General features: G+C 42.7%; 2 protein-coding genes, 1 long non-coding RNA gene and 1 pseudogene across 5 annotated transcripts; 1 reads left to right on the top strand and 3 right to left on the bottom strand.

Annotated features, from left to right (window-relative positions):
• Positions 1–23,780: 23,780 nt before the first annotated feature.
• On the bottom strand, positions 23,781–50,805 carry COQ2 (coenzyme Q2, polyprenyltransferase). 2 transcript variants are annotated; one of them, XM_070372621.1, is made up of 7 exons: positions 50,511–50,805; positions 38,189–38,355; positions 33,268–33,389; positions 31,475–31,560; positions 29,489–29,622; positions 25,341–25,529; positions 23,781–24,459 (listed from the first exon to the last, which is right to left on the bottom strand). In XM_070372621.1, exons 1-7 carry the CDS (start codon positions 50,761–50,763, stop codon positions 24,295–24,297), a joined length of 1,116 nt encoding a protein of 371 aa, XP_070228722.1. In that variant the 5' UTR covers positions 50,764–50,805; the 3' UTR covers positions 23,781–24,294. The 2 variants fall into 2 exon arrangements, with proteins under 2 accessions (XP_070228722.1, XP_070228723.1); XM_070372622.1 differs by having other exon boundaries at positions 23,781–24,479.
• Positions 39,673–47,175, bottom strand: LOC138988237 (recombining binding protein suppressor of hairless pseudogene; annotated as a pseudogene).
• A 4,933-nt stretch (positions 50,806–55,738) lies between the features above and the next one.
• Positions 55,739–62,839, top strand: LOC138988238 (uncharacterized). Of its 2 annotated transcripts, none has more exons than XR_011464540.1 (3): positions 55,739–56,204; positions 58,670–58,768; positions 61,244–62,839. It is a non-coding gene; the product is annotated as an uncharacterized lncRNA (long non-coding RNA). The 2 variants fall into 2 exon arrangements; XR_011464539.1 differs by having other exon boundaries at positions 55,739–56,128.
• On the bottom strand, positions 56,248–108,334 carry HPSE (heparanase). Its single transcript, XM_070372625.1, has 12 exons — positions 107,972–108,334; positions 86,644–86,789; positions 84,010–84,135; positions 74,683–74,856; positions 72,176–72,344; positions 71,620–71,667; positions 70,985–71,078; positions 70,441–70,547; positions 68,791–68,905; positions 65,224–65,342; positions 63,933–64,079; positions 56,248–58,414 (listed from the first exon to the last, which is right to left on the bottom strand). Exons 1-12 carry the CDS (start codon positions 108,226–108,228, stop codon positions 58,255–58,257), a joined length of 1,662 nt encoding a protein of 553 aa, XP_070228726.1. The 5' UTR covers positions 108,229–108,334; the 3' UTR covers positions 56,248–58,254.
• Between the last annotated feature and the right edge of the window lie 35,845 nt (positions 108,335–144,179).

Raw genomic sequence — 144,179 nt, forward strand, 5'->3', positions numbered from 1 at the left:
GAGGACTATCTTATTTTATGATACCACCAAAGGTAAGGTAAGGTAAGTCACTTCAGTCGTGTCCAACTCTGTGTGACCCCATAGACGGCAGCCCACCAGGCTCCCCCGTCCCTGGGATTCTCCAGGCAAGAACACTGGAGTGGGTTGCCATTTCCTTCTCCAATGCATGAAAGTGAAAAGTGAGAGTGAAGTCACTCAGTCATGGCCGACTCTTTTCGACCCCATGGACTGCAGCCCTCCAGGCTTCTCCGTCCATGGGATTTTCCAGGCAAGAGTACTGGAGTGGGGTGCCATCGTCTTCTCTGGATACTACCAAAGATTACCCCAAAGATTAGTTTGTCTGTTAATTTTGCTATTAAGACCTCTACATCGGGGATTTCCCTGGTAGTCCCGTGGTTAAGAATCTACCTCCCAGCACAGGGGATACAGATTCAAGCCCTGGTTAGGGAACTCCACATGTTGGGCAAACTAAAAGCCTTTGAGCCACAACTAGAGAGCCTGCATGCTGCAATGAAGAGCAGCACCCCCGACCCTTGCCCCCACAAAAGACCTCTGTCTCATCTCATTTCCTTCCAGTAAATTCCAGTAAAATGTGGAATTTTTATACAATTTGCCATCTCTCAAGAATACAAATCTTTAAGAAAAAAAGCTTCCTCTTAACTCACCTCAGAAAAAAAGAAAGAAGAAGAAAATCTGGATGATGAGATACAATGGCAGGTAAGATATAAAATATAACTGTTGTTGCCCCCAGGGAGTTTATATAACTAGAATAGTAATGCATATTGAAACAATTTATCAGGTTAAGAACTGATATACTAACTGACAGAAATAGAATATTACTCACTTCCTTTCAAAGTTATAAGTACTGAACTTTTTAACCAATCCCTAGATTCTATTTACTACTTCTAGGAAAGCATTGCCAATCTTACATGAATTTATCTTCATACCAATCTTAAGTACTGGATAAAGTTGATTTGGTAATGATCAGAAGAGATTGGGATCAAACATTTATTAAGTAAATTAGCATCTACACTACTGGAAATGATGTGAGTGGAAAGATCCAATGAGATGAAGGGGCTACTGGGACTTCCATGATGGTCCAGTGGCTAACACTCAGTGCTCCCAATGTAGGAGGCCCGGGTTCCATCACTGGTTGGGGAACTAGATCCCACATGCTTCAGCTAAGATTTGCATGCTGCAACTAGGAGATCCTGCTTGCTGCAACTAAGACCTAACAAAGGCAGAAAAATCAATAAATACTAAGGAAATATTTATTTTTTAAAACGAAGGGACTAAAAAACTGGAAATAGAACTGCCTTATGATCCAGCAATCCCACTGCTGGGCATACACACCGAGGAAACCAGAAGGGAAAGAGACACGTGTAACCCAGTGTTCATCTCAGCACTGTTTATAATAGCCAGGACATGGAAGCAACCTAGATGTCCATCAGCAGATGAATGGATAAGAAAGCTATGGTACATATACACAATGGAGTATTACTCAGCCATTAAAAAGAATACATTTGAATCAGTTCTAATGAGGTGGATGAAACTGGAGCTTATTATACAGAGTGAAGTAAGCCAGAAAGAAAAACACCAATACAGTATACTAATGCATATATATGGAATTTAGAAAGATGGTAACAATAACCCTGTGTACGAGACAGCAAAAGAGACACTGATGTATAGAACAGTCTTATGGACTCTGTTGGAGAGGGAGAGGGTGGGAAGATTTGGGAGAATGGCATTGAAACATGTATAATATCATGTATGAAACGAGTTGTCAATCCAGGTTCGATGCACGATACTGGATGCTTGGGGCTGGTGCACTGGGATGACTCAGAGGGATGGTATGGGGAGGGAGGAGAGAGGAGGGAGGAGGGTTCAGGATGGGGAACACATGTATACCTGTGGCAGATTCATTTCAATATTTGGCAAAACTAATACAATACTGTAAAGTTTAAAAAGAAAATAAAATTTAAAAAATAAAATGTATATACACTTGACACAAACTGAGATTAACATATGTAACCTACGTCTCTTCCATCTTTATCCTCCCTCCACTCCCATCTTGGAGCAGGTAATCATCTAAAATTAAGCTGCTGCTAAAGGAGTACGTCAAGGCTGTATATTGTCACCCTGTTTATTTAACTTCTATGCAGAGTACATCATGAGAAGCGCTGGACTGGAAGAAACACAGGCTGGAATCAAGACTGCCAGAAGAAATATCAATAACCTCAGGTATGCAGATGACACCACCCTAATGGCAGAAAGTGAAGAGGAACTCAAAAGCCTCTTGATGAAAGTGAAAGAGGAGAGTGAACAAGTTGGCTTAAAGCTCAACATTCAGAAAATGAAGATCATGGCATCCGGTCCCATCACTTCATGGGAAATAGATGGGGAAACAGTGGAAACAGTGTCAGACTTTATTTTCTGGGGCTCCAAAATCACTGCAGATGGTGACTGCAGCCATGAAATTAAAAGACGCTTACTCCTTGGAAGGAAAGTTATGACCAACCTAGATAGCATATTCAAAAGCAGAGACATTAGTTTGCCAACCAAGGTTCGTCTAGTCAAGGCTATGGTTTTTCCTGTGGTCATGTATGGATGTGAGAGTTGGACTGTGAAGAAGGCTGAGCGCCGAAGAATTGATGCTTTTGAACTGTGGTGTTGGAGAAGACTCTTGAGAGTCCCTTGGACTTCGAGGAGATCCAACCAGTCCATTCTGAAGGAGATCAGCCCTGGCATTTCTTTGGAAGGAATGATGCTAAGGCTGAAACTCCAGTACTTTGGCCACCTCATGTGAAGAGTTGACTCATTGGAAAAGATTCTGATGCTGGGAGGGATTGGGGGCAAGAGGAGAAGGGGACGATGCGGGGAGCTGCCCGTGAGAACAGGGTCCTTTGTCCGAAGGACACAAGCTCTGGGAGCTGCCTCAGTCCTTGAGGGTTTGCTTGCAAACATAGCTCTCTGTCCCGCCACCCTAGAGATTAGGCGCTTATTTACTGCAGACACCTGGAGTCCTGTGCAAACTTCTCACGCACAGAGAAATGTTATCTGGTGTAAGAAATAATAACAGGGTGCCATTCCCATGCTCTCAAGATTTCTTGTGACTGTAAGATGTATAGGTCAACCAAGAAAAAATGTCAACTGTCTTGTCTTTCTCACGCTCTTCTGTATAAATATAAGATGCTGAATAAAGTTGGTGTCAGACTGTGTCCCTTCGTGGAGACGTCTATTTCCCTGACCAGGGGTCAAATCCCGACTTCCTGCATTGGAAGCATGGAGGCTTAGCTGTTGAACCACCAGGGAAGTCCCTCCACAACTATTAAACAGTCAACTAGTTTAAGTTTCGGAGAAGGCAATGGCACCCCACTCTAGTACTCTTGCCTGGAAAATCCCATGGATGGAGAAACCTGGTAGACTGCAGTCCCTGGGGTCGCTAGAGTCAGACACAACTGAGCGACTTCACTTTCACTTTTCACTTTCATGCATTGGAGAAGGAAATGGCAACCCACTCCAGTGTTCTTGCCTGGAGAATCCCAGGGACGGGGGAGCCTGGTGGGCTGCCATCTATGGGGTCGCACAGAGTCAGACAGGACTGAAGCGACTTAGCAGCAGCAATTTAATGAATACCCGATTCAAGTTAAATATTCACTAAAAGCAATGATGATGCTTGGTATCTGCAGAGCATATGCAGGGACTATCTCCAGACAGAGGAATGAATTAGAGAAATATTCACCAAGACATCCAGCAGACAAACTCAACGAGGTAATTTAAAACCAGCTCTCGGGACCTGGGTTCAGAGGCAAGTACGCAGGTCGGGGTGTCTTACTGAAAATGAAAATTGCAGTCTCAGAATGAAATTATTGTTGGATTCCCACCCCCATGCTTGACTCAATTCGTTAGCTGTTGCTCAGAATGAGGAAGCCAGATAAGCGAAAAGGGTGAAGTATATATAGTTTGCCAGGAATCAGTAAACCAGGAGAATGCAGGGGGCAGTTTTAGTTTCAAAAGCCTCTAAACATTCTGTTTCGAGTGCATCGCTGTCATTAAGGTGAATTACCTATCTCCAGACCAGACTTTTATACAAAGCAGCCTGCTGTGGAACATGCTGGACAAAACGTAAGTTCAATAAGAAGTTCTCTGGAGAAGAGTGGCAAATTCATTCAAAAGAAATACTTTGACTTTGCTGTTAGCTGAAATTATCACACTGTTTGTATAACAAACAATATTCGTGTTATCACGATGTTTGTGCAAACACAAACAATGTTATCACAACACTGTTTTAGTTTGTATTGGGGTATAATTTTGTATCGGGATTATGCGTGTGTGCTCAACTGTGCCCGACTCTTTGTGATCCCATGGACTATAGCTTGTGAGGCTTCTCTGTCTATGGAATTTTCCAGGCAAGAATACTGGAGTAGGTTGCCATTTCCGTCTCCAGGCATGGGGATTATACACCAATGCAAAATGAAAGTGAAAGTAAGTGAAAGTCGCTCAGTTGTGTCCCACTCTTTGCCACCCCATGGGCTGGAGTGGGTAGCCTTTTCTTTCTCCAGGGGATCTCCCCAACCCAGAGTGGTGGAGTGGCGGCTGGGCAGTGCTGGGGTGGCCATGAGAAGATATCCCACATCCAAGGGCAAAGGAGAAGCCCCAGCAAGAAGGTAGGAGGGGCGAATTCGCATTTAGAATCAAACCCCATTCCCCTGGAGGCTTAGAATGTAGTGTCCGCCTGCAATGAGGGAGATCCAGGTTCAGTCCCTGAGTCGGGAAGATCCCCTGGAGAAGGAAATGGCAACCCACTCCAGTACTCTTCCCTGGAAAATCCCATGGACGGAGGAGCCTGGGAGGCTGCAGTCCATGGGGTCCCAAAGACTCGGACACAATTGAGCGACTTCACTTTCACTTTCCATTCCAACAGAGATGCTTGGAGGGCTCAAACATACCTTGTGCACACCAGGACCCAGGAACCCGACAGAGACTGAGCCACAACTGTGTTTGAGTGTCTCCTGCCGAAGTACAGTCAGCAGTGGACTGCCGCAGGGGGAGGGGCTCTGGGTGTGGATATGGCTTAAGTCCTCCTGGAGGAGGTCATCGTTAACCCCACCATAGAGCTTCCAGAACTTACACAGGACTGGGGAAACAGACTCTTGGCAGGTACAAATAGAACCTTGTGCACACCAGGACCCAGGAGAAAGGAGCAGTGACCCCACAAGAGACTGACCCACACTTGCCCGGGAGTGCCCAGGAGTCTCCAGCAAAGGTGTGGCTCGGTGGTGGCCTGCTGCAGAGTTGGGGGCACTGAGTGTAGTAGTACATGCATGGGATCTTTTGAATGAGGTCACCATTATCTTCATCACCTCCACCATAGTTCAGTTCAGTTCAGTCACTCAGTCATGTCCGACTCTTTGTGACTGCATGAATTGCAGCACGCCAGGCCTCCCTGTCCATCACTAACTCCAGGAGTTCACTCAGACTCACGTCCATTGAGTCAGTGATGCCATCCAGCCATCTCATCCTCTGTCGTCCCCTTTTCCTCCTGCCCCCAATCCCTCCCAGCATCAGAGTCTTTTCCAATGAGTCAACTCTTCGCATGAGGTGGCCAAAGTACTGGAGTTTCAGCTTTAGCATCATTCCTTCTAAAGAACACCCAGGACTGATCTCCTTTAGAATGGACTGGTTGGATCTCCCTGCAGTCCAAGGGACACTCAAGAGTCTTCTCCAACACCACAGTTCAAAAACATCAGTTCTTCAGTGCTCAGCTTTCTTCACAGTCCAACTCTCACATCCATACATGACCACTGGAAAAACCATAGCCTTGACTAGACGAACCTTGGTTGGCAAAGTAATGCCTCTGCTTTTGAATATGCTATCTAGGTTGGTCATAACTTTCCTTCCAAGGAGTAAGCGTCTTTTAATTTCATGGCTGCAGTCACCATCTGCAGTGATTTTGGAGCCCCCCCAAAATAAAGTCAGCTACTGTTTCCACTGTTTCCCCATCTATTTCCCATGAAGTGATGGGACCAGATGCCATGATCTTAGTTTTCTGAATGTTGAGCTTTAAGCCAACTTGTTCACTCTCCTCTTTCACCTTCATCAAGAGGCTTTTTAGTTCCTCTTCACTTTCTGCCATAAGGGTGGTGTCATCTGCATATCTGAGGTTATTGATATTTCTCCCAGCAATCTTGATTCCAGCTTGTGCATCCTCCAGCCACACATTTCTCATGATGTACTCTGCACAGAAGTTAAATAAGCAGAGTGATAATATACAGCCTTGATGAACTCCTTTTCCTATTTGGAACCAGTCAGTTGTTCCATGTCCAGTTCTAACTGTTGCTTCCTGACCTGCATGCAAATTTCTCAAGAGGCAGGTCAGGTGGTCTGGTATTCCCATCTCTTGAAGAATTTTCCACAGTTTATTGTGATCCACACAGTCAAAGGCTTTGGCATAGTCAATAAAGCAGAAATACATGTTTTTCTGGAACTCTCTTGCTTTTTTGATGATCCAGCACATGTTGGCAATTTGATCTCTGGTTTCTCTGCCTTTTCTAAAACCAGCTTGAACATCTGGAAGTTCATGGTTCACGTACTGTTGAAGCCTGGCTTGGAGAATTTTGAGCATTACTTTACTAGCATGTGAGATGAGTGCAATTGTGCAGTAGTTTGAGTATTCTTTGGCATTGCCTTTCTTTGGGATTGGAATGAAAACTGACCTTTTCCAGTCCTGTGGCCACTGCTGAGTTTTCCAAATTTGCTGGCATACTGAGTGCAGCACCTTCACAGCATCATCTTTCAGGATTTGAAATAGCTCAACTGGAATTCATCACCTCTACTAGCTTTTTTCATAGTGATGCTTCCTAAGGCCCATTTGATTTCACATTCCAGGATGTCTGGCTCTAGGTGAGTGATCACACCATTGTGATTGTCTGGGTCATGAAGATCTTTTTTGTATAGTTCTGTGTATTCTTGACACCTCTTCTTAATATCTCCTGCTTCTGTTAGATCCATACCATTTCTATCCTTTATCGAGCCCATCTTTGCATGAAATGTTCCCTTGGTATCTCTAATTTTCTTGAAGAGATCTCTAGTCTTTCCCATTCTGTTGTTTCCTCTATTTCTTTGCACTGATCACTGAAGAAGGCTTTCTTATCTCTCCTTGCTATTCTTTGGAACTCTGCATTCAGATACTTATATCTTTCCTTTTCTTCTTTGCTTTTCGCTTCTCTTTTCACAGCTATCTGTAAGGCCTCCTCAGACAGCCATTTTGCTTTTTTGCATTTCTTTTCCAGGGGGATGGTCTTGATCCCTGTCTCCTGTACAATGTCACGAACCTCCGTCCATAGTTCATCAGGCACTCTATCTACCAGGTCTAGTCCCTTAAATCTATTTCTCACTTCCACTGTATAATCATAAGGGATTTGATTTAGGTCATACCTGAATGGTCTAGTGGTTTTCCCCACTTTCTTCAATTTAAGTCTGAATTTGGCAATAAGGGGTTCATGATCTGAGCCGCAGTCAGTTCCCGGTCTTGTTTTTGCTGACTGTATAGAGCTTCTCCATCTTTGGCTGTAAAGAATATAATCAATCTGATTTTGTTGTTGACCATCTGGTGATGTCCATGTGTAGAGTCTTCTCTTGTGTTGTTGGAAGAGGGTGTTTGCTATGACCAGTGTGTTCTCTTGGCAAAACTCTATTAGCCTTTGTCCTGCTTCATTCCGTATTGAAGGCCAAATCTGCCTGTTACTCTGGGTGTTTCTTGACTTCCTACTTTTGCATTCCAGTCCCCTGTAATGAAAAGGACATCTTTTTTGGGTGTTAGTTCTAAAAATTCTTGTAGGTCTTCATAGAACCATTCAACTTCAGCTTCTTCAGCGTTACTGGTTGGGGCATAGACTTGGATTACTGTGATATTGAATGGTTTGCCTTGGAAACAAAGCTAGTGGAGATGATGGAATTCCAGCTGAGCTATTTCAAATCCTGAAAGATGATGCTGTGAAGGTGCTGCACTCAATATGCCAGCAAATTTGGAAAACTCAGCAGTGGCCACAGGACTGGAAAAGGTCAGTTTTCATTCCAATCCCAAAGAAAGGCAATGCCAAAAAATGCTCAAACTACTGCACAATTGCACTCATCTCACATGCTAGTAAAGTAATGCTCAAAATTCTCCAAGCCAGGCTTCAACAGTACGTGAACCATGAACTTCCAGATGTTCAAGCTGGTTTTAGAAAAGGCAGAGAAACCAGAGATCAAATATTGGTTGAATCATCGAAAAAGCAAAAGAGTTCCAGAAAAACATGTATTTCTGCTTTATTGACTATGCCAAAGCCTTTGACTGTGTGGATCAATCACAATAAACTGTGGAAAATTCTTCAAGAGATGGGAATACCAGACCACCTGACCTGTCTCTTGAGAAATCTGTACTCAGGTCAGGAAGCAACAGTTAGAATTGGACATGGAACAACAGACTGGTTCCAAATAGGAAAAGGAGTATGTCAGGGCTGTATATTGTCACCCTGCTTATTTAACTTCTATGCAGAGTACATCATGAGAAACACTGGGCTGGAGGATGCACAAGCTGGAATCAAGATTGCTGGGAGAAATATCAATAACCTCAGATATGTGGATGACACCACCCTTATGGGAGAAAGAGAAGAGAACTAAAGAGCCTCTTGATGAAAGTAAAAGAGGAGAGTGAACAAGTTGGCTTAAAGCTCAACATTCAGAAAACTAAGATCATGGCATCTGGTCCCATCACTTCATGGGAAATAGATAGGAAACAGTGGAAACAGTGACAGACTTTATTATTTGGTCTCCAAAATCACTGCAGATGGTGACTGCAGCCATGAATTTAAGAGACTCTTACTCCTTGGAAGAAAAGTTATGACCCACCTAGACAGCATATTAAAAAGCAGAGACATTACTTTGTCAACAAAGTTCCGTCTAGTCAAGGCTATGGTTTTTCCAGTGGTCATGTATGGATGTGAGAGTTGGACTATAAAGAAAGCTGAGTGCTGAAGAATTGATGTTTTTGAACTGTGGTGTTGGAGAAGACTCTTGAGAGTCCCTTGGACTACAAGGAGATCCAACCAGTCCATACTAAAGGAAATCAGTCCTGAATATTCATTGGAAGGACTGATGCTGAAGCTGAAACTCCAATACTTTGGCCACCTGATGTGAAGAACTGACTCATTGGAAAAGACCCTGATCCTGGGAAAGATTGAAGGCCGGAGGAGGAGGGGATGACAGAGGATGAGATGGTTGGATGGCATCACTGACCCAATGAACATGAATTTGAGTAAAGTCCCGTAGTTGGTAATGGACAGGGAGGCCTGTGTGTTGCAGTTCATGGGGTTGCAATGAGTCAGATACGACTGAGCAACTGAACTGAAGAAAATACAAAGTTAAAAAAATCAAGAAATAAGTTAAAAGAAAAAGTTTGAAAAACTAGTGAGGATGAACGCTAAGACCCAAGGCCAGAGTTGAACAACAGAAGATGGCTGTAAAATTACTACCCATCAGTGAGGAGAAGTTATATTACTCCTGAGAGGGAGAAAGGAGAAAGGGGCGCGGGAGAAAGAACAGGAAGAGAAAAGAGGCGAGCAAGATGGCACGAGGCGGGCCAGTCCAGCCCAGAATATTTGTGGATTGGGGCAGGGATGTGGTGTGTCCCAACCGGCTTAGGAAAGCCAGTTGTGCAACTCTGGCTGCGTCATCGTGTTGTTAGCTTAAAATAACCTGTGGTGAAAGTGCGAAAGTGTTAGTGGTGTCCGACTCTTTGTGACCCCATGGATGATAGCCCACCAGGCTCCTCTGTCCATGGAATTCTTCAGGCCAGAATACCCATGGTAGAAGTGAGTATTTATTCCGAGGGCACTGTGAACACTGCACACCAGGGTCACCAAGCTCACTCCTCCTCCAAGAGCCTATTTCACAGCACACATCTGAGTGTGGGGCAAGTGTATGCAGGCATAGCCTCAGGGACATTGTGGCTTTGGTCACAGACCGTCATATTTAAGCAAACATGGCCATAAAGTGAGTCACACGAATTGTTTAGTTGCCTAGTGCATATAAAAGATACGTTTACACTACACTATAGTCTGTTAAGTGTCCAATAACATTGCATCTAAAAAAAGTCTTACCTCAATTCAAAAATACTTTATTGCTTAAAAATGCTAACCATCATCTGACAACCCACAAGCCTTCAGTTGTTTAAAAAAAAAGTGTAATATCTGTGAAGTGCTATAGAGTGAGGCACAATAAAACAAGGTATGCCTGTAAAGAAATGCCAACATAACATGTCTACTTATTTAAAAGCTATAAATCAAGGTAACAAGCTATTATATAAAATATTTGACAAGTATACATTTACAATGACCTGAAAGTATAGATTCAAATTTAATTTCTGTTGGGGTTCACAGCAGAATAAAGAAAAAGCTGGCTCCCTGACCGCCCCTCCCTAGCCTAAAGCCAGTTCCTCCTCTAGTTCTACCCATCGCTTCGTCCCAAACCGCAAAGTCCATAAAGCACGTTCCCCTTTGGCATCCGTGAGGACTCTGGGCATGTATACTCACAGCTAGCCACCCGCCCTTGGGAGGACTGAATCAGGAAACAGGCTGCACACGTCCTGAAGGGCTGGTTCAGGACTTTGCGGGCAGGGAATTGTAATCCTGGGTTCTCAGGAGCCCTAAGCATGGTATAGAAGGGAGTGGCTCTGGGCCCAAGTGAGTATGTCTTCTGGGTCCAACAGGTTCCTTGTCCTGTAGGGAGGGTGTGGTCAGTGGAGGTCAGAGTAAGTTTCCCTAAAGCACTGAGCCCAACCCAGGAGATCTTCCTATAGGGCTAAGGATTATATTATACTGGGCATTGCACAATGACTCTCTTTATGGATCCTCCAAATTCTAAGTACATTCCAGAAGAATTATAAAATGTCTGGGTTACTAGATTTCCACCGCCCCCCGAACTAGTGCTGAGTCCCTGGTTGACAGAGAATGACTGCCCCACACATCTTGTTTTTGATGGTTACATGCTGTTAACTTGGCCTCTGCTACCCTGGGGTGCCCTCAGCCCCATTCAAATCAATGGGCCCCTCTTGATGGTGACACCCTCTTCAGTCACACCTAGACTATGAAAGAGAGCAAGGACAGAGACTGTCAAGGATGTAGGTGACTTAGTGAAGGGGCTGATCTTCTGGGCCTTTTCCTGGAACAGAGCTGGGAGGTGGATGTGATGATCACACATGATAAATTAGGTCCAACATTCCTGTCTCCTTAAGCTTTTGCAGCCCCTCCTCCACATTATGCCAGGAGAGCATTCTGGTAAGCATACTCAGGTCAATATATCTGGCCTGAAAAGTGAAAGTGTTAGTCGCTCAGTCCTGTTTTACCTTTTGAGACCCCACGGACTGTAGCCCGCCAGGCTCCTTTGTCCATGGAATTCTCCAGGCAAGAATACTGGAGTGGGTTGCTATGCCCTCCTCCAGGGAATCTTCCTGACCCAGGAATTAAACCCGGGTCTCCTGCACTACAGGCAGATTCTCTACTGTCTGAGCCACCAGGGAAGACCATTTGGCCTGGCCTAGGGTTGTATCACATTCTTCTGGTTTTAACATCTCTAAAATAAATTCCCACATGTGTTTCTGAGGTTTCTGATGAGCTATATTAGAAAATGTGGCAGTTAGGTTGGCACGGAAACCATTTCTTCCTGGGTCATAATGTGTACCTGTCCTGTGGGAACATGTTGAGGTTCAATCTGACTTATGCTTCTAGTTACAAAACTGGGCTACTGGGTCTTGAGAATGAAAGATCCCTTTCAAGACATCTTGAATGGCCTCAGATGGGTTTCTCACAGGCTCCTTTGCTTGACTTAGTTTGCAAGCTGCTGTTATAGGAGAGAGAGGCTCAGAAACTAAGTTCCATCACTGCGATAATTCAGCAACTCAAACAATTAAATTTTATATTTATTTCTCAGTTTAAAAATAAAATAAAATTGGAAGAATAAAAAAAAAAAAAAAAAAAGACATCTTAAGCCTTCTTTTAGGACTGTCGTAGGAGGAAGAGTTCTAGTTCTCCAAATGTGATTTATTTTCAGTTGAAGCTTCTTTTGTTATTGGAAGAGTTCTAGTTCTCCAAATGTGACTTTTTGGTTGAAGCTGTTATTCGGCTGTGCTGGGTCTTAGCTGTCACACACAGAATCTTCTTCATTGGAGTACAAAGGACTTTTTAGTTGCAGCTGTCGAACTCTTAGTTTTGGCATGTGGGATCTAGTTTCCTGACCAGGGAGCGTACCTGAGCCCCCTGTGCATTGGAAGCCCAGAATCTTAGCCACTGGACCAGGGAAGTTCCTCTCCAAGTGTGACTTGAGCTCAGTTAAAAGATTTGAGTTGGTCATTTTCTTTCTGTAAAGTACTCAAGTGCACTCAGAAATAATTGATCTTGCATCACATTTCGTATTGTCATCACTGACTGCTGTAACAGGTGCATCAGCCACTTGGGATGCCAAGACATTTGTTACAGTTTGCACTTTGATACCATCAACCACAGGTGAGAGTTTGGTTGTGCTATCTCAGCATGCCAGGAATTATTAGCTTCCTATACCCCACTGGGGAGAAGGCAATGGCACCCCACTCCAGTACTCTTGCCTGGAAAATCCCATGGATGGAGGAGCCTGGTAGGCTGCAGTCCATGGGGTCGCTGAGGGTCGGATACGACTGAGTGTCTTCACTTTCACTTTTCACTTGCATGCATTGGAGAAGGAAATGGCAACCCACTCCAGTGTTCTTGCCTGGAGAATCCCAGGGACAGGGGAGCCTGGTGGGCTGCCATCCGTGGGGTCACACAGAGTCGGATACGACTGAAGTGACTTAGCAGCAGCAGCGTACCCCACTGGCCTGCAATGCAGGAGACCCCAGTTCAATTCCTGGGTTGGGAAGATCTGCTGGAGAAGGGAAAGGCTACCCACTCCAGTATTCTTGGGCTTCCCTGGCGGCTCAGCTGGTAAAAGAATCTGCCTGCAATGCAGGAGATCTGGGTTCAATCCCCAGGTTGGGTAGATCCCCTGGACAAGGGAAAGGCTACCCACTCCAGTATTCTGGCCTGGAGAATTCCATAGACTGTATAGCCCATGGGGTCACAAAGAGTTGGACACTACTGAGCGACTTTCACTTTCACCCCACTGGCAAAGAGCTCAACACTGTGCTCAAATGCCAGGACATCACCAAATTCCCAAATCCCATTTCTGCAGGTCTGCCTCTTAGGGCAGCTTCCAGCACTGATTCTGTAACAGAGTGTAGCAGTGAGTGTCCATGCATAATATGAAAGTGAAAGTTTAAGATCAAGAATTACTAACTGTAACAGAATAATAACTATGAGAGGTAAAGAGAACTCCACAGAGTACCCTAGGTCTGAGAAAAGTACCTGAGGAGGAAGCAAACTTGGCATGGTCCCTGTTCTCAGGCTGGGACTCAAACCTGTGGAAGCCTAACCCTAACCCTAGAAGAGTGGCTGAAGCCCACGGGATGGCCTTCAGCATAGACACCAGACAGCAGAAACTACTCTTCTGGCAGGAGGAGGGCTGGCCAGGGAGTCATGGTCAGCAGGACTGGCAAGAGGAAACACCTCTGGGATACAAACAGACAAGGCTGGCCAAGACTCTGGCGTCCAGGAGGACAGAGGCTGGCATGTGGGTCTGTGAGGAGAATTAGGGCATAAGAACCCATTTTCCAGCAGGCAGTCATGAGGCTTGATGTCAGGAGGGCTGCAGCTTAGCTGTGTTGGGACTGAGAGCTTACCTTTATGTGCACAGCTGGTGTATTCGTTTACTAGGACTGCCATAACTGGGTACCACAGACTGGGTGGCTTCAACAACAGATATGTATTTCCTCATAGAAAATGTGTATTTCCTGATCGCATGCTACTGACAGCCACATGTATTGAAAGCAAGAAGCAAGTAGAAACACCTGGATGAGGAAAGGGAGCCCCCTCCTCCTGCAATGTCCCTCCAGCACTCTCTACTGGCAAAGTTTAATATCAGGCTGACTGCCAAGGAGAAATGCTTCCAGGGTCCAGCTCTGTTATTGTAGAGCAGATAATGCGGGTTGCGCTTAGAGCTGAGAGGCAACAACTTGATAACTAGCATGCCAGTTGTTCATTTCTGTGAGATTTCTGATGTTCTCTCGACAAACTGTCTGCTGAGATTGACCCATTTGCAATGAAGAACTGACACGCTTGTGTTTTTGACTTTTTTGACAGTAGTTGGGCATGATTGTATCTTCAAGTTATCATTTTGGGATAAACAGACCAAATTTCCCTTAGTATATTATTATTTTGATAAGTGTAAATTAAAATGATCTGAATTCAAAATGGGGCATGATTATGGACGATGGAAACAAGACCAGAAGTCCAGCAATCTGGTTGCTCCTCATATCTGCTTGATTCATCCAGGTTCAAAGCCAATACTCTCGCTGTCCTCTCTTCCTGGAGCAATCATCCAGCAGCTATTACATAGTTCCTCCATCGCATCATTTAATCCTCTGTTCAACTATTACTCAGAATCTCCTCCCAGGCATTCTATCAAAAATAGCCTCCTTTACCCTTAACCCTCTTTCCCTTTACCATGCTTTATTTTTCTTTACAACTTAACCACTATGCCAAATTATATTATTTTAAATAGTATATTTATTTCTTTACCTATGCAGTCATTCATTTATTTGTTATTAAAATGAAAACTCTAGTGAGGTAGGGAGTCATCTTGTTCATTGACAGTGCATGGCATGTAGTAGGTATTTGAGAAATATTAATTAAATGAATGACTCTAGGTGTTAACAGGTGGTTCTTCTGGAACATAAATCCATATGCAGACAGAAAGAATTTTAGCTTCTAGCTTAATTAGCATAATAACAATGTGATTGCATTTTGATTGTTTTCACCTCAACTTGATAAAAATGACGTTCGTTTACTTTTTGTGTGTGCGGTATAATTAACAAGTAAAATTCACCTTTGTGTGTGTGCGCATTTCTATGAGTTTTGACAGATGTATACAATTGTGTAAAATCTTTGCAATCAAGATATAGAAGAGGGACTTCCCTGGTGACCCAGTGGTTAAGACGTCACCTTCCAATGCAGGGAGTGCAGGTTCAATCCCTGGTCAGAGAGCTAAGATCCCACATGTCTTGTGGCCAAAAAACCAAAACATAAAACAGAAGCAATATTGCAAAAAATTCAATAAAGACTCAAGAAAATGGCCCACATCAACAAAAAGTTAAAAAAAAAGTTGTAGCATCCCTCCAAACTCCCTCATGCCTTTTTATGCGCAGCCTCTCCCCTGACCTCCAGTTTCCAGGAACCACTGATCTGTTTGCTATCCCCATAGTTTTACCTTTATCAGAATATCATATAAATGGAATTCTTACAGTACACTGCTTTTGGAGCCTGTTTTCTCTTACTTAGTGAAAGTGTTAAGTCTTTCAGTCGTGTCTGACTGTTTTGTGACCCCATGGACTGCAGCCCACCAGGCTCCTCTGCCCATGGAATTTTCCAGGCAAGAATACTGGAGTGGGTTGTCCAGGGGATCTTCCCAATCCAGGGATCGAACCTGGGTCTCCCACACTGCAGGCAGATTCTTTACCATCTGAGCCACTAGAAGCCCTTCTCTTGCTTGGGATAATGCATTTGAGAGCAACGCCTAGATCAGTAATTACTTTTTATTGCTGAGTAGTGTTAGGAGTGTTAGTAGTGCTAGGAGTCGGACATGACTCAGCGACTTCACTTCCACTTTTCACTTTCATGCATTGGAGAAGGAAATGGCAACCCACTCCAGTGTTCTTGCCTGGAGAATCCCAGGGACGGGGGAGCCTGGTGGGCTGCCGTCTCTGGGGTTGCACAGAGTCGGACACGACTGAAGTGCCTTAGCAGTATCAGTGTTCCATCATGAATACGTGCCACAGATTGCTTACCTTTTACCAGTTGAAGGACATTTGGGTTTTTTTCCCCCAGTTTGGGGCAATTATAAATTGAGCTACTGTAAACATTAATGTGCAGGTTTCTGTCTGAAACTGTTCCCTTTTCTCTTGGGTAAATATCTATGAATGGGAATGCTGAGTCAAGTGGTGAAAGCAGAGTTAACTAGGAGACACTGCCCAACTGCCTTCCGAATGCCAGCGCCATTTGCATGTGCACTGGCACGTGGGCACCATGAGTTACAGTGCAGCACGGCACTAGGGTAAATGAGAAATCTGACCTTCTTGCTCCTCGAATTGGCTTGGTTTACCTCTACTTCCAGGTTTTGCTCTTGCTGTTCCTTTTTCCTAGAGCACAGTCACACCTGTTGCTGTAACTTCACCCACGTCTGACTTTGGAGGAGGGTCTACCTACACACACAATATCCACCAGCCAGGAACAAATTGAAGACACTCAGAAACGTGAATGCAGGAATGGGGAAAAATTATGAAACTGTATGCCTTTTCTTACAATCATGAGATTGTAATAATTTTCAACTAGTAGTTAATTAATCTGTGCTGAAAACTTTGTTTTCAGGAATTCCCTGGCAGTCCAGGGGTTAAGACTTGTTCTTTCACTGCCGAGGACCTGGGTTCCATCCCTGGTCAGGGAACTAAGATCCCACAAGCCATGTGGCCAAAAAAAAAACAAAAAAACAAAAACCACAACCACCTTTCTTGTTTTCAAGTGAATTTTTAAAAAATATTCATTAAGAATTCATTATGTTATATCAGAAACATACACTCATTCTCGATGCTAACGTGTTGCAGTTGCCCTCATCTCTCTTCAAGGAAATAACACAAATGGAAAGGAATTAGTGTTTATGAGGCATTCCTGAAACAAGACTTGAACTTGGATCCCAGCAATTTTCACTGATACAGTGCAAGTATTTCTATTGCCTAAGCATAAAGGAAATAAGAGTCACGACCATGTATTTTTGGTACAATGATCACTGTTGCCTACGGAAAAATTAAATGATAATTTTAATTTTGTATTTCATTATTTTAAAATGTTATATACAATTTTTAAAGGTTACTTTCCATTTACAGTTATACAGCCAATATTTTGTAATAACCAATAGTAACTTTAATTTTTACAAGATTCCTAGAGTTTTAAACTCTAACTAAACAAACAAATCCAATTAGCATTAGCATAATTACTTTCCATTTCTTTACATTGAACTTGTACTTTATTAGTGAGTAGGATATTTCCTTTAAATTTTGTCCATGATTTCAACAAGTTCTCTATTTTCTGTTTCCCATTCTCCCAACCCTGAAAAATTGAAACCATTTAAGAAACTCGGGCTTAGGAACTGAATGTGAAAATCATTCTCCTAGAATAGAACTTTAAAATCAGCTATCTCTTAACTGAGTAGTTCCTCCTTGATGATTTCGAGAAAGAGGGAGTTTGGGAAGAAAAGGAAAGCTGAAGATGCCTGAAAACAATCACAATATTTAATAAACATGTTCCATGTTATAAAAAGCTTTACATACATGATTCATTCAACAAATATTTATTGAGGGCTTGCTCTGTGTTAAACACCCTTCCAGGCATTGGATATAAGTACTGGTAAAACAGGAAAAATCCTTGCCCTCATGAAATTTAAATTCTAGATGATGAGGACAGACAATAAGTAAAATCAAATTATGTATGGGGCTTCCCAGGTGGCTCAGCTATCAGGAATCCACATGCAGAGACAAGAGACACAGGTTCATCCCTGGGTTGGGAAGATCCCCTGGGGAAGGGAATGACAACCCACTCCAGTACTCTTGCCTGGAGAATGCCATGGACAGAGAAGCCTGGTGGGTTACAGTCCATGGGGTCTCAAAGTATAGGACATGACTGAGTGACTAACACTTTCAGGGGGCTCAATGGTAAAGAATCTACCTGCCAAGTTTTGAGATCCCTGGTCCAGGAAGACCCCCTAGAGAAGGAAATGGCAACCCACTCCAGTATTCTTGCCTAGGAAATCCCATGGACAATGGAACCTTGTGGGCTCCAGTCCATGGGGTTGCAAAACAGTCAGCCATGACTTAACAACAATAGCAAATCAAATTACATTGTGTTTTACTATGGAGAAAAATAAAGCAAGAAAAGAGAAAAGGAAGTTTGTCTATTTTGAGTGTGTACTTTGAGAAAGGGAAGACAAAGATGTAGGTTTCACCGAGACGGTGGTATTCGGGCAAAGCCTGAAGGAGGTGAGGGAGCAGCATTGATGGAACCCTGGGGGAAGAATTCCAGGAACTGCAAGGAGGCCTGCAGAGCTGGAGCAGGGGAGCAGGGAAAGACTGGAAGGAGAGTCGGGAGGAAACAGGTAGCCTTATCACACAACACCAGAGGGCTATGCTTAGGACATTGGCTTTACACTGAGATAACTCGGGCACCCCTGGAAAGTTCTGAGAGGCACGACAAGGGCTAGCTTGTGCTGTTATGTGATCACCCGATGAGAACAGAATGAGAGGGGGCAAGAAGAAAGGAGGGAGGCCGGTTAGGAAGTACCAGTATATTCAGGGTATATCACAAAATACTTGTAGTATATAAGTACGTAGTTCAGAAAAAGATGGTGACGTGGACCAGGGTGGTCGAAGTGGAGGTAAGGAAAGGTGGTCTTCTGCACCGATTTTGAAGGTGGAGCCCAGAGGCTCTTGTGATGTCTTGGATGTGCAATGTGAGAGGAGAGGAACCATAGGCAATCCCAGGATTTGGCCAGAACAACTGCAAGAGTGGATGCCATCACTGAGGCCGTACAGAGGGTGGGGGGAGGTTTGAGAGGGAAGACGGACAGCTCAGTTTTGAACATGTTGAGTTGGAGGTACCTATTTGGAATTCAAGGAGTAGCGTCAAGTAGGCAGTTTAACAGTCAATTCTGTTCAAGTTCAAAGGGAAAGTTTATGCTGCAGGTACACATTTAGGAAAAATCAGTATACAGATGACATTTATTTATTTTGTGTGTCTCTGTTAATAGTTTATTTATTTTAGTTGGAGGCTAATTACTTTACAATATTGCATTGGTTTTGCCATACATTGACATGAATCTGCCATGGGTGTACATGTGTTCCCCATTCTGAAACCCCTCCCACCTCCCTCCCCATCCCATCCCTCTCATCCCAGCACACTGGCCCTGAGCACCCTGTCTCATGTATCGAACCTGGACTGGTGATCTGTTTCATATATGATAATATACATGTGTGTATATATATATGTGTGTGTGTGTGTATGTGTATATATATATGTATATATATAAAATACATGTTTCAATGCTATTCTCTCAGATGACATTTAAAGTCATGAGACCAGATGAGATTGTTTTCTTGTGCAATCCTTATACCACCACCACAAGGTAGGTAGTATTTTACTCATTTTAGATATAAAGAATCTGAAGCTGGAAAGATTTAGTTGGCTCTTAGACAGTTAGTGGACTTAAATGTTCATTCTTCTCTCAGTTTTCATCTGGCAATAAATTGTTCTGTTGTTGCTTAGTCGCTAAGTCGTGTCCAACTCTTTTGGAACCCCATGGACTGTAGCCCACCAGGCTCCTCTGTCCGTAGGATTCTCCAGGCAAGAATACTGGAGTGGGTTGCCAACTGCCTTCTCTAGGTGATCTTCCAGACCCAGGGATTGAACCCATGTCTCCTGCATTGGCAGGCGGATTCTTTAACGCTGAGCTACCAGGGAAGCCCTATGGGTAAATTACTGTAGGTAAATTATTTCTTTAGGCCTAGCTTCCTTTCCTGCAGAATTAGAGGAGAAACAGTTTTCTGACTGGATGGTGTGAGAATCCCACATCTCCCCAGCAGTTCAGCAGGGACGCCACTGATTGAAAATGGGAGCCTCAGAGGAAGGGCTCAGGCACCTTCACAGGTCAAAGGGTCAAGTCTCTGTTTTAATCTGGAATTTATATATTGGGACTTCATGTAAGCTTCTATTTGCAGAATGCATTTCTGTTGCCTACTTAACAAAAGTTAGAGAGATTCACTGGACTAGGTGGTCTCTATGGACACTGCTACTGCCAAGTTGCTTCAGTTGTGTCCGACTCTGCGATTCTATGGACTGTAGCCTGCCAGGCTCCTCTGTCCATGAGTCTCCAAAAAATACTGGAGTGAACTGCCCTGCCCTCCTCCAGGGGATCTTCCTGACCTTACGTCCTGATCTTACGTCTCCTGCATCTTTACAATTAGCACCACCTGAGAAGCCCTTCTACATCCCCTACCTATTCCAATAAGTCCATTTATTCATCCAACAAGCAATTAGTGGGTGCTCCTACTGTTCTAGGCTCTGTGCACTGCTTTTATGATTCTAGCTCAAGGTTGAGAAGGGAAGGAAAGCTAGGAAGTTTTTTCCCATTTTCTGATGAAAATGTCTATAGATGAGGTGGACTAACTGAAGATCTATGTTTCTACTGGCCGGTTTATCCATCCATCCATTATCAATCTTCTATTTATCATCATCTCTCTCAACTAATTCAGGAAAAAGCATCCAGACAAATAGAAAGACAATACTGTTGGTAGCACTGAACTCTGAAAGTGCTGACATACTGGTTTGCTTCAGTGTTTTTCTTTTTCCATAGCTGCTTACCTTTCAAAGAAGGGAATGGGGGAGAAAGGAACTAACATTCTTTGAGTTTTTATCATGTGCCACGAAATTTATCAGCTTTGCCTCACACCAACCAACTGAAGTTAAATTTTTTCCCCTGTGTTTAGAAGATAAGGAAACTAAAGCTCTGAGTTTATGTAATTTTTATAGATCAAATATTTTGCATATGGATGATGCCATATAGTGTGTTACTATATATCAGAAATATGTTAGTGACTAGTGCAATACAATGTTTTTCTAGTAGCCACATTTAAAAAACAGGTAAAATTAATTGTAATAATATATTTGACTCAATATAAAAAAATGTGATTTCAGCTTGAAATCAGTAAATTACTAATGAGATTTTTGCACCTTTTATACTAAGTCTTTGGAATCTGGTGTGTATTTAACACTTACAGGATATCTCAATTAAGCCACGTGTCAAGTGCTTGATCGTCTCATGTGGCCAGTGGCTACACTGGGCAGTAGAGCATATAGAGCAGAGCCACCAGTTAACCCAGAAATAACATCTTGCTGTTGTTGTTCAGTTGCTCAGTTGTGTCCAACTCTCTGTGACCCCATGGACTGCAGCACACCAGGCTTCCTTGTCCTTCACCCTCTCCCGGAGCTTGCTCAAGCTCGTGTCCACTGAGTTGGTGTTGCCATGCTGCTGCTGCTGCTGCTAAGTCGTTTCAGTCGTGTCCGACTCTGTGTGACCCCATAGACGGCACAGGCTCCCCCGTCCCTGGGATTCTCCAGGCAAGAACACTGGAGTGGGTTGTCATTTCTTTCTCCAATGCATGAAAGTGAAGTTGCTCAGTCGTGTCCAACTCTTAGCAACTCCATAGACTGCAGCCTACCAGGGTCCTCCATCCATGGGATTTTCCAGGCAAGAGTACTGGAGTGGGGTACCATTGTCTTCTCTGCGGTGATGCCATAGGAGAACTAAAGTTTACATTATTAGTTTAAAACATGAAATTTAAGACCAGTGTCTATCTAATGTTATTATAAAGCCATATTATAATAATGTATTACCCATGACATGTCTATTTTTCTTTAGTCATTATATATATATGTTTATATATTTTACTCATGTGTACATGAAAATCTGAGCTTCCCAGATGGCTTAGTTGGTAAAGAATCTGCCTGCAGTGCAGGAGACCTGGGTTCAATTCCTGGGTCAGGAAGATCCCCTGGAGAAGGAAATGGCAACCCACTCCAGTATTTTTGCCTGGAGAATTCCAAGGACAGAAGAGCCTGGCAGGCTACAGTTCATGGGGTCGCAAGAGAGTCAGACATGACTAAACAACATGAAAATCTATATTTTTATTATGGTGCCGCACATTGTGAATTTTTTAATGTGCTGTTGAACACCATTCGTAATTTCTAACAGTGGCAATTAGCCCTGGTTCTGGCACGTATTCAAATGATAGCTCACTGATGTATGATAAAATACAAATATTTTTTGAATGCCTACAGTGTGCTATACTGGGGCTATTTTAGTGGATAAGACAAAGTCCCAGTTATCATGGAATCTGCTTTCAGACAGATGATTCTGAAATCTACAAGATTATTTTTAGCCCCTTTGAGAAACTGAACCACAGGAAGATCAGGTAACTGGTGTGTGTTAAAGGAGAGACTCAAACCCAGGCGAGCTGACACCTGGACTTGCAATCTCCGCCAGTGCTGCACTGGTACCAAGAGTTGAAAGGACAGGTCACAGGAGCTCAAACAATTGTTCCATTAGTTTACGTGTTGAAGCTGCCATAAATTACCTCAAATTTAGTGGCTTAAAACAACACAAGTTTATGATCTTACAGTTCTGGAGGTCCGAAGTCCAAACTCGGTCTCATGGCACTAAAGTCAAGGTGTCAGCAGGGCTGGGACCCTCAAGGGGCTCAGAGGGGATAAGCTGTGTCCTTGTCTTTCTCTGCTTCTGAAGGTCACCCACATTTCTTGGCTTGTGAACCCTCTATTGCCTCACTCTAACCTCTTGCTTCTGTCATCACATCTCCTACTACTGACTTGACCTTGCCTCCTTCTTGGAAAGACCCTTGTCATTACACTGCAGCCGCCTAGATAAGCCAGGATAATCTCCCTGCCTCAAGATCCTCCTCAATTATATCTGCAAAGCCCGCTTACCATATAAGGTGATATATTTTCTGGCTCTGGCATTAGGACGTGGACATCTTTGGAGGGCTGTCTTCAGCTTACTACTGTTATGGGCATCATATGGGTTAAAACTTGTGCTTTGAGAAAAAAAAGTCACGGTTGGGGTGAAAAAGGGAGTGCTTTCTAGTAACTGCATTTGTAAAGTATCTTTTCTGTACAGTTCAGTACTACAGCTTGGTATTAAGTTTGCTTGGGCTGCCTTAACAAAAAGGTGGTTAAAAACCACATTCACTTTCTCATGTTCTGGAGACCAGAAGTCTGAGGTCAAGGTGTTGAAAGGGCTGGTTTCTGAAGCCTCTCTCCTTGGCTTGTAGGCGACCATCTTCTCCCTGTGCGTTCAGTCATCTCTCTGTGTTTGTGTCTCTGTGTGTGTCCAGATTTCCTCTGACAGGGACACCAGTCACAGTGGTTTAGGGCTTACCCCGGCAACCTCATTTTCACTTACTAACCTCTTTAAAGACCTTGTCACCAAATATGGTTATGTTCTGTGTTACTGAGGGTGGGTTACAACTTTACTATATGAATTTTAGGGCAAAACAATTCAGCCCTTAACAGGTTTTAACATATACCAAACTCTATCTAATGGGGGCTTCCCGGGTGGCTCATATGGTACAGAATTTGCCTGCAGTGCAGGAGACTCAGGTTTGATCCCTGGGTTGGGAAGATTCCCCTGGAGAAGAGTCATAGACAAGGCCAGATCATGGCGGGCTTGCCAGGTGACTAGACTTTTAGTTTGTACTTGGTGACTGGGAAGGTCCTGGAGGGTTCTGAGCAGAGCAATGCCATGATCTGATAGAGGACTTAAAAAAATGATTCTGGTTCCTGTGTTGAGAATATTCTGAAGGGGGCAAGGAAAGAAATAATTATTACACTTAACAAATATACCACTATCCTATAAATTACAATCGGCTGAGATAAAAAATAAACAGAGACTAAAATAGTCCCTGGTGACCGCCTGCCCATTCTAGTCCCCATGGCTGCACACAGAGGCTTTGCAAATAAACGTCAGGGGTGAAAATAACACCAGTATGTACAGGTAGAGTAGGTAAAAAAAAAATTTATTTAATTACTTAAATTCTCCTAAAATATAAAAACCAGAATCGTTTCCTGAATTATAGCTTTTGGCAGTAAGTAAAGGTCAATGCAAAGAACAGTAAGCCCCAACTTTCTATAACAGCTTTTATTTTTTCCCCTAAAAAGAGTCCACTTTCCTAGAGACATTCATTTAGATGAGACATATATGAGGTTTTATGGCTAAAGTGCTAAAAATCATATAATTCCTGTAACTCTAGATGAGGATTACACCAGGAAGAAAGCATTAATTTAAACACTCCAGGTCCTAAACTGCAAATCCTAAACAGGCCCTGGTTCCTGTGACAGTCTGACATGTACATACTTGAACTAAAATCTAGGCCAAAATGCTCTAAAACTTCATCCACTAGTCTGTAATTCAGTTACACACTATAAGACTTATTCAAATCTAATTATGTGGTAACAAGACCTGAAAGTATTTTGTAAAAGTTTGTTTTAAAAATCCCTAGATAAACGTAATCTGCTAATTTTCCATTCTATTTTCTATATTTTTCCTTGTTTTATCTGTCTCCTTTGCTTTGCACAAGTTCCCAAGGACAATCCCTAAAAAAATTATGAGTCCTATTGTTCGGTTGGAGGTGAACTTTTCCCAACAGTCCTCAGGTCTGTGGATGTCCAGAGTGTAAATCTAGGAGGAAAGAGCACATGCTGTGTGAGACCACAGCATCACAGATAAACATGTCACTATGAAGAAGATAACGTTGTAGAATTTTAAGCAATAGGAAGCCTTTAATGCACCTGAGACTATTTCCCAACTAGAAAACAATTGACCATATCTTTCAATGGATAGCCTCTAAGCTGTCCTAAAAAGCAGCACTTGACAGGTGGAGGAACACTTGGAGAGGCAACACATGCTATTTTTAGTTCTATTTAGAAAGTTCTACTTTATACTGATTGATCTAAGATCTGCTTCCCCCAGCTCCTACCCTCCCTTTTAGCTTTATCCTTTGGAGCAATGTTTCTCAACAGAAGAGCAAGTTACATTTGGGCAGGACAGCTCTCTACTGTGCAGGGCTGTCCAATGCATCAAGAGATGTTTAATGTACCTGGCCCTTACTCTGTCTACATCTTAGCATTTTGTATCTTATCTTGCCTTGATCTCAATGCCAGTGGGACGTGAACATGTGAGTGATTAGTTTGCTAACCATCGATAGATGCCCACATTTAAAAAACATGGTTGTGTTGATCAGTTTGCTTCCAGAGTAATTCAACTCAAGTCACAACCTTAAGACATTGCTCAAATTTTCCTAGACAGGCATCAGAAATAATTCCAAGAAAATCAGAAGGAAAAAAATATCTAGGTTTAGGTTTATACTGTTTCTCTAAAATAATACAGCTAGCTTTTTTATATGGCATACTGGGGCAGGGAAGGGACAGTCAAATCGGCATAAACCAAGCAACTGTTTTAGGAAGTGTCTTGCTTGGTAAAACACAGAGGGCATTTTGTTTAAATGATTTTTATAATTTATGCCAAGGAAAAAAGAGGGAAAGGAAAGAAAAAGACCAAACCTGGTGAGCGAGATGGGCTCCCACAGCAGCCAGGGCAGTGTAGTAGGGCATAGTCTGACCACTGTTCACTCCCACCAGGCTCAGTGCCCCCAGCATGGCCACACTGAAGCCACTGAGCCACTTCTTGGTGTCTTCACGGAACAGCAGTGCCGTGGACTTAAGCCCAATCAAAGCATCATCCTTCTTATCCTAACGTTGGAAAGCAGTAAGAAATTGATTTTACTGAGATTTTATTCACATACCACAAAGTTCACCATTTTGAAGTATGTAATTCAGTGCGTGTGTGTGTGCTCAGTCACTTCAACCATATCTGACTCTTGGCAACCCTATGGATTATAGCCCACTTGGCTCCCCTGTCCATGGGATTCTCCAGGAAAGAGTAATGAAGTGGGTTGCCATGTCCTCCTCCAAGGCATCTTCCTGACCCAGGGATCGAACCCACATCTCCTGCATTGGCAGGTGGGTTCTTTACCATTAGGGCCACCTGAGAAGCCTTGTGCAACCATCACTAATATTTGATTCCAGTAGGAACTGTGTTTTAAAGACCACGCAGGGACTCCCTAGTGGTCCAGTGGTAAAGAACTTGCCTTCCAACGCAGGGGATATGGGTTCAATCCCTGGTTGGAGAACTAAGATCCCACAGGCTGCAGGGCAACTGAGACCATGTACTGCAATAAGAGAGCCTACAAGCCTCAGCTAGAGAAGCCCACGTGCCATAACAAAGACCCAGCATAACGAAAAAAATAAAAACATAAAACCATGTGGATATACCGTAAGCTGTGAAACATGACAGTAACTCAGAAACACAGTTGATCAAAAATGCATGTGCAGGCCAAGTCGAAGTTAAATGTTACTGCAAAAATGATCTTCCAGGTCTATTTCTATGTATCACTGTACTTTTACAATCCTATACTGACTTTTACTAAATTAGAAATCAAACTCAAGTCTAATTCTTCACATAGCTCTTCTTTACTTCAGCGTTCTCAAACTTCATTTCCTGTATATTTCAATCTTGCTAAAATCAAACATGTAGAAAAATGATCACTTGCTACCTAACCACATCCATTCAGATTTCACTTCCAGCTCAGTTTATTCCTTGCTTCTCCCGTCAAACCCTTCCTGTTTAAGTAGAGCTAGGTCTTGATGATACACTCACACGTGGCAGACTGGTCTCCTCTAGCAACTTTATTTGTAAGCATTTCTATTTATTGTTGTAATCACGGTCATGTGACATTAGAGACTGCATGCAAAGTGGGCATGGTGGGAATGTACCTCAACATAATCAAGGTCATATAAGACAAATCCACAGCAAACATACTCTATGGTGAAAATCTGAAAGCTGTCCTTCCAGGATCAGAAACCAGATGAGGATATCCATTCCTGCCACTTTTATTCAACATAGTACTGGAATTCCTCGCTAGAGCAATTGAGCAAGAAAAAGAAAGAAAAGACCCCCAAATTGGAAAGGAAGAAGTAAAACAATCACCAGCTGCAGATGACGTGGTTTCATATATAGAAAACCCTAAAGACGCTGCCAAAAAACTACTAGAAATTATAAACGTGTACAGCAAAGCTGTAGGGGACCAATTTTATATACAAAAATTTGTTGTGTTTCTATACACTGAGTTTGCAGAAAGAGAAATTAAGAAAATAATCTCATTTACAGTCACAACAACAAAATACCTAGGAATAAATTTAACCATGGAGGTAAAAGACCTGTAGTCTGAAAATATGAGATATTGTTTAAAGAAATGGAGACACAAAGAAATGGAAAAATATTCCATGCTCATGGATTCAAAGAATTAAAATTACTAAAATATTCATACTTCCTAAAGCAATCTACAGTCAATCCAACCTCTATCAAAATACCAACAATTTTCTTCAAAGAAACAGAACAAAAAAATCCTAAAATTTGTATGGGACTACAAAAGACCCTAAAAAGCCAAAGCAATCTTGAGAAAAAAGAACAAAGCTGGAGGTATCATATATCCTGATTTCAAATTATACTACAAAGCTATCATAGTCAAAATCGCATGGTATTGGCAGAAAAACAGACACATATAGATCACTGGAAACAGAACTGAGAGCCCAGAAATAAGCTCACCTGTACATGGACACAGAGAAGGCAATGGCACCCCGCTCCAGTACTTTTGCCTGGAAAATCCCATGGACGGAGGAGCCTGGTGGGCTGCAGTCCATGGGGTCGCTAGAGTCAGACACGACTGAGCAACTTCACTTTCACTCTTCACTTTCATGCACTGGAGAAGGAAATGGCAACCCACTCCAGTGTTCTTGCCTGGAGAATCCCAGGGACGGGGGAGCCTGGAAGGCTGCCGCCTGTGGGGTTGCACAGAGTTGGACACGACTGAAGCGACTTAGCAGCAGCAGCAGTACATGGACAATTAATTTACAACAAAGGAGCAAAGAACACAAAATGGAAAAAACTTTCTTTAATAAATGGTGTTGGGAAAAGGAATGAAACTAGAGCACTATCTTACATCATATATAAAAATGAACTTAAAATGGATTAAAGATTTGAATGTAAGACCTGAAGCCATAAAACTCATAGAAGAAAACATAGGCAGTACACTCTGACTGATGTCAGTCTTAGTAATATCTTTTTTTGTGTGTGTGTGTGTGTGTAATAAAGTTTTATTAAAGTATAAAGGAGATAGAGAAAGCTTCTAACATAGGCATCAGAAGGGGGCAGAAAGAGTATCCACTTGCTAGTGTTAACAATGAGGTTATATAATCCAAAAAATGTCCGGAGGTTGTAATGTCATCAGACATCAGAATGTCATCAGACCTACTCCCATAATTTACATTTTAAGATAACACTGTCCTCAGGCAAGATACATCCTTGTAAAGACCAGGTCTACTCCCATAATTAACATTTTAAGATAACAGAAGGTTTAATCCAAAGACTGTCCTTAGGCAGGATACATTATTGTTATATTATCCTAAGGAATATATCTTCTCAGGTAAGCAAAACAAAAGCAGAAATAAATGAATAAGGCTACATCAAACTAAAAAGCTTCTGCACAGCAAAGGAAACCATCAACAAAGTGAAAGGACAAACTACCAAATGGGAGAAGATATCTGCAAATCATATATCCGGTAAGGTTAATGTTCAAAATATATAAAGTACTCAACAACAACAACAAAAACCCAGTTAATAAGTGGGCAAAGGGTCTGAACAGACATTGCCCTGAAGAATTTTTCTAAAGAACACATACAGATGGCCAATAGGCATATGAAAAGATGTTCAGCAGGATTAATCAATAGGGAAATGCAAACCAAAACCACAAAGAGATACCACCTGAGGCTTGTTAGAATAGCTATCAGAAAGACATGAAATAGCAAGTGTTGACAAGGTGAGGGAGAAAGAGGAGCCTTGTGCACTGCTGGTGGGCATATGAATAGGTGCAGTCACTGTGGAAAAACAGAGTGGAGATGTCTCAAAAAGTTAAGAACACAACTACTGTATGATCCAACTGTTCCACTTCTGGGTATCTACTAAAGAAAACAAAAGCACTAATTCAAGAAGATACATATGTACCCCAGTGTTTATCACAGCATTATATACAAGCTAAGATATGGAAGCAACCTAAGTGCCCATCAACAGATGAATTGACAAAAGACATGTTATATACATACAATGGAATACTATTTAGCCATAAAAAGATAAAATCTTGCCATTTGCAACAACATAGATGGATCTTGAGGGTATTATGCTAGATAAAATACTATATTAAATAAAAAGTCAGACAGAAAAAGACAAATACCATACAATTTCACTCACATGTGGAATATTAAAAAAATAAACGAACAAACAAAACTAAAACACATAGATATAGAGAACAGATTAGTGGTTACCAGAGGGGAAGGGGCTGTGGGCAGGGCAAAATGGATAAGGGGAGTCAACAGTATGCAGATGGGTAGAAACTAAATTTTCGGTGGTCAAAATACAAAGTGTATATAGAAGTCAAAATACAATGCTGTACAAATGACACACATAATGTTATAAACCAATTACCTCAATTTTTTTTAAAAAAGCCTAAAGAAAAACCTTTCAATTTGCTTAAAGTTATTAAAAAAAAAAAAAACCAACAGTTAAACCAAAGTTACAAAAAAGGATATTGCTTTACCTGATGGGCATAGGTAGTATCGTATATCAGAGTCCACATAATTCCAGAAAAATAGAGAGGAAGGCAAACAGATGGATCACAGGAGCCCTTGACAGCAGACCATCCAAGCAACGCTCCCCAATTAAATGTCAACCCTGCAATCAGTGAAACAGAAAGAGAAGACAAGTCTAAATGTACTTTAGAATCCCACAGGGGAGGCAGCAGGCGTCTGCATGTATTGAGCGCCTCCATGAATCCCACAGGGGAGGTAGCAGGCGTCTGCATGTACTGAGCGCCTCCATGGACAAGGCTCTGTGTGTGCTGCTGTCTTGTGTTTCTTTCTTAAAATCTCCCAAGTGTCTGTCGTGGTTATTAGCAACACTTTAGAAAACAGGAAAACAGAGCCAGAAAGGGTAATTAAAAATTACATTGCTAACAGAGAGAATCAGAGAAGGCAATGGCACCCCACTCCAGTACTCTTGCCTGGAAAATCCCATGGACAGAGGAGCCTGGTAGGCTGCACTCCATGGGGTCGCTAAGAGTCGGACACGACTGAGCGACTTCCCTTTCACTTTTCACTTTCATGCACTGGAGAAGGAAATGGCAACCCACTCCAGTGTTCTTGTCTGGAGAATCCCAGGGACGAGGGAGCCTCGTGGGCTGCCGTCTGTGGGGCTGCACGGAGTCGGACACGACTGAAGCGACTTAGCAGCAGCAGCAACAGAGAAAATAATATCCCACGATAAACAGGGGGGTTCGTGGGAAGAACATGTGTCCTATGTAGTGTGACGCCTGGCACAAGCAATAAATAGTGATGCCTTAGGGCTTGCACTCAGACCTGTCTGAGTCAAACTCCTGTGTCCTTTCCTTTATTGCTGTATTTCCCCTTCAAGTTACAGAAGCAAAGGGTACAGACAGAAACACTGGTTCCTCACCCCCTCCCTAAGGGCTATAAACAAACATCCTCATGGCGACAACTCCTAAGTATCTCTGTGTCAGCCTAATCATGTGTCTCAGCTTCAGATCAGATCCTGAGCTGCCTGCTAGACATCTCCCACCTGCAAGTCGCTCAGGCACGCTGACACGCATGCTCTGTGGGACCACAGACGAGAGGCACTTCATCAGCTGAGGAAGAAGGATTCCAAGTGGAAACAGGCAACGTTGGAGGGGAAAAAAAAAAGGGTATCTGAGAAAAGAAGTCTAGGACTCACTGAGTCTGAGGTACCTGAGGGACTTGCTCCTTCAAGACGGTGAATGTGTTTCAGTCATTTTTATTTTTCTAGCACTCGGTATGATTCCTGACACAAAGTAAAAGTTAGGGTTTCAATAAATACTTAAAAGTAAATATACTAGCTTTCTTAATACACTTCAAGATTATTCTAGGAATAGAATAGAAAAGTCTAGGAACAGTTATTTTTGCAAGAGATTTTGACTTACGTACCTATCTTCCTCTTTCTACCAACTGACGTGCCAAGTACTATGTTAGATGCGGCACCATCCATATATAAAGAATACTTTATCTTCCAGGCGTTTACAGTTTATTAGCGGGGACAGAGGGCAGACTCTCAGCACCTTCCTGTTGAACTGCTGCTGTTGGAATGAGTAAGTGCCACGTGAGAGTTCTACGAGAGAGACTGGCTGAGTCTAAGGAGGCTTCACAGACAGGGAGGAAGCGCTCACAAACTGTGACCCTTCTTCTCAGTACACTGCATCTTCAGGACGGGTAGGCCGAGGTGGCTAATTGTTTTCTTCATGACATACCCAGATTTTTCAGACCATTTCAGGAAACAATGATAATGACCTTTGCAATCGTCCAAGACTTTTTAGCCAAAAAAGCAGCTAATTGCCCTCTTTTAAAATATGAAAATTTATTCCTGGTTTGGAAAATTTCACAACTGACCTGACATTTTATCTCTGTCACATTACACACACATGTGTATGTATTATATATAAAAGCACAGCTTGAGGGTATTGAAGGAGATACTTATGTAGTTATTTCAAGCTCACCCAAGGCTAACTGAGGCCAGTATGTAATTCGTTTCATTAGCGGGTAGGTGGCGACAAGAAGTAGGGATGCTGCTCCAAGAGCTATACTGAAATCAAGAAAAAAAAAAAGATTAGTGTCACCATCCCTTAAAAATCACTAAAAGATAACAATAGTAACACTAATTAGGAAATGATTTATCTTAAATTATACCTTTTTATTTGGTAAAATTTTCTTCCTAGACCTTGATTCCTGAACTTTAATTAGTATAAAGGATGATTAGAAAATACCTAAAGTGCTATACACAGGGACCTCAGCTCAGTGCTCTGTGATGACCTAGAGGGGTGCAGTGGGGGGTGAGAGGGAGGTTCGAGAGAGGGTATATACGTATACTTATGGCTGATTCCCATTTATGGCAGAAACTAACACAACACTGTAATGCAATTATCCTCCAATCAAAAATAACTTAAAATACCTTCAGTGTTATAACCACCAAACAAAATAAGAATAGCCAACACGTATATTGCTTTCATGTATTAGACTTCCCTGGTGGCTCAGATGGTAAAGCGTCTGCCTACAATGCGGGAGACCCAGGTTCAATCCTTGAGTTGGGAAGATTCTCTGGAGAAGGAAATGGCACCCTACTCCAGTACTTTTGCCTGGAAAATCCCATGGACGGAGGAGCGTGGTAGGCTACAGTCCATGGGGTCACAAAGAGCTGGACACGACTACTACTCTAACTGCTCTACATATGTTAAGTTGTAATAATCTTTGCTACAACCCTAAGAGATGGGCAGTTTTATCTTACTTGGTTGATTGGTTGTTTTTTTTTTTTTGGCAGAGGGAAAAACTAAAGCAAAAAGAGAAAGCAATTTGCCACGTGTCCTAACAGCTAGTCAGCAGGGCTGGACTCAGGCCTAGGGCGTCTGGTCCGAGTATCCAACACGATATTCCCCATATGCTACTGCCTGTCTAGATTTCGCTTTAAAACATCGAGGCAGCAGGTAAACTGAGATGTCCTAACAGAGAATGGGAGTCCAAATACCTTTCCCTGTATGCAGGACAAGGCATTATTTCTCTGGAAGATAAGGTCACAAAGCACCTAGGAAAGGAGGACAACATCAAATGTTCTCAGGATGCTCACAGCTCACCTGGCATTACCCCTCTAGGAATAACCTTTCAAAGTGTTATCACTCGACTGATAAGATACCACTAGACATCAGGATAAGACATGCAGTAAGTCTAGTCTCCATATGCTTATTCTCTGAGCTCCTCCTCTTTTCTGTCTTATTGAAGCACTATGTAGTCAGCAGCTGTCTGATACACAGAAGTTTAATTCTGTCTGTGTTTAAGAGGTTCACAAATGACTCCTTTGTTCTTCTGTCACTGATTAGGAATACGACTCTGGGAAAGACCTTTTTTTGCAAAGTGAGTACAATCAATCCTGCCTCTCCTGCCCCTACTGCTTCAGAGACACTACGTGGATAGGAAAGATTACACAAATGGGTTTATACACACACTCCCGTGCATGCACCTAGAAAACCTAGGAAAGTGCCTTGAGTCCTTCAGGGAACACACAGTGCAAGTGCTGGAGGTGGTGTGGGACACACGAAATTGCTGATCTCATCATTCCTTCAGCCGAAAGCATTCCTGACTTTATACAGTATGTGGTGATTTACTCAGATTGTTAACTTTACAGATGCTTGATTAGGTAATAAACAATTTTGTGATTCAGGTACTTCAGTTCTATCTTATATCTACTTCTGTACCAAACGAGAGATTTTATGCATGATTATGAAAAACACATTTACTGTACCTGTAGTAATTCAGACACAGAAGAACGCCCAGGGCCAAGGTCAGCTGTCCCCCAAGAAAAACAAAGGACCGAAAAGTTGAAATGTCTCCAGCAGCTATTGGGCGACTTGCTGTTCTTGTAACCTTAACACATAAAACAGATCCCTTAGTGTCGAGAAATAGCTCAATTATTTACTTAAACATTGACTCAAGAGACTGGCCCATAGTACCCACTAAGACAGACACATGAATAAAAAGTGAGCACTGGAAGTACTGCCGAGAATCAAAGTTCCTATTTAAACCCGCTTTGAAAAGAACTAAAAAGTCCCACCATTCACTCCTCTTTCTGTCGCCCATCCCCATCTACAAGCAAAACAAAGCCACTGCCCGATCTAACTATTTAGCTACCCAGCTTAGCAAGTACATGCTCAATTTCCACAGAACAGTGAGGGACAAAAATAACGGGACTGTCAGGAAGGGAAGCTGCAGAGCATGTCAGATAAGGGTGCTATCACGTGAGTACGGGAAGCACTGCAACAGATGTCAGATACGAGGAAAGAAGACAGATTATCTGAGTCTGAAAGTGGGAATGGGACTTCCATGGTGGTCCAGAGGCTAAGCCTTCAAATTCCCACTGCAGAGAGCCCGGGTTTGAAACCTTGTGATTATTCTAAACTCAAGCACAAATAAACAACACAACCAAAATCTTCAGCACTGCTGGAAGTTGAGAACTCAGGATCTGGTATCAGAGAGCCCAGCATTTGAATCCAATTCCATCACTTATTGGCTCTGTGAATTCTGGCAAATTACTTGACCTCCCTAGGTTTAGGTTACTTACTTACTAAAGGAAAAAGAGCAAGAGAGGGAGAGGTAATAATAGCACCTACTTCACAGTGCAGTGTCTGATGCCATAAATATTAACTATAATTAGTATATTTTTGTATGACTTATATCAAGGGTTTAGCAAACTATGGCCTGTGAGCCAAATTCAGCCTTCTGTGAAGGCTGAAGAATTGATGCTTTTGAACTGTGGTGTTGGAGAAGACTCTTGAGAGTCCCTTGGACTGCAAGGAGATCCAACCAGTCCATTCTAAAGGAGATCAGCCCTGGGATTTCTTTGGAACCAATGATGCTAAAGCTGAAACTCCAGTACTTTGGCCACCTCATGTGAAGAGTTGACTCATTGGAAAGACTCTGATGCTGGGAGGGATTGGGGGCAGGAGGAGAAGGGGACGACAGAGGATGAGGTGGCTGGATGGCATCACTGACTCGATGGACGTGAGTCTGAGTGAACTCCGGGAGTTGGTGATGGACAGGGAGGCCTGGCGTGCTGCGATTCATGGGGTAGCAAAGAGTCGGACAAGACTGAGCGACTGATCTGATCTGATCTGATGAGCTAAGAATGGCTTTTACTTTTTTTGGTGATTGAAAGTAAATCAGAGAAAGAGTATTGTGCCACATGCAAGCAGGCTGAAATTCAAATTTCAGTGTCCACAAATAAAATTTTATTGAATCAGTGAAACGCCCATTTTCTTACATACTGTATGTGTCTGCTTTCATGCTGCAACAGAATGCAGTAGTTACAACAAAGACTACACGGCCCACAAAGCTAAAATATTTACTATCTGGCCCTTTATAGAAAAATTGTGCTGACCAGATTTACAGCATGCCTCACTGTGTAATGAAATAGTTTGTCAGAAACTGTAATGATTCATCTTGGTTAGTGCCAGAACCGAACATTTTATCCTTGATTTGGTTCTTGTAGTTTCAAGTGGAAATAATATTTATGTTCTTTTATTTGACTTAGGATATTATGCTTATTCCTGCCAGTATTTGAGTGTTACAGTATGCTACTTAATCTAAGAGTTATATACACATCGCACTGTTGAATCCTTATAACAACTGTTTTTAGCCACTTGAAGGTTCTTGCCACTTCTAGGTTTTGGGAAACTGAGACAGAGAGGCTCAGGAACTTCCCAAGGTCACAGACATGAAGGCGGCACAGTCAGTCCAGTCCCACCAAGCACGGTACTAATCAGAAGATTACACTGCCCCTTCAGTACGAGGGAAACTGCCTGGCTAAACATGAGAGCTGAAAATAAAGCACCCATCAAAAGACTAAAAATGATGTAACATGATAATAAAAACAGATTCTATGTGGTTTTTATGAAACTAGAATGCTCACAGCTGACAAAACCAAATCATTAACACCTGTGCACTGAGATTTTTGGACATAATGTTTATCACATGACTAGCAGACTACATACCTTATGAACAAAACACATTTAGTCCAGATAACCTGACAGCAATTCACTTATCATTTAATGTATCAGCAATTTACTTAGTCATCTACTATATTAACCAAATGGAGAAGGAAATGGCAACCCACTGCAGTATTTATTCTTGACTGGAGAACTCCACAGACAGAGGAGCCTGGCGAGCTATAGTCTACGGGGTTGCAAAGGGTTGGACACGACTGAGCAACTAACATACACGCATATGTATGTGTGTATGAAGGTTTAAGCAAAACCTTCAGCCATAAACATATACTTAAGGATATACAGCCTTTAAGAAACTGTGAGGTAAGCATTACAATTTGACCAAGCTTTTCAACTCACTCCCTCAAAGAGATGCTCATAACATTTTAAAATTCATGTTAGCAAAACCACAGCTATAAAACACTCACTTAAGTGGTCTGCTGTATGTCAACACTGACTCTGGATTCTTCTAATCAGTGCAAAGTGGCATGGGGGAGATGTAAGATATCTAATCAGTTCCCTTTTATCTAGGGAGAAAAAAAATTCACTTAAGAGAAAACTAAAATGGCTCTATTTTGTTAATTTTAGAAGCAGAAACAGTTGGTCGGTTTGATTATGTTATTCTAAAGTATGTTATTTTTCAATTAAATTTTTAATTAAACTTTTTTTGAAGATAATTTGTGGATTACTAGGCAATTAAAAAAAATGTCTGTATTTTAAGAAATATAGAAACCCTATGTATCCATTATCCAGTTTCCTCCAAGGGGAACATTCTGTAAAACTTTACAATATCACAATCAGGAAACTGACACCAAGCTGCTCTAAATGTGTTCAATAATTATTCTGAAGGGATATACACTAGAAGCCTCGTTCACATGGTTACACAGAATGAAAAATCGACCAGGAAGTGCAACCTCCCAAATTAAGAAAGTGTGCATCGCTTGGCATGAATCAAGGCATCCTAACTGGGTCAGCGAGACACAGAGATGCCTTTACTGTGCATCACGTGACTCTCTGCCACTGTCCTACCCTCCAGCCACACATACAAACCCACAGTTGCAGCCATCGAGCATCACAGACTTTAGCTCACAGCCTGCCTCTGGATCTGCTACTCCCTCTACCTAGGCTGACCTTCACCTTCCAGCCCAGCCTTTATTTTTGGCATCTTATTCTGTCATAGTTTGAAGGTCACCTTACCCTATCTGAAAAAGTTCTCTCTAACCCCGTCCATGATGCTAAGGTAAGGTAGGCGGTCTTCAGTAAGTTTCTTTATGGACACTATCTCTTGATAGCTAATAGTACTAAACTGAAGTCAGCAATGTTATCTTTCATCGATGCAATCCCAGAATCCATCACTGTGTCTCATTCACAGTAGGTATTTGATAAATGTTTTTGTATTAAAAACTAATGTGAACTAAAAATCTAGATAGCATATTAAACCTAGATAGCATATTAAAAAGCAGAGACATTACTTTGCCAACAAAGGTCCGTCTAGTCAAGGCTATGGTTTTTCCAGTAGTCATGTATGGATGTGAGAGTTGGACTACAAAGAAAGCTGAGTGCCAAAGAATTGATGCTTTTGAACCGCTGTTGGAGAAGACTCTTGAGAGTCCCTTGGACTGCAAGGAGATCCAAGCAGTCCATTCTAAAGGAGATCAGTCCTGGGTGTTCACTGGAAGGACTGATGCTAAAGCTGAAACTCCAGTACTTTGGCCACTTCATGCAAAGAGTTGACTCATTGGAAAAGACTCTGATGCTGGGAGGGATTGGGGGCAGGAGAAGGGGACAACAGAGGATGAGATGGCTGGATGGCATCACCAACTCGATGGACATAAGTTTGAGTTAACTCCGGGAGTTGGTGATGAACAGGGAGGCCTGGCGTGCTGCAATTCATGGGGTCGCAAATAGTCGGACACGACTGAGCGACTAAACTGAACTGAACTAAGAATCATCATAGGTGTGCTTTACTTAAGGAAAACTCAGACTTATAGGAAAGGCAAACCCCGGAAGATTATTCACTTTATGTGTTATATGATTATTTACTTCACATAATTCATCCTGGATTTCTTACAAATTGAATATTTACTTGATCTTTTACTCAAGCATTTAATGAGCTTGTACTTGTTATAGTATGGCTGCTGGAATAAAGGGAAAACAAAATGGACCTTTCCCTTGGGAGAAGAAATATAATGTATCAAGTTTTAAATGAAGTTTTCTCTGGGGGCTTGGGGAGGGGGGATAAGGAAGACTGGCATTTTCTATCCTTTCTATTCTTTATATTGAGTGTTTCAGACTAAGCATGTATTGTTTTTTCTAAGGAGAAAAAAAAGATGAAATTATGTTTTGCAAATGCTAGTAGGGCCGCCTTGGTTCATTTAAATTAAGGTTTGATTTACACAGAAATAGTTATGGTCCCAAAAGTTCTCAAAGGAAGGGCTGACAGTTCTTTCAGACACCCATGGGTTCCGGATGGAATTTTCACTTTCACTTCCAATATCCTTACTCTGGCCTTCCAAGTTTGAATTCATGTTGTAAAAAGGAAGTGCACACGGCCCCCACAGCTGCTCCTGGGTTAAGAAAGGCAGCTCTCTGCACTTTACAACACCAGCTATTCAGAGGATACCAGCACTTGCTATTTCAGCGAGGACATTGAGGAGCCCCTGCGCCTTTCTGGGATGAATCTACCTTTTTATCATAGTCCCGGTCCCACATGTCGTTAATAGTACAGCCGGCTCCACGCATCAGAACAGCTCCAGTGCCAAACAGGGATAACATGTACCAGTCTGGGAGACAACCTGGGTCTGCTGCCAGACCAATGCTCCAAGTACACGGCAGATACAGCAGCCAGGTTCCTGAGCAAAAATAAAGAGAAAAAAAAAGGGTACATATTCAAGTTAGTTAACTGCTTTCATTTGCTTGAACACTGCAGCCAAAAGAAGCAAGGAACACGAAGTCAAAACCACATGACAAAACTGGGAAAATAAACTTGAAACTCAGGTCACAGACGACTATTCTCCCTAATAGGTAGGGTTCCCAGAAACTGCAGAGACATCAACAGCCCAACTGAAAAAAATGGACAAAAAACGTAACGGAAAATGCAAATGGCTTTTATACCAATGAAAAGATACTCAACCTGATAAACACACATCAAAATTACATTGAGATAATATTTTTCACCTATCAGGTTGACAAAAGCCAAAGTCTGACATACTCTGGGGATTTGGATACTCATGTATTTCTGATGAGGTTTGGAGGACAAACTGAGAATTTTTTCCTATATATGTGTGTGTATGTGTGTACATATAGGCACGTGCATACACATATTAAACAAATATATACATTTGAATGTATATTCATAAACTATGCCAGGAAGGACACATTAGAAACTGATACCAACAGTCGCTTTCAGGGAAGAGAACTGGTACGGAAATAGGAGTGGAAGACTTAGTTTTCACTTTACATACACCCTTGTACCTTTTGAATCATGTCATATGCATTATTATATGCATGTATTACCTGCTCCAAAAAGTGAATAAAACTTTATTTACTGTTGTTAATACAATATAATAAAATGACTTGGGGAGAGAGGGATTAACCTACTTTTTTTCAATAAAATATTTTGCTAGAACAATACATGCACAAATGTGAGTAATTCTGGTACTCAGCTCCTAAACTAGATGCTGCTGCTGCTAAGTCGCTTCAGTTGTGTCCGACTCTGTGCCAGCCCATGGGGCTACCCCGTCCCTGGGATTCTCCAGGCAAGAATACTGGAGTGGGTTGCCATTTCCTTCTCTAATGCATGAAAGTGAAAAGTGAGAGTGAAGACGCTCAGTCGTATCCGACTCTTCGAGACCTCATGGACTGCAGCCTACCAGGCTCCTCCATCCACGGGATTTTCCAGGCAAGAGTACTGGAGTGGGGTGCCATTGCCTTCTCTGCCTAAACTAGATGAAATTAAGCTAATTCTTTAGAAGGACTGATGCTAAAGCTGAAAATTCAGTACTTTGGCCACCTCACGCGAAGAGTTGACTCATTGGAAAAGACTCTGATGCTGGGAGGGATTGGGGGCAGGAGGAGAAGGGGACGACAGAAGATGAGATGGCTGGATGGCATTACCGACTCGACGGATGTGAGTTTGAGTGAACTCCGGGAGTTGGTGATGGACAGGGAGGCCTGGCGTGCTGCAATTCATGGGGTCTCGAAGAGTCGGACATGACTGAGTGACTGAACTGAACGGAACTGAAGCTTTCCTTTCCTATTGAGAAATATAATACAAACCGTCCCACCCCCACCTCAATCCCTCAAACGTGTCCCTCTGGCATGAGGATTAATTTAGGCTGATTACCTTTAAGAAACAGAAGACCGAGGAAGTTTTCTTGTTATAGAATAGTGCTATTATCAGATAACTGCAAAAAATATGGGCTAGGTGTGCTGTGGGGAACTTGGTAGGACCTGGAGACCAGAGATAACTGTTTATTAAACATTTGCTTTTCTATCTCCAGTGAATTATCTTCCTCCCCACCCCTTTGAGGTTCCAAACCACTACCTGCAATATCCTGCCATGTCTTTAGCTGAAGATGGTATTTAAGATGAGGATATTTTGACCATTTTGGTGAGTTGCTCAGTCTTCTTGGGTCTCTCTCCAGCATTCATACAATTAAACTTTTGTTTGATTATCTCCTATTAATGTGTCTCATGTCAACTTAATTCTTAGACTTAGAAGGGTGGAGGATAATGTCTTCCTCCTCAAAAAGTGAAATAGGACATTTGGCTAAAGAAATCAGATACTGCACGAAAATGGTCAGATGACAAAGTCCTTAGGATCATGTTTAAGCCTCATTAAATTTAAGCTTTATTCATCTGCAAATATTTATAAAGCGCATGCTTTGTTCCAGAGATGTTCCAGGAATTGGGAATACAATGGTGACTAAGAAGAGAGATGGTTTCTCCCTTCATACAGCTTGTAAATCAGAAGGGAGAAACCCAGTTAAGCAAATAATAACAATAAAATAGACCAATTCAACAACAGGGCAAGTACAGGATCCTAACAAAGGCATAAGACAGTGCCACCCAAGTTAACTGGGGACGACGGAGCAGGGAAAAATCAGGAAAGCTTTTCCAAAAGGGGTATAAACACACACTGCAGAAAAGGCAAGGCAGATCAGATCAGATCAGTCACTCAGTCATGTCCGACTCTTTGCGACCCCACGAATCGCAGCACACCAGGCCTCCCTGTTCATCACCAACTCCCGGAGTTCACTGAGACTCAAAGGCAAGGCAAGGAGAGGCTAAGACACAGGAAGGAGCAGTCTACAGCTGAATTTAGGTTGTCCTGGGGAGACTCACATTCAGTGTGTCCCATCTCAAACAGTAACAACAATACCGTTCAGTAAACGTTTGTGCAGTGTCAGGCAGTGCTCCTGACGCTCTCTCCATACAGACTCATTTAATCGTCAAAGACACCCTTATAAAGCAGGCACCGTTATTACTCCCATTTTACAGATGAGGAAACAGATGCACAGAGAGGTTAAGTAATACACAGTGGGTTTCAGAACTTCCTTTTCCCTGCACTGACCAGTAGAGTTCAGAGGAACAGGAGTGGCTAGCTGAACCTGTTCTGATAGAAAAGAAAGGCCACTACTTCACAGGCATTTTCCTGATGCAATAAGAACTGAAGGTTTTACTTAAAAAAGAATTCTAAAGACAAAGATGTGTAACCACCTATAGCATTTTATGTTGGTGTCAAGATTTCCTTGGCTGTAAGATTGTGTTATAGGTTCCGCATGCACTGATGGGAAGCTGTAGGGTACTCCTACAGATGAGGAAGCTTTCTGTAATGAAGGTTCTAGTGTCTGCTCCTAGCAAGTGATACCAGACACTCAAGTATATTAAATTTGAACGTTCAGTCTTTCTTATCTACAAAAGAGGCGAAAGAACATCTATCTTAGAGTTGTTACGACAATGCTAATAACAGTGATAATGAAAAACAATTACAAATTCAGTGTTACCTGCGACAGGTGCTGTCATATACTACTTTTGATTCTCACAATAAACATATGCAGTAGGCTATTATATTTACTTAACAAACACAGAAACTGAAGCACTGAGAAAGTAATTTGCCCAAGGCCACGCAGACAAACCTAGCCAAACCTGAAAGTGAAAGAGTTAGTCACTCAGTCGGGTCTGACTCTCTGTGACTCCATGGACTGCAGCCCACCAGGCTCCTCTGTCCATGAAAATTCTCCAGGCAAGAATATCGGAGTGGGTTGCCATTCCCTTCTCCAGGGGAATATTTCCGACCCAGGGATTGAACCCAGGTCTCCTGCACTGCAAGCAGATTCCTAACCTCCTGAGCCCCTGCTGCTGCCGCTGCTGCTAAGTCACTTCAGTCGTGTCCGACTCTGTGTGACCCCATAGATGGCAGCCCACCAGGCTCCCCCGTCCCTGGGATTCTCCAGGCAAGAACACTGGAGTGGGTTGCCATTTCCTTCTCCAATGCATGAAAGTGAAAAGTGAAAAGTGACAGTGAAGTTGCTCAGTCGTGTCTGACTCTTCTCGACCCCATGGACTGTAGCCCTCCAGGCTCCTCCGCCCATGGGATTTTCCAGGCAAGAGTACTGGAGTGGGTTGCCATTGCCTTCTAGGCAGCATATTAAAAAGCAGAGACAACACTTTGCTGACATAGGTCCGTAGAGTCAAAGCTATGGTTTTTCCAGTAGTCATTTACAGGTGTGAGAGTTGGACCATTAAGAAGGTGAGCATTGAAGAACTGAAGCTTTGAAACTGTGATGTTGGAGAAGACTCTTGAGAGTCTCTTGGACTGCAAGGATATCAAACCAGTAAATCTTAAAGGAAATCAACCCTGAATATTCATTGGAAGGGCTGATGCTGAAGCTGAAGCTCCAGTGCTTTGGCTACCTGATGTGAAGAGCTGACTCACTGGAAAAGACTCTGATGCTGGGAAAGATGAAAGGCAAAAGGAGAAGGCGGCGGCAGAGGATGAGATGGTTAGACAGCATCACAAACTCAATGGACATGAATTTGAGAAAACTCTGGCAGATAGTGAAGGACAAGGGAGCCTGATGAGCTGCAGTCCATGGGGTCACAAACAGTCCAACACAACTTAGTGACCGAACAACAACACAGACAAACACGGCAGAAGTCAACAAAACACGGCAGAAGTCAACGTGGCCGGAAGTCAAATCCAGGCAGTTTGCCCCTAGACTATCACTCTAAATCTCTACATAAATCTATCTAAATCTCTACATCTCTAGCTAAATCTCTACATAACCATGAATTCTTTTTCTTTTGCCTTCCTGATACTCAGCAACATGTTTTTGTCTTCCCTATGACACTTTTGCGACTGATTATCAACATGATATTTTCATTCTGTTCTCTCCCATGAAGAAAGAAAGTGAGAATACAAATAGGTGTTAGAAAGATATATTCATTACATAAAAAGTAAAAACTCTCTGTACAACAATGTGAATTTACTCAGTCCCATTGAAGTGTACAGTTAAATATGGATAAAATAGTATGATTTATGTTATGAGACTTTTACCACAATAAAATTTTTTTTAAAAAAGAAAAAGTAAAAACTCTCTGGGAAATTATAAATAAATTGAGCAAGCATTCTGAAAGGTGATGAGTGGATCAGGAGCTTGTATAAACTGAGTCTAAGATTCATGTACTAATAGATACACATATTAGTAGATAATAATATGTAGTATTAGTAGATAATAATAGATACATGTACTAATAGATAATAATAGATAATCTTCAAGACAACACCAACAGCCATAAATGCAGTAAAACCAGTTATACCACCAATTTAGTGGAAAGAGCACCACCTGCTGAAACTTCCTAAAATAATGTAGTCTGTGACATGGTTGTAGGAAGTTGTAATCCTTTCTGAAAAACAGTGAAACCCACTTTTTAACAATAGCAAACTTCAGCAAATTAAAACATCACACATAGGGGCTTCCCTGGTGGCTCAGTGGTAAAGAATCCACCTACTAATGTAGGAGATATGAGTTCGATCCCTAATCCAGGAAGATCTCACATGCCACAGAGCAACTAAGCCTGTGCGCCACAGCTATCGACCCTGTGCTCTAGAGCCCGAGAACCCCCACTACTGAGCCCATGTGCCACAACTGCTGAAGCCCGTGGGCCCAGAGCCTGTGCTCTGCAACAAGAGAAGCCACCACAGTGAGAAGCCAATGCACCACAGCTGGAGAGTAGCCCCTGCTCGCTGCAACTAGAGAAAAACCCATGCAGCAACCAAGACCCAGCACCGTCAAAAATAAATAAATAAAATTATAAAACCATACACATAATACCCACAAAAGAAGAATTTAAGCAAAGAAAAATCATATCTGGAATTCTGATACTGTCAATAAATTATTCCTGGCATACAGTAGGGGCTCAAAAGAATGCTTGCTGGATGAATTCTAATAGTACTGAGACTGCCCAGGTGGGGCTAGTGGTAAAGAACCTGCCTGCCAGTGCAGGAGACATAAGAGACCTGGGTTCAACCCCAGGGTCAGGAAGATCCCCTGCAGGAGGGCATGGCAACCCACTCCAGTATTTTTTTTTTTTTTCCAAGTTCAAAATAAAATGTTTAACTTACACATAATACAAGTTATGTACAACCTGAACAAATGTTGACTGAGTAGATACATTTCTGCACAGGAAAAGGGGAGGGAACACTGTAAAAACCAACATGTTCCATGCCATTAACTCATTAATGACTAAATGGCCACATTTAATTTCAGGTAAATGTTAGAACCTCTTAGATTACCACTATAAATACATTAAAAAAAAAAGCAACACAGAGAAATAACTATCAATGGTATTTGAGAATAGAGACTAAGTACATTGAATGTATTGCAGGCAAGGCAGAGGCATTTTTTTTTTTTAAAGCTTTTGCACAGACTTCATATAATCTTAAAAGAAACATGAATACAGGCCTTTACAAGATTTGACTTGCTGAAATCAAAACACCTTCCATTCAAAAAAAGTCATAAGACTTTAGCTTTTAAAAAAATAATAAAATAAAAAGAACAGTTCCAGCTTTGGACCAGAAAAGACCTGGAAGAGTATGGTAATTAGATTAAACAAGCATGGTCAGGCTTGGAACCTGAATGTACTTAAGAGCAAAAGCTCAAAGTGGGTGGGGAGGAGAACAACCTATTTGGTAACAAAGGTGTATTATATATGTGATATAAAAAAGGTATGGTGAAAATGTACCTTTTACTAAAGCTTATACAAGTTCCTTGGTCCATAAAAACCATGTTAGATTTTTGTCTTCTAGTTTGATTAACATTTTTTTTTTGAGGACTTCCCTGGTGGCTCAGACAGTAAAGTGTCTGTCTGCAATGCGGGAGACCCGGGTTCGATCCCTGGGTCGGGAAGATCCCCTGGAGAAGGAAATGACAATCCACTCTAGTACTATTGCCTGGAAAATCCCATGGACAGAGGAGCGTGGTAGGCTACAGTCCATGGGGTCGCAAAGAGTCAGACATGACTGAGTGACTTCACTTTGATTAACTTTTACTCCAGCCACATCTCTATTTCTCGCCCATTTAAACAAAATCAAACAAAAACCAACCAAACAAAAATAACAGCTGAAAAAAATCGATTTCCAGAAGTTTGTATATTTAGATGTTTTTTTGTTTTGTTTTACTGTGGCTTCTGCACTTCAAATCAGCACTTGCAGGTAATGGGGTTTTTGAATAGTATAACCCGGTATGCAAAGTTTTCCCAAAAAACCACAAAAGAGTGTTCATTTTTTTCTTTTTTTTGTCAACATTTTGCCGCACTCAAGTCAGTGTAAGTCCTAGCAAAAAGATGGTAGTTAGGACACAACTGTTGCTGTAGATGATGTGACACTGGTTGAATTTGTGCTGACGTTTGTGTAACTTCCCTCGCTCTTGTGTTTGATCCACTGGGGGGCACTTGGCTTGAGTTGGCTCGAAGGATTGCTCCCGCTGCACTGCAGTGTGGCCGTGGCCCTGGTCCTGGGGTACAGGTGAAGGTAAGGCTGGTGGAATAAATGATTCCATCATTACGGACCAAAGTTACTGGAACCTGGACTGGCTGCCGGACCCATCTCCAGCCTTCTCGGAATGCAGAAATGTCTGGGACAACACAGAGCATACTCTCTCCACATCTACATAGTTTCAGCTTCTACATCCCCAAACCACACTCGTAAATTTGGAGTGAAATTCTGTCCTGTAAGTTCAAGCATTGCTAGTCCCCACCGCCATTCAACTGAAGACTTTCTACGACAGGCACAGGTGTGACTGGGGCAAGGACAGGGCCCATCCCCTCATAAAATGTATACTCTGCCTTATCTGTACTAATGATTGTCCAGGAAGCTCCATCATTTATCATCTCTTTATTTCGTTCTTTTGGGCATGGAGTGGCCTGAAACTGGATTATTCTTTCTTGAGAAAGGCACAAGTACATTCTTTCTGTATCCTTAAGGTAAAACGCACATTTGTGGAGCTGTGACACAGGATCATCGGCATCCAGTAACGTGGTCTGCTTATCAACCTTCCTAATTATCAATCTTGGGAGTGCCATGCCAGTAACTGAACACACAAGTTTGACTGTTTGTCCATAATGGATGTATCCATCGCGGACTGTGAATTCTTCTCCTTCTGATTCATCATCATCCAAGAGATGAATGTAAAATGCTCCCCACTGCTGAGAACTGGCATGGAAATTACCACCTTCTACATGCAAGTATCTGGTGCTAACTGTCTGGGATCGGAGTCTATTAAACAGAGCCACTTTTATTCCTGAGGCAATGCAGAGGTCAGCATTTTTCAGTGACGGCTTCTTTTTGGAAGGTTTGGAGATGACTTTTATCCGCTTGCTTAGGAACACACCAATGTCATCACTGTTGCCATAGAACATCTTTACAGACAGCATGAAGTGCTTTCTCTTGTCTGAATCAGATATATACAATGTTTTGGCTGTGCAATAGTTCTTTTCTTCCAAGTTCAGTTGCTGCATTTCTTGGTCACTATTTCCTATTCCAATAAAAGCACATGGTTGAGATTCCTGTTCTGAACAACCATCGCGTTCCATTTGTTCTTTTTTTTTTGTTCCATCCACTGCCCATAAGATACACACAAGGAGGAGGGCAAAAAAACCTTTTTTCATTTCCATATGACTTCTGTGCAACTTTTGCATGAAGAATAAGCACTGTTTGATCCCCTCGTTCTTTTAAATAATTTCACATAGCTTCCCTAGTAAGTCGTTTAGGTGGAAGCCGCTCACCAGATTTTCCTGTCACAACAGGCGCCATCTTCCACCTCACTCCAGTATTCTTGCCTGGAGAATCCCATGGACAGAGGAGCCTGGTGGGCTACAGTCTACAGGTTCGAAAAAAGGCAGACACGACTGAAGCGACTTAGCACACAGCACAGTACTGAGACTGTTAATAGGTTGTCTGAAAAGTCCTACAGTCATCTTATGTAGAACCAAAGCAAGCAGGCAGGTATCCTCCTAACATCAGATCAGATCAGATCAGATCAGTCGATCAGTTGTGCGACCCCATGAATTGCAGCACGCCAGGCCTCCCTGTCCAATACCAACTCCCGGAGTTCACTGAGATTCACGTCCATCGGATCAGTGATGTCATCCAGCCATCTCATCCTCTGTCGTCCCCTTCTCCTCTTGCCCCCAATCCCTCCCAGCATCAGAGTCTTTTCCATACTTAATACTATTTACCCAATCTTCTCCAATTCCAATTTCTCAAGTAATGGCTAACACTCTCGTGCATGTATTATGTCAAGCACTGTTCTAAGGACTTGACACTTACTAACAAATTCTCATGACAACTTTACAAAGTCAGTATTCTTAGTATCCTCATTTTACAGATGAGACATGAAGGCCCAGATGGGTAAAGTAACTTACCAGAGGTCCCTCAAGTGAGCAGAGTGAAGATTCAAAGAAGTCTGGCTCTACAGTTTTACTCATATATAAACTCTTTACAGTCTCTTATTATGTGGTTGAGCCTCTAAGGGAGAAGCCAGAGATTTATGGAAATGGGACTTAGAGCAGTTGCTGATATTAGATGCCCATAAGCCTACACTACATACGGCTCTGTGACACATATCACAACAATAGAATAACAATGATTAGGCTTCAGGTTAGAATTAGGCTTAAAATTTTATGCCTATCCACTTCAATCTGGCCCCAAAATGCCATGGGTCGTGATGACAAGACTGTGCCTACCATTTAATTGACTTTTTCACTTTAACTGCTGATAGTTATAAATTCTTAGTGCTCTGATCTCAAATTGGTAATGCATAAATTTAGAATACCAAAAACAAGGCCTAATTTGGGGGTCTTAGCTGAGCAAAGGTGGAGGGACTATATCTAGGCATTTGAATGTATTTACCATCCACTGCTTAAAAAAAAAGAAAAAGTTGGCTTAAAGCTCAACATTCAGAAAACTAAGATCATGGCATCTGGTCCCATCACTTCATGGAAAATAGATGGGGAAACAGTGGAAACAGTGGCTGACTTTATTTTTCTGGGCTCCAAGATTACTGCAGATGGTGACTGCAGCCATGAAATTAAAAGATGCTTACTCCCTGGAAGGAAAGTTATGACCAACCTAGATAGCATATTCAAAAGCAGAGACATTACTTTGCTAATAAAGGTCCGTCTAGTCAAGGCTATGGTTTTTCCAGTAGTCATGTATGGATGTGAAAGTTGGACTGTGAAGAAGGCTGAGCGCCGAAGAATTGATGCTTTTGAACTGTGGTGTTGGAGAAGACTCTTGAGAGTCCCTTGGACTGCAAGGAGATCCAACCAGTCCATCCTAAAGGAGATCAGTCCTGGGTGTCCATTGGAAGGGCTGATGTTGAAGCTGAAACTCCAATACTTTGGCCACCGGATATGAAGAGCTGACTCACTGGAAAAGACCCTGATGCTGGGAAAGATTGAGGGCAGGAGGAGAAGGGGACGACAGAGGATGAGATGGTTGGATGGCATCACTGACTCAGTGGACATGGGTTTGGGTGGATTGTAGGAGTTGCTGATGGACAGGGAGGCCTGGCGTGCTGCGGTTCATGGGGTCGCAAGGAGTCGGATACAACTGAGCGACTGAACTGAACCATTCACTGCAATGGTACATGCCGTAAGCCAGATTACCTGGAGTTCAGCCTCCACCCCACCCTCCCCTCTGTCCATTCTTATTCTGTCCAGCTCTTATTCAGCCTTGATGCCCACTATTTTCTATGCTCAACTGGGGTTCCAGACGAGCTTATATCCTTAGTGTACCAACACTCTAACTCTACCCTTGAGTCTTTGCAAAAATAATTCCCCCACCAATGAGGAACTCTTTCCTCCTCTGCAAAATCTACCTGTCCTTTGAGGCAGGGGTCCCCAATCTCTGGGATCTAATGCCTGATGACCTGAGGTGAAGCTGATGTCATAATAATAGAAATAAAGTGCACAATAAGTTCAATGCACTTGAGAAGTGAAGTGAAAGTCGCTCAGTTGTGTCTACCTCTTTGCGACCCCATAGACTAAATAGTCCATGGAACTCTCCAGGCCAGAATACTGGAGTGGGTAGCCCTTCCCTTCTCCAGGGGATCTTCCCAATCCAGGGATCAAACCCAGGTCCCCACACTGCAGCTGTATTCTTTACCAGCTGAGCCACCAGAGAAGCCCAAAATGCACTTGAATCATCCCAAAACCATGTCACTCCCCTACAACCCCCAACATTGGGAAAAATTGTCTTTCTTGAAACCAGCCCCTGATGCCAAAAGTGTTGGGGACCACTGCATTGAGGTACTTTCTTCTCAACTTTTTCCAGCAATGAACACTCACAATAATTACTCTTTTCCTGCTGTACTTACTATCTGTATCACTTATATTTGATCCCATACTTTCCCAACTCACCTAATCCTTTGTTTCTTTTTTTTTAACCAGACTGGGAGTTCTCTGAAAGGACAAAGTTGCCACAGCTCTTTCTATCCCTAAGGCTAGGCGATGCAGTAGGACTTCAATCTTTCAATATTAACTGCCACGGTCTTCTAGACACTAGAAATAAAAGTCCCATATAAGTGGAGTTTATGCTGTATTGGAAAAGTGTATCAACCAATAAATGCATAAGGCTAGCGGCGAAGGTAATGAAGAAAAATGAGAGGTAAAGAGAGAGAGACTGCAGTGAAAGGTGAATACGTTACACAGAAAAGTCAAGGAAATCCTCCCTTAGCAGGCGACCATGAGCTGATTAGTCCACATGTGCAATGCCTGCTGCATTCGAATGAATTAAATCTTTGTGCTACGAACAGTGCAGGGCAAAGAGCTAAGAAACCCAGCATCATCCGGTCTGGCTCTCCAGAGAGCCTTGGTTTCCTCTGCATTTGCTTTGGGGGCCTTGCAGCATTATGGGAAAGATGAAACATAATGAATGTGGAAATGCTTGCACACTGTGCTACTGCTAAGTTGCTTCAGTCGTATCCAACTCTGCGTGACCCCATAGACGGCAGCCCACCAGGCTCCCCCGTCCTTGGGATTCTCCAGGCAAGAACACTGGAGTGGGTTGCCATTTCCTTCTCCAATGCATGAAAGGGAAAAGTGAAAGTGAAGTCGCTCAGTCGTGTCCGACTCTTCGCTACCCCATGGACTGCAGCCTACCAGGCTCCTCCGTCCATGGGATTTTCCAGGCAACAGTACTAGAGTGGGGTGCCATCGCCTTCTCCGCTTGCACACTGTAAATCTGCGCAAATGCAGATATGCGGGCACGGAATTTCTGCTCGATTCATAACTTACGAACACGGTCTGTGGGATGAGCGGAGTTCCTGCCCCGCTCAGATGCTCAGGATTCAGGGAGGGGGTGACAGCCGGCCGGGAACTTTGGAGATCGCCCTGTTCGGGTTTCTCGAGGGTAACGAGCACCTGGAGGCCAAGCCGCGGTTTCGGGATTCATTTCCATGACGCCCGCAGCCCCCGGACTGCCGCGTCCGTACGCACTCACCTATGGGCTTATCCAACCGCATGAGACGCAGGTAGGGCTGCAGAGGGCGGGGCGCCGAGTTTACGACCGCGGCTGCCGACAGGCTCAGCGGACGCCAGCGCGGCCCCTGCCCGGGCGAGGGCTGCCAGTTCGCCGCGTGGAGCCCGCGGGCCGCGTGCACCAGGGCCAGGGAGCGGCCGCGCGTGCCCCACAGCCATGCCTGAGTCTCTGCCCGCAGGCCCCGCACGAGTCCCGCGCCGCACGCACCCAGCATGGCGCTCGGGAGAGCCCGGACCCACAGGGGCCTGACGTCATTCCCGAGCGTCAGGTCAGCGGCAGGCTGCGCGGTGACGTCAGCGGGATGACCGTCCGCGCCAGTCCGGCCCCATGGTCCAGAGGCCTGATCCTTTCGAGTAACGTGAAAAGTGTCGCGGTCACCTAGCGCTGTGAAGGAGTTCCTCAGAGAAGGGAATTCCTGGTATCAAAATACGTAGCAGTTATTATAGGGAAAAGTAAAATAAAGCCACCTGAGAAAAACCTACTGAAGCCCAATACTGGTTTGCAGTAGAAACTGTTTCCTTTTTAAAGCTAAAAGGTCACCAAGAATGTAAACTAAAGCCATATTCAGGGTTAAGGACGTTCATTGCGCAAATGAAAACCTTAAATTTGATAGTCAATTCAGAGTTCGTATAACCCAGAGGCAGCGAGTGTGTGGGGTCCTGTGAGCTTGCAGCTGGGACATCTGGTCTGAGCACTTCATTCTTGTCAACTCCTGGGTGGCCTTGTGTGCCAGGCCCCTTGACAGGCACTTTACATGTATTATCCCATTTAATCATTACTGCGTGACTGTGGGCAAGTCTTGCGTTTGAATTTTAGTGTTCTAGGGAATTAGGTTAGTCTTTAAGTGCCTGTCTTAAAAACCCCGATCAGTAATTCAGTGATATCTTGAGTCTCCAGTGGTGGTGGCCAAGGAAGTAATCCTTAATAAATTTAGGAAACTAGTTCACAACTAGTTCAATAACTCCCGAAACTTGCTCAAACTCATGTCCATCCAATGGGTGATGCCATCCAACCATCTCATCCTCTGTCTTCCCCTTTTCCTTCCAGCATTATGGGAAAGAAGAAACATAATGAATGTGGAAGGGCTTCCATACTGAACACTCTGCTTAATTGTAGACAGCAGGATCCAGGCACTGGGAAATTGTATTCTATATTTGTAAAGGAAAAAATACATTCTCCTGTACCTGTTTATTCTCAACTACAGCACTGTATGACTTGTGACACCAGACGTGTGGATTTTCCACACATCAAACACTTCTGCAACACCCAAGTGTCCTGAAATTTTACTCAATTCTGGTGCTATCTAGCTGGAGTTTGCATCAGCTCCCACAGGTTTTAGGCTGAGTCCTATAAGACTGTTGATAGTCCCCTTTCAGTGAAAGTGGCTCAGTTGTGTCTGACTCTTTGGGACCCCATGGACTGTAGCCCACCAGGCTCCTCCTTCCATGAAATTTTCTAGGCAAGAATACTGGAGCAGGTTGCCATTTCCTTCTCCAGGGGATATTTCAAACCCAGGTATCGAACACAGGTCTCCTTCAGTGCAGGTGGATTCTTTACCTTCTGAGCCACCAGCGAAGCCCATCAAAAGTCTAGATTGTTACCTGTGCTTCTGAGCTATCCTTGTTGGGAGGAAAAAAGTTTGCCTCTCTAGGTTCTTTTGACTAGTCTCAGACTTAATTGACATGAGACAGATTAATAAGAGAAAGTAAAATTTAACTACATTTGTAGGAGGAATCCTAACATGAGGGCCCCCAGAGACAGTCAGGTAAAATGAGGTATAGATGATCTCCTGGATTAAAGAGAAGGGGATAGGGGTCTGGGACTTCAAAGAGAAAGATATTTCACAGAGAGAACAAAAAGAGCAAATGTTTGGTAAACAAATATTTGCTGGGCAATATAGAAATAATAGGACACAGAATTTTATTTTTTTATCAAATGTTTTTTAAATGAAGTTTTATTTATTTTATTTTATTTTGGTCATGCTGCATGGCTTGTGGGATCTTAGTTTCCTGGCCAGGGATTGAACCTGTGGCCTCTGCAGTGGAAGCTGAAGTCCTAACCCCTTGACTGCCAGGGAATTCCCCAGAGAATTTTAACAAACAGATTTTTCTAGGTTCCTCCCTGTCTACCAAACCTAGCTCACATTGTACTGTACTTATCTGTGGTGATAACTCCCTTCCTGGAACACATCCTCTTTCTCCAGTTTGTAGGAAGTTGGAGAGGGAAGGAGGTAAAAGCTCTTCCTGATCTATTTGTTTTTTTAAAAAAACAACCAGTCTACAGTAATCCTCACGCCAAAGAGACATATTTTGGGGTGATAAATTTTGCTCCCAGGTGGCACAGTAGTAAAAGAATCCACCTGGTAAAAGAATCCAACCTGGTGGGTTGCAGTCCATGGGGTTGCAAAGAGTCAGACATGACTGAGGATGCATGCATTTGCCATTGTCATACTGGCTATAAATTGGAGGTTCCCAAGACCCAGATTAATTTACTAGAGTGACTCAGAGAACTTAGGAAAACATTTCACTTACCAATGATCAGTTTTGCTTTTTTTTTTAATAAAAGAGCATAACTATGAAACAGCCAGATAGAAGAGATGAATAGGGCAAGCACAGAGCTTCCACTCTCTCTAGACAGATACCACTCTCCCATCACCACCATGTGTTCCCAACCCTGAAGCCCTTGAACCCTGTTCTTTTGGGGTTTTATGGAGGCCTCATTATATAGGCATGATTGACAAAATCACTGACCGTTGATGACTGAACTCAGTCTTTTGTCCTTCTGCCCCCTCTGGAGGTCTGAGTGGGAGTAAAGTTTCCAACTCACTAACAGGTGGTTGATTCTTCTTGCTGCTAGCCTCCATCCTGCAGGACGTCCCACTCCAGTATTCTTGCCTGGAGAATTCCATGGACAGAGGAGCCTGGCTACATACACTCCATAGGGTCACATAGAGTCAGATACAACTGAGCGATTAACACGGTCACTTCTAAAAGTCCCCTCTTTAGTATAAATTCTGCTGTGCTCAAAGGGGGTTCCTTACGAATGAGATAAGACACTCTTACCACTCAGGAAATTCTAAGGGTTTCAGGAACTTTGTGCCAAGAACTGGGGGCAAAGATCAAATCTTTTTCTTATATGACAATATTATATAAATATTTGTAAATATGTGTTCCATATATAAATGTTATATATACATGAATATGTATATAGAAGTCAGAGGGGGACTTAAAGGTATAGCCATTCTAGTCCTAATAGAAACTTAACCTGCATAAACTTCTTCCTTCCTTAAAGAAACAAACAGGCAAGTGTTTGCAATCAGGTCACTAGATTCAGCTTAGGACATTTTCTGTGAAAATAAAAGATATGCTCCAAGGACGAGAGAGAAGTAGCATGCTGAAGCGTACTTGTTCCAGCTGGCTTTGTAACTTACTCTTTCAGTAGCTGGAAACAGATGAGCTCACTGTTAAGGACACATAACAGGAGGGCAATGATATTGAGTAACCTAGAGACTGCCATTCATTTGCAGCCAAAACAAACAGACTGAGACAGATAAGCACTTCAGGCAAAGGGTCATAGGCCTGCCTCTGGGGATGAGGTCTAGCCATCCAAGGTGGACTTTTCCTACCTATCCTCCCCCAGTTATAAACGTTACAATATTTTGCCAGTTGGGATCTGCTGCAGAGGGGCAGGCGTTCTTGCAACCCTGATTCAGTGGAGGACAATAGAGAGCTTCTGAGGATGCACTGACCCTAGGATAAGGGTACTCTTTGAGGATGTGGGTCTTCATAGGGTGTCTGGGGGACAAGTATGATGTTTAGGCCAAGGGTCAGCATTGCCAGAGAGTACCTCCTGATCACACAACCATCCTCCTCCATGTGTTCTATTAAATTAATTAAACAAGGAGGTTATTAGACTGATGTGATTCTGTGCTGTGGTGGTCTAAATGCATACCTGCTCAGTCACTTTAGTTGGTAACTGCCTCAGGGTTAGGCGATCAAAATACTAAGGATAACCAGTCACAAATAGCCAAACTAAGTTTCAAATGATAGCCAGAAAATTTCTTCTTTCCTGTTTCCACACTTTCTTTGTATGTCTTTCCCTCGGCTCCTGTCTGAAGAGAGTTCCTCACCACTTTCAGTTTGGCCTTAAAACTATTTTATGTGAAGCAGATGTTCTTTGTGAAAATTATAATTGACAATAAAGTGAGTATGAAATGATAGCTGCTAAGAAACATGAGAGTAATAAGAGAAAAATTATGAAAGGCATCCGTGTTTCTCATGGTACTGGTGGAACTGAACGCTTGTTGCCTATTGCAGCAAATTCAACAACAAACCGCAATACTGGCTTTTCCTTTTCCTCCATCTCACGCTCCCTGATCTCTCATGCCTGCTTCCTGAGATCCCAAATAAACTACTGAATCCCAAGTATCTCAGACTTTGCTTTAGATGACCCCAGCATCTGCTACCTAAGCATAGGAAGGGGTTGAACCCAACACACTAGTGGTTCCATATCCTGTTTCTAGATTCTCTAATCAAATGCTAACTGTTACCATACTTGGTATAGAGGCCCTGAACTGGGAATTCTGTTAACTCTGGCTAGGATAGTAAATTTGTAACTTTGGCATGACATTTTTGTACAAATTGTGTTTATACAGGTTTTGTGATTAATGTTGTTTTTAAGGTGTTTAAATGCTTAGGGAACTTGATCTACTAAATTTCTGTGTGATTTTTTTTAGATGTATAAGAATTTTTTTGTATGTGTTTTAAATTTTTTAAGGGATGTTTAGAAATATTATGTTAACTATGCAGATTTGCCTTATTAAGTTTGTTGTGCTGCAGTTTCAGGTAAACTAGCCTTGTTAGTGTCCTTTGAAAGGTCTATGGGAATGTAAATGAACATGTAAGTTGCATTTAATAAAGTAACCTAAGAACTAATTTAAAAACTAGTGGACTATCCTCAACTGTACAAAAATAAATGTCTAAACTGCTATAGGAGCAAAGAAATATGACTAAAGCCACTCAGATGATGGGGGAGGCATTGCAACTGCTGTTTGAGCTGGGTCTTTTCTCTTTTTTTACTATTTATTTATTTGGCTGTTCCAGGTGTTGGCTGCAGCTTGGAGGATCGTCCATCTTTGCTGTGACGTGTGGGATCTTTGGGGCTTCCCAGGTGGCACTAGTGGTAAAGAATCCGCCTGCCGATGCAGGAGACGTGAAAGACTCGGGTTCAATCCCTGGGTGGGGAAGATCCCCTGGAGGACGGAATGGCAGCCCACTCCAGTATTCTTGCCTGGGAAATCCATGGACAGAGGAGCCTGGTGGGCTACAGTCCATGGGGTCGCACAGAGGTGGACGTGAACAACTCAAGCAACTTAGCACGCACGTGGGGTCTTTAGTTGCAGCGTGTGGGATCTAGTTCCCTGACCAGGGATCGAACCTGGGCCCTCTGCATTGGGAGCTTGGAGTCTTAGACACTTGACCACCAGGGAAGACCTTGGGTCTTAATAAACATAAAAGTTTGCCGCATAGAGAGGACGGTTAGAAGAGTCCAGATGGAGAGCAGAAGGACCAGCACTAAAGGTACAGAAGCAGAAGGTGGAAGAGGCTGTTTGTCCAGATCATTCAACCAGCGTATGGGTGGGAGAACAGACATGGGGTAAGCAACAGGAATTGAGGCCAAAGAAAACAGCAGGTGCTGTTGTGGAAGGACCTATCTGCTAAGGGAATGGAGAGCCATTTTAATTTTTAAGCACATTTTAAGCCAATTTAAGCCAATTAAAATTTTTAAGAATTTTAAGCAAAGTCAAAGAGACCAATTAGGAGATTATAACAATACCAGTGAAAAATTGGGCCTTGAATTTATTAAGTGGCAGAGGGGACAGGGAGAAGAAAAATAGACTGGATTGAACTTTGATCATGATCTGATCTCCATGATGAGGGAGGAAATTATGTTTGTGCCTGATGGTCTCTTTTCTTCAAGGTCAACTCTTGGTGTAGGGAAGGCTGAAAGGACAAAGGTCAGGGTGTAAACAAAGAAGTGAAGAAAACAAGGGATGTAGGCTTACGCTTTATTAAAAGAATAATCACTGTAATGTTAGGTTACAAAAATTACTTTATTTCAAATGTGAAAATATAAAACCACTGACATATAAAATTTAAGGATATTAAAGCTTCCAAACTTTAGATACCAGCTTTAGCTCCTTATAAATGTACTTAAATGAGACAATATTCATAGCTGGCATAAATATAATTATATTTCTTAGAATTAAGACACAGGAGAAAATAATACATTTTGTTACTGATAAAAGCAGGGAGCTGCAGTGGTCAGTGTCATAGACTTCTCAACACCCTCTCCATTGCAAAAGATTATTAGGAGACAATTGGAAGAATCTCACTGATGTTGGCAGTTGGAGACAATGGCTATGCAACCCTCTCCTGGCCAATATGATACAAGGAGACAGGACGAGAGGTTTGCTGAGAGAACCTCTGAGAAGTTCAAAAGTCTATGAAGAAGACAGAAAAAATGGCTCATCTTTCTCTGGCTACTGCCAGGTCTGAATGGGCCCATGGAATAGCTATAGACATCGTGCCTCCAGCTTGAGAATGAAGCTGGTGACAGAGCAGAGAGATACAAGCAACCTGTTTCTTTGGTGACGTTTTCAGCAGTGGAGCTCACCCAACTTGAACTTCTCATTATGTGGGATTATGAATGTCTGGTGGTTCAAGCCACTGGAATCAGGGTTTTCTGTTACTTGCAACCAACTAAAACAAGAATTTAAGGTAAATTAAAGGTAAACATGGGGCTTCTCTGGTGGCTTAGACAGTAGAGAATATGCCTGCAATGAGAGAGACCTGGGTTCGATCCCTGGGTCAGGAAGATCCTCTGGAGAAGGGAATGGCAACCACTCCAGTATTCTTGCCTGGAGAATTCCATGGACAGAGGAGCCTGGTGGGCTACAGTCCACAGGGTCTCAAAGAGTTGGACACAACTGCGTCACTAACAGAGATAAACATGAACAGATGCTTGTAATGTACGGAGTTGAATTTTCTCCTCCTGGTAAATCAATTTCGTTTGCAGTCATTTTTTATTTCATTTGAAGTGTATATAATCCCTTCCCTCTAAACTGTCATTAATCTTTTTTTAAAATGCTATCACCTCTAGCCATCTGTCTTCTCACATGGTATTACTGACAAAGACAGAACAGAGGGAAGAGAAACAGCAACTGAACTCAGCTCTCTGTTAAGATGCAAAGAGATTGTCGCTCTTTCATAGACGATTTGGAGCTTGTGATAGTAAACTTTTTCTATAGCAGCCTGTAGAGATAGCATATGAGGGAAGACTCTGACAGTTTTCTAGCAACTGTTTTATTTTAAATAAAAACAACTCAATACTTTCATGAAACTAATAATATATCCTTCACATACTTGCCTCCTGGCTGTATTATATTATGTACATTTTTAATAACCTTAAAATACTACATGCAAAAATATAACCATGGTGTTTGGCATTGGCTTATTATTAGCAGGGGTCCACTTAGAACAAAATTCTGTGCTAAATCTCATACTGAGAGTCTCCCAGGGACTCGAAATCGCCCACCCGTTGGGTCTGTAATACATCTGCTCGCCTTCCGATAGTTTGAATTTTGCTTTCCTCTTATCAATACACTCAAAAATTCAATCTCCAGGCTAGTACATGTCTTTCATTTTCAGATACAAGCAGCAACTTTGGCATTTCTTATCACAAAAAATCCGTATGAGAAAGGTGGCATGCCCAGTGAACTTCCTGGGTGGAGAGGTTTTTCTGTCAAAGCTGGCAGGGTTTGTTCATCCACCATCTTCAGAATTTGGTCATTGAGCTGGACAGATCTGCAAAGGGGAAAGATGCGTCCAGGTTAGCCAAGCTGTACTTCTTCCATCTACTCTATAAAAGTCCTGAGAACTTTTTAAGGCCCCAATTTTTTTTCTGTGGCAGTTTATATTATGTAACTTGTATTTGAACACAATGTCAGGTAGGTATTTGACCGAGAGGACCTTTAAGCTACACTGGTAGAGCTGAACAGTTGTGACAGAAACCATATGGTCTGCAAAGCCACCAAATATTTACTATCCGGCCCCTTACAGAAAATGAAGCACATACAATCCATACTAGGCAAGATGACGGAGGTGTAAAAAGGATGAAGATGACATACTTCTGGATTTGTGGCATTTTTGGGGGGAATGGTAAGTAATTGTAAACATTTAGATATGAAGCAAATATAAAAGATGGAATATGAGTTGTACGAATTTAACATACAAAATGACCGTCAATTTCCCACTTGTAACTATGTCCATAAACCCTCTTACTCCCCTTCTCCCAGGAGGTATGTATTCATTTTCTTAAGCTGTTAAGCTACTTTTGTAGAATATATATTGCTGTGGTGAAGAAAAATGATTTTCTTTAGCTAAACCACGGATTTAAAAAAATCATTATGTTTTCTTTGCATCTCACTATTAATATTTAAATTAAAAACTGAGTTAAAAATAGAAAAAAATCAAGGACAAGTGTTATGTATATTTATTAGTATTGAAATCAAATTAATATACTCTTGGGCTTTCCTGGTGGCTCAGACGGTAAAGAATCTGCCTGCAGTGTGGGAAATTGCAACCCAGGGATGCAATATTCCATCCTTGGGTTGGGAAGATCCCCTGGAGGAGGGCATGGCAATCCACTCCAGTGTTCTTGCCTGGAGAATCCCCATGCACAGTGGGGCCTGGTGAGCTACAATCTATGAGGTCACAAAAAGTCGGACACGACTAAAGCAACTAAACATAGAAATATATTCTTAGGGCAACAAATCTTATATAAGTAAGAGCTTAGGAAGAAAAGCTTTAGTCTACTTTTCGTTTTATTGATAGTTACTTCCATAATTCTAAATGATATTTTTATCTCTTTCATCTTTTTCGTAAATGGTTTTTATGTTATGAAATTTTTATAAAGAAAAAGTTTTATACTGTTGAAAATTTAGATTAATGCCAGAGTTTATGTCATACATGTAATATATATCTTATATGTAGAACACTTATAACAGTGCCTTGTACATAGTAAGCATGTAAAAGTATTATCTATCATCATCCTTATTATGCAGATAAATATAACAGAAGCAAACTATCTCATGACCATTTTTAAGATTTTGATGTATATTTCTTCATCTCTTTTTCATGTATGTATGAACATACATATTTTCATATGGACAAAAATGAGCATACAGTATATAGTCTCTTAAAACTCAATTCTTTCCCCTTAACATATCCTAACATCTGCTTGCTCACACCATTAAACATTCATCCACTGCAGCATTTTAATGACTGCACAAGATTCCATTGTACGAGCATATTAGTTTATTTACTGAACTGTCTAGTGTTAGACACTTGTTTCCAGTTTAGCATTGTTATAAAGTTTTCATTTTTAAAGAGCTCTCACACTCTATCCTTACTAAGTATCAGTCAGCAGAGAAATTAGTTTCCATTATTCCTTGCTTTGGAGAAGGCAATGGAACCCCACTCCAGTACTCTTGCCTGGAAAATTCCATGGGCAGAGGAGCCTGGTAGGCTGTAGTCCATGGGGTCGCTAAGAGTTGGACACGACTGAGCGACTTCACTTTCACTTTTCACTTTCATGCACTGGAGAAGGAAATGGCAACCCACTCCAGTGTTCTTGCCTGGAGAATCTCAGGGACAGGGGAGCCTGGTGGGCTGCCGTCTATGGGGTCGCACAGAGTCGGACATGACTGAAGCGACTTAGCAGCAGCATTCCTTGCTTAAATGCCCAGTTGTGGGCTCTGTACCTAAAGATGTAATAAGATAACCATAATTGTGCTGAAGGTTAACAAGCCTGCATTGCAGTTACACTCAACTCACATGAACCCAAGCTTTGTCTCAGCACCTATATCACAGCACTTCCTGCAAGGGGTGGAGAAGGAAACGCCACAACCACCATCAGGAAACCGCAAACAAAAATAGGTCTTGACAACATCTCTAAACGGTGATAGTTAGAGCTCTTCTGCAAGAGATTGAGGACTGTGACAGGGGTGCAAAAAAAGTCAGAAAGTCTTTGGGAGAGGTCACAGTGTTTAAAGGTAAGTCTAATCACTGTAAATTAATGCTGCTCTGGGTTAAGATGATGAAACATGGGCAAGATAATATCTAATCTACCTGTCTACACTGTTTAATCAGCTATGAATATAGCTTTAGCTTTATTCACTCAGTATACAGATAACACCCTTTAGGGTGTTATCTGTATACTGAGTGTTAGCTTAAAGCATGTGGAATATTTCCTCATTGGGCTGGCCAATAAGGGTAGGGTTTTATTTGAAGGTAGTATCTTATTTTCTATTTCTAAGTTAGTAATATGGTAACAAGAAATAGAAGACATGCTTGTCAAGTTTCAGACCAAATAGAGCTGGAAGGAATTAGCAAGCAACAGATTTGGTAGAATTGGAGAAGGTGGGCAAAATTCATCTGAGATAACTATAAAATACTGCTTTTTGTTAACATATATTCAGTTCAAATATTTATTAAATGCTTATGATACAGGACCTTCTATGGGCACTATACAAGTTATTTAAGTGGAAACTAACTTTTTAAAGGTAATCATTATATATTTCATGCTTTATACTTGGAAAACTGGTGAAATCCTCTAAACCCACTTGTCCGCAGGCATGAAGTGCAGATTCCATCCTCTGCTCCAGAGAATAAAACTAAGAGCAGCAGACAAAAGGCCCAAAGGCACCTTCTCTTGCCACAGGAGATCCAACCAGTCCATTCTGAAGGAGATCAGCCCTGGGATTTCTTTGGAAGGAATGATGCTGAAGCTGAAACTCCAGTACTTTGGCCACCTCATGCAAAGAGTTGACTCATTGGAAAAGACTCTGATGCTGGGAGGGATTGGGGGCAGGAGGAGAAGGGGACGACAGAGGATGAGATGGCTGGATGGCATCACTGACTCGATGGACGTGAGTCTCGGTGGACTCCGGGAGTTGATGATGGACAGGGAGGCCTGGCATGCTGCGATTCAAGGGGTCGCAAAGAGTCGGACAAGACTGAGCGACTGATCTGATCTGATCTGATCTGATCTCTCCAGGCTCAATATGCCCAGTTTTTTCAGTGATTCTTCTCTATGCTTTTTTACCAGACCCTGAGGTCGTTAGCATGAGCATATGTGCAAACTGTGCATTCATTAAACATATCTGGGATACTTTTGCAACATTTTAAGGAGAGAAAAATATAAGTAATATATAGTCATCAGATTAAGAGTAGCAAACTCAAATGCTCGGGGTCTGGTAGTGACATGTACCAGCAGTAGGACAGGCCTATGACAGCAGGGTCACATAGGGACTGAGGGGAACAGAGAGCTGGATGAGTTGTCTAAAATGAACTCCAGTTCATTTCCATCGAATTGGGAAAACACCCCAGAGTTGCCAGAGCACCTATTTTCAAAGGAAAGCTAGAAATCCAGATATTTTAATACTTGTCAATTTTTACAACATTGACACCTAATTGAAAATAAAAATGAACACAGAGTATATGCTACTCTCCCTTACCAGAAAGAGAAAAAAAAAAAAAAATCCTCTAAACCCACTTGTCCACAGGCATGAAGTGCAGATTCCATCCTCTGCTCCAGAGAATAGAACTAAGAGCAGCAGATGAAAGACCCAAAGGCACCTTCTCTTGCCACAGAGAGCAGTCACCAGCAGAGGCTGTGAGATCCAACAGAGAGGAAATAAACAGGGCTGGACGGCCCTAGATACCCATTAAGGCTAGACGAAAATGATCTCGAAGACTTTGCTTTTTGCTGGTCACTCAGGATCTTAGTTCCCCAACCAGGGATCGATCCTGTGACACCTGCATCGGGAGCACGGAGTCTCAACCACTGGACCACCGGTGAAGTCCCTCTTAAGATACATCTAACTCTACAACTATTATTCAGCTACTTCAGAGAAGTTTTTCCCTCCTCGGCCTCAGACACAAATATGCTAAGAACTTTAAAAAGTGTCAAAATCCCCAAAGAGAGAAGTATCTGTTATTCAAATATACATTATTTATAACAGGGGAAAAAAGTATGGGAGGAAACAGTAGGAAAATGAGTAAGCAAGCCATGGTATTTTATAAAACGTGCAACCCATTAAAATGTCTACAAAGACTATAAATGGAAAGATACTTGGGAAAACTTGTGGGTTCTCCTTCAATTTCTCGTATTAGAAGTTGTATGATTACAGTTATATATAGTAAAATAAAGGACAGGAAAAAAAATCATGGAATGGTACCCAGTGTTAATAATGTTTGTCTATGCGGATAGGACTTTGGAGAAAGCATGTTTATGGCACTTTTTCAGGTTCTGATGCTGTCACTGAAAACATCACTCGTAGAGCATTTGCAGAGATGGGAGATCCACTAGAAGAGGAACTGGCAACCCACTCCAGTACTCTTGCCGAGATAATCCCATGGACAGAAGATCTTGGCGGGCCAGAGCCCATGGAGTGGCAAAGAGTCAGACACAACTGAGCAACTGACCACACACACATGGTGTGAGAACAGCCATGAAGAAAAGAGCTCCTTCCAACACACATTGGACAGAAATCTTGGGTATTCTGGTTTTATAAAAGTATTTATTTATTTGGCTGTGCCCTATTTGCACATGCAGGATCTTCAGTCTTTGTTCTGCATGCAAACTCTTAGTTGCAGCATATAGGATCTAGTTGCCTGACTGGGAATTAAACCCAGGCGCCCTGCGATGGGAGCATGGAGTGCTAACCATTGGACCACCGGGGAAGTCCCTTGGGTGTTCTGTTGCCTATAAGCTTTTAAAGACATATTCAATCATGGGCTTTTAAAAGTAAAATGTTTAAGAACCAACTTTAAATAATTCACCTAAAAGGCACATTTCTGACCACTCTTTTTCTTCACTTTAACGAATAAAAAACTATTCTGATATTGTAAGAGAATCACATCCATGACACATGATAATTTATACCAACTTCTATGCCTTTATATAGCAATTACATACAGGTATTTTTGCTTTAGTGACTGTATTACCAAGGATTATTTTTTTGGAGCAGATAATCTCAATGCATTGAGTGGATCCTGATATACAGCAGGTTGTTTTGAAATGAAAACATTTCTGTAAGATAACTGTCATTTGTCTTCCCATCCTTCTGCTTTGATTCACCAAATGAGTTACACCTGTATTAGTGTGTATTCACATATAACTTCCTGAACATTAAGAATTGTTAGAACTTGGAATAGTTGATTTTTTTCTTTTGCTCCCTGTCAACACCCAGTATTCTGACAAAGACCAATAAAATTCACTTCGGGTGAAAGTTTGAAATGAACCAAGAAAATTACTCACTTAGAAAGTAAGCCATCGGGTCCTGAAGGTTTTATGAGGTATTTATCCACTTGCTTGTTAAATAAGTCATGTGGTAACTCCAAGTGCTTGGTGACATTATGGAGGTTTAAGGCATAGAGAGTTAAATCTCCTTCTTTATACCTTGGGCTAAAAGCAAATACATGAACTCAATAAAAGTGTTTATTTAATTTAAGCAATTAAGTAGTTGGTGACAGTATAATCACGGATAATACTAAATGTATTTCGTATTTATAGTGATGCTGCGCCCTCTTTGCATCTTCCAGTTATGATAATATCAGACTGCTGATGTGGTCCTGTTTTGAAAACATGATAAAAATATTGCTCTTTACACAACCATTTTCTGGACTTCAAAACTTTGCGATCTTTGCTGCTTTGCCAGACTGACTTGTGAGGAAGTCAGTCAGCTCATAACTTAGGAAAGTTAAATGGTAAAAGGGAAATTTTGTGGGCTCATATGAATTCATATTACAAACCATATAAACCAAGACTTTTTCTAACCTTATGAAAAGACCAACACAAATAAGAAAGTTAAATCTACCGACATTTTACAGAGTTTATCCACCTAAATCATTCCCCACCATTTCTAATGGGGCCACTCACCAGAAACAGAGCTCCCACTCAGTGAAATAGGAAACTGTGGATAGCCTTTGTAGCTAAAATTAATATTTTAGTATTATTCTATCAGGAAAGACAAACTGAAACTAAGAAGAGAAAAATCTCAAACTTAGAAATATTTTTTGCTACCTAAAGCCAGAGTATTGTACTATAAAAATCTCTATTGCCTCTCAATCCCAGAAACTGGGTTAAAACTTCTGAAAACATGAGAGTTGTTATCAGTCACCTTTTAATTTTTCTTCTTTATTAAATTAATCAGATATGATTCAAAATGATAAGTATAGTCACATAATTATTCACTCATATGAATTCATATTTATATTCATAGTCATTCAATTGATTAATCATGCATATGCAATCTGTTTTATGTACTTACATTTGTACTATTCTTTATTTAAATTCAGAATATATTTTTATTATGTATTATGTTATATCATTGTACAAATCTTTGCTGGACTGTAAATGCCTACATTTAACCTTTTTTTTTTTAAGCTAGACTCTGGCACCATATTACTATGAGAATGAAAAAAAATAAAGAACAACGAGACACCTTAGATCCACTGTATAGATAGAAGACAGCAGGGTGTTAGAGTAGGAAGTTGTGTGTTTACTTATTAAAACTTGTTGATTGGTAAAGGGTGTGTTACACACTTACTGTTTGGTGTTTGTGCAATGAAGATATACTCGAAGTTTGCTTCTGTCTGGACCTTTCACACTTGCCATTAACACTTTGTTGCCCACCAGTTTCTTGAACAGAAGAGAGAGCCAATAATCCTAGTTGGAGTGATTGGAGAGGGGAGGGACAAAATAGACCTTTACTTACTTTTTAACAAAAACAGTGTCAAGCAAATAGCTATCCTACAAACAGTGTGAGTGTTATTCTAGAGGTATTTGAAAAGGATTCATCTTTTGGTCTGTGTTGCCAACGCGAATCTGAGGGCAGTATCTTGTTTGCTGCTGTTTATCACCAGCGGACTATATTTCCGTGATTCAGAGGGCTATGTCTGCTAGGAGATAGATCTCAAGAATATAACTGATTGCTCAGAGGCAGTTTAAATATTCTGTGTTGTCTGTCATCCAAGAATTCAAAATTTCCTGGGATAGGAAACCGTGGATAGCCTTTGTAGCGAAAATTAATATTTTAGTATTATTCTATCAGGAAAGACAAATTGAAACTAAGAAGAGAAAAATCTCAAAGCAAAAATTTTAGGTACACATACACTCACGTACACATACAGAGCCAAGTTTGAAAGATAAAAACTTCTATCTGTTGAATAGATTAAAACAACTGCCTCTGAAACCTTAGTAAAATGCAGAATGTGGAAAACATTATAGAGCAAATTACCTGGTTTGTTTAATTAATCAATTCCAAGAGACAAAAAAAAAGAGAGGGAGAGAGAAGTTAAAGATTAACAGGCTTAAGAGATATAATAAATGCTTAAAAAAGAGACATAATATATGCAATATATGGACCTTGTTTGGATTCTGTTGTGAATAAACCAACTGTTAAAGACAGTTGAGACAGTAAGGAAAATGTGAAACACTGACTAAATATTTAATGATACTGAGAAGTTATTATCAATATTTTAAAGTGTGATAATTATATTGTGTTATGTTTTTCCAAAGGAGAAACATACTGAAATACTTACATATAAAATGATATACCTGAGGTTTGCTTAGAAGTAATCCAGTAAGTGGGAGGTGAGGGATAGGTAGGATTATGGATTAAACAAGATTAGGGCTTCATATATTTTTCCCTTTACTTTGAAATTTTTCATAATAAGAAAGTTATTTTTTAATTCACTAGATATATATACGTCAACCCTTCCTCCCAGGTCTCCCACATTGCAGGCAGATTCTTTACCAGCTGAGCCATAGGGAAGCTCTTGAACTGAGATAAAGCAGACTTAATAGGCAAACAGCTTTTGTTTCTCTGCTTAAGATTTTACACTGGAGACTTAAGATTTTACAGAGAAGAATCAATTAAATGCTTTCACAAGAGACATAACTTTAGCATGGTTCTATGAGGGGAGGTGGGTGGGTGGATAGAAAGCAAGCACGTTCAGAGCCAGGACTTGTATAGCATTCTTTAGAATAACAACAGGACAGTGTAACCTCCAGCAAATCCCACAAGTATCCCTTAATTTGAACATCCCCGTGTGAAAAATGAAAAAGCAAATCCACCCTGAATATTCATTGGAAGGACTGATGCCGAAGCTGAAACTTCAGTACTTTGGCCACCTGATGCATAAAGAAAAGATCCTGATGCTGGGAAAGATTGAGGGCAGGAGGAAAAAGGGACGACAGAGGATGAGATGGTTGGATGGCATCACCGACTCAATGGACATGAGTTTGAGCAAACTCCAGGAGATGGTGAAGGATAGGGAGGCCTGGTGTGCTGCAGTTCACGGGGTCACAAAGAACAGAAAATAACCTAGCGACTGAACAACAACATTTGAAAAATGGGGAGTACAGCCTGGCGTCTTGTGACGACCTAGAGGGGTGGGATGGGAGGAGAGAGGGAGGCTCAAAAGAGAGTGGATATATATATGCTAAGTCACTTCAGTCGTGAACGACTCTGTGCAACCCCAGAGACGGCAGCCCACCAGGCTCCCCCATCCCTGGGATTCTCCAAGCAAGAACACTGGGGTGGGTTGCCATTTCCTTCTCCAATGCATGAAAGTGAAAAGTGAAAGTGAAGTCACTCAGTTGTGTCTGACTCTTAGCAACTTAGGACTCCTCCGCCTATGGGATTTTCCTGGCAAAAGTACTGGAGTGGGCTGCCATTGCCTTCTCCTGGATATATATACACACACATATATAAAATTATGATTTATTTGCATTGTTGTACAGCAGAAACCAGCACATTATTAAGAAATTATCCTCTAATTAAACAATTAATACATAGAAAAATGAATCTAAGACACCTGTGTTGCCATCTTCCAGGACTGTTATGCAAATTGAATAAGAAAACAGACATGTACAATAGGTTTAAGGCTGATTCCCTAGGATCCTGCAGATGTCAATGGTACCATTTACTCTTTCAGGTTTTTCTAGCTGACTTGTAAACCTTGAGGAAGAAATATATTTAGCATATATACAAAGAATTCTGAAGTCAAAAGTTTGTGTTTGAAGCTTTAGATAACATTATAAATAGCTGGCATTATTTATAAAGAGTGACAGGGTAAGGTAGCTAATTTCTAGATATTGTACTTAGAGCACATTGTGAAGAAATTATTTACTTCTCTTCCTTGTTTAAGGTCCATTTAAGAAATGGCCAGTAGTAGATTTTGGATATTTGTTCAATGAAATGATCATACTTCATTTAACTCATATTATAAATGACTTGGGGAAGAGATTCCATTTTGTAGAAAGACATTTTGCTAAAAATTTTATTATGAACAGTGTGCTCCATGAGCTTGGACCACTATAGATTAAAAGCAATTTTAGGGGGATATCTGTAAACCACAAAAGCCTAGCTTATATTTGTCATGTGCTTTTTGCAGACCTTCTTAGCTTTCCTACCGTGTTCAAATAATTCCCGTAGGAATTATTCTTAGAAAACAGATATTCTCAAATGCTATTTTAGATAACAAAAATCAAGGTCATACTTCTCAGAGCTATATCTATGCTATTAATATGCGTATCTTCAAGGTGGTTTTTATTTGAAAGGCTACAGTCCCTAATTTAGCACCAGATGTCGTTGGAGATAGGGTGCAAATGAGACTTTATTCATAAATATCTTGAAGATTATTAACAAAATAGCCAATCTTAGGGTGATATTTTTGAACAAATACATGGTACTAGCTTATCTAAAAGTTAAATAAATGATGATTTCATGACATAAAAAATGTTTTGAAACCTTGGATACTAATGGCAATTTCAACGTTGGTTTACTTTGAAAAATAGTTGATTCAAGTTTGTTATCATGTAAAATTGAAGTCATAAAATTTCAAATTACCCCTCTCTTTAAAAAAAATCTCATGCCATGGCCCCAGTGATTCACGTTGAAATCATTATTTCTGGGTTTCAATTTCTTGAGACACAAAAATGTTACAATGGATTTCTTCTAAGATTTCTTCCAGTCCACCTTTCCATGGTTTGGCTACTTACTAAGAGCACTGAATTTAGTGAAAGAATTGATTCCTCATAAAAGCTTAAAATGAGGGACCTCAGTAGACTTTAAATGACTCACAATAATAGGAAAATAATGGTCACTTACAGGCAAAGGTTCAAAATTTCCATCCACTAGGTGGTAGTTCCCGGCTCCAAACAACACTTGCCTCATCACCACTTCTATGCCCATCCTGGCCGACAGGCCCAATTTATCTAGCCACCTGGAACAGAGTGAGGCCAAGCTTTCTTCAGATTTGGAAAACAAAATAACTCAATTTTACCTCTACACTATTCTGATTTATTCCTCTGTGTGGGAAGAGTTGACAGAAAACCAGAAAAGTGGTATTAGTCATGAATAAGACATTCCGATGAAGTAGAGACTATCCTTTTCTTCATGTGCTCTCACACTTCTGCATGATAACAAATTCTTGAAGACTATTAATATACCATAGGAGCCCCTATCAGGGTAGGAAAACATCTTACAAAGCCATAGATGCCCACAACTATAGACAATTAGACAACATGGACAATTGTTCTCCATCCTGTTGGATCCATGCTCATCCTCCCACCCACCACCTCTCCACCTCCATCCCCATGTTGAGGATGAAGTAAAGGTTGCTGGTGGTCAGTGAAATGCAAAATAATAAGCTTCTATGGACACCTCTTTCCTCCATCTTTTTTTTTTTTTTAATGTGGACCATTTTTAAAGTCATTATTGAATTTGTTACAGTATTGCTTCTGTTTTACATTTTGGTTTTTCTTTTTTTAATTTAATTTAATTTAAATTTATTTTAATTGGAGGCTAATTACTTTACAATATTGTAGTGGTTTTTGCCATACATTGACATGAATCAGCCATGGGTGTACATGTGTTCCCCATCCTGAACCCCCCTCCCACCTCCCTCCCCATCCCATCCTTCTGGGTCATCCCAGTGCACCAGCCCTGAGCACCCTGTCTCATGCATCGAACCTGGACTGGCGATTGGTTTTTGATCTAGAGACATGTGGTCCCTAACCAGTTGATCGAACCCACACCCCCTGCATTGGAAGGCAAAGTCCTAACCACAGGAGCACCAGGGAACTTCCCTTCATCTTTATTTAGTGGCAAAACAAACACCTCCACTCTTTTCTCTATTCCTCATGCCCCTACATAAGGATAAATATGGATAAAGATGTGTGCTTTATTCAGGGCTTCTAAGAATGAGGGTAGAAGAGGAAAGAGAATAAAGCTCAGTGAGGATACAGAACGTTAGGTTAAGAGTGTTAACCGAGTAATAGAATGTAAGTAAACAAGTTGGTTTTCAAGCAATCAAGTTTGTGGAGGTTGGAGAAGGCAGTGATTTAGTAAATCTTTAAATTCATTGGCAGCCCCTCGGGTGTGACCTCCTACTTCCAGGCTCTAAACAGTCTTGAGAATCTATGAATAGAGCTATAGGTACTCAGTATCCTTCTCAGGGTCAAGGCTCTTGATACACTCTTTTACCATGTACTTCTTTAGAGAAAGGAATGCTTCACATAGTTATGGGCCATAATTAAGGAACAAAACTTCTAAAGCAGTTCATTCATACAATGATTAATCTGGGCCATGCATTAAAGATGTCCAACTAATTTAGTAAATCATTTTATTGCAAAATCTGGCATGAATTTTGGAGTTCAGCCATAGAAACGGTCCTTGATTTTTGGCCGATGAGTTATTTCAGCTGAATAGAACAGAAGAGTACTATGTGGTCCCTGAGACAAGTGCAGGCTCACTCACATAAAGCCAGCAGCAAAGGTGTTGGACAGGAAGGGCGCTCCACCCCCAAACGCAGAGCTGGTCTCTCCTAACCAAACCTTCTTGAGGGGTCTGATCTTCTCAACAATCTATGGAACAGAAAAGTCTCCTTTGTAATTGCAAGCAAGAGGACCAAATACGATGCTAAAGATTACTCCACATTCAAAACCTTGCATTCCCGAGACCCATCATCCAATACAGTTACAAAATATGTTCACAGTCATTTAGGTTTGGGGCAATTAACATTTATTGGAATACTAGGTGTGGAAGGAATGCAAATAACCCCATTCTTACAGACTACGAGAGTTTATTCTACCGAACGGCTGTGGGAAGTATTTTTAATTTTGAATCAATATACATGGGTAAGACCCAAGAGGAAGGAACTGAAGGTAAGTAAGACCTAGTGCCTGTTCTCTAAAACTGGAAAAACATGTAAACTTATACACCCACAGAATTTAGGACTAGCTAGACTACAAAGTACTTTGGTTTTACATTAAAAAGAGAGGAGAAAAAAAAAGACTATTACCCGGAGAGTTTTTTGCACAGATGAAATAAAAGTGTCCAGTATATCAGGGTTTAGGAAATCTTCTTTGGTAGCAATTCGCCCATTCACATAGTAGCTGAATTATTCAGAAAATATTCAGGAAGAAACACCAAACTTTACTTTCTGCTTTTAAGTTAACTAGCAACCTTTGTCCTCCTTTCTACTTCTTCCCACCCTTGTGCTATTAAAAAAAAAAAAAAAAAAGGCAGAGGTTCTACTAAGGAGAGAATAAGATGGGAGGAGACCAGTTACTCTGTCTTGAGAAAACATAGTCACAAGTGTAGGTATTGTGGGTTATCCATTCATTGGCAAGTATATTCATTTTAGCCACTTATCTGTTCCATGACTTAAATGAAAGTGTGCTTTGATCTTGTAGAAACCAGCATGTTACTTAAAATTAGTTAAAATCTTTGCTTTATTAATATTAAAATCCTAGTACAATGCTGCTTTAGACACTATAAAGTCAATTAGCACTTAATGAAAACATTGTTTTGAAAACTAGGTCATAAGTAGTCTACGGCCATACCACTCTGAACGCGCCCGATCTCGTCTGAAAACTAGGTCATAAGTAAAGCTAGCTGTACTTTCTTAGTATTAACAGTAGGAGACATACTTACTGATGCCATGTAACTGAATCAATCACTTCTCCCCCAGCCTTTAGGAAACTAGAAAAAAAAATCTATTGTATTATCACTTAATCCTTATATGGATAATATATGCACACAATATATGCACACAAGTTATTTTCCCTAGAAATGGGCTGGTTACTACTTTAGGATAAAGCAACACGAACTTCCTAATTCTAATACAAATTTTTAATCACAGGTGCCATTTGCCCCCAAATCTTTGATATTTTGAGCCAGTCAGTGTTTGCTCTTTTGGTAAACCATCTAGTCAGGCAACAAATTGGCTTAACTTATTTATTGGCTGTACCATGTGGCATGTAGAACTTCCCTGGCCAGGGACCTAACCCGGGCCCCCCTGAAATGGAAGCACAGAATCTTAACCACTGGACCACCAAGGAAGTCCAAAGATTATTTAATAACAGGTGGTTTATTGAGGATCCTTCACCAAAGAAAAATATTTTTAAGAAAAATGATTCATTTTGATATCACAAAACTAATACAAAATGTAAATTTTTAAAAAAATGGTTCTGCTTCCTCTAGCTCTTACCTCTTCAGCATCTTAACAGTGTTTCTTCTAGGCTGGCCAATATCAGGACCATAGAGTTTTGCATTTTTGAAAGCAGATTTTCCTAGAAGTTTACGAAACTCAATAAAATCTTCTCCTAACTGCCGTCCATTGATGAAAATACCAGCCTTCCTCTGGAAACTGTTAGGTTCTGAAAGAGCAATTCTCAAAATAAATGCTCACCTAGAATTTTTTTCTATTTAGAAGCCAACGTAAAAACAACAGAGTATTTTTCACATTACAAAAACTTAGAATCCAAAGTCAAGAAAGGTAAAATACCTAGTTATAAAGAAGATATTACAAGAAAACAGAAATTTAAGTTATATAACTGAAGTATGAGGGGATAATAAAACAGTTGGAAATTAATGATGGGTATATTAAGCCAATGGATATTCAGGAAATAGTCTGTATCCAGTATTTAATAGCCTGATTTACTTTTAAAAAGATTGTGCTAGGAGAAGGCATTTAAAAACCCATTTCTACAAGGTAATTAAAAGTCTTATTGAGCTTATATTGTTTATCTGTGAAATGCCAAACGCATGTGTCATCTTCACTAATTAGAATTTTTTGAAGCTCCATATTGCCTCCATAATGTCAAAAGTTATCTTAATAGCAGATAAAAATTAAGATAAATTCTTTAAAAAAGTCTTATTGAGAATTATAAGGGAAAATTATATATGAAGTGAATCTGGAAGTAACAAAACTGAAGAGATGGGAGGAAGGCACGGGAAATGTCTAATCTACTTCCCAAATTACTTTACTCTTCTCCTTTACCCTGAAAACCAGACCTTCTCTTTGCAAAATGGAGCCCAAGGAAGAGGGACACGTGATGACATAACTGTTTTATCTTGCCCTGAAGAGCAGAAGGACTTGGGGATGGGTAGGGTAGAAAAGTTGGGAGGCAGGGATGTACAGAGACAGGTAAGGATGGTTCACGTAGTTGCTGCAGGAAGCCTGGATGTGGTTGCCTCTATCCTTCCATTCTGCTTCAGTGCTTCACTTTATTAGTTATCCTTAGCCACCGAGCCCTAAAATCTGTGGCTAGACTTTATCATAACACATGCCACTATAGATATGTATCACTTCTTTGCTTGCTTTCTGGTAGGTCTGGCTCCTTACCTCCAGAACAGAAGTCTCAAGAGAGCAATGACCTCATTCTAGAGCCAGATGGCCTGGGTTCAAATCCTAACTCCTCTAAGATTTCTCTAATTCATAATTGCCTAGCATTATAAGTAAAGAATCTGCCTACAATGTAGGAGACAGGAGACATGGGTTCAATCCCCAGGTTGAGAAGATCCCCTTGAGGTGGAAATGGCAACCCACTCCAGTATTCTTGCCTGAAGAATCCCATGGACAGAGGAGCCTGGTGGGCTACAGTCCATGGGGTCACAAAGAATTGGATATGATTGAGCAACTAAGCACAGATGTACGCACACAGCTATATATTTAGTTAATGTTTTTTGTGCCTCTTTGGTCATCTATGAAATGAAGGTCAAAACTGTATTCACCATCTCACTTTCCATTTTCTGTTCAGTTCCATTAGCTGATGTATAGACAAAGCACTGCAAATGCTTCAATGAATGTGGCTAATTAGCACTTTGAAAGTGAAAGCGTCAGTCACTCAGTTGTGTCTGACTCTTTGCAACCCAATGGATTGTACCCACCAAGCTCCTCTGTCCATGGAATTCTCCAGGCAAGTATATTAGAGTGAGTTGCTATTTCCTTCTCCAGAGGATCTTCCCCACCCAGATATTGAATCCGGGCCTCTTGCATTGCAGGCAGAATTCTTTACCATCTTAGCCACCAGAGAAGACCCACTTTAATTAGAATTTATAAGTTCTTTGTAAAAAAAGAATGAAGAAGGAGACACTCAAGAGCTTGACCCAGAGGGAACCCTGTCCTGGAACTTCTAGCTTGAACCTAAGATGAATATCAGGATGGGGTTGCCGAGATTAAATAACAAGAGGAGAACAGAGGAAGGGATGGAAAGGTAGAAGCAAACTGCTTGAGTCCAACCTGCCAAGCGACCTGCCAAGTGACCCTAAAGATGTCAAAGGAATCAGGGAGCTGTGTGTGCGTGCTAAGTTTCTTCAATCGTGTCCAACTCTTTGTGACTCCATGGACTGTAGCCTGCCAGGCTGCTCTGTGCATGGGATTCTCCAGGCAAGAATACTGGAGTGGGTTGTCATTTCCTTCTCCAGGGGATATTCCCAACCCAGGGATTGAACCCTCATCTCTTACAATCTCTTGCTCCCTCAGGCAAGGGATCTGTGGAAGTGCTCAAATGTAAACTGGGATGAGCAATAACATCTGGGCTATGTAAGGAGTTTTCTGCCACAATTCCAAACTTACACCATTGAGCGTTTATACAAATACTCCAAGACAAAAGTCATATTTACTATTATTTAAAAGGTCATAAATAGGAACAAATAATGCCAAAGGGGTATTTCCTTATTATTGAAATGTTTCTGGAGGTGGGAGGCACTTACCGTTGCCTAGTTCCCAAGAAATGTTATAATTCTTGGAAGAGCAGTAGTCCAGGAGTAACTGAGCATTGGAGCTGTCCCAGTGCATATCTGTGGTTCGTAGTAATGCATTTAGACCAAAGATCAAGTTCAGTCCTGAGCAACTGGCAAAAGTGTACAGCATATCCACTGAGTGTTCTAAAAGAAAAATGTTGCCATTTCATGGTTAGGTCGGCAGCTGAAATGTCAAAGTGATGAAGGCTTCCAGATTTGCTCCTCGTAATGAATTACTATTTCTGTATTAAATGGAAGGAATTCTAGTCCTAATGAGTGCTTATAATTATGAATAAGAGTCCAAAAAAATTGGACTAAAAAAAAAAGCCAATGTGACTTTGTTTGTTTTAGCTGCTGAATCAAGTCTATGGAAGGTACCAGAGGCTTTGGTCTGACACTTGGGTTTCGCTCAAGTGACCTCAGGTGAACTGGGAAAACTCAGTGCTCAGCACGCACAGGCCAGACTTTTCATTAGTCAGCACAAGTCCCAGTCCTCATAACCTAAAAATCTCCACTCACAAACTCAGGCACAAAATAACTTGGTAATTTTGATTAGCTTTTTAAAACATTATTTGAAAAAATCATGTATATAATGTATTAATCCAAAAGATTAACAAATAGAATTTTACATTTAAAAAACTGGTTTAGGGCTCTAGGGACGTGGTTTCCAAACTCAGCGCCAAGGTAGCCTTTCATCGTTGTTCAGTCGCTAAGTTGTGTCTGACTCTTTGTGACCCCATGAAGTGCAGCGTGCCAGGCTCATCTGTCCTCCACTGTCTCCTGGAGTTTGCACAGATTCATGTCCATTGAGTCAGTGATACTCTCTAACCACCTCAGCCTCTGTTGTCCACTTTTCCTTTGGCCTTAAGGCACCCTGAGGAGTGAATTTACTGGGACAGTTTAGAAGATAAATATACAGGACATCTGACATCAGTTAAATTTGAACTTCAGATAAATAATGAATAGTTTTTAGTGTATGTCAGAAAGCTGAGTGCCAAAGAATTGATGCTTTTGAACTATGGTGTTGGAGAAGACTCTTGAGAGTCCCTTGGACTGCAAGGAGATCCAACCAGTCCATTCTGAAGGAGATCAGCTCTGGGATTTCTTTGGAGGGAATGATGCTGAAGCTGAAACTCCAGTACTTTGGCCACCTCATGCGAAGAGTTGACTCATTGGAAAAGAGTCTGATGCTGGGAGGGATTGGGGGCAGGAGGAGAAGGGGACGACAGAGGATGAGATGGCTGGATGGCATCACTGACTCGATGGATGTGAGTCTGAGTGAACTCCGGGAGTTGGTGATGGACAGGGAGGCCTGGCGTGCTGCGATTCATGGGGTCGCAAAGAGTCGGACATGACTGAGCAACTGAACTGAACTGAACTAACTGAAATACAATATTTGAGAAAAACCTGCAGTAAAGAAATGATTGTTTATTTGAAATTAAAATTTAACCAGGCAACTCGACTTACAAGGGTACTGCAGGATCTTTTAAATTTGCAAGGGAACACATCAACATCTGTTGGACATGATGAAAACTATTACTATTAGGTTGTTCGGACCTAACAGTTTAATTGAAAACTCTTAGGCATTTCTTTTGGGCTAGATGTGATGGGAAAAAAAAATTACGGAGTCACTAAGGGATTTTTAAAGCTTTGGAACTTTTCAACTCTGTTTTTTAACCATTAGCTAGCCTCTAACCTCTGAGAGTGGCAACCGTGTATTTATTTTATTTACTTATTTGTTTTTATTTTTGGCTGTGCTGGGTCTTTGTTGCTGCGTGGGCTGTTCTCTAGCTGGGGACAGTGGTGGCTACTCTCTAGCTGTGGTGAACTGGCTTCTCGCTGCGGTACCTTCTCTTGTTGTGGAGCTCGGGCTGTAGAGAACTGACTCAGTAGCTGGTGTACATGGATTTAGTTGCCCTGTGGCATGTGGAATCTTCCCAGACCAGGGATTGAATTCCACGTCTCTCACCTTGGCAGGCAGATTCTTTATCATTAATCCACCAGGGAAGCCTGGCAACAATTTTTGAGTGTCATCTTTACATCAATTAGTATCTGCAAAAATCTGGTGATCTTAATGTATATTTAGAGTTATCTATTAAACAGAAATTCACTCCTTTAGTTCATTTTCCTTTTTTTAAATTTCTATCTTTTCTGGCCATGTCCTGTGGGTTCCCTGACTAGGGATTGAACCTATACCCCTATATTGGGAGCTTGGACTCTTAACCACTGGACTACCAGGGAAGTCCCTCCCCTAGTTTTAAAAAAATCTGTATCTGGCAAATTTACCCTCTTTCTCCTTAAAAGAGGTTTTGTCTTGGTTTTGTTTCTGAGTCTTCAGCCTGAACTACTTGGGTTTCCATAGCAGTGAAACCATAGATTTAATACTGCCCATAATAGCTGAGGAGCGGTAATGACACTAGCAAGCTATTTTTGGTGTTTTTGATATTTGCTCTGTCACCCACTTCCACAAAACTACTGCCTATCATCAAGGACTTACAGACATCGGGGGCTGAAAAGCTCTCTGAGTCTTGCAGCTTCTTCCTGGGCTCTTAGGGCTGCAGTGGAGGACAGCGTGGGCCTTTATGGCCTTTATGGAGTCCTCCCCAAGTGTGGCAACATCAATGAGTTTCTTAGATACTTATTCCTACAATGAGTTGGTGCCCATCCTCATTTTTCTATGAGGAAACTGACACCCAAAGAAATAAAGAGCTTTGCCCAATATCACAGAGCTATTTGGTGACAGTGCCATATTACTAGAGCCTGTTATAAAGGCCCTCTGACTGGCATGGTCACAGCTGTATTCTACACATCTATAGCAAATCAAGTTGAGAACGTGTCCTCAACCAAGAATCAGATATCTGAGCTTGGGCCTTACCTCCCACTTACAGACTGAATCATCAGTGATGACCCTTCATCCTGCATGAGCCTCAGGTACTGATCTACAGACCTGGAACTAGTACCATCATCCATCTGCCTCACGGAACCAAGCTGAAATAGCACATGGGAAAACCCTTTGTAAACCACAGAAAACTCTTATAGATGTAAAGCACTGTTATTGCCTAGAAGCACAACAAAGCTTATAGCATTTTCAAGAAACCTAGAATGTTTACATTTTCAAGGATTTATTCAGTTCATACCTTACTCTTCCTCTATCTCCTCATTTTTCCAAATACACTTTAAGTAGCTTCAAATTGTATAGCAGTAACATCTCCTAGGATAAAGGCTGTGTCTTACAGAGTTCAAATCCACTCTTGACCAATAAAACTGCATGACTTCTCTGCTGGTCCATCGGTTAAGAATCTGCCTGCCAATGCAGGAGACACAGGTTCAATCCCTGGTCAGGCAAGATCCCACACTTTTAAGTACACTTTCGAGTACACTATTGAGTCTGTACTCTAGAGCCTGTGAGCCTAGACTACCGAGCCCCTATGTCACAAGAGCTGTAGCCCTCGTACCTAGAGACTGTGCTCCCCAACAAGAGAAGCCTCTGCAATGAGAGGCCCTCGCACTGCAACTAGAGAAAGCCCCAGTAGAGTGACAAAGACACAGTGTAGCCAAAAAAAATTAAATAAAAAAACCCACTAAGTGGCAGGGTGGGGGTGGGGGTGGGAGGGTTGTGGGGATGGGGTGAATTAAGAGATTGAAATTGATATATAGACACTATTGATACTTTGTATAACATAGATAACTAATGAGAAAATATTGTATAGCTCAGGGAACTTCTAAGTGCTCTATGGTGACTTAGATGGTAAGGAAATCCAAAAAAGAAGGGATATATGTATACGCATAGCTGAGTCACTTTGCTGTACAGCAGAAACTAACACATTGCAAAGCAACTACACTTAAATAAAAATTAATTTAAAACATAAAATAAAACTCACCCAACCTATTCCTTCCTCAAAATAAGAATAAGAAAACTCATAGTTAATTATCCAATTTCCAGTCGTTATCCAGTCTCTTATCTCTCACTGTCTGAGAGGGTGGAAAACTCCCCAGGACCAAGATAATCTAAATGAACCATTAAACATAGGCACTGACTATTGTACCATTTCCATTTATGTAGGTGTGTCCAGCATCCAGTCTGGGAGTGGAACAATGAGGAAAGAAGGTGGAGAAGAAAGAGAGAAAAAAAATAGCTCATTAAATATGATTATTTTAATAAAGGAATCCTCCTTTCTGCAGTCACACCCAAAATCACACCTGTAACACTGCTTCCTTTTCCTGCCCAGACAGATTTACAATGTGAATTTATATTCTCATGACAAATGTTGTTGTCATCTTCTACTTAAGTGAAACACAGCATCCAATGTGTCCTGTAATTAGAAAACTTACTTAGAGCTTCTAGGACACCTGTTTCAAAGGGACAGGCCATTAACTAAGCAAAGAACAAAACAGACTTTTGCTACCTCTTCCATCATATGATACCACTCTCAGTTACTCAGAAATTACCAGCCTTGGCCATGGATGCAGAACCAGGTGTGGCAACATCTATGAGCTTCTTAGATACTTATTCCTGCAATGAGTTGGTGCCCAGACCAAATGCAGCAAATTTTCTATCTCTATGTTTCTAAGACATGCAGAATAAAACAGAAATTTTCAACTCAGAAGTCAAAACATTTCCAAACACAATTAACTGTCTGTAGTATTTGTCATACACTGTAGCATTGCCAACAGGGTGGCTGGGCTTATACTGAGCCAGCAACAGTTAGTGAAAGAAGGGCTTTCCCCTGGTGTAGAAACTAGGAAGGTCCGAGTTCCAGAGGCAGGGAAAAGATGTTGAAAGCCTACCATCTTGGTTCTAAAAAGATCATGTGAGGCAGCAAATATTTTTAAGGAAAAATTTAGAGTAAATTGGAATATGTTTAAGATGATGAAGAAAAAATGTGTGACTCTACATGCCTAATACCACAGCCTCTTCTCCTAGCAGGCCTATATCACATGATTTATTACAAATGAGACCTTAATGCCGTGGGCCTCTTGGATTTCTGTCATTCTTTTAATGGAATCTGAGAAGGCCCTGTTATGCTAAATTTTGTTCAACCATGGATCATATTATTTTTTAAATTTTTTAAAATATATTTTAATGTTTGGCCACACCATGTGGCAGATGGGATCTTGCTTTCCCAACCAGGGATCAAACCAATACTCCCTCCGTTGGAAGTACAGAATCTTAACTACTGGACTGCCAGGGAAGTCCCATAGATCATATCGGTAAAGGATTAGAGTATTTCCCCCACAGTCCTCTGCTTCAAAATGCAAAAAATAATTTAAAGGACTACATTTTCTATTAGCATATAACCTATTTTCTGATTTCTTACATGTTATTTTGCTCCTGTACTTTATACATTAAAAATATTTTTAAAAATTCATTGGATACACTGGAATTCAGATAGTTTATAGTAAAATCTTACAAAGAAATAATTTAATGTCAAAAATATACTCTTAGAAATGTTGACTAGCCCAATTTAACTTCAGTTCAGTTCAGTTCATTTCAGTCACTCAGTCGCGTCCGACTCTTTGCGACCCCATGAACCGCAGCATGCCAGGCCTCCCTGTCCATTACCAATTTCCGGAGTCCACCTAAACCCATGTCCATTGAGTCAGTGACGCCATCCAACCATCTGACCCTCTGTCATCCCCTTCTCCTCCTGCCCTCAATCTTTCCCAGCATCAGGGTCTTTTCCAATGAGTCAGCTCTTCGCATCAGGTAGCCGAAGTATTGGAGTTTCAGCTTCAACATCAGTCCTTCCAATGAACACCCAGGACTGATCTCGTTTAGAATGGACTGGTTGGATCTCCTTGCAGTCCAAGGGACTCTCAAGAGTCTTCTCCAACACCACAGTTCAAAAGCATCAATTCTTCGGCGCTCAGCTTTCTTTACAGTCCAACTTTCACATCCATACATGACCACTGGTGAAACCATAGCCTTGACTAGACGGACCTTTGTTGGCAAAGTAATGTCTCTGCTTTTGAATATGCTGTCTAGGTTGGTCATAACTTTCCTTCCAAGGAGTAAGCGTCTTTTAATTTCATGGCTGCAGTCACCATCTGCAGTGATTTTGGAGCCCAGAAAAATAGAGTCAGCCACTGTTTCCACTGTTTCCCCATCTATTTGCCATGAAGTGATGGGACCGGATGCCATGATCTTAGTTTTCTGAATGTTGAGCTTTAAGCCAACTTTGTCACTCTCCTCTTTCACTTTCATCCAGAGGCTGATTAGTTCTTCTTCACTTTCTGCCATAAGGGTGGTGTCATCTGCATATCTGAGGTTACTGATATTTCTCCCAGCAATCTTGATTCCAGCTTGTGCTTCCTCCAGCCCAGCATTTCTCATGATGTACTCTGCATATAAGTTAAATAAGCAGGGTGACAATATACAGTCTTGATGTACTCCTTTTCCTATTTGGAACCAGTCTTCCTATTTGGAACCAGTTTTCCTATTTGGAACCAGTTCCATGTCCAGTTCTAACCGTTTCTTCCTGACCTGCATGCAGATTTCTCAAGAGGCAGGTCAGGTGGTGTGGTATTCCCATCTCTTTCAGAATTTTCCACAGTTTATTGTGATCCATACAGTCAAAGGCTTTGGCATAGTCAATAAAGAGAAATAGATGTTTTTCTGGAACTCTCTTGTTTTTTGATGATCCAGTGGATGTTGGCAATTTGATCTTTGGTTCCTCTGCCTTTTCTAAAACCGGCTTGAACATCTGGAAGTTCACCGTTCACGTATTGCTGAAGCCTGGCTTGGAGAATTTTGAGCATTACTTTACTAGCGTGTGAGATGAGTGCAACTGTGTGGTCGTTTGAGCATTCTTTGGCATTGCCTTTCTTTGGGATTGGAATGAAAACTGACCTTTTCCAGTCCTGTGGCCACTACTGAGTCTTTCAAATTTGCTGGCATATTGAGTGCAGCACTTTCACAGCATCATCTTTCAGGATTTGGAACAGCTCAACTGGAATTCCATCACCTCCACTCGCTTTGTCTGTAGTGATGCTTTCTAAGGCCCACTTGACTTCACATTCCAGGATGTCTGGCTCTAGGTCAGTGATCACACCATTGTGATTACCTTGGTTGTGAAGATCTTTTTTGTACAGTTCTTCTGTGTATTCTTGCCACCTCTTCCTAATATCTTCTGCTTCTGTTAGGTCCCTACCATTTCTGTCCTTTATTGAGCCCATCTTTGCATGAAATGTTCCCTTGGTATCTCTGATTTTCTTGAAGAGATCTCTACTCTTTCCCATTCTGTTGTTTTCCTCTCTTTCTTTGCATTGATCACTGAGGAAGGCTTTCTTATCTCTCCTTGCTATTCTTTGGAATTCTGCATCCAGATGCTTATATCTTTCCTTTTCTCCTTTGCTTTTCACTTCTCTTCTTTTCCCAGCTATTTGTAAGGCCTCCTCAGACAGCCATTTTACTTTTTTGCATTTCTTTTTCTGGGGATGGTCTTGATTCCTGTCTCCTGCACAATGTCATGAACCTCATCCATAGTTCATCAGGTTCTCTGTATATCAGATCTAGTCCCTTAAATCTATTTCTCACTTCCACTATATAGTCATAAGGGATTTGATTTAGGTCATTCCTGAATGGTCTAGTGGTTTTCTCCACTTTCTTCAATTTAAGTTGGAATTTGGCAATAAGGTGTTCATGATCTGAGCCACAGTCAGCTCCCGGTCTTGTTTTTGCTGACTGCATAGAGTTTCTCTATCTTTGGGTGCAAAGAATATAATCAGTCTGATTTCGGTGTCGACCATCTGGTGATGCCCATGTGTAGCATCTTCTCAAGATCATTTATTTTTCAGAAGTCAAAAGAAGATAGTTGTAGAGTATCTACACAGGACATTTTCTTAACTGAGATCTCGGGCAACATCATCCCTTAGCTGGGTATAAAGCATCAACTTTTAGATAAAAGTATATTTCACGTTCGATAAGGATTGCTTGTTTGTTTTAGAGACCTGCGTAACAACATCAGGTGGCAGAGTGGTAAAGAATCTGCCTGCCAGTATAGGAGATGCCAGAGACATGTGTTTGATTCCTGGCTTGGGAAGATGCCCTGGTTTAGGAATGACAACCTGCCCCAGTATGCTTACCTGGAGAACTCCACAGATGGAGGAGCCTGGCAGGCTACAGTCCATGAGGATGCAAAGAGTCAGACGTGACTGAGCACAGAGCACACCCACAGACACATGTGACAACATCATCCTGTTTAAACACTGGAAAACTGTTTCCACGAATGGAAATAAATTCCTGGTTAGCTGAGCTAGTCTTATGTTTTCAAAGCCATGCAGGAAAGAAAATGAGAAAGCTGCCCTGCCAGGGATACACAGTTCATCACAGGGGCTGCTTCTGAGAGGGGAAACAGAATGGACAAAGAGGTGTGAATGATTTCACATTTCACTCTTCCCACTTTTGTATTTTACTTTTTCTCAAGAAATGTATTCATGTCTTCCTTGACTTCCTAATTCTTCAGAGCAGTTAAGGTTATTATTAGCTTGTGAATGAATGATTCTTTTTAAAAATTGTTATTGTTTTACAATGTTGTGTTAATTTCTGATGTACAGCAAAGTGAATCAGCTGTATGTATCCATATACTCCCTCTTTCTTGAATTTCCTTCCCATTTAGGTCACTACAGAGCACTGAGTAGAGTTCCCTGAGCTATACAGTAGGTTCTCATTAGTTATCTATTTCAAAAAACAATATGTGTATGTGCATGCATGGTATATTGCTTTAGATGTGACCAACTCTTTGCGACCCTATGGTCTACAGCCCACCAGGATCCTCTGTCTATGGGATTCTCCAGGCAAGAGCACTGGAGTGGGTTGCCACGCTCTCCTCCAGGGGATCTTCCAGACCCAAGGATCGAACCTGAGTCTCTTATGTCTCCTGCATGGCAGACATGTTTTTCTTTTTACCACTAGCACCACCTGGGAAGCCTAGAAAAATGGTACAGATGATCTCATTTGCAAAGCAGAAATTGAGGTACAGATGTAGAGAACAAATGTATGGAGAGCAAGAGGGGAAAGCTGGGGGTGCGGTGGGATGAACTGAGAGATTGGGATTGATATATACACACTATCGATACTGTGGATAAAATAGACTGAATGACTCCCTGGCTAGTAGGCAAAGTCAGGTAAAGAAAACAGAAACTTGGGGTTCAAGATTGTCCACTAACTCTTGCTAACATTTGAGGATTATGCAGCTTTCCATGACTGCTATAGGGCCTCTTAAATTTTAGTCCAAGTTCAAGCCATCCAAACATTTCGGGGGCTGGGACACCAGCAGGGTGCCTTTCATTTCTTACTTGAGTAGGTACTGTTTGTGAACTTTTTCTGATACTGTTCTCTGAGCAGCACTTGCTCCTGGAAGGGCCATTCCAACCGCAGCTTCTCCTCCACATCAGAAGGGATGGATCCGGATTTGCAAATATCTGCAAATGAAATGAATAATTCAGAGAATCTACTTGTACAATGATAAGGTTGAAATCCCATATGCTTATTTACCTTGCTATATATGTGAACTAAAGCAGGATAGCTGAGTTTCTGGTTTTGGGGTCTAAGATCAGAGAAAGATGTATTCTGTTATACATGTCAAATTTGCTGCTTGACCAATCACCACCAAAAAAAAAAACCAAACAGCCAAAGGGCATGTTTCCTAAGAAACACCACAGGTATACTGGACACAGATACACTGCACATAACTTCAAGTTATTTAGCAATTCAGGAGGCTTCTCCAAAACTTGAAATTACTAGAGAACCCCCCTGGAAGACAAAACATTGTTCAGTTCTCTTAAAATTCACCTTCAAAATACATAGCAATTTGCTTTGCATGGACTATATCTGCTTTGTGGCAATCTCCTCTTGCCAAAATGGTAGGACAGGGAATGCTGACTTATATTACTTTATATCTGGTATCATCAAAGCTCCCGAGACCACAGGGTGTGTACTTGGACAAATCCACCCCATCCTGTCTGGCAGGACAGTACTTGTCATACTTCTTTATCACGAGGCAGCAGGGCTGCCAGGCTTGGGCTGCCAGGACTGGCTGGCCCCCCGTGACTTCCTTTCTCAGAAGCTTCAGTCTGACTTCCTGACAGTGGGTGCCTCATCCATCCTGTGTTCATAAAAAGGATGTTTCAGAAAGCGTTGGTCGCTCAGTCGGGTCTGACACTGTGACCCCATGGACTGTAGCCCACCAGGCTCCTTGGTCCAAGGAATTCTCCAGGCAAGAATACTGGAGTGGGTTGTTTAGTCGCTAAGTCATGTCCAACTCTTAGAGACTCCATGGACTGCAGCATGCCAGGCTTCCCTATCCTTCACCATCTCCCGGAGCTTGCTCAAACTCATGTCCATTGAGTCAGTGATTCCATCCAACCATTTCACCCTCTGTTGTCCCCTTCTCCTCCTCCCTTTAATCTTTATCCCTACCATAGTTTGGCCTCAGGCTGAACTACAGGGAAGGAACACAGCCCCAGCCATTGGCAGAAAATTGGATTCAAGATTTACTGAGCATGGCCCTGCCCATCAGATCAAGACCCAGTTTTCCCCACAGTCAGTCCTTCCCATCAAGAAGTTTCCATAAGACTCTTATCCTCATCCATCAGAGGGCAGACAGAATGAAAACTACTGGAGTGGGTAGCTATTCCCTTCTCCAGGGGATCTTCTTGACCCAGGGATCAAACCTGGATCTCCTGCACTGCAGGCAGATTCTTTACAGTCTGAGGCACCAGGGAAGCCCCTCATAAAGGATGTTTCAGAAGCACTGGGATAATCCCAGTGATCCTGTCTCCCCACCAGGATGAAGAAAACTGATAAACGAAGGACAGTCTCCTATGTAAACTTATGAGAACTTCAAAACGCATATGACTGACTGGGGAGAAAGGGCCAGGTCTAAACATACTTCAATCTGTTATTCCAGGAAAACCCTCCTGGCTTTTGTTCATTTTTTCTAATTACTATTCTATCAACTTTGGCCCAGTTACTGATTAACAGTTCTAAACACTTCCTAACCACAAAAAAATGTAATATATAAAATAGCAAAATATTGTTCATTAATATATACATAGTACATTGTTGTAATTCAGATGTACATGGTAGTTTCAATAATTGTTAACATACTAATTTAACTTCCATTTGATGTCTGTATAGCACTTATGAAAGACACAGGGCAAATCCTTGTGGTGCCTTAGCATATTTCTCAGATGAAGCCCACAGACTCCTAATATTTAGAATCACAAGGAGGAGCTTGCTCAAGTTGTAATCTAAGGTTGGCACCCAGGAATTCAAATATTCAAACTCCCCCTGGGTGACTGTGTATAGTCAATAAAGTCTGAGAACCACTGCCCAACAAATCAAGCCTTAAAATCCATTCTTAGACACAGAGCACATCTCCACATCCCCTTATTACACCTTTCATCCACATTTTCTGGAATAAATGAGCTTCGATCAGTGCTGTCTTTTCAGCAGGGAATATTCTCTGTTTTGGTGCATTTCTCCCCACAGGTTCCTCTAGGCAGCTCTGCCCTTTAGCTACAATCTTTGTTCTGTTTACAGCACAATTAACTCTCCTAAGGGCTTCCCTGGTGGCTCAGATGGTAAAGAATTCTCCTGCAATGCTGCAGACCTGGGTTTGATCCCTGATCCCCTGGAGGGCTGCAGTCAATAGAGTCACAAAGAGTCCAACAAGACTGAGTGAGTAACACTAACTCTCTTAAAACCATGTCCAGCACCTTCCCTGTGCCCCCCATGTCTCACATTCCTGAGAACATCAAGAGGAGGAAACCTGCCCACTGCTTCCTCCTTTTGTGTAGGCATCCCCACAGTTCCACCGGGAGCCCTTCATCTCTTATCAATTGATGTGACAAACCGCTCTTCTCTGAGAATGCTCGTGACCGACTCAAGTGAATTCAAATAAATGGGTAATCTCTAAAAAACTTCACCCTGGTTGCTTTGAGATAGCCAGTAACTTCTCTCTTCAAAGGCTGGTTCCTTCTTGGGGTCAAAAATGAGAAAGTCTCCCTTGTTGCCACCAAATCTTAGGTATGCAGGAGCCAAACCTCTGGCCAAGGTACGAAGCTTTGAAGAACTGTTATGAAGACAAGCAAGAAATTAAAATTATTTTTTTTCCCCAAGACAATGACTTCTACACATTGACTCCCTTCTCTCTTGGTGGACCCATTTTCTAACATCTAGCTGCAAGGGCACTGGAGAGAGAAGTCATATCACTCTAACGGGGACATCGTCTCAACTGGAATCTTCCTAATTGCAAGGCTGCTCTTCTAGGCATCTGAAAGCAACTGGGAGTGCTGACTCAGCCAAGAGCTTATATTTCAACCTGACTAGCACGATAGTGTTTAGTGCTTTCAGAGAGTTCTTAATCTTCTGTGACTGATGGAGGAAAAGACATAAGAGAGTGGAAACTACAGGAAAGATGACTCTGTGTTTCTTTGAAAAATATATTGTCCTCAAAAATTTCTGTTCCCAGAGAAGTTCATAAATGACTTACAAGTCCTTTTCCTCTCCCTCACCAACCTCCACCTCCACCCCAAGGAAAACTATCCTTTTCAATATAAGTCAAATGACTTAGAATGGTGTAAGATTCTAATTCCTATCCACCAAGGACACTTCCTATTCAAGCAATTCTAAAGGCATACGTCATCAAGCCAAAAATCCTCCTGTTAGGTGCTCAGAATAGTACAGAATGTTATAGAACCTAATTCAAATGATTTATAATCCATTCTCTCAGAAAGATGAAGATGTCATGAATACTTAGTGAACAATACTAAGAAAACAGAAGACGCAGGTAACAGGAACAAGCTTCCATGTATTTCTGAAGCCTCACATATGGGATCCTGGCCACCATGCTCTCTGGAAAGCTCTTAAAACACATGGGCCTGATGTTGTGTGTTCACAAAATGGCCCAGTTAATTAGTTTATATGTGGGTTTGTTTCAAATTGGAAAATCATGCCAGAGAACTAATTGCCAATATTTCTTGACATCCTGTTCCCCCTTCCTACAGTTTAGCTTCATTTGGGTTCGTAGCAAAGTGGAAACGACTTTCTTCTGAATCCTTACTTGGTCCGAGCTAACATTCCCATTTGTTTTCAAGAGGTTCTGAGGATTTCCTGGCAGATGCCACCATTCCCTGAGTTCTCTGGTGCTGCTGGGGATTTCAATCAATTCCTCACTGATAACATCCCTGAACAAATTTCACTCTGTGCTTCATCTCCTTGTGCCAGGACCCACCGTAGGTTCAGGGACCCTCAAAAATACTTCAAGTTCTTTTAAGATGCTTAAGGTGTGGCTTGAGCCTAGAGACTGGGGGCAGGGAGGTGTGGGAGAGGATAGACTGGTGAGGCAGGCAGGACCATATCATGGATGGCTGGTGAGCTGCCATGTCCTGGAAGGAGTTCTGGTTTATAAGATGGCGGCCATGGGAGGATTTAAAGCAACGAAATGACTGCACCAGACTTTTGTTTTAGAAAAGAATCCCAGGCTGCAGTGTAAATCACTGAATAGAAGGACCAAGACTGTGGTCATGTTAATATTGAAAAAAAGTGATGGACTGAGGTCAGGTAACAAAAGTAGGGATGAAGCGAGGTGAATAAATTCAAGACACAAGTGGAGATAGAAATACTAGTGTGCATGCATGCTCAGTCATGTCTGACCCTGTAACCCCACAGACTATAGTCCACCAAGCTCCTCTGTCCATGGAATTTTCCCAGCAACAATACTGGAGTGGGTTGCCATTTCCTCCTCTGGGGGATCTTCCCCACCCAGGAATTGAAACTGCACCTCATGCATTGGCAGGCAGATTCTTTACCACTGAGCTACCTGGGAAACCCAGAAATACTAGCTTGAGTATTTAATGGAATGTTGGAGAAGAATCCAAGATTATTCCTGGGAAGCATCTTGGAAGATGGTAATATCATTTGATGAGATGAAAAATAAATAGGCATTAGACTGGAGACAGGGATGAAGGCAGGCATGGGGCTCAGTGTCGCAAGATACCAGTGGTGCACCAATAACCATTTCCATCAGGCCCCTGGCCATGTGTGTTTGGAGCTCAGAAGACACATAAAGTGGAGGTGAGTCCTCAGTCTAAAAGTCAGTGAATGCTTAGTGTGAACCACTAGTATGGTTACCCTTTTGTGGTTGTTCACTCAGTCATGTCCAACTCTGCAACGTCATGGATTGCAGCATACCAGGCTTCTTTGTCCTTCACTATCTCTTGGAGTTTGTTCTAACTCAGGTCTGTGAAGTCAGTGATTCCATCCAACCATTCATCCTCTGTCGTCCCCTTCTCCTCCTGCCTTCAATCTTTCCCAGCATCAGGGTCGTTTCCAATCAGTCACCTCTTTGCATCAGGTAGCCAAAGTTTTGGAGCTTCAGCTTCAGCATCAGTCCTTCCAATGAATATTCAGGACTAATTTCCTTTAGGATTGACTGGTTGGATCTCCTTGCTGTCCAAGGGACTCTCAAGAGTCTTTTCCAGCACCAAAAGCATCAGTTCTCCGGTGCTTATCTTTGGTGCTTTGGCTAGTGTGGTTCCACTAATGTGAACCATTGGTGTGAATTAGTGAACCCTTAGCCTACAGGTAGAGTTGCAGCCCTAAACCTGATACAAGGAACTTCTGCAAAGTCACTTCAGGCTGGCCCCGTCCCACTGCTTTTTGGCCAGGCACTGATACTGGTCCTTGATTTCCATTTTGGTTGTGTGTGGTGACAGAGGAAGTTCTTTTAGATTTGTGGGGCTGATGTCTGTAAGCAATTGAGATGGGAGAGCAATTGAAATGGCGCTCTCTGGGAAATGAAGGGAACACGAGTACCAGCAGGAGCTGTCGGGTCTCAAGGCAGGCGTCTGTGTACCGCCTGCCTCTGAAGTCGGAGCACCACAGCCTGGCTCCCGGAAGTGGTGGCTGTACCCCCTCAGGTCACTCTCAACCACATTACCCTGCCTTTGTTTTCTTCTGAGCATCCAGCAGTCTCTGAAATTAGCTTTCTATTGCATTTCCTTGGTTTACTATCTATCCCACCCCCATCTCAAGCTAAGCTCTGTGAAAGGAGGGACTCTGTCTGGATCATCAGAATCTCCTCAGCACCCAGATGAAACCTAGACAAGTACCTGGCACAGAGCTGGTGCTTAATAAAGGTTCGTATTCTTGCCTGGGGAATCCCATAGACTGAGGAGCCTGGTGGGCTACAGCCCATAGGGTTGCAATGAGTCGGACACAACTGAAGCGACTCAGCAAGCATGTCCAAGTGCATGAACAGTTGAGTCTAGCCTGACAACAGGGCATGAGGGGTCAGACATAGACCATTTCCTGAACAAAATTAAAACCCAGTGCTATGACTTCTGCCAAGTAAACGAAATCACATGTTTCAGAGTATTGTATCAAGGACCTTTTTGTCTGTCTCCTTTGCAATGGAATCTTTTCTTGTTTTGAGAAACAATATTGATGCTCTCTGACAAAAGCCAGATTTAAAACACCTGCAAGCTTGTCCTAAAAACAAAACTGAACAAAGGTACGGTATTTCTATCACACACGGAAAAAAGAAAGGAGGAAAATAATCACCACCACCACCACAATGACATGGAAATAACCAAAGAACATGCGAAAGCTCTGGCAGGTATCGCGTTTCTGGAACAGTTTGTTAGTGGAAAGAAATGTCTGCAGGTATTTTTATTTTACTGTATGTGTAAAAATAAGTTGCTTATCTCTGACACAAAAGCGGAGGTGCGTGGGAGCCACCCTGCACTGGCTGGTACCAGCTTGTGAGAGCCAACTTTTATGTTTTGAGAACCAGTGTTTAACTGTTGGCAGTTTGAAATCAGCCATGGAGGGGGTGTTTAGACTACAGAAATCGGAAAAAAAAACAACCATAAATCAGTCTCCTCTCCCCTCAGACAGCCAGTTGTGAAACATTGCTTGACACACCACTGCCTGAACAGTAATTCAAGTGATGAGATGAAACCACTCAGGAGATTATGTAAAGTGAAAAAAGAAGGTCTCGGGATTTCCCTGGTGTCCAGTGGCTAAGACTCCGTGCTCCCAATGCAGGGCGCCTGGGTTCAACCCTGAAGAGTTTGCATGCCACAGCTAAAGATACTGCATGCTGCAACTAAGACCCGGCACAGCCAAATAAATAAATAAATATAATAAAAAAGAAGGTGAGAGCCTAGGTCAGAAGCCTAGGGAACAGCACCACTGAGACAAGCTCGAGGAAGAGGTGGTGAAGAACCTTAGAGTGGTGGGGGAAACCGCCAGACATGGCCGTGACACCAATCTGAAGGGATAAGAAAGTGTTTCAGTTGTCACTCTGGCCAAATGCTTCTAGGAGACTGAATTGGTTTGCTAGGGCTGTAGTCGCAAAACACCACAAACTGGGTGGCTTAAACAATGGACCTGTGTCATCTTAGAGCTCTGGAGGCAAGAAGTCTGAAATCAAGATGTTGGCAAGGCCATGCTCCCCCTGCAGGTGCTGGGGGAGGATCTACTGCAGGCCTTTCTTTCAGCTTCTGAAAGCTTCTCAGAGCAGTACAGCTCCAAGTACACGTGGTGTTCTCTGTGTGTGTGTGTGTCTGTTTCCAAATCCTGCCTTTTTATAAGGTCATCAGTCATACTGAATGGGGCCCTACTCCATTCCAGTATGACCAGTTCTTAACTAATTGTGTCTGCGTGTGTGCATGCTTAATTGCTTCGGTTGTGACTGACTCTTTGAGACCTTACCAGACTCCTCTGTCCATGGAATTCTCCAGGCAAGAATACTGGAATGGGTAGCCATTTCCTACTCCAGGGGATTGTCCAGACCCAGGGATCCAACCCAGGTCTCCTGTGTTGGCAGGTGGGTTCTTTACCACCACACCACCTGGGAAGCCCAATTGTGTCTGCAATGACATTATTTCCAAATAAGGTCACAGACTGAGTACCAGGGATGAGAACTTCAACATAGGAACTGTAGGGGGGCCATCCAGACATTCAATCCATAGTAGAGACAAGTAAGACAAGGATTGAAAGGTATTTATTGGATTTCTCAGTAAATGAAGGTCAGTGATCGTATATTGGGCTTCCCTGGTAGCTTAGGTGGTAGAATCCACTTGCAATGCGGGAGACCTGGGTTTGATCCCTGGGTTGGGAAGATCCCCTGGAGAAGCGAATGGCTACCCATTCCAGTATTCTGCCCTGGAGAATTCCATGGACTGTATAAATTCCATGGATCTTATATTAAATGAAACTTAAAAAATGCATTCCACTATATCAATAACCTCAGATATGCAGATGACACCACCCTTATGGCAGAAAGTGAAGAGGAACTCAAAAGCCTCTTGATGAAAGTGAAAGAGGAGAGTGAAAAAGTTGGCTTAAAGCTCAACATTCAGAAAACAAAGATCATGGCATCTGATCCCATCACTTCATGGGAAATAGATGAGGAAACAGTGGAAACAGTGTCAGACTTTATTTTTTTGGGCTCCAAAACTGCAGATGATAACTGCAGCCATGAAATTAAAAGACGCTTACTCCTTGGAAGGAAAGTTATGACCAACCTAGATAGCATATTCAAAAGCAGAGACATTGCTTTGCCAACCAAGGTTCATCTAGTCAAGGCTATGGTTTTTCCAGTGGTCATGTATGGATGTGAGAGTTGGACTGTGAAGAAAGCTGAGCACCAAAGAATTGATGGTTTTGAACTGTGGTATTGGAGAAGACTTTTGAGAGTCCCTTGGACTGCAAGGAGATCCAACCAGTCCATTCTGAAGGAGATCAGCCCTGGGATTTCTTTGGAAGGAATGATGCTAAAGCTGAAACTCCAGTACTTTGGCCACCTCATGCGAAGAGTTGACTCAATGGAAAAGACTCTGTTGCTGGGAGGGATTGGGGGCAAGAGGAGAAGGGGACGACAGAGGATGAGATGGCTGAATGGCATCGCTGACTCGATGGACGAGAGTCTGAGTGAACTCCGGGAGTTGGTGATGGATGGGGACGCCAGGCGTGCTGCAACTCTTGGGGTTGCAAAGAGTCGGACACGACCGAGCGACTGAACTGAACTGAACTGAACTGATACATTAGGTGCAGACAAATACTGTTTGAATCCGCTTAGACAAAGTACCTAGAATAGTCAAAATCATAGAAAGTACATTGGTAGATTCCAGGGGCTGAGGGGATCAGGTAGATGGGGAGTTAGTGTTTAATGGGGACAGAGTTTCAGTGTAGGAAGGTGGAAAATTCAGGAGATGGATGACGGGGAGAGTGGCGCAACCATGTGAATATACTTACTGCCACTGAACTGTGCAGTTAAACATGGTTAAAAGTGTTGTTTAGTCCCTAAGTTGTGTCTGACTCTTTTTCGACTCTATGGACTGTAGCCCCAAAGGCTCTTCTGTCCATGGGATTTCCCAGGAAAGAATACTGGAGTGGGTTGCCATTTCCTTCTCCAGGGGATCTTCCCAACCCAGGGATCAAACCCGCGTCTCCTGCATTGGCAAGCGGATTCTTTACTTCTGAGCCACCAGGGAAGCCCCATGGTTAAAATGTGTGTGTTCGTCACTCAGTCATGTCCGACTCTTTTCGATCCATCACTAAGAACCTTTGACATCTGAACTCTTAAAACTTCTATTCTTGGACTAAACTCCTCACTCTCTTAGGTTTTTTTGAGTCTGTGGATCCCAGTACAACTATTTTTTTAAGTACCTCTACTGAACAGCCTCTTTCTTTTTCTATTCCTTCCGTATCTGATTTAGGCCTCTTGGTTTATTCCATGAGTCATTCTTATGATAACACCCCCAAACTCCTGTCTCATTTTTCTTCTTGCTAAAACCCAAACCTAGCTTAGTCTAGCTATATTTTCCCTCTTGGGAATCTATAAGGTGGCCATAAAGTCTGGAGATGGAAAATATTATCTAATCATGAATAGTCATGTGTATTAATAAGCCAGTAATGGGAAGGGGCTGCAGTGTTGGACAAGGCACAGCTTCTACTCCGGAGGGCTACTTCAGAGGAGAAGTGGCATCTATGTCTCCACTTGGGTCTTCAGAGAAGAGCTCATATGACCAACCTAGATAGAACATTGAAAAGCAGAGACATTACTTTGCCAACAAAGGTCCGTCTAGTCAAGGCTATGGTTTTTCCAGTGGTCATGTATGGATGCAAGAGTTGGACTGTGAAGAAAGCTGAGTGCTGAAGAATTGATGCTTTTGAACTGTGGTGTTGGAGAAGACTCTTGAGAGTCCCTTGGACTGCAAGGAGATCCAACCAGTCCATTGTAAAGGCGATCAGCCCTGGGTGTACTTTGGAAGGAATGATACTAAAGCTGAAACTCCAGTACTTTGGCACCTCATGCAAAGAGTTGACTCATTGGAAAACACTCTGATGCTGGGAGGGGTTGGGGGCAGGAGGAGAAGGGGACGACAGAGGATGAGATGGCTGGATGGCATCACCGACTCGATGGACATGAGTTTGAGTGAACTCCGGGAGATGGTGATGGACAAGGAGGCCTGGCGTGCTGCAATTCATGGGGTCACAAGGAGTTGGATGCAACTGAGCGACTGAACTGAAAGAAGAAGCAGGAATTTTCTCCAAGGAGGATGGAGCAGGGTTACCATGCACGGGCTCCAGGCTGCACGGTGAATAGTTTGGGAGGGAAGGGAGCTTAGTGAGCACTGTTCAACCAGAGGGGAGTCTCAGGGGTCAAAACATATGAGCCTATGGCTTGTGATTGCCCTCAGTTGTTTTGCTGGCTGTGGTTCTTTCTTTTAGCAGCAGGCACACAGAAGTGTTAGTCGCTCAGTCGTGTCCGACTCTTGGCGACTCAGTGGACTCGAACCTGCCAGGCTCCTCTGTCCATGGAATTCTCCAGGCAAGAATAATAGAGTGGGTTGCCATTCCCTTCTCCAGGAGATCTTCCCAATCCAGGGATGGAACCCAAGTCCCCTGCATTGCAGAGGATTCTTTACTGTCTGAGCCATGAGGGAAGCAAACATCAGTTGTCCAAACATGCATTTGGCATTGCTGATAAGTGCTTTTCCCAAGATGAAAAGCAACTTTGTCAATGAAGACAAAGGAACCTGATTATTGAAAGTTACAAATAATAAGTATTTGTCAAATTGGCAAAAGGAGATGTATTTTGCTGAAATAAAATAAGCAAACCAGTTTTATTTCTTTGGTCATGCCATGAAGCATGTGGGATCTAGTTCCCTGATCAGTGATGGAACCTGGGCCCCCTGCATTGGGAGCTTGGAGTCTTAACCACTGGAACCAAAGTTCAAATCCTTTTGAAAAGCAAACACAGCTGCATTTTTACTGCATAGTCACTGTATTGCACCACTGTTTTTTTCTCTGTAGCATTCCTGATTTCTACCACTGGCTCAGCACTTTAATTTTTATCTTGAATTAGTGAACTGTGCTTAATATGTGTCTTGATTGAAATGTGGCTGCATTGCCAAGATGGTAACCACATGCGGTAACCCTTGAAATGTCGCTAGTCTGAACTGAGACATGCTGTGAATATAAAATATACACCAGATTTCTTTGAAGACTTGGTTCAAAAATCAGTGTAAAATATCTCATTAATATTTTGTATTGATTGTATGTTGAATGATAATAATTTGGATACTTTTGTATTAAGCAAAATACAATATTAAAATAAGTTCTTCCTGTTTCTTTTTACCTTTTTTAAGTATGGCTACTAGAAGAAATTCCAATACTTTGGCCACCTCATGTGAAGATTTGATTCATTGGAGAAGACCCTGATGCTGGGAGGGATTGAGGGCAGGAGGAGAAGGGGACAACAGAGGATGAAATGGCTGGATGGCATCACCGACTTGATGGACATAAGTTTGGGTGAACTCCGGGAGTTGGTAATAAACAGGGAGGCCTGGTGTGCTGCAATTCATGGGGTTGCAGAGTCAGACACGACTGAGCAACTGAACTGAACTCAACTGAACTAGAGAACTTTAAATTATATTACGAGGCTTGCACATGAGGCCCACATTCTATTTCCATTGAGTTGTGCTGGTCTCTGTCCTCCCGTCTTTGAGAACCAGATCTTCGGGCTTAGGAAGTTTTTGCCTGGGTTGTTGATGAGTTTCCTCCGGGAAGAGGACACACTGAAAAGATGCTCCTTTCTGATTCTAGATTGTTCTTTCACTGTCATTGAAGTTCTATGTACTCCATGTTCTCTAATTGCAAATGTGGGAAACAAACAAACAAACAAACCCCGAAACACATCTGTTTGCCATTATGGGAAACTGGAACCAGAATCATCTGACTGAATTTGCTGAGGTCTTTTTTGAAGTACCATCGAGGTATGGGCCTTGAGTTTCCTATTCTCAATTCCTTCCATCAGTTATCTCAGTTTGTTTCCAGACGATCTTTTTCTCCCATCCCTCCTCTGCTGCCTTTAAAAAAATATAAAGTGCTTTACTTTCTTTTTGTGTCCTCATGTCTGTGCAATTAGCATCTGGTTTCAAATTCTGCTCCTTCATCTCATAGCTGGCTGACCATGGGCAAGCTGTTGAATCTCCCTAAGATTCAACCTCTTCATTTTAAAAATGAGGATAATAATAGTCCTGACCTTAGAGTTTTGTAGCAAGGACTAAATGAACTAATACCCAGGAGATGCTTAGAACGGGGACTGGCCTGTGATGACGGCGCAGTGAGTGTCAGCTATTTTTATAATACTGTCCTTCTTAGTATTTCAGCTTTTATCTGCTCAGCTCTTCATCCAAGCAGTTAACTTTTGAGGAAATGAAATACAAAAATGCCCACGTGACTCTCTGCTCCTGTGACAGATAAGCCCTGGGTTGTTTTCTGAGATGGAAGCTAAATATTTTGTTTTTTGAGATGACAAGTTCACTTTGGGCACTGTGCCAACCCTCCTGGGGAGATGGACCTGCCAGAAGCTCTGATTCAGAAGCTCTGTCCTAGGTGAGAAGGGGAAGGAGCTTATGTCTCCTGAGCTGGAGTCTTTAAGGTCTCAGATGAGAATTGCATGGATATTCCTGCAGATGCCTCTGGGAGTGGACATGGAAGATGAGTAGGAGCTCATACGGGAGCCAGCCCTGGAGCCCTTGGGAACAGCAATACTCTGTGTTTTGTAAGCAAACAGTTTTATTAATTGCACTCTATACTGTTTTGGTTTTCATTATCCTCCAGCCTTTAACAAAAAGGTGGAAACCAGTGGGGAAAGAAAGAGTGCTATGAGAAATTAAGAGATGCATTTAAGAAGAGGAGAGGGTATCCCATTCACTAAATCACAGGATGGAAGTTGTGTTTGGGACTGGGACTGGGGCGAGGGCGTGTGTGGGGGGGTATTGCTTGTGAGTTGGTTAGCTTGATTGCAGGGTGATCAGACCCGAACCCCAAAAGTCATACTTTAGGGGTTTTTTGGACTTGTTTCCCCAGGAAGGGATCCTCAAATGCTCTTCTTTGGGGAGGGGAGGGGTAGGGTATATGCTGGCCACAATAGCAGAAAAGGACTTAAGTTCTCACATTTCAGTAAATGGTTATTAGTCTTTCTGTTTGCAGTAAGGCACCTCCCATTCTCTCTTCCCCTATCACATCCTCCCATCCCCACTCCTCACATCCCTTCTAGGCCTGGGGTCCTCACATATGGAGCCCTGTAGCCCAGTGTTTCTCCAGAGTAATCTTTCTCTCAACCAGCACTGGGGGCTGCCCAGTATCAGCTCACTATGAGTAAGGGGAAGGGCTCAAAGTGGGAACTCCTTCCCACCAGGACATTCTTGATAGAGGTTAATGACCATCGAAAGAAATCCACAGAGAACTGATGAATGGTTAGCAAATATTCATCAATTTCTAGGAAGCAATTAACAAAAAAGCAATTAAACAAAAAACAAACAAAAGAAGCAATTAAAATTTGAGCACTGTCAAACATTATGCTAAGTACTTATTTATTATCTCATCAAATGCTCATCACAACCCTACAAGAAGGTTTTAGAAGTTCCACTCTAAAGTTGAAGTTGCCAAGCAACCTGTAAAAACCAAGCCACCCATTTTTGACAGAGTTGGGAATCAAGGCTCCTCTCAGTGTCAGTCGTGCGACCATTAGGCTATGTGCTTTTATTTGCACAGTGCTGCTGCTGCTGCTGCTGCTTAGTCACTCAGTCGTGTCTGACTCTGTGAGACCGCATGGACTGTAGCCTTCCTGGCTCCTCTGTCCATGGAATTACCCAGGCAAGAATACTGGAGTGGGTAGCTATTCCCTTCCCTAGGGATCTTGCTGACCTAGGGATCAACCAGGTCTCCTGCACTGCAGGCAGATTCCTTACCTCTGAGCCCTATTTGCATAGTAAATAACTAGAATTAGCAATGACAACAGAAGGCCAGACTGTAGGTGTTTGGTAATGGCAGGACACCCAGTTGTTTTGAGTTGGGTGAAAGGTGTGGCATTTTCTGGAGGCTCACATGACCCAGATGAATGGCCTAGATGACCTGGGTCTGGCAGTGCCCTATCTCAGGATCAGCCTACACTCACCGGCAGGGGTCAGGGAACCTGCCTACACCAGGCTCAGTCTTCCTCAAAGGAGAAAAAAGTTCCAGCTGATAAAGCAATGCCACATTTTGCAGCCTTATCTTGGAGAGAGAGCTTTTTGTTAAGGCTCTGTACGTCACTATAATAATCTCCCAGGTATCACTGATGTAACATTAAAAAATTTTAAATGACTGTATTACGGGAAATTTCTTTACCTAGGGCACGATTTTGCTGTGAACCTAAAACTACCCTTTAAAAGTTTTATTGGGACTTTCCTGATGATCCAGTGGCTGAGACAATGGAAGGGGTAGACTCACTCACAATGTAAGGGGCTGGTGTTCCATCCTTGGTCTGGGAGCTGGACCCCCACACGCAGCAACTAAAAATCCTGTGTGCTTATGCAGCCAAATAAATAAACATTAAAAAAATAAAAGTTTTATTATAGGATAATAAGTAAGCTTTTTCTCCTTGATGACCTTTTCCATCTCCTCCTTCTTTCTTTAACCATCCTACTGAAGCAGGAAACAGACAGAACAGGCTCCATCTTGAAAGCAGGACTTCATCTTGGGCCGGACTGTGGACTTTGAGCCATGTGCCCAGTATCTATGGAAGCGACATACCAACTGGAAAACCAGGCCCCTTGGATAGAAGAGCCCCGGGACTCGTATCTAGACTCTACATTGCCTAAAAGAATACTCTAATTATCTGTGTAACCAAATAGAATCATAAATTCTATTATGCTTATTGGGGTATGACCACAGGCCTAATTGCCCCCTGTTAACTTCCTAGGCTTAAGGCATATGAATGACGGGTTAACTTTGATTTTATCTTTCTTTTGCTTTGTTCAGACTAGTTTCAGGGAATTTGGGGAGGTGGGTTTGGCATGTACACTTAGGGTATATAAGGTTTTCAGAAAAACTGGTCAGGGTCCTTGGTTAAGAGGAGACTCCGCCTGGGGCCCGCCGGTGTAATAAACTGCACTCCACTATCTGCATTGTCCTTCTGAGTGAGTTTGTTTCCCAGAACGCGTGGCTACAACATTTGCTGCATGGGCTGGGAAACTCCTCACTTTGAGGAGACAAGTCCCATTTGGGACTACTCCTCGGCCTTGCAGCCTGAATCTTCTAGAGGGGGGAAGGCGCCTCGCCCTTCTGGAAGGATTCTGCTTCTCAATGCCCGGACCTTTCATGTTAGCAGGTAGTGGACAGCAGCAGGAGAACTGAGCGCTCAGGTGAGGAGGAACCCACCTGGCAGGGTGGAAGAGGGGGCCTGATCACCGCCCCTCCCCAGGAGGGATTAGAAGGGGCATGGACCCACAGGGGCCTGGAATAGGCAGGTGGCAGCAATTGCTTGGTACACAGGTTGACGAGCGTGTTAGGGCTTAGAAAGGAAATTTGTGAAGGTCATTTAGGAGGTGGTGTCCACGCCATCTTGGGGAAAATTATTACCAAGCAATTGCCAGGGGATTTTTAGGAGAAGAAACTTGGTTTTTGTGTGCTCGTATTCTGCCCTCCCCAAGGAGGTGTCCCATCTGCTATGAAATTCTTGACCCCTCAGAATTGTCAGGCTAGAAGGAGGGGGATATATAAGGGAGTACGAATTGGCTTTTCCAGAGACGGCCTGAGACATGGGATATTTAACCCATCTGTATTTTCATCCGCACCTGGTCAAGCCCACCAAGACAGAATGGACTTTAAAAGTTAAGGGAGAAACAGTCTTGGACCACGTGGTGTTCTGGTTCGGCTGTGTTGACCTGCAGGTGAAGACACGCCAATCCCCCTTCTCCCTCTGAGATCTGGCAGGTAAGGCTCTTCTCACCCCAATTAGGAAGGAGGCAGAATGGAAATTTAAGTGTCATTGAGTGCAAATATCAGAAGTACATAGGGTACTGAGAACTTCGTAGACAGAACAAAAAGGAAAAGTAGAAGAAGGTCCTAGAAGATAAGCAAGATGGGAGGAAGTGAACCTAAGGCAACCGTATTGGAGTGCATGATTAAAATTTTAAAGAAGGGTTTTGGAAGAGACTATGGGGTGAAGATGAAGCCTAACCACCTCCACATACTCTGTGAGGTCGAATGGCCCCTATGGGAGTAGGATGGCCGCCAGAGGACACCATGAACTTAAAAATAGTGGATGCAGTCTATACAGTAGTCACAGGAGAGCCAGGACACCCGGATCAATATCCATATATTGACTCATGGCTAGGGTTAGCTCAAGACCTTTCTACTTGGACAGGGTTCTGTATCCAGAAGGGAAAGGGAAAAATATTAATGGCACAAAAATTCACTCATGATAAAAAAGGAAATTCTACAGGATTTGAACACGGATGACCTGACCCCTCCCCCATACTGGATAATGATGGGCCTGCCTCCCAGCGCTCTACAAGGACCGGAGGCTGCCTCACTCCCCAATCCAGGGCCAGCTGAAGTTCCTGCAGCAGCCACTGCTCTTGCACCCGCTCTCCCGGAGTTCATAGAGCCGCCGTTTTGGCAGGCTCCAATCCCAGCAATGGAGACCTCTGGTCAGTGCCCCCAGAATTCCACCTCAGCTAGACCTCCTAGATTGTATCCACCTCTCCCGGTGAGTACTGATGGGAAGGGGGAAGAAAACACAGCAATTAGACAGAGGCTGTGCTCTGCCAAGGAACAGGGGGAAAGAACCCCACTACAGATGCCCCTCAGAGAGCTACAACAGCCTCCAGTTCAGGACGAAAGAGGCACTACCATCAGCCCCCTGTAACCTAGTATTACCAGCCATTTTCCTCTGCGGATATATTAAACTGGCAGAGACACGCTCCACTGTACTCGGGGGAGCCACAAGCCACGATTAGGCTAATGCAGACTATTTTTCGAACCCACCTCCCTGCATAGGATGACATAATCCAACTACTAGTCTCCCTTCTCAGCACTGAGGAAAGACACAGGATCCTTTTTTTTTTTTTTTTTTTAAGACACAGGATCCTAACTGAGGCCAAAAAATGGTTAAGAGAAATGGCACCTGAGGGTACTGCATACCCGCAGCGGTGGGCAGAATTAGCCACTCTCGATGAGAGGCCCAATTGGGACTGTAACACAGAAAAAAGGAGGGGCCACTTGGAGAGATATTGGGTGACTATTTTACAAGGTCTCAAGAGGGGGGCCTGAAAAACTATGAGTATCGCAAAACCCTCCGAAGTGATTCAAAGGAAAGGAAAGCGAATCACCCTCTGAGTTCTGCGAAAGACTATGCCACCTTATAGACTTTATACGCCAACAGACCCAGCCAGAGGCTGCTGGGTCTCAGATGGTGATAAATGCAGCCTTTGTGTCTCTAGCCTACCCTGAAAATGTCAGATGGGGGACACCAAGTGGCTCATGAATTTTTATACATCCCTGAATGCTCAGTGCCTTTGTTAGGAAGAGAATTGCTGTCTAAATTGGGGGCACAAGTGACCTTTCCCTCCACGAAAGACCCACAGTTCAAGTGGGCTCAACCACCTATTACTCTTCCTCTCAGTAACCCCTCAAGATGAATGGAGGTTGCACGATCTCCGGGAAGGGAAACCTAACGGGCTAAACAGTCCAGAGAGAAAGTTAACTCAACAATTCCCTGAGGTCTGGGTGGAAGACAACTCACCCCAGGGTTGCAAAACAAGTCCCACTGGTAATAGAACTCAAACCCGGTACAATTAAGTCAGCACCCACCTTGGGCCTGCCAGACCTCGCTAAGCCATTTACTCTTTATGTGACTGAAAAGGACAAGGTGGCTATGGGAGTATTGTCCCAGACTATGGGGACACAGGACAGACCTGTGACTTATCTCTAATCAGCTGGACAATGTTGCCACTGGGTGGCTGGGGTGCTTATGGACAGTTGCTACATTTGCCTTACTGGTCTGGGAGGCAACTAAGCTGACTTTGGGTCAAGATTTGTTCATAAAAGTCCCGCATGAGGTCAACACTCTCCTGCGAGGTGACCCCCATAAATGGCTGTAATGTAGCAACTGTCCAATATTGTAAAGGGTGACTGGTGGAAAACTATATTTACCACGGTTATATTTGCTTTGATAGTTCTGCTTTGTGGACCCTTTATTTTACAATGATTTTATCTTTCTTTTCCTTTGTTCAGACTGCTGCTGCTGCTGCTGCTAAGTCGCTTCAGTCTTGTCCGACTCTGTGTGACCCCAGAGATGGCAGCCCACCAGGCTCCCCCGTCCCTGGGTTTCTCCAGGCAAGAACACTGGAGTGGGTTGCCATTTCCTTCTCCAGACTAGTTTCAGGGAATTTGGGGAGGTGGGTTTGGCATGTATACTTAGGGTATATAAGGTTTTCAGAAAAACTGGTCAGGGTCCTTAACTAAGAGGAGACTCTGCCTTGGGCCCGCCAGTGTAATAAACTGCACTCCACTATCTGCATTGTCCTTCTGAGTGAGTTTGTTTCCCAGAACGCGTGGCTACAATATTTGCTGCATGGGTTGGGAAACACCTCACTTTGAGGAGACAAGTCCCATGACAAGTCCCATGGACTTGTCTCTTCAGGGGACTACTCCGTGGCCTTGTGGCTCGAATCTTCTAGAAGGGGGAAGGCGCCTAGCCCTTCTGGAAGGATTCTGCTTCTCAATGTTAGCAGGTAGTGGACGGCAGCAGGAGAACTGAGCGCTCAGGTGAGGAGGAACCCACCTGGCAGGGTGGAAGAGGGGGCCTGATCACCCCCCTGGGAGGGATTAGAAGGGGCACGGACCCACAGGGGCCTGGAATAGGCAGGTGGCAGCGATTGCTTGGTACACAGGTTGACGAGTGTGTTAGGGCTTAGAAAGGAAATTTGTGAAGGTCATTTAGGAGGTGGTGTCCATGCCATCTTGGGGAAAATTATTACCAAGCAATTGCCAGGGGATTTTTAGGAGAAGAAACTTGGTTTTTGTGTGCTCGTATTCTGCCCTCCCTAAGGAGGTGTCCCATCTGCTATGAAATTCTTGACCCTCTTGGAATTGTCAGGCCAGAAGGAGGGGGATACATAAGTGAGTACGAATTGGCTTTTCCGGAGATGGCCTGGGATATGGGATATTTAACCCATCTGTATTTTCATTCGCATCTGATCAAGCCCACCAAGACAGAATGGACTTTAAAAGTTAAGGGAGAAACAGTCTTGGACCACGTGGTGTTCTGGTTCGGCTGTGCTGACCTGCAGGTGAAGACACGCCAATCCCCCTTCTCCCTCTGGGATCTGGCAGGTAAGGCTCTTCTCACCCCAATTAGGAAGGAGGCAGAATGGAAATTTAAGTGTCATTGAGTGCAAATATCAAAAGTACATAGGGTACTGAGTACTTTGTAGAACGAAACGGAAAAGTAGAAGAAGGTCCGAAAAGGTAAACAAGATGGGGGGAAGTGAATCTAAGGCAACTGTATTGGAGTGCATGATTAAAATTTTAGAGAAGGGTTTTGGAGGAGACTATGGGGTGAAGATGAAGCCTAACAGCCTCCACATGCTCTGTGAGGTCGACTGGTGACATAATCCAACTACTAGTCTCCCTTTTCAGCCCTGAGGAAAGACACAGGCTCCTAACTGAGGCCAAAGAGTAGTTAAGAGAAATGGCACCTGAGGGTACTGCAAACCAGCTCGGTGGGCAGAACTAGCCCCGACCCCACTCCCCAACCCCCCCCCCCATGAGAGGCCCAACTGGGATTGTAACACAGAAAAAGGGAGGGGCCGCTTGGAGAGATATCGGGTGACAATTTTGCAAGGTCTCAAGAGGGGGGCCCGAAAAGCCATGAGTATCGAAAAACCCTCTGAAGTGATTCAAAGGGAAAACGAATCACCCTCTGAGTTCTGTGAAAGACTGTGCGACCCTATAGACGTTATACGCCAATAGACCCAGCCAGAGGCTGCTGGGTCTCAGATGGTGATAAATGCAGCCTTTGTGTCTCTAGCCTACCCTGAAAATGTCAGATGGGGGACACCAAGTGGCTCATGAATTTTTATACATCCCTGAATGCCCAGCGCCTTTGTTAGGAAGACACTTGCTGTCTAAACTGGGGGCAAAAGTGACCTTTTCCCCCAGGAGAGACCCACTGTTTGAGTGGGCTCAACCACCTATTACTCTTCTCTCAGTAACCCCTCTGAATGGAGGTTGCACAATCTCCCGGAAGGGAAACGGGATGGCCTAAAAAGTTTAGAGAGAAAATTAACTCAACAATTCCCTGAGGTCTGGGTGGAAGACAACTCACCCCAGGGTTGCAAAACAAGTCCCACTGGTAATAGAACTCAAACCCGGTACAATTAAGTCAGCACCCACCTTGGGCCTGCCAGACCTCGCTAAGCCATTTACTCTTTATGTGACTAAAAGGACAAGGTGGCTATGGGAGTGTTGTCCCAGACTATGGGGACACAGGACAGACCTGTGACTTATCTCTAATCAGCTGGACAATGTTGCCACTGGGTGGCTGGGGTGCTTATGGACAGTTGCTACATTTGCCTTACTGGTCTGGGAGGCAACCAAGCTGACTTTGGGTCAAGATTTGTTCATAAAAGTCCCGCATGAGGTCAACACTCTCCTGCGAGGCGACCCCCATAAATGGCTGTCAACATCCCGGTTTACTCAATACCAGGGACTGTTATGCGAGAACCCCCATGTTACTACTGAGCCTTGTCAGGCCCTGAATCTGGCCACTCTCTTTCTTGTGGGAGGGGGTGGGCCCTCACATGATTGCAAGGAAATATGCCAGCAGACCTGACTTGAGAGACCAGCCAATCCCGGACCCAGACTGGGTCCTGTACACCAAGGGCACCAGCCTGGTGAAACAAGGACAGTGACTGTCGGGATATGCAGTAGTCACGGAAGAAACCATCGTAGAGGCTCGCTCTCTGCCATCACACTGGTCCGCTCAAAGGCCGAACTATATGCTCTAATCCAGGCCCTCCAGCTGTCAAAAGGTAAGAAGACAAACATTTACACAGACTCCAGGTATGCTTTTGCCTCACTACAGGGCTCTGCATAAGGAGAGAGGCCTTTGACAGCTAGTGAAAAAGATATTAAAAATAAGGAAGAAATTAAGACCCTATTAGATGCTGCCTGGGAACCAGAAAGGGTGGCAGTCATACACCGCTGAGGACGTCAAAAAGAGGATACCCGCCGGGCTCAGGGAATAGACTGACAGATAAGACCGCTAAACAAGCAGCCGAGGGCTTGGGGGTGACAAGAGAAGCCCCTGTTAAAGCTCTCATATTGGCAGAGCTACCTCAGGTAACGCTAGACTCTCCAAAATACACTGAAGCCCAAAACCAACTAGCCAAAGCAGAAGGGGTCATCAAGACTGAAAAGGGATGGTGGGAATTGCCAAGTGGCAAATTATTGGTACTGGAGAAGCTGGCACCCACTCTGGTAAACCAAATACACCAAGCAACCCATCTAGGCTGTGATAAACTGGAAGAGCAAATTGGAAAATATTTCTTGGCTCCCTGCCTCTCTTCCCTATGCAGGACAAAATCTCAGAACTACACCGCCTGCTCACAGGTTAATGTTGCCTCTCAGCACAGACAGAAACCTCCAGGGATTCAGGTAAAAGGCACGCTGCCCTTTGAACACCTGGAGGTGGACTTCACTGAAATGAAACCTCACCGACACTACCATTACCTGCTGGTCATAATATGTACCTTCTTGGGATGGGTAGAAGCTTTTTCTACCCGGACTGAAAGAGCATCAGAAGTAGCCCGGTGCCTGCTTAGGGAAATAGTTCCCAGATTTGGACTTCCTACCAGCATTGGTTCAGACAGTGACCTGGCTTTTGTAGCTGATTTAGTATAACAAGTAAGCAAAACTTTAAACATCAAGTGGAAATTACATACAACATATAGGCCCCAGAGTTCTGAGATGGTGGAAGGAACCAACCGGACACTTAAAGAGACACTCTCCAAGTGGATCTTAGAGACTGACTGTTCCTGGGTGGACTTGTTTCTGATAGCTCTGCTCAGGCTCAGGATGACCCCACAGTCCCATGGCTCTTCTCCATACAAAACTGTGTATGGGAGGCCCCCTCCCATAATAAAACAGGTAAAATAAAAATAATAAAAAATTTGCCACATGTAAGGGGAGATGAGATTTCACAGCAGATGGAATAACTGAGTAAGGTAATAAATCAGGTAACGAATTTTGTATAAGAAAGGGTGCCATTCCCCCTTGGGGCACGGATTCATGAACTTGTGCCTGGGGATCAGGTGTGGTCAAGGACTGGAAACACCACTCCTTGGCCCGACATTGGAAGGGTCCATATACTGTTGTTCTTAGCAGCCCTACTGCAGTTAAAGTTGCAGGTGTCACTCCCTGGATCCTCCACATGAGGGTGAAGAGAGCATACCACGAGACCCGGAGGACACCGAGCGGACTACACAAAAGGACCCCGATGATCCCCGTGAAACCAAGATCATCTTAAAGAAGAAAAAGAGGTGAAGCTCTACGATCAACTGCTGGTACAAGGATTTGCTGGTATCATCTTGAGATTAACCATAGTTTCAGTACAAAGAGGGACCTGTGCTCTAATTAAAGTTGAATGTTGTCTATATATTCCTAGTTTATCTGGCTATATATGAGCCACCCTAGATGACATGAAAGGTCAGGTAAAAGTTACATCTGATGATAATCTTCCTTTTTGGACTTCGGTCCTATCTTGGGTGAAGGGTGACTGGTGGAAAACTATATTTACCACGGTTATATTTGCTTTGATAGTTCTGCTTTGTGGACCCTTATTTTACAATGTATCATGAACTTTGTAACCCAAAGGTTGATGTCGTTCTCCCAAATTAGAGGTCGGAGAGTCAGGGTGCAATATAGCCCTATGAATGATGCTCATACTATGAGTTAAGAGCATCAAGAGGAGGGAATGAAGGAGGAAACAGACAGAACAGGCTCCATCTTGAAAGTGGGACTCCATCTAGGGCTGGACTGTGGACTTTGAGCTATATGCCCAGTATCTATGGAAAAGACATACCAACTGGAAAACCAGGCCCCCTGGATGGAAGAGCCCAGGGCTCTTACCTAGACTCTCTGTTGCCTAAAAGAATACCCTAATTATCTGGGCAACCAAATAGAATCATAAATTCTATTATGCTTATTGGGGTATGACCATAGGCCTATTGATAATTGTCCCCTGTTAACTACCTAGGCTTAAGGCATATGAGTGACGGGTTAACTTTGATTTTATCTTTCTTTTCCTTTGTTCAGACTAGTTTCAGGGAATTTGGGGAGGTGGGTTTGGACATGTACACTTAGGGTATATAAGGTTTTCAGAAAAACTGGTCAGGGTCCTTGGCTAAGAGGAGACTCTGCCTTGGGCCCACCAGTGTAATAAACTGCACTCCACTATCTGCATTGTCCGTCTGAGTGAGTTTCTTTTTCAGAACGCGTGGCTACAACACTACCAGCGTGTAAGAGACTGGAGCCTGGCACAGAGTTACTTGTCCTACACTGGGCAGCAAATTCAAGCGCTCAAAGCCCTCCAGGTGCGCTTGGTGGGTACCCTCCTGCCTGCAAGTTTCTGGGGGCAGTTGTAAAGTTTCTTTTCTCAATGTCTCCCCTAATATCTAGCCGTCAGTTGGCGCTCAGGCACCACTTGCTGAATGAATGAAGGCGGAAAAGGGCGGTTCGGGGGACCCAGCAGCGGGGGTGGCTGGGGAGAGACAGAGAGAGAGAAAGGAGAGACAGAAGGTGAGAAGGTCCCGGAGTAAAGAGAGGAGGAGTGGCCGGCGGGCCGGCCGTGGACGTCAGGAGATCAGGAGCGAGGAGGCCAGGGACCCGCAGGCCGGCACTTACCCCAGGAAGGTGAAGAAGCGCGGGTCCGTGGCCAGGTTGGCGTCGATGGTGAAGGACAGGAACGCGGGACTCACCAGGTGCAGCGGCCGCTCGGTGAAGAACTCGAGCTCTGCGGCGTCGTCGGCCGGCGCGGCTGCGGCTGGGGTGCCCGGGGAGCAGGGACCCAGCGGCCCCAGGAGCGGCAGCAGCAGCAGCAGCGGCGGCCGCAGCCCCGGCTTCCTGCACGCGAGCATCCCCGGCTTCCTGCACGCGAGCATCCCCGGCTCACCTGGCCGCCCCTGCAGCCGGCCTCGCGCAGACAGCGCCGAGACCTTGTGCACTTCCTCACGCCGGGGGCGCGGCGTCCTTTCAGCGGTCCTCCCTGTCTCCCTCCTCCCCTCACCCCTCCCACCGCGCCCGCCTCCAGGCTCACTCCCGCTTCCCGGTACGCTTTCCCCCACGGTGGCTGTGTCACGTCCACTTACGAAATCACCCACACCCGTTCGAAGGGTGCGGACGTGGCCCAGAGCCAAGCGTCCGGGAGGCCCGGGGAGCTCTGGGGGAGGAGCGCTGGGCACGCCGGACCTGGCTCCCTGAAGCATGAAGTTAGTTAGCGAAAAGGCCAGCGGTTCCTCCTTCCAGGTCCTCCCCGTGGCGCCCACGGGGCTTCTGACTTCAACTAAAGCCTCCAGTGAGCATACATCGCTTCACTCTCGTCTGGCGTTTGGAACACTTGCCTGTCACTTCGTGTCCCATTTTTTGGGGCCCCATAGCCTGGGGCCCACCAGGAACCTCTGTCCTCTGTCCATGGGATTCTCCAAGCAAGAATAACTGGAGTGGGTTCCCATTCTCTTCTCCAGGGGATTTTCCCGACCCAGGGATCAAACCGGGATCTCCTGAATTGTAGGCAGATTCTTCACCAGCTGAGCCACTGAAAGTGAAATTTGCTGAGTCTGTGTCCGACTCTTTGAGACCCCCATGGACTCTATAGTCCATGGAATTCTCCAGGCCAGAATACTGGAGTGGGTAGCCTTTCCCTTCTCCAGGGGATCTGCCCAATCCAGGGATGGAACCCAGGTCTCCCAACCATCTGAGCCACAAGGGAAGCGCAAGAATACTGGAGTGGGTAGCCTATCCCTTCTCCAGGGGATCTTCCCAATCCAGGGATGGAACCCAGGTCTCCCGACCATCTGAGCCACAAGGGAAGCGCAAGAATACTGGAGTGGGTAGCCTATCCGTCCTCCAGCGAATCTTCTCCAAGGCCTGAATCCAACGGGGGTCTCCTGCATTGCAGGCGGATTCTTTACCAACTGAGCTATGAGTGAAGCCCTTACAGCTTGCCAAAATCTGATGAACTGTGTGTTCTCTGGCCGGAGTGCTGTTTCCCAGTCATCTTACTTTTGCCTGAAAAAATTCTGACCTCGGCATTAGCTAACCTACACCTGGAAATAGATCAAAACTCCAAACATTTCTTATCAGTTTCTCATGAAAACAGTATTTAGCAGAGCATTGAAGTATTCCATGTTCCAACATCTGAAACTCAGGACGTAAAGCCACACAACATGTTCAACACCGAAATCAGATTGATTATATTCTTTGCAACCAAAGATGGAGAAGCTCTATACAGTCAGCAAAAATAAGACCTGGAGTTGACTGTGGCGCTGGTCATGAACTCCTTATTGCCAAATTCAGACTTAAATTGAAGAAAGTAGGGAAACCACTAGACCATTCAGGTATGACCTAAATCAAATCCCTAAGGATTATACAGTGGAAGTGAGAAATAGTTTTAAAGGACTAGATCTGATAGACAGAATCTGATGAACTATGGACGGAGGTTCGTGACATTGTACAGGAGACAGGGAGCAAGACCATCCCCAAGAAAAAGAAATGCAAAAAAGCAAAATGGCTGTCTGAAGAGGGCTTACAAATAGCTGGGTAAAGAAGAGAAGCAAAAAGCTAAGAAGAAAAAAAGGAAAGACATACCCATTTGAATGCAGAATTTCAAAGAATAGCAAAGAGAGATAGGAAAGACTTCCTCAGTGATCAGTGCAAAGAAATAAAGGAAAACAATAGAATGGGAAAGACTAGAGATCTCCTCAAGAAAATTAGAGATACCAAGGGAACATTTCATGCAAACATGGGCTCAAAAAAGGACAAAAATGGTATAGACCTAACAGAAGCAGAAGATATTAGGAAGAGGTGGCAAGAATACACAGAAGAATTGTGCAAAAAAAGACCTTTATGACCCAGATAGTCACGATGGTGTGATCACTCACCTAGAACCAGACATCCTGGAATGTGAAGTCAAGTGGGCCTTAGGAAGCGTCACTATGAACAAAGCTAGTGGAGGTGATGGAATTCCAGTTGAGCTATTTCAAATCCTAAAAGATGGTGCTGTGAAAGTGCTGCGCTCAATATGCCAGCAAATTGGAAAACTCAGCAGTAGCCACAGGACTATAAAAGTGTTCTTTCCAATACCAAAGAAAGGCAATGCCAAAGAATACTCAAACTACTCCACAACTGCACTCATCTCACAGCTAGCAAAGTAATGCTCAAAATTCTCCAAGCCAGGTTTCAATAATACATGAACTGTGAACTTCCAGATGTTCAAGATGGATTTAGAAAAGGCAGAGGAACCAGAGATCAAATTGCCAACATCCGCTGGATCGTCAAGAAAGCAAGAGAGTTCCAGAAGAACATCTATTTCTGCTTTATTGACTATGCCAAAGCCTTTGACTATGTGGATCACAATAAACTGGAAAATTCTGAAAGAGACGGAAATACCAGACCACCTGACCTGCCTCTTGAGAAATCTGTATGCAGGTCAGGAAGCAACAGTTAGCACTGGACCTGAAACAACAGACTGGTTCCAAATAGGAAAAGGAGTACCTCAAGGCTGTATATTGTCCCCCTGTTTATTTAACTTCTATGCAGAGTACATCATGAGAAATGCTGGTCTGGATGAAGCACAAGCTGGAATCAAGATGGCCAGGAGAAATATCAATAACCTCAGATATGCAGATGACACCACCATTATGGCAGAAAGTGAAGAAGAACTAATCAGCCTCTGGATGAAAGTGAAAGAGGAGAGTGACAAAGTTGGCTTAAAGCTCAACATTCAGAAAACTAAGATCATGGCATCTGGTCCCATCACTTCATGGCAAATAGATGGGGAAACAGTGGAAACGGTGTCAGACTTTGTTTTTTGTGGCTCCAAAATCACTGCAGATGGTGACTGCAGCCATGAAATTAAAAGACGCTTATTCCTTGGAAGGAAAGTTATGACCAACCTAGACAGCATATTAAAAAGCAGAGACATTACTTTGTCAATAAAGGTCCGTCTAGTAAAGGCTATGGTTTCTCCAGTAGTCATGTATGGATGTGAGAGTTGGACTATAAAGAAAGCTGAGCGCGGAAGAATTGATGCTTTTGAACTGTGGTGTTGGAGAAGACTCTTGAGAGTCCCTTGGACTGCAAGGAGATCCAACCAGTCCATCCTAAAGGAATTCAGTCCTGAATATTCATTGGAAGGACTGATGTTGAAGCTGAAACTCCAATACTTTGGCCACCTGATGCGAAGAGCTGACTCGTTAGAAAAGACCCTGATGCTGGGAAAGATTGAGGGCAGGAGGAGAAGGGGACGACAGAGGATGAGATGGCTGGATGGCATCACTGACTCGATGGATGTGAGTCTGAGTGAACTCCGGGAGTTGGTGATGGACAGGGAGGCCTGGCGTGCTGCGGTTCATGGGGTCGCAAAGAGTCGGACACGACTGAGCGACTGAACTGAACTGAACTGTTGTAGTTTAGGCTTTTGTTACACTGGCATTTGTATCAAATGTAACAGCATGACCCAAGTCTATTGACTGTAGGTCTTACACCAAGAGAGCAAGGAGAGGTTATGATTGATAAGAGAGAGGAAAGGCTCTTTTTGTCATCCCAGGAAAGAGCAGAATGGTTTAAAATCTCCTTAGCAGAGCAGTGACACCCACCAATGAAATCCATCCATCACTTACGGAGGCATAGCCCTACATATCCAGCAGTTGGAAGTGTTGTGGAAGTCTGCGTAGGAATGTGCCCATGAGATGAAAACATTGTCCTGAGTTGAAACGGAAGTTAAATTCAAAATCACGTTGATGAGGCCAAGCAGCAGGAGTTGATTGTGTGGCTTCATCCTGAAGAGGCTCGTCCAGGATCTTCTATTCCTTCTTCTTAAGGATGGTCTTAGTCTCTTGAGGGTCAGCGGGGTCCCTCTGTGCAGTCCACTGAGCGTTTTTTGGGTCTGCGTGGTATGTTCTCTTCACCCTCATATGATGGATCCAAGGGACAATACCTGCAACTTTAACTGCAGTAGGGGTTAAGGGCCCTTTCACCAAGGGGCTAGCAAATCATGTTTCCAATCTTTGACCCATACTTGGTCACCAAGCGTAAACTCATGAATCTGTTCCCCAAGGGAGAATGGCACCCTTTCTCGTACAAACTTAGTTACCCGATTTATTACCTTACCCTGTTCCATCTGCTGTGAAATCCCATCCCCCCTTACCGAAGGCAAATTTGTTGACACCTGTTTTATTATGGGAGGGGGCCTGCCATACACAATTTCATATGGAGAAGAGCCATGGGACTGTGGGGTCATCCTGAGTCTGAGCAAAGCTGTCGGAAGCAAGTCCACCCAGGAGCAATCAGTCTCTATGATCCACTTGGAGAGTCTCTATAATGTCTGGTTGGTTCATTCCACCATCTCAGAATTCTGGCCTATATGCAGTGTGCAGTTTCTATTTGATGTTTAAAGTTTTGCTTACTTGTTATATTAACTGAACTGAACTGAAGTCGCTCAGTCGTGTCCGACACTTTGCGACCCTGTGGACTGTAGCCTACCAGGCTTCTCCATCCATGGGATTCTCCAGGCAAGAATACTAGAGTGGGTAGCCTTTCCCTTCTCCAGGGGATCTTCCCAACCCAGGGATTGAACCCAGGTCTCCCGAATTGGAGGCAGATGCTTTAACCTCTGAGCCACCATAAAAAAAGCCAGGTCATTGTCTGAACGAATGCTGGTAGGAAGTCCAAATCTGGGAACTATTTCCCTAAGCAGGCACCAAGCTACTTCTGATGCTCTTTCAGTCCAGGTAAAAAAGTTTCTACCCATCCCGAGAACATACATACCATGACCAGCAGGTAATCGTAGTCGGTGAGGTTTCATTTCAGTGAAGTCCACTCCCAGGTGTTCAAAGGGCAGCGTGCCTTTCAGCTGAATACCTGGAGGTTTTTGCCTGAATACCCGAGAGGCAGCATTAACCTGTGAGCAGGCAGCATGGCCTAGGTGGGTCGCTTGGTGTGTTTGGCTTACCAGATTGTGTGCCAGCTCCTCTGGTGCCAATAATTTGTCACTTGGCAATTCCCACCATCCCTTTTCAGTTTTGATGGCCCCTTCCGCTTTGGCTAACCTGACAGCCATTGTCCTTGTTTTATCAGGCTAGTGCCATCAGTATATAGGACCCAACTAGGGTCTGGAACCTTGTGTCCTTTAAAACAAACCCCAGATACCTTACCTCCTCCTTGCAGATCTGGGCCTTCTTCTTCGACACCTGGTAACCTGCTTCCATCAGCAGCTGGAGCAGTGCTTTTGTCCCTTTCTAGCATTTTTCCTTGGTCTCTGCAGCCAGCAGCAGATCACCCCCGTATTGTAGGAGCCAACATCCATACTCTTCCGGATGGAATGAGTTCAGGTCAGAAGCAAGGCTTCCCCAAAGATGGTTGGGGAGTTCTTAAACCCTTGTGGGGGAGTCCAGATGAACTGTTGTTTGGTGCCCCCGACTTGATCTTCCCATTCAAAGGCAAAGATGGGCTGTGACGCTGGGGCGAGGCGTACGCAGTGGAAGGCATCCTTGAGATCTAGGCAAGTATAAACTTTAGGCCTCTGCGGGAGGAGGCTAAGTAAGGTATAGGGGTTTGTAACAGTGGGGTGTAAAGTCACAGTAGCTTGGTTGACTAGCCTGAGATCCTGTACAGGCCTATAGTCTTGTCCTGCTTCCTTTTTGACCGGCAGGATCAGCATATTCCAAGCCGACTGGCACTCTACTAGAATGCCCGCTTGTTTCAATCTATTGATGTAGGGCAGTATGCTGGCCAGACCTCTATCGGTAGTGGGTACTGGCGCTTTCTAACGGGGATGGTGCCTGCTTTGAGTTCTAGTATCACTGGGGCTTGATGTTTAGCCAGCCTGGGGGGAGGCGGGTTTGTCTCCTGCCCAGACCTCAGGGAATAATTGAGTTAGCTCTCTCTCACGCTCTTCTGGCCCAGCCGGTTCTTCCTTTGGAGGCTCATGCAACCTCCACTCATCTTGGGGTGGTATTGAGAAAGACAGCAAATAAGTCATAGTGTCCATCCGGAAGGTGAGCCTCTCCTCAGGGGAGAAAGTCACTTGTGCTCCTAGTTTGGAGAACAAGTATCTTCCCAACAGGGGTACTGGGCACTCAGGAATGTAGAGGAATTCATGAATCACTTGGTGCCCCCCATCTGACATTTTCTGGGCTGGCAAAATGATTTAATCACCACTTCTCCCGATACCCCAGTTACAGCGGTAGTCTTTTTGGACAGTGGTGCCACAGGTTTTGTTACTACTAACAGTTCTGCTCTTGTATCCACCATGAAGTCAATGTTTTGGTCCCCCAGTTTTAAGGTTACCATGGGCTCTCAGGGACCTGATATCTCAGCCCCAGCAGCCCTATTTAATTTCCAAGTCAGCAAGCCCCACAACTGCGGGAGCTTCCTCTTCCTTCCTTGCCTTAGGGCATTCATTCTTCCAGTGGCCAAAAGCTTGGCACCAGGCACACTGGTTTGGCTGTAACGGGGTCCAGGGCCTCCGTTGGGACCGGTTGAAGGACTGTCCTGTCCCTGGGGCAGATGAGGTTTTCTGGAGGGCCCGAGATAGACTTTCCCGGAGCAGCAGCTAGCACTGCAAATCTCTTGTCTGTTCTCTTTCGTTCCCTCCGGCTCTCTGGCAGAGCGCAGTCTCTGCTTAATTCCAACATCTCCCTCCCCCTCTTGTCAGTACTTACCGGGAGAGGTGGGGGTATAGCTTGGGCAGTTCAGCTGGAGCTGGATCCTGGAAGTGTTGGCCAGAGGCTTCTGTCACCAGAATCGGAGCCTGCCAAGGTGGCGGCTCTACAACCTCGGGGAGAGCTGGCAGAGGAGCAACAGCTGCTGCAGGACTTCACCTGGCCCTGGATGGGGCATTAAGGCGGCCTCCGGTCATGGTGGAGCACTGGGAAGCAGGTGCGTCATTATCCAGTATGGGGGAGGGGTCAGGTCGTCCTTGTCCAAATCCTGTAGAATTTCCTTTTTTATCATCAGTGAATTTTTGTGCCATTAATATTTTCCCCTTTCCCTTCTGGATACAGAACCTTGTCCAAGTAGGAGGATCTTGAGCTAACCCTAGCCATGAGTCAGTATATGGATATTGATCCGGGTGTCCTGGCTCTCCTGTGACTACTGTCTAGACTGCTTCCACTATTTGTAAGTTCATGGTGTTCTCTGGTGGCCATCCTACTTCCATAGGGGGCCATTCGACCTCACAGAGTATGTGGAGGCGGTTAGGCTTCATCTTCACCCCATAGTCTCCTCCTAATCCCTTCTTTAAATTTTTAATCATGCACTCCAATACGGTTGCCTTAGATTCACTTCCTCCCATCTTGCTTACCTTCTCGGACCTTCTACTTTTCTTTTTCGTTCTATGAAGTTCTCAGTACCCTATGTACTTCTGATATTTCCACTCAATGACACTTAAATTGCCATTCTGCCTCCTTCTTAATTGGGGTGAGAAGAGCCTTACCTGCCAGATCCCAGAGGGAGAAGGGGGATTGGCGTGTCTTCACCTGCAGGTCAGCACAGCCGAACCAGAACACCACGTGGTCCAAGACTGTTTCTCCCTTAAAGTCCGTTCTGCCTTGGTGGGCTTGATCAGGTGTGGATGAAAACACAAATGGGTTAAATATCCTATATCCCAAGCCGTCTCCGGAAAAGCCAATTCATTCTCGCTTATGTATCCTCCTCCTTCTAGCCTGACAATTCCGAGGGGGTCAAAAATTTCACAACAGATGGGACACCTCCTGGGGGAGGGCAGAATACGAGAATACAAGGACCAGTTTTCTATCCTAAAAATCCCCTGGCTATCGCTGGTAATAATTTTCCCTGAGACAGCGTGGACACACCTCCTAAATGACCTTCACAAATTTCCTTCCTAAACCCGAGCGCACTCGTCAACCTGTGTACCAAGCAATCGCTGCTGCCTGCCTATTCCAGGCCCCTGTGGGTCCATGCCCCTTCTAGTCCCTCCCAGGGGGGTGATCAGGCCCCCTCTTCCACTCTGCCGGGTGGGTTCCTCCTCACCTGAGCACTCGGTTCTCTTGCTGCCGTTCACTACCTGCCAAAGCGAAGAAACCGGGCGTTGAAAGGCTGAATTCTTCCAGAGGGGTGAGGCGCCTTCCCCCCTCTAGGAGATTCAAGCCACAAAGCCGTGGGGTGGCCTCAAATGAGACCTGTCCCCTCAAAGTGAGGAGTTTTCTGGCCCATGCACCAAATGTTGTAGCCACGCACTCCGGGAAACAAACTCACTCAGAAGGACAATGCAGATAGTGGAGTGCAGTTTATTATACTGGTGAGGAGAGTTTATTATACTCCTCTTAGCCAAGGACCCCGAGCAGCATTTGTGAAAATCTTTTATACCCCATGTGTACATGTCCGAACCCACCACCCCAATTTCCTTGAGATTTACATAAAACAAAGGACGGGTAAATACAATCACAATAATCCCATCATTCATGTGTTATGTGTTCAAACAGTTAATAATCAATAAGAATTTATGACCTGTCCGGAGGCAGGGAGGGGTGATTAGAGTATGTTTTCTTAGGCAATGACTAACCTGGATGTGATCTTCAAGACTCCCCTGTCCAGAGGGCGTCTTATCCTTCTATTGTAGTTTCCATAGGCACTAAGCACAGAGTTCAGAGTCCATTGGAGAGGTGGCTGAGCATGATCAGCATGAACAGGCCTAAGATGGAGTCCAGCTCTGTCTGTTTCCTCCTTCACAACCAGTCTATCCTAAAGGAAATCAGTCCTGAATATTCACTGGGAGGACTGATGCTGAAGCTGAAACTCCATTATTTTGGTCACCTGATGCGAAGAGCTGACTCATTGGAAAAGACCCTGATGCTGGGAAAGATTGAAGGCGGGAGGAGATGGGGATGACAAAGGATGAGATGGTTGGATGGCTTCACCAACTCAATGGACATGAGTTTGAGTTAACTTTGGGAGTTGGTGATGGACAGGGAGGCCTGGTGTGCTGCAGTCCATGGGGGTCACAAAGAGTCAGACTCGACTGAGCGACTGAACTAAACTGAACTGAAACCCTTACAAATAAGGGGTAGCGACTGTCCCTTGAATGTGGATCCTTTGCCAAGTTTCCTCCTGATGCATTTATCTTTACCTGTCGGCCAAATTTTTCTTCAGTTTCCCTTTGATCCCTACACTGATAATTCATTATTTAAGGAGGAAACAGAACAGGCTCTATCTTGAAAGCAGGACTCCATCTTGGGCCGGACTGTGGATTTTGAGCTATGGCCCAGTATCTATGGAAATGACATACCAACTAGAAAACCAGGCTCCTGGAACCCTCACCTAAAAGAATACCCTAATTATCTGTGTAACCGAATAGAATCATACATTCTATTATACTTATTGGGGTATGACCACAGTCCTATTGATAATTGTCCACTGTTAACTACCTACGCTTAAGGCATATGAATCATGGGTTAACTTTGATTGAATCTTTCTTTTCCTTTGTTCAGACTAGTTTCAGGGAATTTGGGGAAGTGGGTTTGGGCACATACACTTAGGGTATATAAGGTTTTCACAAAAACTGGTCGAGGTCCTTGGCTAAGAGGAGACTCTACCTTGGCCCCACTGGTGTAATAAACTGCACTCCACTATCTGCATTGTCCTTCTGAGTGAGTTTGTTTCCTGGAACATGTGGCTACAACATTATAACAAGCACCACTTGCGTGGTGGTGCTTGCGTGGTGCCTGCTCAGTTGTTGGACTTTTTGTGACTCCATGGACTGGTCTTCTCAGGCGGCACAGTGGTAAAGATTCTGCCTGCAATGCAGGTGTCTTGGGTTTGATTCCTGGGTTCGGAAGATTCCTTGGAGGAGGAAATGGCAGCCCACTCCAGTATATATGCCTGGAAAATCCCATGGACAGAGGAGCCTGGCTGGCTACAGTCCATGGCGTTGCAAAGAGCTGGAGGTGACTGGGCACACCTGGGAAACCCAGCCGTGCACTTGGGATTGGCTGCGCCTGGTACCGCGAGAGATGCTTTACCTGCGCCTGGTACCGCAAGAGATGCTTTACCTGCGCCTGGTACCGCGAGAGATGCTTTACCTGCGCCTGGTACCGCGAGAGATGCTTTACCTGTCTTCTCACTTACTCCCACAACACCAGTAAGTGGGTATTATCCTCATTTTACATGTGAGCACCCAAGCTCTGAGACATTGACATTTCCAAGTGTCAGAATCCGCATGGGAAAGCAGTTATAGAACCCAGAGGAAACAGCAGCCTGTCTCAGCTGAAATGTTAACTTCCTCAAAGACTCTTTGCCGGAATCTCCAGGCAGCTGAATTTCCCCATGACAGACTCTCACAGCATCCTGAACTTGATAGAACTCAAACCACATCTGTTAGTATTGCTTCCCTGTTGGCCTCACCTGCTGGATTATAAACTCCAGAGATGGGGTTTATACTACTACTGCATTCATGGAAGCTCAAATCACCCTCACATCAATCAACGTTGAGTAAGCAAATGACATTAAAACCCTTAGAATTTTCTGCTTAGATTGTGCCTCCAATAAAGCAATAAGTACAAATGAATTATTCTGAAATTTGTATCTAATTTTCACAGATCTGTCTATTCTTAAGTAATTTAGAAGTTTTTTTTTCATCCACACCACGGAGCTTGCAAGATCTTAGATCCCCAACCATAGATGAAAGCCAGGCCCCAGTAGCAAAAGTTCTAAGTCCTATCCACTGGGCCTCCAAATTCTCATTAAAAATTAAATGTATAGTTAATTGAGGAAGGTTACAGTTTGGATATTTTACATATGTATGTATCCGTGACTTAGTAATTTTGCAATCTGAATCAGGTTTATATCCTTCAGCAATCCATAAGAAAAAAATTCCTGCATAAGCACCTAGTTCCCAGGAGATCATATGGCCACAGACATGGAGGTGGAAAAGCAGATGTCTGGGCTCTTTTTCTGCCTCTGTCATGACATTGCTTCTACAACCACCCCACCTCACCCATGCCCTTGTTGTCATGAGGCAAGAGTCACACCCGTTTCTCTGGAATATTTGGGCAATTTGAAAAATTGATCATTGCAAGTTTCCTAAAGAGTAAGTTCTCGTGACATCCTGAGATGTGGGTCATTGTGGTCCACATGTGAGTTACTAATATGGAAACTGGTAAAACATAAATGAGGAAGTGAAGAAAACTGACTTCATAAATGATGGTTGAGATCCGATGAGTTCCTGGATCCTGATCTCAGTTGGTTGGATCCACTATGCCAGATAAAAATATATTAATAACATAAGAGTATACAGGCACACGGGAGGGAAGCTGTATGGTGATATTAATAGATCTTGTCATTTCAGAGACACTTTATAATTAGACTTCTTTCCAGCTTACATACATCCTAGCTAGAGTGCTTTAATTGGGTTGGCCAAAAAGTTCGTTTGGAGTTTTTTGTGAACCCCTGTCTTACGGAAAACCCCAAATTAACTTTTTGGCCAACCCAACACAAGCATCGTAGCCCTGCAATTTGGGAGGGTGCAATTTGGGCCAGTTTTTCAACTTCCCAGAGCCTCAACTTCCTCATTGGGAAACTGGGTGTAATAATGCATAGTTCACAGTGCTTGCTTTGAGACTTAGCTAAGCTTATACATGTAACACAATCTAGCTCCATATGCAATATGAGGTACGTGTTCATGAGATGAGTACTTACTATTATGATTCATTTAATCTTCACAATAATCTTATAAAGTAGATTTGGACCCAGCTTTCTAAGTCCAAAGATTTCCCCCTATTTTCTCCCAGATTCAGTGACTCCCAAATTTTGTGATGATCATGATTTAGAAATAAAAACCTTCAAATAAACTAGGACCAGTACATGTGAATCTCAATAATTGTGGAGGGGCATCATTTCTGTGTGACCTTGGATTGACTTCAGTTGTGACACTGGGTTTTTAGGGATTCACGGAAGGTTTACCAGGGTCTACAACTGCAAACACTTGTAGGACAACAGCTGATTTCAGAGCATCATCAGAAAATAATATTTTCACTTTTCTGTCTAGAAAAATTAAGATTTTCCTATTGCAGAAATCCCTTAGTGAGAGCAATCTCTCAGGCATTTGTGGCTCCCTTCAGATTGTGGTGCATGCGTGCTAAGTCACTTCAGTCGTGTCTTTGCAACACTACGGACTGTAGCCCGCCAGGCTCCTCTGTCCATGGGATTCTCCAGGCAAGAATACCGGAGTGGGTTGCTGTGCCCTCCTCCAGGAAATCTTCCCAACCCAGGGATGGAACCCATTTCTCTTTATGTCTCATGCATTGGCAGGCAGGTTCTTTACCACTAGCATGGTACACAGCTACTGTGTTGTTTTCAGTTATTGGGTTAAGACTGACCAAAACTAAAAAAAATTTTTAGTGATCCCACTGTAGTATAAAGCAAAGAGAAACTAAAAGCAAGTATATGCCAGAGGTTGGAAAGAAGGAAGTTAACATGTACTGAGCATATGTTATTCTTCAAGGAGCTCTTACATGTTTATTAATTCATCTAGTGATTCCAAGTTGTGCATGCATGCATGCTAAGTCACATATTGTGTTCAACTTTCTGCAATCCAATGGACTGTAGCACACCAGGCTCCCCTGTCCATGGGATTCTCCAGGCAAGAATACTGAAGTGGGTTGCCATGCCCTCCTCCAAGGGATCCTCCCAACCTAAGGATCAAACCTGCGTCTCTTATGTCTCCTGCATTGGCAGGTGGGTTCTTTACCACTAGCCCCATCTGGGAAGCCCCTCAAAGATGTATTGGGTGCCTATAACATGTCAAGCACTGGGCTGGGCAGTAGGAAGCAGCAAGCAGAAGGAGTCCCTGTGCTCTGCAACTCTCAGTCTCCCTGGGGAGGCAGATGGTATTAAAAATAAAAATCGCACAGAAGTGAAACTGCAAGTGTGGCAGATGTTTCAAAGATGATCATGATGCTTTACATGCATATGTTGAAAGATTTGAATTTGGGTGGGTGGGGTTGTTCCAATGGAGGTAAAACTTAAGTTGAAAGCTGAATGACGAGTAAACAACATGGCAAAGTTGGGGAGTGGGAAGCATTCGAGGCCAAGGAGATGGCTTGTGCGTGGGTGAGAGTGCTGGACTGGAGAGTGCGGGGGCTGGCATTGCAGGGCCTTGAAATATCCCTGTAGCAATGGGGCTAGAGGGGGGCACTGGAAGGGCTTCAAGCTTTTGGCAGGCAGAGAGGGATGTGATATGACAAGATTTATATTTTATATACTATTACAATTTTTTTCTGAATTTTGGTCTTCACTGCTGCATGGGGGTTTCTTAAATTGCAGCAAGTGGGAGTTCCACTCTAGTTGCAGTGCTTGGGCTTCTCACTGCGGTGGTTTCTCTTGTTGCACAGCATGGACTCTAGGCATGCAGACTGTAGTAATTGTAGCATTGTACTTGTGGGCTCAGCCTGTGGGATCTTCCTAAACCAGGGACTGAACCGATGTTCCCTGCATTGGCAGGCAGATTCTTAACCACTGACCACCAGGAGAGTCCTAGATTTATATTTTAAAAAGCAAACTGTAGATATTCTGTTTCCACTCTTGGGTGGATGTCTGTTTGTACAACATGGATGTGCATCTCTCTACAGCTCTAGACTAGGTTCCCAGTTTGTTTCTATGAGCTTTATGTCGATGTATACCTGTAAATGTGTATTTCACTCTATGTCTATAGGAAAGTAGGTACTTGGAGCCAGGAAGTAAGCCTAGGGGTGTCAGAGAAAGCAGGAAGTATTCCTAGAATAAGGACCTATAAGTCGCAGTGGTCACTCACGGTAACCAGGTAGGTTATTGTGGTGTGAGCTGAGGATTTATTCAGAGGTCCCCAGAGGAAACAGACTGCTCAATTTTGGTCACTTATCTCTGGGATGATGAAGGCCCTGGGCGTGCATGTATGCTCAGTCGCTTCACTGGTGTCCAACTCTTTGTGATCTCATGGACTGTAGCCCACCAGGCTCCTCTGTCCATGGAATTCTCCAGGCCAGAATACTGGAGTGGGTTGCCATGCCCTTCTCCAGGGCATCATCCTGATCCAGGGATCGAACTGGGTCTCCTGCACTGCAGGCAGATTCTTTACCATCTGAGCCACCAGGGAAGCTGGAAGAGCCTGGAAGACCCTGATAATTATTATACTCATGCCAAAAAAAGCACAATGAAGTGAATTAAGTGGGACATTATTCATTGTTATCTCTGGTTCTATAAACAGTATAAACAGTGCAAACGTGGGCGAAGAGGAAATTTCCTGCAAATGCCCTGGAAATAGGGAAGTAGTTGAGGAGATAGGGAGGAGGTGTCCTATCCCATGTTACATGTAGCATTCACTATCTATTGTGTTCTTGGTTTGGGTCCAGGCATCAGGTAACTGCCAATGCAAGAGACTTGGGTTTGATCCCTGGGTTGGGAAGATCCCCTGGAGAAGGAAATGGCTACCCACTCCAGTATTCTTGCCTGGAGAATACCATAGCTTAGTGACTGAGCAATCAGCTAGCTTGGGGCTCTCTTAAGAAATAAGTGCTATGAAGTGGAGTGGAAATATTGCCTGCTTTGTTGACTCCAGATAAGGAGTTAAGGTGGCCTGTGTAGGAAACAGGCCTTGTGGTGGAACTGATTTAGTGCTGGTGACTTGGGCCTTGTAATGGTAATTGTTTGCATCCAGATTGTGGCCAAAGTGCATGTTGGAATGCTCAATGAACTGGATGGTCAGTGGCTTCTACAACTCTCATTGAACAGTTATTTGGGCATGATTGTGCAATTATTTGAATATTGCATTAGACTTTGTCATCTATTCATAAAATGAATAGAAAATGGAAAACACTATGGCTGAGAAACTTGGGTCTTGTTAACTTACTTCATTTGCAACTAGGTGGGAAATCATTAGGTGTGGTGATAGAGGCAAACCTTGTTTTTTTTTTACATTAAAAAAAATTGAAGTACAGTTCACTTACAATGTTGTGTTAATTACTGCTGTACAGCAAAGTGATTCAGTTATACATGGACACACACACACATATTCTTTTCCATTATGGTTTATCATAGGAAATTGAATACAGCTCTCTGTGCTATACAGTAGGACCTTGTTTATCCATTCTACACATTGAAAGCTTACATCTGCTCCCCCCAACCTCCCACTCCATCCCTTCTTCAACCTGCTCCCCTTAGGCAACCACCAGTCTACTCTCTCTTTCCATGATTCTGTTTCTGTTTCATAGATTTATTTGTGCCATATTTTAGATTCCACATATAAGTGATATCGTATGGTATTTGGTTTTCTGATTTACTTCACTTGGTATGACAATCTCTAGTTGCATCCATGTTGCTGTAAATGGTATTATTTAGTTCTTTTTTATAAGTGAAGTGAAGTCGTTCAGTCGTGTCTGACTCTTTGCAACCCACTGGAGTGGGTTGCCATTTCCTTCTCCAGGAGGTCTTCCCCACCCAGGGATCGAACCCGGGTCTCCCGCATTGTAGACTGTCGCTTTACCATCTGCGCCACTGCTAAGAAGTATTCCATTGTGTATGTGTACCGTGTCTTCTTTGGGGCTTCCCAGATGGTGCTAGTGATAAAGAATCCTCCTGCCATTGCAGAAGATGCAAGAGATGAGGGTTTGATTCCTGGGTTGGGAAGATCCCCTGGTGTAGGAAATAGCAGCCTTCTCCAGTATTCTTGCCGAGAAAATTCCATGGACAGAGGAGCTTGGTGGGCTACAGTCCATAGGGCTGCAAATCGTCAGACATGACTGAGCGACTAAACACACACACACACACACACACATTTTCTTTATCCAGTCATCTGTCAATGGACATTTAGGTTATTTCCAAGCTTTGGCTGTTATAAATAGCGCTACTCCGAACACAGGGGTGCAGGCATCATTTTTAATTATAGTTTTCTCTGGGTTTTATGCCTATGAGTGAGATTGCTGGATCATATGGCAAGTCTATTTTTAGTTTTCTGAGGAACATTCATACTGTTTTTCACAGTGGCTGCACCTAGAGACAAATGTTTATCCTCAATCCGAAGTTCTTCAGACATATGCAGGCCAAATGTGCATTCATACTAAAGAATCTATCCAAAAATGCTGGAAATAACCTTACTCCAATCCCAATTCAAACAAAGAAACTTTGTTTTAAAACATTTGTGAGGCAATTAGGGAAATATAGGCTGGATATCTAATGATATTAGACAAGTTGTCAATTTTTTTTTTTTTTAAGTAGGACAGTGGCGTTGTGGCTATTTTTCAAGAATCTTTATCTTTTAAAGGTGTATGCTGAAATGTTTATGGTTACTGTGATATGATGTTTGCTATTTTCTTCAAAATAAAACTCAGCCAGAGGAGGATTTGGGTGTGGATGAAACAAGATTGACCCTGAGTGAACAGTTACTGAAGCTGGGTGATGGGGATGCGATTTTATTTTCTAAATATAGAAGTAACAGTATTTCCCAAACCACATGTCCTCTGTAACTTGGCCTTTCCATCCTCCCATAGAAAGGTGAGGCTCTATGCTTCTTCCCTTGAATATTAGGCAGGCTTATAATGACTTTGATCAATATGGCATAAGATAGTTGATCCACTTTGCTGTATAGCGGAAACTAACACAACATTGTAAAGCAACTATACGCCAATAAAATTTTAAAAAGAAAGAAATATAAAGGTGAATGGGAAAGTTTCACATTTCCTTTAGGTGTGAAACTGATTGAAGAGTATAGTGACTTCCCTATTCAGAGCAGATAAGAATTGTCAAATACAGTTAACCGTGTAAAATATTCTAATTTTCAATTAACTAAGAATAGAAATTGGAGAAGGGAATGGCAACCCACTCCAGGATTCTTGCCTGGAAAATTCCATGGACAGAAGAGTCTGGTGGGCTATAGTCTGACTAACATGGTGATTTTCATTTTTGGCCTTCCCTACTTTCATAAGGATTTAATGATTGTCAATAGTGTGACCAATTTATAAAAAACGTGGCATAAGAGAAATGATGGAAGGTGACTTCTGAGGCTAGGTCATGAAAGCCATGCAGCTCCCACCTGATCCCCTTGGTTCTCTTGCTTGATCAGGATGCTCCCTCTGGGAACCCAGTTGCCACATTAGAAGAAACCTAAGTCAAAGGGAGACACTCCAGTCGACAACCTCAGTTAATTTCAGCCTTGCCGTCATCCCAGCACAGGGACAGACCTGTGAGTGAAGAAACCTCCAAACGATTCCAACGTGGGTGATTCAAATCACACCACTCATTTTGCTCTTTTCAATTGAGGCCCCAGACACTGTGGAGCAGAAGCAAGCCACGTCTGCCATGTGCTGTCCAAATTCCTGATCTTTAGATGCCAGGAACCTAGTAAAATGGTTCTTGATTTCTATCACAAAGTTTGAGGTTATATAACAACAGAGGAATGAAAGAGAGGGGCATTTGGCTCTTTATCTACTTTTGTATATATTTGAAACTGTCCATAATAAAAAGTTTTCAAAAGATGTGTATGGGCATTAAAAAAAGAATGCTCAGAGGGACTTCTCTGGTGATCCAGTGGCTAAGACTCTGAGCTCCTAACAGGGGACCCGGGGTTTGATGCCTGGCCAGGGAACTGGAATCCGCATGCTGTAACTAAGACCTGCAGCCAGATAAATCAATTTTTTAAAAAATAAAATGCTAGAAATACAACATCAGGTTGTCTAAAAGATACGATGCCATGAAGGATTTTACAATGGTTTTAGCTCCCTGGGGATAGAATACATCTTACAGTATGGTAACTTTTCAGATTCCTTGATCATGTCCAAGCAGCCTGTGAGAAAGTCAGAGAGTGTCTAATGAGATTTCTTGTATAAATTTGGAGAGGAGAGAGTTTGGGGAGATAGTGGGCAGGGGAGACTCTAGTGTTCAGAGTAAAAGGGTCAAATTAGAGTAAATTGCAGCTTCTAGATAGATTTCTACATTTTATGTGCAGAGAAGCTGTCCAAACCCATATTTCTTCTTCATTAATATTTGGATTATGAAGTAAAATTCATATTTTATGGCAAGACAAGAAAAATTTAAACATGAAAAATGTTATCTACCCTTTAGTTTCCTCTCTTCCCACACTGTGTATTGTGTATCTGTGTTACTGCATTGAGCAAACCTCCCCTGTAGACGGAAATATCTGCTCAGCCGTAAGGTGCAACATTCTTCCAGCATTAGTAAGACGACTCCTTAAAAGATAGCATTCCTTCTTGATCTTATAAGGGGTCATGATGACACTTAGCTCTGGATTGTGTAAACTGTCAATACTACATCATCCAGAGAAAAATAGATATCATATGATATCCCTTATATGTGTAATCTTAAAAAAAAAGCTACAGATGTACTTATCTACAAAATTGAAATAGAGTTACAGATGTAAAAAATAAACTTATGGCTACCAAGGGGTAAGGGAAGGAGGGATAAATTAGAAGATTGGAATTGACATAAACACACTACTGTATATAAAATAGATAACTAATAAGGACCTCCTGTATAGCTCAGGGAACTCAACTCAATACTTTGTAAGGTCCATACTATGAAGAATCTAAAAAAGAGTGGGTATGTGTATTTGTATAACAGATTCACTTTGCTGTACACTTGAAACTAACACAACACTGCAAATCAATCATACTCCAATAAAAATTAAATAACTGAGACATAAACACACAAAGAAAGTAAATACTTGACAATTTAAAAAATATGTCATCTAATGTACAGCCCTCTGTCTCAGAAAAATGATACAGCTCTGCCTTGCCTTTTTTTTTTGCTTGGCTTCACCACAAGCTGGAGAAGGAAATGGCAACCCACTCCAGTACTCTTGCCTGGAAAATTCCATGGACAGAGGAGCCTGGTAGGCTATGGCCCATGGGGTTACAAAGAGTCGGACACAACTGAATGACTTCACTCACCACAAGTGGCATGTGGGATCCTAGTTCCCCAGCCAGGGGTCAAATCTGTGTCCTCTGCCTTGACTTCTAAAAGGAGGAACAGTTCTTGGAGCTTTTTGAACTTCTCAAATTTAGTTCAAATAAAATTTTCCATTTCTTTTTTTCTTGATTAGTTTCTCAGTGACAGGATTATGGATAATCTTTTCTTTTCCTTAACAGGTGATTAAATTCCCAGGAGTGTTGCACAACAGGCTGATCAACTAAATTAAGGAATTCTGAAACCTACCTTTCCTTTCCCTGTGCTTTGTAAGGGAGAATGTGTCATCTTTTTCCAAAAATGGAAATAGCCTATTTCATTTCTATTTCTAAAGTAAATTCATGTTCTTTAAAAAATCAAATAATTAAAAAAATTAGTATGTTTAAAATCAACTCAAATGCCTACTGGTGAATAAACATGTAAACAGATGTGGTATATACATACAATGAAATATTATTGTCTTAAACAGGGAGGAAATCCTGTCACAAGCTATAACATAGATGAATCTAAGGGATATGGCTCAGATGGTAAAGAATCGGCCTGCAATGCAAGAGACCTGGGTTCAGTCCTTGGGTTGGGAAGATCCCCTGGAGAAGGAAATGCACTCCAATATTCTTGCCTGGAGAATTCGATGGACAGAGGAGGCTGGTGGGCTGTAGCCCACCAGCAGTTGGACACAACTGAGCAGCTAACACTTTCGCATTAAGGAATATAATTCCATGTAAAATAGGGCAGCCACACACACACACACAAATAAATACTGTGTGTTCCACTTATATGAGGTTCCTAGATTAGTGAGATTCATAGAGAGAGAAAGTAAAATGGTAGCTGCTAGTGGCTAGTAGTTTGTAGGATGGGGAGTGGTTGTTTAATGAGTGTAGAGTCTCAAATTTGCAAGATATAAAAGATCTGGAGATATGGTTCACAACAATATGAACATACTTAGCACTGCTGGATTGTACACTTGAAGAGGCTGAGATGGTGAGTTGTAAGTTAGGTATTTATTACCACAATAAAGTGTTTTATATTAGTACATAAAGAAATGAAGCACAAGCTGGAATCAAGATTACCAGGAGAAATATCAGTAACCTCAGATATGCAGATGACAGCAGCCCTATGGCAGAAAGTAAGAAGAACTAAAGGGTCTCTTGATGAAAGTGAAAGTGGAGAGTGAAAAAGTTGGCTTAAAGTTCAACATTCAGAAAACAAAGATCATGGCATCTGGTCCCATCACTTCATGGGAAATAGATGGGGAAACAGTGGAAACAGTGTCAGACTTTATTCTTCTGGGCTCCAAAATCACTGCAGATGGTGATTGCAGCCATGAAATTAAAAGACGCTTACTCCTTGGAAGAAAAGTTATGACCAACCTAGATAGCATATTCAAAAGCAGAGACATTACTTTGCCAACAAAGGTCCACCTAGTCAAGGCTATGGTTTTTCCAGGGTCGTGTATGGATGTGAGAGTTGGACTGTGAAGAAAGCTGAGCACCAAAGAATTGATGCTTTTGAACTGTGGTGTTGAAGAAGACTCTTGAGAGTCCCTTGGACTGCAAGGGGATCCAACCAGTCCATTCTGAAGGAGATCAGCCCTGGGATTTCTTTGGAAGGAATGATGCTGAAGCTGAATCTCCAGTCCTTTGGCCACCTCATGCGAAGAGTTGACTCATTTGAAAAGACCCTGATGCTGGGAGGGATTGGGGGCAGGAGGAGAAGTGGACGACAGAGGATGAGATGGCTGGATGGCATCACTGACTCGATGGACGTGAGTCTTGGTGGACTCCAGGAGTTGGTGATGGACAGGGAGGCCTGGAGTGCTGCGATTCACGGGGTCGCAAAGAGTTGGACATGACTGAGTGACTGAACTGAACTGAACTGAAAGAAATGAATAAAGAAAATAGGTGTCTTCATAAGCTTACAGCCTAGAAATAGTTAGCATTAATCAACATATATCCTTCTGTACATTTTTCCTATGGTGACACACATACCCAGTTATTTTAATTAAATATGGGATCACAGGACTACCCTGATGGTCCAGCAGTTAAGACTTTGTCTTCCAGCACAAAGGATGTGGGTTTGATCCTTGGTCAAGGAGCTATGATCCCAGGTCTTGTGGACAAAAACGCAAAGCATAAAACAGATGCAATACTGTAACAAATGCATAAAGACTTTAAAAACATTCCACATAAAAAATGCTTTAAGTAAATAAATATGAAATCCCATCATATCCACTTTAACAAACAACAGGCTATCTTTTCATTCAACAGATAGGTTTCCATGTTCCATTTCCATGGTTGCAGAGCTTTCTGTCATACTAGATGTGTGACAGAATAAAACTTTGGCAGTGATTCTCAAAGTTTTTGACCTCAGGACCCCTTTACACAATTAAAATTTATTGGGAAGTCAAAAAAACATTTTTGTGCATTATATCTGTGATATTTAATGTACTAGGTATTAAAACTGAGGAATTTAAAATGTTTATTCATTTTAAAATGATTATTATAAACACATTTAAAATTAAAATAAGTAACACAATTGTGAAAATAAGTATATTTTCTTGAGTAAGACACCTCATATGAGACCCGACTCATTGGAAAAGATCCTGATGCTGGGAAAGATTGAGGGCAGGAGGAGAAGGGGGCAGCAGAGGATGAGATTGGTTGGATGGCATCACTGACTCAATGGACATGAGTTTGAGCAAACTCTGGGACACAGTGAAGCCTGGTGAGCTGCAGTTCATGGGGTCGCAGACATGACTTAGCATCTAAACAATAACAAAGCAAGATAATTAGTGAGAAGGGTGGCATTGTTCTACATTTCTGCAAATCCTTTTCATGTCTGGCTTAATAGAAGACGGCTAGATTCTCTATCAACTGCTAAAGTCAGTCTATTACATTATTACATGTGTAGCTTCTGGAAAACTGTACTGTTATCTCCTAAGAGAACGAAGAGAGCAAATAACATTTTAGCATTATTATGAAAAGAGTTTTGACCTCATAGACCTCCTGCCAGGATATTGGGATCCTTTAAGGTCTATGGGCTGCATTTCAAGAACAGTTGTTTTATCGATATTATTCTGGGTCTTTTAAAGAATACTTTTAAAATTTCAGCTTTATTGAAGTATACTGACAACATGTTAAGATTTTTAATGTGTACATAATGGTGATTTGAAATATGTATGCATTGTGAAAAGATTCCCCAATCTTGTTAATTAATATATCCATCACCTCACATATTTAGCGTGTGTGTGTGTGTGTGTGTATGTGTGACAGAGAGAAGACATTAAAGTTCTACTCACTAAGTGAATTTTAAGTATACAATACAGTGTCATCAACTACAGTCATCATGTTTTACATTAGATCCTCAGACCTTATTCACCTTATGGTTGAAATTTTGTTTTACCAACTTATGCTTTTTTTTTTCTTGTCTTCCCTTTATAACAAGTAGTCCACCAGACTCATTATCCCATGGGAAGGATGTAACAAGGCAAAAAAAGAAGAAAAAATTAAAAAAATAAAAAAACCCTTTCATTTCCAAAAGCCTAATCCTCTAAGGAGATTGTGTGAGGTGCATCAGAGGTAACATGTCACCAGAATGCAGTTGCCCAACCTTGTACACTTGGTGAAAAAAATCATTCCATTTTGTGTATTATATAAATATGATAAGAAAAATAAAATACAGACCATGTAGTTGCTAAATATTTGATTTGTACACAACTTGCAAATACTGTCTCTTCCATTTTCTTAACAAAAGACTTGAGCTTGATTCCATGAACAAAACTTTTTAATATCCCATGTTGTGCTTGAAATGGTTGACCATCATCTTGATTAAATTCTTTTTCAAGCAAGAGTACTGGAGTGGGGTGCCACTGCCTTCTCCGATACAAGTATATAATAAACAGCAAAAAAATTTTAATAGTTATAATTCTATTATAAGAATCTTACAGCAATTCCTTTTTAATTTCATGACAAAAATAATGCTGAAATCTGCTGTGATAAAGTGAATATATTTTTATATATAATTGAACTTTTTCATAGTAAGTATTTCAAAATTACTGATGAAGTTGTAATTGGCAGAAAGGTCTTGACAATGACCAAAAGGCAGTTGGGCCAATGGGTGTTCCAGCTGACACCAGAGTTGGTGATTACCTGGAAGCTCAGTTCGGTCCATCACCTGTCTGCTCCTTACAAATACTACCCCTTGGGACCATGCAAGTGCCCCTCCTCAAACTCAGATATAATCCCACAGGATAGGAAAATTTTCCTTTCTTAAAACTCTTTATTCTGTATTGGGGTATAGCCAATTAACAATGTTGTGATAACAACAATATCAATATTGTGATAACAATAACAACAATAACAATATTGTGATAACAATATAGCCAAATATCAATGTTGTGATAGTTTCAGGTGGAAATTTTTTACAATCTTTTTCTATTTTAAAATGTTTTTCTTTTCCGTTTTGCTTTATTATAAGATATTGAATGTAGTTCCCTGTGCTATACAACAGGACCTTGTTGTTTATTTATTTTATATAAGTAGCTTGTATCTGCTAACCCCAGACTTCCAATTCATCCCTCACCCCACCTCACCACCAACCCCTGGCAACCAGAAGCTCATTTGCTGTGTCTGTGAGTCTATTTCTGTTTCATAGATGTATTCATTTGTGTCATGTTTTAGATTCCATGTATAAGTAATGTTATAGGGTATTTAATATATAGAGTTTTTCCCTTTTTGACTTACTTTGCTTAGTATGATAATCTCTAGTTGCATCAGTGTTGTTGCATTATTTAATTCCTGAGTAATATTCATATATATATATGTGCGTGTGTGTGTGTGTACACCATATCTTCTTTACCCATTCATGTATCAATGGACATTTAGGCTCTTCCATACCTTGGCTATTCTGAACAGTGCTGCTATGAACATAAGGGTTCGTGCATCTTTTCAAATTAGAGTTTTGTCTGGATATATGTGCTGAAGTGGAATTGCTAGATCATATGGTGGCTCTATTTTTAGTTTTTTGAAGAATCTCCACACTGTTCTCCATAGAGGATGTACCAATTTACATTCCCACCAACAGTGTAAAAGGGTTCCCTTTTTTCTACACATGAAGAGGGAAAATTATTAATTGACTGAGATTGTGTCTACTCTTCCTATGGAATGGGCTCAAAGTAAAAATTGTCATAGAAAAAGTATTTACAGTTTTATACTTAAGGCATACCTCAATTTGAGCTCTGAGAGTCATCTCTGCCACAGTGTTTGTTTACTGTGTTTCCAAAGGTTGTGTTATGATAAACAACACTTTGGAAACTTCTTCCCACATACTTTTTTTTCAGCTAACTTGTCATTATTTCCTTAGATTAATTTGCTGAAGCAGACTTGCTGGGTCTCAGGTTTGCAACACTTGTTATTTTCTGTCCTTTTAAAAAATTATTATTATTATTATACTTATCCTAGGAGCTGTGAAGTGATATTTTATTGTGATTTTGATTTGCATTTCTCTAACGAGAAATGATGCTGAACATACTTCATGTTCTTATTAGCCATTTGTACATTTTCTTTGAAGAAAAGGCCATTTAAATTCTTTGCCCATCATCTTATTTATTGATATTGCAATGTAAGCTATAGACAGTATACCCTTAAAGACTTCAGTTCAGTTCAGTCGCTCAGTCGTGTTTGACTCTTTGTGAGTCCATGAACTGCAGCACGCCAGGCCTCCCTGTCCGTCACCAACTCCCGCAGTCCACCCAAACCCATGTCCATTGAGTCGGTGATGCCATCCAACCATCTCATTCTCTGTTGTCCCCTTCTCCTCCTTCCCTCAATCTTTCCCAGTATCAGGGGTTTTCCAAACGAGTCAGGTCTTCGCATCAGGTGGCCAAAGTATTGGAGTTTCAGCTTCAACATCAGTCCTTCCAAAGAACATCCAGGACTGATCTCCTTTAGGATGGACTGGTTGGATCTCCTTGCTGTCCAAGGGAATCTCAAGAGTCTTCTCCAACACCACAGTTCAAAAGCATCAATTCTTTGATGCTCAGCTTTCTTCACAGTCCAACTCTCACATCCATACATGACCACAGGAAAAACCATGGCCTTGACTAGATGGACCTTTGTTGGCAAAGTAATGTCTCTGCTTTTCAATATGCTATCTAGGTTGGTCATAACTTTCCTTCCAAGGAGTAAGCGTCTTTTAATTTCATGGCTGTAGTCACCATCTCAGTGATTTTGGAGCCCAGAAAAATGAAGTCAGCCACTGTTTCCACTGTTTCCCCATGAAGTGCCATGAAGTGATGGGACCAGATGGGATCAGATGCCATGATCTTCATTTTCTGAATGTTGAGATTTAACCAACTTTTTCATTCTCCACTTTCACTTTCATCAACAGGCTCTTTAGCTCCTCTTCACTTTCTGCCATAAGGGTGGTGTCATCAGCATATCTGAGGTTATTGATATTTCTCCCGGCAATCTTGATTCCAATTTGTGCTTCCTCCAGCCCAGCGTTTCTCATGATGTACTCTGCATAGAAGTTAAATAAGCAGGGTGACAATATACAGCCTTGACGAACTCCTTTTCCTATTTGGAACCGGTCTGTTGTTCCATGTCCAGTTCTAAGTGTTGCTTCCTGACCTGCATACAGGTTTCTCAAGAGGCAGGTCAGGTGGTCTGGTATTCCCATCTCTTTCAGAGTTTTCCACAGTTTATTGTGATCCAAACAGTCAAAGGCTTTGGCATAGTTGATAAAGCAGAAATAGATATTTTTTTTGGAACTCTCTTGCTTTTTCAATGATCCAGTGGATGTTGGCAATTTGATCTCTGGTTCCTCTGCCTTTTCTAAAACCAGCTTGAACATCTGAAAGTTCATGGTTCACGTATTGCTGAAGCCTGGCTTGGAGAATTTTGAGCATTACTTTACTAGCGTGTGAGATGAGTGCAAATGTGTGGTAGTTTCAACACTTCAACATGAAAATCATTATCTATAGTTCAATATTTGTTTATGATTTCTTTGTTTCTAGGAAAAATTTATGTACAGTGTGTTAAAAACAAGACAACAGGCCCCAGATCGAGTCACTTAGGCAAAGATTCATGTCACTAAACTGAGATAGGACAGTTTCAGCACTGAAATGGAATCTTCAACCAGTCAGTCAGGAATCACTTGCTCAGCACTAGTTAGGTAATTGGCCTGTTAGATCCCTGCCATCCTCTAAGGCAAGTGACCCTGCAATAACCAGTCTGCTATTTTGCCTGCTACAACTTCCTTGTTCCATTCCCTTCTACCTATAAAAGTCTTGCATTTTGTCCAGCTCCTCAGAACTCTGTTCTCACTGCTACATTGGATGTTGCCCGATTCATGAATCCCTGAATAAAGTCAATAAAATCTTTAAAATTTACTCAGTTGAATTTTGTTTTTAACAGGTGAAGTGCACAAATTCTACATGTAACACTGGATGACTTTTGACAATGTGTGAATCCAAATCTCTATCACTCTGGAAACTTTCTTTAAACCCCTCCCCAGTAAATCCCTTCCCCCATCCCTCAAAGCAATCACTGTTCTGACTTCATTCATCAAATATTACTTCAGCCTGCTCTAACTAAAAAACAAAAACAAAAAACCCTAGAATCATGCATTATGTACGGTTGCATAATACTCCTTTCAGTCAGCATGATGTCTTCAAAATTAATTCAGGCTGTTGTATGTATCAGAATTCATTCATTTTTTTCTGGGCAGTTTCCATCCTATGTAGAGAAGGAAATGGCAGCCCACTCCAGTACTCTTGCCTGGAGAATCCCATAGGCAGAGGAGCCTGGTGGGCTACAGTCCATGGAGTTGCAAAAAGTTGGACATGACTGAGTGACTTCACTTTTATCCTATGAATACACCACTGGTTGTTTTTCCATTTTTCTATCAATGGGCATTGCCAATTTTGGACTAATATGAATAAAGCTACTTAGAAGATTCTCTTTTCTTTTTTAAAAAAATCTTGTTATTTTATTTATTTTTATCTTTTGACCATGCTACAAGGAATGTGGAATCTTAGCTCCCTGACCAAGGATTGAACCTGTGCCCCCTGCATTGGAAAAGCAATCTTAACCACTAGATCACCAGGGAAGTCCCCAGAACATTCTTATCTTAGTCTTTCTGTGGACATATATTTTCATTTCTCCAGGGTAAATATCCAGGAGTAGAATTATTTGGGTCATAGGACCTGCCAAAAATTTTTCCAAGTGACAGTACCACGTCACCCTCCTATAAACCATGTTTGGGGTCTTGGTTTTTCCATACCTTTGCCAACATTTAGCATTGTCAGTTTAAAAAATTGTACCCATTATATGCCCATATAGGGCATTAAAAACCTATCTCATTGTGGTTTCACTGTTCATTTTGCTGATGACTAATAATATATTTTATATGCTCAATTGCCATTTGAAAAGCTCCTTTTATGAAATGACTGTCTAAAAGTTTGTTAATTGTATAGTGTTTTGACATATGTAAGGGTTGTATGTCCTTCAAGATAGTAAAAATTTAAAAAGAACACAGTCTGATCCTTAAGTATCTTAAAAGCCAAGGAAATGCACTGGCATGAGGGATGCATCTAGGTGAGGTGTGAAAATTCTGTAGATTGATTTAAGAATGAGAGCCTGATAGAGTTCACACACAGGGAAGTGGGCTAAGGGGCCAGGGTGGCCTGATGATTTTTGCAAGCTTTGGGCACTTTTGCTTTTGTGGGAAAAAATTTTATTGTATTTTTACTACTGCATTGGAATAAAGATGAATATAATCCAAACTTGATTTGGTATTATACATACATTATTATCACATTAATATTTTCTTCTGATTTTAAAAGAGATTAAAATTAGAATATATTTGTGGGCACCAGTTCGATCCTGGGTCAAGGAGAGCCCCTTGAGTAGGAAATGGAGACCTGTTCCAGTATTCTTGTCTGGAAAAATTCAATGGACAGAGGAGGCTAGTGGGCTACAGTTCATGAGATCGCAAAGAACTGGACATGACTGAGCATGACATGACAGGCATGCACACACCAAGTCCTAGACACTGTGCCACTCGCTTAATGGATGTCAGCCTTGCTGTTCACTACCCACTCCCTTAAATGATGGCACAAAAAACTATAGTAATTAGAGGTGGGAACTCAGCCTAGGCCGGGTTGTGAGAAAAGCTGGTCAGGCTGAAACTTCTGGCTGTTCTGCAATGTCTTAAGCACCTGAGAAGATAATTTCCTGGGTGTGGGATGACATCATCTTTTCCTTGGTGGATAAGCACCTCTCCACCTTAGAAGGCAACTAGTATAAGAGTGTTTAGGAAAATCATATGAATATCTTTGGGTTAAAGAAACTGTACATATTTGATTTTTAAGTCTTTAAGAGAATTTGGCCTGTTTTCATAATATTTTAGCTTTGTAACTCCCAGTTAAATGTATAACTGAGTAACTGATTTGGCTCCTGATTTTAAGTTGAGGTGTTATAAGTTTAATTTATGAGATTTTAACATAGGAAAGTTTTGTTTGTTTCAATGGTACTTGAAAGGTAAATCAAATATGTTAAAAGTATAAACATAGTTGGAAATATTCAAGGGAATCTACTCACTTAAAAAATTTATCCTTAAGGGGAGTGTTAAAATTGTCCAGATATATAAAAAGAATTATGTGTTTAAAAAAAAACTGTGGGACTTCCCTGATGGTCCAGTAGTTAAGAATCTGCCTGCCAACTGCAGGGGACATGGGTTTGATCCCTGGTCAGGGAACTAAGATCCCACATTCATAGGGCAAATAAGTCCACCGACCGCAACAAGAGAAGCCACCGCAGTGAGAAGCTCGCACAGCACAGCTAGAGAGTAGCCCCCACTTGCCACAACTAGAGAAAGCCCACATGCAGCAATGGAAACCCAGCATGGTCAAAAATAAATAAAAACTTTTTAAAAGACTGTGACTTCTTAAAAGCTTAAGAAATAATCAGATTTTAAATAACTGAGATACTAATTTTTTAAAAAATAATTTTCTGTGCATAGAACTACCTATGAGGACATTAAAATAAAATTTAAAAAAGACGTTGACAGTATCTATTGATGCAGTGGAGGAATCTTGCTTTAGATGAGGGTTGAAGAGAACAGGTTGTAAAGAAGGGGAAGCCTGGAAAGCAGTGATATAGGAGCCTGCTCCTCTTACGAAACTTCAGATACGACATTTTGGGGCTTCGGCTCTGAACTCAGATGTGTATCTGCAATGGTATATGTGCTAGATACTGACACCCCAATGTCAAAGCCTCATGTCAATCAATTTGCTATGGTCTCCAAGGGCTTCCCCAGTGGCTCAGCTGGTAAGGAACCTGCCTGCCAATGCAGGAGATGTAAGAGACGTGGGTTCAATCCCTGGGTCAGGAAGATTCCCTGGAGAAAGAAATGGCAACCCACTCCAGTATTCTTGCCTGGAAAATTCCATGGACAGAGGAGCCTAGTGGGCTACATTTCATGGGGTCGCAAGGAGTCGGACGCAACAGAATGCAGGCACACATACCTTTCTATAAAACATACTTTAAATCTTTCCATCAGTACCTGACTTCTCAAATATGACTTCCACCTTGGCCCAGACACTCTGCTTTTGCATTATTTACCCGGCTATTTATTCCAATCAGATTCTTCTTTGCATTCCCTGTGTGCAAATTAGAGCTTTTAGAAGCAGTCTCAAATTTTTCAGTCACTAGGGTCCTTTTTACCCTGACTTTCCAGAACAATAATTCCTCCAGTGATGCTCTGGAGGCCTGAATAAATGGATGTCCCTTCCAAATGGCCTAATTTGCACCCCCAGGATGATTTAGCCACCCAACAACACCCAAGAATTCTGCTTTTATTTATCTCATTAGATACTTTTTCTAGTTACTTTGATAACTATTCTCAGAGCCATACCATACTGCTTAGATAAGGGATATACTAAAGTGACAGAGCTAATGTGGTTTATTTTAAGTGGCCATACACAAACACACTTAAAATGCAAATGCACATTCACATGAAAAGAGCATCGTTTTTTAAATGTGAAGCAGGATACTCCTATATGCAGGCAGTATAACAGTTATATCAATTTCACATTAAAGCAACAAAGTCCTTGTTCCCTATGAAAATGAAAGTGAAAGTCACTCAGTCCTGTCCGACTCTTTGCGACCCCATGGAATTCTCCAGGCCAGAATACTAGAGTGGGTAGCCTTTCCCTTCTCCAGGGGATCTTCCCAACCCAGGGATCGAACCCAGGTCTCCCGCATTGCGGGCAGATTCTCTACCAGCTGAGCCACAAGGGAAACCCAAGAATACTGGAGTGGGTAGCCTATCCCTTCTACAGAGGATCTTCCCAACCCAGGAATCAAACCAGGGTCTCCTGCATTGCAGGCAGATTCTTTACCAACTGAGCTATGGGGGAATTGTTACCTGAGACATTGTCAAATACACAGGATGGTGTGTTTACCTACTCTGTGTGCCTCCAAGAACTGCCCCTCCCACCTGTTCACAGAGCTGATTCTACAGGAAACTTGTATTACATGATGGCCACTGTTTCCTACTACAGTTGATTGACCAAGGTTGGGAATGCAAACCAAACTTGGTCATTTCTTTCTAGGAAGTTGAGACTTAGAGATGTGGGAGAGTGTATGCTGGTCTGTAAATGGGAGGCCCTGTGAAGAGGGTTGTGAAGCTACTACGGTGGGGCAGCCATCTTGCACCTCACGTCTCTGGAGCCCAAGGAGCTTGTGTGCAGAGAGAGAGAGAAATGAAAAGAGAGCGAGAGAGACAGGAGTGCTGGGCGAAGCAAAGGAAGGTATGAGCTAGGCAGCATGGGAGACACACAGAGCAGCTGTCTGGCCTCTTTCTGGCTCCTGGTTCAGTCCCCTGTGAGCCCAAGGGCACACATCCTGTCCTCTGAGTCTGTGCAGTGACCCTGCATTTTAGAATAAAAATCCCCCTATTCACCCTACCTTCCTCTGCTTGGTTTTCTCTAACTTGTAACCCAAAGAACTTTGACTAAGAAATAAAGACTACTTACTAAATAGTAGCCACAGAATCTGAATATCTTTTTAAAAATTAACTTATTTAGTTAATGCAATTTTAAATGAGAGAGGTATCACGGTTTCAGTAGTTTCATTAGGTTCTACTGTGTTAGAACTTCCATTCTCAGTTCAGAGCAAATAAAATGCACAGTAAATTCAATCTAAAATACCAACCTAAAACATGCATGGAAATAAGCACACCGTCATTTTCCCTCGATTTCCTCAGAAACTTAGTTCTCAGTGGAGATGTGGGATTCTGTAATACGCCCTGTTCAACAGCTCAGTTCAGATATATAACAAACACGTGATAAACAGAATAGATTGTGCCAGTACTGGGGCTACAAGATGAATACGATTGGTCTTTTGCCTCCAGAGGTATGTCCAACACAGGGGGGATGTCAATAAAGGATAAGTTCCCTTCCCCCTTCTCTGCTGTCTGCTCTGTGGGGAGGTGGGGCGTGATCTCTAGAGTCAGTTGGCAGCTCTAGACAGGACATCCTCCTTGGAGTCCGATCGAGCAGAACAGTGTTGAGCAGGACCCTTGGGTTCCAGACGGCTTTGCAAGACAGCTCTGTGACACCTTCTAAGCCAGTTTTCCTGTTCATTTTCAGAACTCTGAAAATGGGCAAAGGGACACTGAGAAAGGCACATTCAGGATTCAATTGTGGTAACAGATGCATACGCAGAGAGGGCTATCGAAAATGGTAATTAAGCACTTACAAAATCACTGCAGGAGCTGGAAGAAAGGGCTTCAGGCTGGGCCTCTGCAATAAGTCTCAAAGGCATGTTGCAAAATTGGCCCACCATGGAATCAGAGGCTGAGTGAGCCTTGTTGACTTCAAAGAAATGTTTCCACAGCCCTGATCCACAACCAACTGCCTGGGACACCTAGGAAGTTAATGAGGGACCCCAAACCCCGGCTGTAGAAATCCCCAGGGCAGAGGAAGACAGCTATACAGCCGAAAGGTAGCCTGCCCATCACTTCTACCTTCAAAATAACTACCATGACAAAGATGGTAATAAAGGTAATACTTACTGATACTGTTGCAGGAAGGGGGACCCCTTCCAGGGCCCGAAACTGGGCTCTTGTCTAACACTTGGAAATGAATTGTCCAAGGAGACACATGTGCTGACAAAGCAAGAGATTCTATTGGGAAAGGGTACCCGGGTGGAGAGCAGGAGGGTAAGGGAAACCAGGAAAACTGCTCTGCCGCGTGGCTTGCAGTCTCGGGTTTTATGCTGATGTGATTAGTTTCCGGGTGGTCTTTGGCCAATCATTCTAATTCAGAGTCTTTCCTGGTGGCGCACGCATCACTCATCCAAGATGGATGCTAGGGAGAGGGGTTCTGGGAAGTGGACAGACACACGGTGTCTCCTTTAGACCTTTGCCGAACTCTTCCGGTTGGTGGTGGCTTATTAGTTCCGTATTCCTTATCAGGATCTCCTGTCATAAAACAACTCATGCAAATGGTTACTATGGTGCCTGGCCAGGGTGGGTGGTTTCAATCAGTGTGCTTCCCCTAACAATACTATGTGCCAGGCTAAGCAATTTATATAATTTAATTCACTAGTCCTCATTAGAACCCTGTGAGGTAGATGCTGTGATCTCTGTTTTACACACAAGGAGCCTAAGGTAAAGAATAGCAGCTGTAGAGGTGAACATGCATCTTATGGTGTCATCTCTTTCATATCTAGGACCGTAGCCACAAAGAAGTATAGGAAACAAAGTGTGGCTCTGGGTTTTCCCACCTCCACAACTTTCCAGGTCCTCTAGAAGGGAATCAGGATGCGATGTGTGACTGTCTGTGTGACTGTCCACCACATACATCCCCATGAGACAGCTACAGACCCAGGGCTGACAACGGCAAAGATGCTACAGCAACAGTTACTCAGCACAAACAGATTCAGTGTACCTAATCTGTTTGTCATTTTTTTCCCGTAAGATTAGCTCACCACAAAACCCTATCAAAGCAACACAGACCAGAGAACAGCAAGGAGAGATAAGAAGGCCTTCTTAAGTGAACAATGCAAAGAAATAGAGAAAAGCAATAGAAGAAGAAAGACTAAAGATGTCTTCAAGAAAATTGGAGACGGCAAGGGAATATTTCTTGCAAAGATGGTCACTAGAAAGGACAGAAATGGCAAGGACCTAACAGAAGCAGAAGAGATAAGAAGAGGTGGCAAGAATGCACAAACTATATAAAAAAGGTCGTAATGACCTAGATAACCACCATGATGTGGTCTCTCACTTAGAGCCAGACATCCTGGAGTATGAGGTCAAGTAGGCCTTAGGAAGTATCACGATGAACAAAGTTAGTGGAGTGATGGAATTCCAGCTAAGCTACTTCAAATCCTAATTCACAAAGATGATGCTGTGAAAGTGCTGCACTCAATATGCCAGCAAATTTGGAAAACTCAACACTGGCCACAGGACTGGAAAAAGTCAGTTTTCATTCCGATACCAAAGAAAGGCAACATCAAAGAATGTTCAAGCTACAACACAATTGTGCTCATTTCCCATGCTGGCAAGATAATGCCCCAAATCCTTTAAGTTAGGCTTCACAATATGTAAACCGACAACTTCCAAATGTACAAGCTGGATTTAGAAATGGCAGAGGAACCATAGATCAAATTGACAATATCCATTGGATCATCGAAAAAGCAAGGGAATTAAAAAAAAATCTACTTCTGCTTCATTGACTATGCTAAGCCTTTGACTGTCTGGATCACAACAAACTGATGAATATTCTTCAAGAGATGGGAATACCAGACCACCTGACCTGTCCCCTGAGAAATCTCTATGCAGGTCAAGAAGCAGCAGTTAGAATTGGATATGGAAGAATGGATGGGTTCCAAATTGGGAAAGAAGCACGTCAAGGCTGTATATTGTCACCCTGCTTATTTAACTTATATGCAGAGTGCATCATGTGAAATGCCAGGCTGGATGAAGCACAAGCTGGAATCAAGATTTCTGGGAGAAATATCAATAGCCTCAGATATGCAGATGATACCACTCTAATGGCAGAGAGTGGAGAGGAACTAAAGAGCCTCTTGATGAGGGTGAAAGAAGAGAGTGAAAAATTTGGCTTAAATCTCAATATTGAAAAAATTAAGATCACGGCATCTGGTCCCATCACTTCACAGCAAATAGATGGGGGAAAAGTGGAAACAGCGACATGTTTCTTTTCTTGGGCAGATGGTGACTGCAGCCATGAAATTAAAAGATGCTTGCTCCTTGGGAGAAAAGCTATGACAAACCTAAACAGCAGAGACATCTGTATAGTGAAAGCTATGGTTTTTCCAGTAGTCATGTATGAATGTGAGAGTTGGACCATAATGAAGGCCAAAGAATTGATGCTTTTCAACTGTGATTGGGAAAGACTCTTGAGAGTCCCTTGGACTGCAAAGAGATCAGACAAGTCAATCCTAAAGTAAATCAACCCTGAATATGTCCCAATTCTTTAGCCACCTGATGCGAAGAGCCTACTCATTGAAAAAGACTCTGATACTGGGAAAGATTGAGGGCAGGAGGAGAAGGGAGTGACAGAAGATGAGATGGTTGGGTGGCATCACCGACTCAATGGACATGGGTTTGAGCAAACTCTGGGAGATAGTGAAGGACAGGGAAGGAAGCCTGACGTGCTGCAGTCCATGGGGTCGCAGAGAGCTGGACATAATTTAGCTACTGAACAACAAGAAGAAGTTTGTATCTGACACACATCTGTTTCAACAAGGCTTAAATTAGTTTGTTGCTAGTGTTTATTTCATTGATACTCAATTACAGCCTTAAGTTTGGTGTTTTGGATTTACTCATTTTTTATTAAATCAGTGGTTACATCAGTGATTACAAGCTCACTGGGTGTCAACAATTTCCTTTTGGTTTTTAGAGCCAGGCTCAAAAGTCATCTTTTTAATGAAAATTTCCATTCTGCCTTTGAGTAATTTTATTAATTGTATTGTTTTCTGTAAAAGATCTATACATGTCTGTATTAGTTTACTAGGACTATGATAAAAAAGTACACCAGACTGGGTTGCTTAAACAAATTTATTGTCTCACTATTCTGAAGGCTGGAAGCCTGAGACCAAGATGTTGACAGTAGTGGTTTCTATCCAAGCCTCTCTTCTTGGCTTGTAGTCAACCGTCTTCTCCCTGTACCTTCAGATGGCCTCCCTCTGAGTGTCTGTGTCTTAATCTCCCCTCCTTATAAGAACACCACTAATATTGGATTAAGATCCATCCTAATCTCATTTTACCTTAATGACCTCATTAAAGACTCCTTCCAAATGCAGTCATATCCTGAGATGTTATGGCTTCAACATATGAGTTTCAGTTCAGTTCAGTTCAGTCGCTCAGTCGTGTCTGACTCTTTGCAAGCCCATGAATCGCAGCACACCAGACCTCCCTGTCCATCACCAACTCCCGGAGTTCACCCAGACTCACATCCATCGAGTCAGTGATGTCGTCCAGCCATCTCATCCTGTCGTCCCCTTCTCCTCCTGACCCCAATCCCTCCCAGCATCAGAGTCTTTTCCAATGAGTCAACTCTTCACATGAGGTGGCCAAAGTACTGGAGTTTCAGCTTCAGCATCATTCCTTCCAAAGAAATCCCAGGGCTGATCTCCTTCAGAATGGACTGGTTGGATCTCCTTGCAGTCCAAGGGATTCTCAAGAGTCTTCTCCAACACCACAGTTCAAAAGCATCAATTCTTTGGCACTCAGCCTTCTTCACAGTCCAACTCTCACATCCATACATGACCACAGGAAAAACCATAGCCTTGAATAGACAGACTTTTGTTGGCAAAGTAATGTCTCTGCTTTTGAATATGCTATCTAGGTTGGTCATAACTTTCCTTCCAAGGAGTAAGTGTCTTTTAGGGGA

Source organism: Bos mutus, chromosome 6, assembly GCF_027580195.1.
Source record: "Bos mutus isolate GX-2022 chromosome 6, NWIPB_WYAK_1.1, whole genome shotgun sequence".
NCBI lineage: Eukaryota > Metazoa > Chordata > Mammalia > Artiodactyla > Bovidae > Bos > Bos mutus.

Bases quoted from the DNA above. Each gene is read 5' to 3' on its own strand.
- COQ2 (XM_070372621.1), bottom strand. From the start codon at position 50,763: ATGCTGGGTGCGTGCGGCGCGGGACTCGTGCGGGGCCTGCGGGCAGAG. The intron at 33,390-38,188 runs GTAGATTCATCC...TTATGTGTTAAG, and splicing joins ACCGGGACTATGATAAAAAG to GTTACAAGAACAGCAAGTCG. The intron at 29,623-31,474 runs GTGAGCTTGAAA...CACTGATTGCAG, and splicing joins CTGGCCTCAGTTAGCCTTGG to GGTTGACATTTAATTGGGGA.
- HPSE (XM_070372625.1), bottom strand. From the start codon at position 108,228: ATGCTCGCGTGCAGGAAGCCGGGGATGCTCGCGTGCAGGAAGCCGGGG. The intron at 84,136-86,643 runs GTGAAGTTTTTT...TTTCATTTGCAG, and splicing joins GCTATCTCAAAGCAACCAGG to ATATTTGCAAATCCGGATCC. The intron at 72,345-74,682 runs GTAAGTGCCTCC...TTGCTCTTTCAG, and splicing joins TTCTTGGGAACTAGGCAACG to AACCTAACAGTTTCCAGAGG.